At 43.9% G+C, this 141,322-nt stretch overlaps 1 protein-coding gene across 2 annotated transcripts; it reads left to right on the top strand.

Annotated features, from left to right (window-relative positions):
- The first annotated feature begins 30,861 nt into the window (after window positions 1-30,861).
- Window positions 30,862-108,917, top strand: LOC147903495 (Cyclase family protein). Of its 2 annotated transcripts, none has more exons than XM_087372502.1 (6): window positions 30,862-31,324; window positions 31,623-31,667; window positions 48,518-48,590; window positions 63,120-63,217; window positions 82,403-82,473; window positions 108,545-108,917. In XM_087372502.1, the coding sequence occupies exons 1-6, from the start codon at window positions 30,874-30,876 to the stop codon at window positions 108,668-108,670; spliced, it is 864 nt and encodes a 287-aa protein (XP_087228628.1). In that variant the 5' UTR covers window positions 30,862-30,873; the 3' UTR covers window positions 108,671-108,917. The 2 variants fall into 2 exon arrangements, with proteins under 2 accessions (XP_087228628.1, XP_087228629.1); XM_087372503.1 differs by having other exon boundaries at window positions 63,120-63,222; window positions 108,545-108,679.
- The last annotated feature ends 32,405 nt before the right edge of the window (window positions 108,918-141,322 follow it).

The raw sequence follows: 141,322 nt of genomic DNA, 5'->3' as shown, positions 1-141,322 counted from the left end.
TATTGTAGCACATCTTTGACCTGCACCATTGGAGCACATAACAAGTACCAGCACACCATTGTACTGTACTGATAGGCACTATTGTAGCACTAGTAGACCATTATTAGAGAAATAACATGTACTGGAACTCTTAAGAGGTTCTAGCTTAGCTTTGACCAGCACTAATTGTGCACTAACAAGTACTATTAGAGCACTATTACAATAGTGCCAAGCACTAGGACTATATCAAGTTTTGGGATAGCCCTGGAGAACACTATTACAACACTATTATAACGCTATTAGAGGACTAACATGTACTTGAACTCTTGAGAAGTTCTAGTGTGGCTCTAGCATAGCCTTGGAGAATACTATTAGAACACTATTAGAGCACCATTAGAGGACTCACATGTACTTGAACCCTTGAGAAGTTCTAGTGTAGCTCTAACCAACACTAATAGTGCACTAACAAGCACTATTAGAGCACTAATAGAGTAATACTAGGCACTTGGACTATATCAAGTTATAGCATAGCCTTGGAGGACATTATTACAACACTATTAGAGCACTATCAGAGGACTAACATGTACTTGAACTCTTAAGACGTTCTAGCATAGCTCTGACCAACACTAATAGTGCACTAACAAGCATTATTATAGCACTATTAGAGCAATAATAGTATAGTACTAGGCACTTGGACTATATCAAGTTATAGCATAGCCTTGGAGGACACTATTACAACACCATTAGAGCACTATTAGGGACTAAGATGCACTTGAACTCTTAAGAGGTTATAGCATAGCTCTGACCAACACTAATAGTGCACTAACAAGCATTAATAGAGCACTATTAAGGCACTAAGAAGCACTACTATAGCACTATTAGAGTACTAACAAGTACTAGAACTCTAGTAAGTTATAGCATAGATCAGACCAACTATCAGTGCACTAAAAAGCAATATTAGAGCACTATTAGATCACTAACAAGCACTATTTCACCACTATTAGAGGATCACAGGTACTGGAACTCTAGTAAGTACTAATTGAGCACTGTTAGAGTACTAAAATGTAGAAAGCTCTATTAGAGCACAATTATAGCACTAATTGAATACTAACTTGCACTAAAAAGCATAAGCATACATGAAGTAGGACTAGTAGAGCACTATTACAGCTCAAACAGGAGTTGCAAATAACATAAGCATTATTAGAGACTATTTGCTGCATTTAAGTCTTGTTAACTTTTAGTCACTTGACTATTTTTGTTACTTGCAGGGCAATAAATGTCTCAAGCAAGTTTGTCACAGTAGCGGTCTGATTGTGACCGTTTGTCTCCACTTGACTCCTTCATAGGGAAGGAGGATGTAAGTGAAATGCACAGTAGTGGAAAGGGGAATTCCCCTCCAGCTAAAAAGAAAGAGAAAGAGAAATCCCCTATAGGGGAGGATGAATCTTCAGGGCAAGATGTTTCTATAGAGGAGGATGACCTACTACTGCAGAGTTTTGTTGGTAAAAGAGCAAAGAAACAAAAGACAGACGGATTGGAGAAAGGTGAGAAAGTTTTGGCTTTTCAGTAATTTTAGAGTCGAAAGATGAACATATGCCTAAAATTTACAGTCTGTGCCTTCACATGTCTCAGGGTGCAGAAGAACCTCGGAGACCAGGAGCAGAGCTACAAGCAAGGAGCAAAATGAAAAAAGTCATACAGTTGCTGCAGGCTCCAGTGCCAAGCCTACAAATGTCCTGGTAGAAAAGCAGAGCACACCGATGCCTCCACGAGGTAGTGTTGCTGGTCCAAAATAAAAAACAAATCCCTCACATGATCCGCACTGAAAGCCTAGAGCCTACAAGAAGTTGTAGCCCTAGATGGCCTTATGGGAAGCGAATACTTATAGCTTACATTGTATCTATTAATGGGCATGCTCAGTATCAAGAGCTTCGACAAAAACTCAGTATTATGAGACTTGTATGGATCTATGCAAAGTTTATCAATTTGAAGCATTTTGTGATTCCATCACTGGGAGTTGTATGATTTTGTGGTTACACAATTGAAATTACATCTCTACTTTACATGGCATCAAGTTATTTTGTGCTTTCAAATAAGAGTGTTAGCACACTGCAGTGGATTTATTTGTCATTGAGCTTGTCTTGTATGTAGTAAGATATGAACTAGTTCACCACAAATGTCAATGTGATGATTTGAGTTGTTCAAGTGTCCTTTAAACTAAAATGCCCAAATTTGAATGATTCCAGAATAGTTAAAATAGGTATTTCAACATGTGTTCTTAATAATATTTATTTATCATTTGTATTTCAAATCTATTTTAAACTTTGGACTTAAACCTGTATTTAATTTCTATCTAGATATACTGTTTCTAAAAACTATGTTTAAAATGTGATTGACTATTGGATTCATGTACTTAAACCTGTCATGTTTATCCATCCAAATGTATTTTAGCCAGACAATGTCGTCCAAGATTCGACAGTTGGCCATCCACATCAGCAGCTACCATGAAAAGAAAGCACGCCAAAAAGTATCGCTAGGAGGCAGAAGAGGCAATAGAGGAGGGAAGAAAAAAATGGGATCGGATTCACAAGAGGTGTCTAGACATATTGGAAAGACTGAAGCCAAAGCCTTTGAGACCTATAGACATCCCTTTGATGGATCACCCATAGCTCCTATCCTTGCCTCCACCTCCAGTGATTCCACCGATAGTGGTACCAATGCCTCTCCATCAAGAAAGAAGTGCTATAATCTTAGATTTGAATGGCCTACTAGTGAAGGTCATTGAGTTGTTTCATGGCAATGCACCCCCAACCTCCTATGCACACTTGATGGAAAGCAATGGTGGGTGTATGGGACGGACCATGTTTATTTGTAAAGATGTTGCTGCCTTCTTGGAATTCTAATTGTCATGGTTCAAAGTTTTTATTTGGAGCACAACTAGAAGAACAAAAGTAACCAACATTCTAAGCACATGCTTTGCCAAACTCTCTCGAAAGATAACAATCCTGGCATAGGAAAACTATCACAATGCTGGATTCATGATGGATTCTCAAGGAAGATTGTTGACTCTGAAGCCTGTTATATTCAAGGACTTGCCGACCATCTGGAACAACTTCACTCACTTGTCGACAGCCAATAGTATTATAAATGATGAAGAAATGTGCTCCTATTTGATGGACAACGTCGCGCCATGGTTGTTTATGTGGCTACAAATGGAAGATCGCCAATCCTACATGGCAAATTTTGAGCACGACCTCTTCCATGATGAGGAGTCCATTAACATTATGGAGTATATGATAAAAACCAACTACTAGAAAGAGTATTGAAGATGGAAGCAGATGCATGTAGTGGGATACCAACCTTTTTTGTACATCATTCATAACTTTTATAAAAATCATTCATTTTTACTTGAACATTGCCTTTTTGGAGATGGAAGACTAATTGGATTCCTTTTCCAGTTGAAACAAAGACTCATTCATAGTGTTCTTATTTCAACTCCTACTTTGTGGTTTTATAATGTAATGTGCTTAAAATTAATAGAATGTCCTTGGGAGGTACATAGTATTAAAATCCTTATTGCGATGTGATGGAAGACACTAACCATATTGAGCATTGAGTACCACTACTAGTAGCACTTACTGGCACTGCAACAACACCAACCATTTGCAGCAGCACTAACAACTAGCAGCTACAACACTATAGTAGCATCACTGGGTAGGACTAGCAGCACTATATACATGAATTTTAGTAGCATATGTAGTAGCAGCACCAACTAGTAGCACTAGTAGCACTAATCAACTCTACCCACTCATCTAAACCAAGCAATGAGTACCACTACTAGTAGGCTGCAGCACTTACTGGCACTACAACAGCACCAACCACTTGCAACATCACTAACAACTAGCAGCTACAGCACTAATTAGTGGTAGCAGAAGCACTACTTAGTAGCATTACCAATTTGCAATAGCACTAGTAGCACTAATTAGTAGCAGCAGCATTACTAATTAGTAGCATCACTGGGAAAGACTAGCAGCACTATATACACCACTTTTTAGAAGCACCAATTTGTAACAGCAGTTTGTAGCATCACTAATTAGTAGCAGTAGCATTACTAATTAGTAGCATCACTAGGCAACACTAGCAGCACTATATACACCACTTTTTAGTAGCACTATGTATGTAGTAGCAGCACTAGTCGCACCAACTGCCAACTCTAACCACTCATACAACCCAATCACTATATACATGGAATGAAAGGGTGGTAGCCACTCAAAGTATAGCAATGCACACTATTGTAGGGTGATGTACCCAATCATTCATGAAAGTATGAGAATATGTTAGAACTATGATGTTTACATCTCAAATGGCATGTTGTTGTATATGGCTTCATGCACCTCATTCGACATGAAGAATAGCTTGTCACCATCCATAAGTTCCAGCATGGGAAACTTTATAGCCTTGACAAGGTGAGAATACAAAAAAACCTCGGGCTCATTATCAAGAAGGTAGTAATAGTTATCTGCCTTATTTCCATAGTACAGCCCCTTCACTCTACAAAACCACCAGATGAAATGATGTTTCCCTATCCATCCTTTAAATTTTGATTCACAAGCTCCTTCTTGGCAATGCACCGTAGGACAGAAATCTCACCCTCATCATTTTCTTCCTCTGCATTGACTACAAAATTGTCTCCAACATAGAGAGCATCACTCAGTGTCTCATCATGTCCTTCATATGCAAGATCATCACAAGGATTTTCTTCAACTTCCATGTCCTCTCTAGGGGCAATAAGTTGATATTCCCAACCTGTCACATACGCTTTGTTGCAACATCTATTCCAAGAACCTGAAATGCAAGCACAACAATAGCATAACAACTTTCGCATTCTGAGCTCTGTGCATTTGTGCTCTGAGAATCTAGAGATTGAGTGGAGCGATCACACCAGGGGAATAGGAGCACAGTCCCATGCTACTGATCTATCCACTTCTCCTACCTTCACGTCCTAGAACAACCTTCTTATATTCCTTTCTTTTGATGGATAGGAGGCTTGATCTCCATTTGAGAGATCTTAACACAGAAAATTCACCACATCAGCTGCACAAGTAAGCTTCTCTGAATTTTCCTTCAATTGCTCAGCTCCTACTCCATCATGCTCCTTTCCATGCCCAGAGCCAAAGTAATTCCATGTCATCTTTAGGTTAGTAGTGCTAGTGCATAGATTGTATCTCACTTTGTTCCTTAAAGGTGTAATTTTCTGCAAAATCCACCATAGACACAGCAACGTCTTTAGGAAACCTTTGTAGACACTCTTTAAATTATTTAGCTTTCCACTTGTATATGAAGTTGTGCTTAATGAACTTCTTCATGCAATCCCGAGACATCCGTAACAAGGCAATGCAGGTCATTTTCTTGAATGTGAGCACATTTCTTCTTTTTTTCTCCCACTATTTTCCAATAGTTACATCAAAATCCTCAAAAACCTTAACAGAAACATAGTGGGTAGAGTCATCCTTCTCTTGTGGGTAGGCCAAATATTTTCTTGGCCCACAACTAGTACATTCTCCCATGAGGCATTCCAAGTGATGGTACATGCTTCTTGAAGGCTTCTGACACAATGCACTTTCCCAAAAGCATGAAATGTCAGTGTATGTATGGTTAGAAGCTTTACAAATAGCTCCAATATTGTCCCTTGCACATATTTCACAATTGTAGTAACAATGTGCTCCATGCAGGCCGGTGTTGGGATGATGCATGACATTGATGGACTCTTTCAAGAAGGCCATTTGGACATGCTAAATGCAGCAACATGTATATCTTTCCTTCAATTTATGGACAAAAAATGGTTTTAATTGTTCAAATGAGCATTGTTACATTGTGATGTCTAGACATGTACTAATTAGCAGGTTACTAAACTAACAGGCACTAACAAGCACTAAGTGGGGCAATAACAAGCAACACTAGTAGGCAATGCTAACAGGCACTAACATGCATTATTAGGCACTAACAGCAGGCAAAAACAAGCAACACTAGATATCATTAAACTAACAAGCATGAAATAGCATGTCATTAAGTAGTATTAATTAGTACTTTACTGAACTAACATGCACTAACAACCACTAACAGGTACTAATTAGCAGTTTACTGAACTAACAAGGCACTAACAAGTATTAAAAAGTACTAATTAGCACCAACAAATATTAATAGGTACTAATTAGCATGTTACTAACTAACAGGCACTAATTAGCACCAACAAGTATTAACACATACTAATTAGCAAGTTACCGAACTAACAGGCACTAACAAGCACTATGTGATAGTAAGTGGGAGTAACATGAAATATGTAGCACAAACAAGCACTACCAAGCACCAACAACTTATATGTGGCATTAGCAAGTACTAACAAGCACTAATAACCACTATTAAGCAATAATAGGAACTACAATGTTGCAATAAACAAGCAGTACTTGAAGCACTAATCAGCACTATCAAGCACACTGTCATAGTAACTAGACTAACCACAACTAGCAATTAGTAGCACTAACAAGCAATGTCTCCTACTAAGTAGCAGTAGCAAGTAGGAATATGCCATAAGTAGCATACTTAGCAACAAGTACTCTATCACAATAAATACCACTAACAAGTAAATGTGGCACTAACAAGTAGTATATCATATGAAGTAGAACGAACAAGTAATATGTAAGTTTAACAAGCAATATATGGCACTGCCAAGCACTATCAGCCGGGTGGATCAAGATGATAAGGATCTTGATACAACACTCACTTGGGAAATATCAAGAAGATGAATAGCGTATTTTATATAAGAATTTCTCCCTGTCCATTTGTGGCATACATCCTTCGTATTGGGTGACACGCGAGTTTGCATTGACCAAAAGGAGAACACCAAGTCCTTCACATCTTGGGTGATGATGCTACAACGTGCTTGCCATCGGCAAGTGGACAAGGGGAGATTTTCATCCTCCTTTAGAAGGAGTCTAGATTTGGCTGCATAAAAATTCCTCCTATGAATGTTTAAAACTCTTGAAGTTACTGAAATATTTAGATTGGGAGCCCCTTCTGTCCCATTGTTCACTAACATTATCAAACTAGACCTTAGTAGTGAGATTGGACTCTTGAAGCCTTGCTTTATTGCATTGTTCCTTTTTTCTTCTCACTTCATCTTCCCTTATAACTATGCACTAGTCTCGAGCATAATGGGTGCACGTTGAGGATGCAAGGATGGAGCATCTGCACAAATCATTGTGGCTTCTTGAAATCATCTGCATGCCCTCCATGTTAAAGAAAGTATGTCTGAACAATCCAACACAACAACAACTGAGCAAGAGAATCACTGAATAGATCATATAACAATGTGTTTACACAAAAATAAAACAACTGAAGAGTATGAGAGAGAGAGAGAGAGAGAGAGAGAGTGCAAGCTATGGTTGCTTGAGAGCATCAACCAAGAGACACCTGACAGGAACTAAACCCACAACCATGTTTCTTATCTTCAGATAACTGGCCAAATAGAGAGCATTACCAAAATTGTAGAATCAACACAAACAATAGTGCATTTTCCATGAATGTAAATAGACCAACATTGTGGAAGGAATTTATTGGAACTATTTGAATCGATATCAGAGATTTGATGGGCAAGTTGGACACAAGACTAGCAACAAACTCACCAAAATTGATACACACACACACACACAGAGCTCAAAGCACCTTCCTCTTGCACAACATTAAAGACGAACAAACAGAGCTTGGGATGTAAGGAGGGAGAATGAGAGAGACAGAGAGAGAGTGACAAAGATAGAGACAGAGGAGGTCGAGGGGGGCAGAGACACGACATGGATGTCGTTACAGATTTGCATTACAGGGTTGTTACAAGAAGACGTGCAGCTGAATTCAGTTATGGGCTAGATATTTTAATGTTTAGACATTGTACACTACAGAGGACTATTAAAAGCACCAACATAGCAATGTCCTAGACATCCTAGACACCACTTTTTGTACCACCTTATCATGCATAGACCCAGATATCTTGCCATCACCACCTTGTTCTACACCTAGTACCAAAAAGTTTATGAAGATGAGATTTAAGTAAGGAGGACCCAAGCCAAAACTAGCATAGCTGAGAAGGAATTGAATATGAATGAGCCACCTGATCATAACAGAGCACATGCTTTGACAAAAGAGGAATAGAAAAGGGAGACATAGGATGTTAAGGAAACCCCTGCAGAAAAGGTTGTGAGTGCTACTAACACAACTGTAGATATGAATTAGAGGAGCAGGCTGAGAACCAAAGGATATTATCAAGATATCCTCGCCAAATCCACCAACTAGCAAGTAGGCTATGTATCAAGTAGAAATGAATGTGGGAGTTCAATAGGTTGTTCCCTCAACATCAAGAGGAACCACTGAAGTCTCAAAAGAGCAAGCTGATAAAGCTATGTCCTAGTTAATATCTTCATCTAACATTTTGTCTGGCTACCACCAATAATAGAAAGGAAGATTATAGAGTATGTGAATTTTTATGGAGGAATAAGATACTAAAAGGCATCTTCACAAAGCCTTCAGAAAAGGACATTAAAGGTTTAAGAAAGACATGCATAATAAGTTAACTAGATTGCAGACATAGGTCAAGACAGTGAGACAAAAGAGAAAGCATCTTGGATGCAAGAGAGGGAACAGTTGACTTAGAGCCAGAAAGAGTCATAGAGGAAGGTAGAAGAAAGTCAATTAGCCTTGGTGGAGCTTCAACATCAAAATGTGATAATTTGTGAAAAGACCAAGAGGTTATAGAATTTGGTGATTTCTAAAACAACAATAGTCTAGGATGTTTAATAGTGGTTGACAGAGGTGAAGGGAACTTTAGCATGGAAGTTAAATTAGCTAGTGGAAGGGAATGCCAAACTGATGATAGAGAACACATTACTATAAAAATGCCAAATTAATGACAGAGAACACCTTAAGGGTGAATGGATTAGTTGATGTGGAGACCCAAGGTAAGTCCATGATGGATGAAGACACTTTGGAAGTGGAAGGTATTTGCGTGAGTGACATAAGTTTTGAGGAGTTACAAAAATAGTTGCATATGAAGGATATGTAGAATCAAGTTAAAGAGAAGGTGATGATAACATTAGCTCACCTGTTTTTTGATCACTTGAAAATTGAAGAGTCTATTAGTGCAAGAACAACTAAAAGCCTTGCATAAGGAGCTCTATGAAGAGAAAGTATCTAAACGAGTAATTTTTGCTATCTTTGTTTCTAAGTTGTGAGAATCATCCTTCACAAAGAAAGAGCCCATGTGAGAGTGCTCTCAATGGAAGCAAGAACGGAAGAGGGAGGGAGAGAAATAGAGAGCCACACAAGTTTTGGTGGGTGCAGAACCACCCTAATCTTCTTTTTCATTCATTTATATATGTGTTTGAGTATTGTACATAACCGGGGTAAACGCACAGTGACCTTTAACCCCCACAACCTCTCACTTTAAGGACAATGTACCTTTAAGGGAGAACAACCAGTGAGCATACTATCCAATGCCCATCAATACATGACAATACTCAAACCGCTGACTAGGTAGACTCTTCGTCAGCATATCTGCAGGGTTATCATCTGTATGAACCTTTACAAGCTCTATGCACTTGTCCTCAAGTACCTCCCTGATGAAATGGTACCTAACCTCAATGTGTTTGGTCTTTGCATGAAAGACCAGATTCCGTGCTAGCTGAATAGCACTCATGGAATCACTATGCAATGTCGGTACACCTATATGAATCCCCAAATCTCCCACTAGCCAATCAAGCCATATAGCCTCCTTGCAACCCTCTGTGGCTACAACATACTCAGCCTCTGTGGTGTACAAAGCAACACACTTCTGTGCACGAGACATCCACGACATTGCACCACCTACAAAGGTGAACACATAACCAGAAGTAGATCTCTTACTATCCACATGCCCTGCATAGTCTGAATCTGTATACCCAAGTACAAGCATGTCTCCTCTACCAAAGCAAATGCACATCTCCTTGGTACCCTTCATGTACCTCATGATGCACTTAACTGCCTCCCAATGCCTCTTTCCTAGATTAGCCATATACCGGCTAACAACTCCCACTACAAATGCAATGTTTGGTCTAGTAGCTATCATAGCATACATAAGACTTCCAACCGCTGATGCATAAGGAACCTTGGCCATCATAGCCCTTTCCTCATCTGATTTGGGACTATTTGTATGACTCAGTTTCACATATGGAGCCAATGGAGTACTCACTGCCTTCCCCCCCTCCATATTGAAACACTGCAATACTTTTGTAACATACTCTTTTTGCGAAAGCCAAAGGAGTTCCTACTCCGATCACGCGTGATGCGCATACCAAGAATATGACCTGCAAGTCCCAAATCCTTCATATCAAAGGCCTCATGCAACTTGGCCTTTAATGCATCTAGCTCATAAGTATTCTTGCTAGCCAATAGCATATCATCCACATATAGTGCCAGGATTATCAGGCTATTATCCTTAGCCCTTTTAGTGTAGAGGCAGTGATCAATTTCACTCCTTCTAAAACCCTGGGACCGAATGAAAGCATCAAACTTCTGATACCATTCTCTAGGCACTTGCTTAAGACCATAGAGACTCTTCTTCAGCTTGCAAACTAAATGCTCTTTGCCCTTTTCTTCAAAGCCTTACGGCTGCACCATGTAAATTTCCTCATGCAAATCCCCATGCAAGAAAGCTGTCTTGACATCCATTTGCATAAGCTCCATATCCTCTGATCCCACTAGTCCCCCAAGCATGCATCTAAGTGTGGTCATCTTTGCAACCGGAGAGAATATCTCATCAAAGTCCACACCCTTCTCTTGGTTGAACCCTTTAGTGACCAAACGAGCCTTGTACCTAGGCACATCATCACCTGTGACCTTCATTTTGTAGACCCATTTACATGGCAATGCTTTCTTTCCATGTGGCAAAGAAACCAAGTCCCAAGTCTTATTCTTCATAAGTGAACTCATCTCTGATTGTATAGCATACTCCCACTTGCATTGATCCTCGCACATCATAGCCTCTCTCTAGCAAGAAGGCTCCCCGCAATCAGTAAGCATCACATAGTCTACCCCTGGAACAAACCTATCAGGCAGTCTAGACACTCTAGATGATCTTCTCAAGGGCATTTCAGCTTGCTGTCCCACCTGCATATCAGCCACATTTGGCTCATCATTTCCACCAATAGATGATCCATCATCTACCCTTGATTGTATACCTGTGGGAGTACTTGGTGGTACCATTTCTTGCACATTTGGTGCATGGACAGCTTGTTGTCTATCAACATATGCAAGCGGATTCACATCCTGGAAAGTATTCTCCTCATTTCCACATCCCTCATGGGTGTCTTATGCATCTTCTTCTCATTGAAGACTATATCATGGCTGCGTATGATCTTCTTTGCTTTTGGATCCCAGAGATGATAGCCCATCTCTCCACTTTCACCATAACCCAGAAAGATGCATTTCCTAGACTTAGGATCTAGCTTCTTTCGAAGCTCTTTTGGCACATGTGCATATGCCTCACACCCAAATATACGCAAATGAGAGTAAGAGGGCTTCTTGCCACTCCATGCCTCTTCAGGAATACCACGATCCAAACTCTTACTAGGTGATCTATTGATCACATGCACTACAGTCTTCATTGCCTCAGCCCAAAAACCACAAAAAAGACTTGCATTGGAAAGCATGCATTGCAACCTTTCTTGAATGGTACGATTCATCTTTTCTGCAACTAGATTTTGCTCTGGAGTACGAGGGGATGTGAGCTCCCTCTTAATCCCATGTGTATCACAGAAATGCTGAAAGTCATGAGAGAGATACTCTCCACCATTGTCAGTCCGTAGGCATTTAAGCGTTCTACCTGACTAATTCTCAACCAAGGCCAGCCATTTCTGAAATACCTAGAACACATCACTCTTCCAAGCTATAGCATAAGCCCACACTTTCCTAGTTGCATCATCAATGAATGTCACGTAGTATTCAACCTCGCCTAATGACCGTGTAGGCATGGGACCACATACATCTGAATGCACCAAATCAATCTTTTCAAACTCTTTCTTTCCCCTTCTTTTATGGGATAGCGCTTCCCATAGAGACAGCGCTCACAAAATTCCAAATCAGAGAAACTCAAATGATTTAGTCTGCTTCCCATAGAGACAGCGCTCACAAAATTCAAAATCAGAGAAACTCAAATGCGGTACATAACCCAAATGGCATAAGAGTTTCATTCCATTCTAGCTCATGTGCCCCAACCTGCAATGCCACAAAGAAGTGCTTGGCTGCTTGGTTATTGCAACAACATGATCAAATACCCCTCTGAAAGGCAAAAGTGGTGTGAAAACCAGCATCATCTAGTTGACCCATTGAAATAAGACTCTTGGTCAACTTAGGCACATGTCTCACATGTTTCAAAATAAATGCAGACCCATTTGCAAAGAAAACTTTACGTCTCCTACTATGTCACATGCATAGTCATTTCCAAGATACACACAACCTGTCTTTCCACTGTCATAAGTGGAGAACCATTTCCTATGGGGGTCACATGGAATGAAGCACCAAAATCCAAAATCCAATCCTAGGAATATGCATCATCTGAAGTGGTAAGCAACTCTATAGATAAAGTAGACATGAAGAGAATGTCATTGTCACTATCATGTGTGACTACATTGATCTCCTCGATCTTCACTTTTCCTTTGTCCTCCCTTGGACTCTCTTCCTTTTGATTTGCACCCCAATTTGCATTCTTTTTCTTATCCCTTTGCTCTCTTTTCAGCTTGTAGCAATCCTTTTTCATATGGCCCTTCTTGCCACAGTGGTAACACTCAATGTTCTCTGCCCTGGATTTGCTACGAGACTTCCCTCTTTCTTGGGACTTCCCCCTGAATTGTGATCTGCCCCTTTGCACATTTAAGGTTGCATCCTACTTTTTGCCGTCCATAGACTTTCGTTTAATCTCCTCGGCCAACAAGATGCCCACAACATCATCAAATTTCAGTACTCCACCAGGTGCAGAGTTACTGACAGCTGTATGGAAGGTATCCCATGAGGATGGCAATGAACATAAGAGAAATATTGCCTTAGTCTCTGCAACAAAATTCATCTTCTGAGCCTGAAGCTAGCTGAAAATAATATTGAATTCATACAAGTGAAGCAATGGAGACCCCTTCCTTCATCTGCACCTCAAACAACCTCTTCATGAGGTAAACTTTATTAGAGGCAGTTTCCTTTTCATAAGTGGCACACAGTTTCTTCCATAAATCTTCTGGTCTTCTCATTTACTACTATAAAATAAACTGACTCTGCAAGATGAAGTCTAATAGTAGATTTTGCTAATGCATCCAACTCATTCCAATCATCCTCAAACATATTTGCAGGCTTAGCTTCAATCCCTGCTAAGGGTTTAATCTGCTTCCTTTGAATAAGCACATCCCTTATTTGTTCTTTCCACAAAGAAAAGTTTGTCCCATCAAACTTTTTAATGCTTAAAAACTCCTTTTCAGACATGGAAGAGGATGCCATGGTGCAAATGAAGCAAAAATCCCAAATGCTAGTGCCTACAAGAGAGAATCACACCAAATACCAGGTGCACCCAAATGTGTATGCCACAATAGAGTGAAACTCATGTCTCAAAGCATCTGGCTCATGTGCATATACTATGCATCGATATGAGCAAATCTGGCCCAAAAGAAAATGCCAACTACAATGGCAATCCAAAATGCCAATAAGTGCCAAATGACTCAAGCATAAACACCGTCCACTGGCATATGCATTAATAATCTCATCCAAGAGAGCATAGCACTATCAGTGCATCACCTGCAATGTGTCAAAGCTATCCCTCAGCATAAAATAGCATCCATGTGCAAAGCGTCCATAAAAATAGCATCCCACAAGGCAATCTGGGCCTATCAGCGGATCCAATAAGGATTGCAATGCATCCAAATGGCCTATAAATCATCCACTACAGCCCAATGCACACCACGAATGAGCACACATGGCTCAAACTACAACTAGAGTGATCTACATAAGGTATGCTCAAGAAATCATGGTCCCACGGAAAAGACCGCTACTAAAAATAGAACGTGAGATGCCTCAAAATATGGCGCCATTGCATAATCAGACTCAGCAAGAAAACCTGCAAATATCTCTCCTCTGTTGGAACTCCAAAATCCCAACTGATGAGTGAGAAATGGGAGTCAACACTTATCCACTGCCATGTGGCATAAATCTAAGGTTTCAAAACCTTAGAATGAAAAATGCATAAAAGAGAGACGAAATCGAATACACAGAGATCTATAACTCATAAAATCCTCCACCAAATCACATAAGAACTAACAGGTAGGGGTTTTTGGGCATCCAGAATGCAATGGGATAGACGGTTTTGAAAACCGTGGTCTCAATCACTGGGTCCAACACATGGACTGAAAAACGTTTTTGGAAATAGAGCTATTTGTAAACTCCACCGGAGTGCGAATGATGAGCAACATAGAAGTTTTAGGACTCTTGAGTCCACCAAAACTGACAGATCTACAAATGGTTGCTCCAAACTTGAGTTCCAACACCCGGGCAAAAAAACACAAAAACTGACACAATGAGTTAGAAATCCAATGAAATGATCCTAGATTCAAGAATGAAGGTGTTTCCAAGCTCATGAAGTGAAGTGGACACTAAAAGCAAGCAATAGTTGCCTCTACAAGTCAATACGGAGTCTCTGTCATCGAACAGAACAGGGAAAAGCTCAAAAAACGACTTTTTCTTTGAAAACACTTAACAGGCTCTCAAAACCACTTCGCAAAACCAAAGTTACTTTTCCAAAGGCTCCTCCAAGGTCTCTGCACACTTGGATGCAAGTAAAGTCACCCACAAAGCTTCCCACAGAGCTTCTCCTTCCTCCCACAGAGCTGCGGAGCTTCAAGCATTCACACACGCTTAGCTAGATCACTCGGGCTCTGATACCAGTTGAGAGTGCTCTCAACAGAAGCAAGAATGAAAGAGGGAGAGAGATAAATAGAGAGCCACACAAGTTTTGGTGGGTGCAGAACCACCCTAATCTTCTTTTTCATTCATTTATATATGTGTTTGAGTATTGTACATAACCGGGGTAAAGACACAGTGACCTTTAACCCCCACACCATGATGTCTAAGGAGCAAGAAGTGATTAGTACACTAGAAATTGGGACTCAAATAGAACCAAAAACTATTATTAGAAAGGAAGCAAAAGCTGTGCTTTGAAAGCCACTTGAAATTGCTACACAGAAGGAACCAGAAGCTACAACCCAAGAGATACTAAACACTATTAATCAAGAGGATTAGAGTGTTTCTGCTTGTGCCTTAGTTCAAGCAGCATGGGAGATATATGTTAAAGAAGAAGTGGGAAATTTTTTTGACTTGCAACAATTTGTTGATACGGATCTAAAAGAAATTGTTAGGGGAGTTTGTCAGGTATTGGAGGAAAAAGAATAGGTGATAGAGAAAGACATTGATCTAGTTGAGAATTGTGGTATGGAAATTCCCATTGACCAACCTACTTTAGTTACTTCAGTTGAACAACAAGTTGTTTGAAATTTAAAAAATGTTCTAATTACTTCTACCATTGATCCCAATGAAACCTTCAAGATGTTCTACATGTTATTGTTGAGTTTATTATTACTGAAGCCACTAATCCACAAGATTAGTAAGTTTACCTCCTTTTTATTCCAACACCCAAACTGTGTTTAAACACGGATGACTTGAACAATTAAAAAACTCCAATGTGGTATTCAACACAATCACTTCATAATTCTATTTTGCACCTAGGTTTTTCTCTTTAGCTAGTATAAAGAATAAACACTAATTTTAGCAGTTCTTTTGGGAAACTTGTAAGTAGCTATGTTTGGGGGTAGTTGAAATCTTGGTATTGCACCAAGCTCTTCTCTCTATTTTCTAGCATGATCTTGATTGAGGAGATGTTTCCTCATGAAGAGAGCTTACTCACATCCCCTTAGAACTTTTTGAGTTAAGCATTAGGGTGGGTTCAGGTCTAGGAATTTGTTCCAAATTCCTATCCACTAGGTGTGCCAGTGGGTGTGCTAGTGATATGCAAATATATGCATATACATATTCATACAATATTTTCTTATTTTTGTATAGGCATTTTGGTTTCTTTCAGATAGCAAGGGACATCAATTGTTGGGTGTGTCCCTTCATATCCATGTATGTGAGATGTGTGAGCATATGTGATGAGAGAGATGTAATTTTGCTTTGTAAGAGAGAGAGAATTCTATGGAATGAATGTGACTATTGTCTCTGAGATTTTTGCTCACGTATTTACCGTTCTTATGCTTATGATTTTGTAGTGGTCGGAATTGTATTTCAATGATGTTGTTTAATGCAATACTTATTATTTTCACAATATTGTTAGATCAATGTATTGCTGCAAGATGTTCATGATTTGTTCATTAGTGTTCCTCTATTTTTTGAGATAAGAGATCTTTAGAAATTCCTATCTGGAATACTTTTAAGGGTTTCAAATAATCCCCAAAACAAGACACAAAGGTGCAAGTATGATACTATGCTCTGCTAAAGAGGCCTTAAAAACTAACAATGCATGGAAGCCTTTCAAACTTGTTTGCTCAACTATCATGAGTTGAAGGTGATATGATGTATGCATGGCTAAACGTCCATCAACAAAGGATGTAGTATATGTCATAGCCTCATTAAGGAGGAGCTAACTTTATAAAAGCCTACGAGACCAAAACACAACTAAAAATACATAAGATGTCCCTAAGGCATATGAGCTTCCAAATGCTAATGGTGGTATAGATCTCAAATCTTACATCCAACCACCAATTCAAAAATTTGCATCAAGTATGGACTGTGTGCAACATCCATAAGTGCATGTTGGAATACTAAGGTTTCACATTGTTAGGTTAAGCATAATCCCTTTAGTGATAGATGTAGCATAAGCACCGCATTGATAGATCTCAAATAGTGTTCTCATGGGTATACACTATTGATGATACACTAGTAAGCCTCTAGCACAAAGCACCAAATAGTATGGAATATGGAGCTATCCAATAGTCACATCATATTGATAATGCATCGGTCGTGACTTGAGATAAGATCCATGAGTGGAAAGAGAACCTACTTCAACCGTGTATTGCCAAAGGCTATATACTAGTTTATAACTCCAATTCTCACCTCATTGCTCTTGAGAGGATGGAAGTAGATGCATCATATGCTAATGTGGATCAGCCTTCATGTTTTAATCATACACATTTATAGGTAAGCCCTCAGCAACATATATGCATGGATTTGGCCCCATCTACACCAACATCAAAGTATGTAGATACACACGAAAAGTACAATAGTGATATTGTAGATCTATAGTAGGTAAGTCCTCAATATGAGGCTCTCTAGCAACATGTAGAATGTATGCCACAGTGCATCCAGATCCTCAGGTGACTCCATTCTAGCATCCATCAATGATGCTTTCACCTCTGGTATGAAGCATATCACATCCTTGAAGATAGTTTCCATCAACAACTGATTAATCTTTAGGACATCATAGCATCAACTCAGTTATGCTGCGTTGCACCACACTAGTCAACAAATCATTCTTCAGCATGATATCATTTATGCATCAATGCATACCTACCGTAGTGTAGATGGCATTATCAGGTTTGATCATAGAGTAACCGCCTTCTTCTCCCTTTGGGATTGGACTCTTGTCAGGCGGTTGGAGGTGGATGGGGCTTCTGATCTACCCTCTTGTATAACTTTGTTGTCGTGGGGCGATGAGGGTGGACCTGAAGGAGTAGGACTTGGTCCACACAATGGGACTACTCTCGTTCTACCACCATTTGCGAGTGAAGTAGATCGGGCACGCCAGTCAATTTGACAATTCATGCCGTAGCACTAGGTTCTTCCCAATATGATTTGTTCGTTAGTTACTTTTGTGGGGAGAATATAAAAGCATATTTCTATTGCCTGGCAAACAACCGTTAGACTTAAATTCACAAAATCCAAGGTTTGTATGAGTTGGCTGTTGACAGCTCTTACTGAAGCAATGGTGAGAGTTAGGGGTACCTATAGCTTTTCCCATACCTCTCCGGAGATGAAGTTGTGGTTCACTTCTGGATCGACAAGTACTCTAATGCGCATGCACGGGACCTACAGTTGAACAAGCAACCTAGCTAGTTCTACGGTTAGCTCATCTATTAGCTCCACCTATTCAGTCATTGCCTTAAGTAGTGTCATTTTCTTACATTGTCTGAGCTTAGCGTTACGGGCTCTAGCTTCTTCGATGGCCTGGCATTTCATCCTAGCTATCTCAGCCTTGAGTTATTTTTCTCTGTGGATGGCTTGAAGGGTAGAGAGTGTGAGTGGCCCATAGCATCTTTTTAATTTACTCCCATTAAGGTAGTCATATATTTTTGTCCCATCAAGGGTGGCTATTTTGCACACCCCTTGTGGAGTGATCTTGACCACGTGGTAGGGACCCATACCTCAGTACTTGACCTTGCACTTGGTATTGTGGACATTGTAGATGAGTGCTAAATCCCCCTCTGCCAGGTCCTTGTTCTTGAGGTTGCAATCGAACCACTTTTTGCATCCGGCCTTTTCTACCCAGAGACAGTAGGTTGCACGCAACCTTATCTCTCTTTTAACCTTTCGAGGTCAACTAGCTGTTCTGCTAAAACATTCTTTGTAAGTCTTTCCTTAACGGTAAGGTGGATGCTATGCACTACATACTTCATTGGCATCACTGCCTCCACCCCGAAGGCTAGGCTGAAGGGGGTATAGTGCGTGGCCACTTTGTAGGATGTTCTGCAGGCCCATAACACTGCCATGAGCTTATGCTCCTAGTTGGTATGACTGGCCTCTACTGTACAGGTGATGATCTTATAGCAAGTTTTATTGGAGCTCTCAGCCAAGCCATTTGCCCTAGGGTATTATGGCGTTGAATTCCTATGTATGATCATAAACTCACTAGTCAAGATTGCTATTGTTTCATTGAGGAAATGAGTTCCTCGGTCTTGTTGACTAACTCCAAGGGACATCCAAAGTGCGTGATGACTTGTTCATACAAGAATTTGGTAGTGGATCTCGCATCGACCTTAACACTGGCTCTCCCTTCTACCCACTTGGTGAAGTAATCGGTTGCTAGGATGATGTACCGGGTCCGGTTCCCTTAGTTGCTAGGCTTATGGGTCCAATAAAATTGATGCCCCATATCTCAAAGAGTTGATCGGTCAAGATTCTGGACAAGGGCATCATGTCCACCTTGTGTGGGATTTTAATACGTTGGCAGGGGTCACATTGTTTAATGAATTCGACTGTGTCTTCGAAGAGAGTGAGCCACCAAAGGCCAGCTTGGAGCACCTTACATGCTGTAACATCAGTGGCAAAATGACCTCTTGTGATTCCCGAGTGGGCTTCCTCAAGCACATCGATGTATTGATGCTCACATACACATCTTCGTAGGATGCCATCCTTGCCCTTGTGGTATAGTTTGCCTGCTATCAAACTAATATGGCACTACATCCTTAATGAGTTTGTGGGCTCTATCCTTCTTAAGGGCCTAGCCAAGGGGTAGGCCGTTGGCCAGGTAGTGACCGATCTCGATGGCCCATTCATGGATGATGTCGAGGAAGAAGAGAGAAGCATCTAGGAGGTCATCTTCGACTCTCATTGGGGCTTCACCATTTGGGATTCTTGACAAGTGGTCAGCCAAGACATGGGTTTCCCCTTTACATACAATGACTGTGAAGTTGAACTCCAAAAGGATTAGCATCCACCTGGTGATGCATCCAGTCATGTAGGGCTTGTTGAGACCAAGTATAACAATGCTTAGTGGTCCACGAAGAAGACAAACTTGTTAGCCAACAAGTAGTGCCTGAACTTCTTGATTGCATAGGCCATGGCTAGACCTTCCCTCTCAGTTGTAGTGTAGTTAACCTCAGCCTCGTTTAGTTGGTGGCTCGCAAAGTATATCGGGTAGTCCAGGTTGTGCTCCCCTGTTTGGGCTAACACACACCCGATAGCAAAGTTGGAGGCATCAATATGGACGTGGAATATTAGATTCCAGTTGGGTGATCTCAACATCGGTGCGGTGGCTAGAGCTAATTTGAGGGTTTTGAAGGACTTCTAGCATTCCTTAATCCACTTAAAGGATACTAGCAATTTGTATAATGGGCAAGCTATGTTCGCATATAAACCTCCTATAATAGCTCATGTTGCCAGTAAATCATTAAACTCCTTGGCATTGGTGGGGGGTGGTGACTCCAAGATGAGTTTAATTTTATTGTGGTTCATAGAGATTCCATTCCGGACACTATGTGGCCAAGAATTACACCATGTTTGACCCATAATTGGCACTTAAGAGGGTTCAAGCATATGTAGTATAAGCGACACTTTTGGAGGATGAGCCTGAGGTACTTCAGGTGGTCATCCCACGTTGAGTTCACATAGATGTCATCCAAGAAGACTTCCACAAAGTCTCTCAGATATTCTTTGAATATTGTGATCATCATCCATTGGAAGGTGGTAGGGGCATTGGTTAATCCGAATATCATCACCCTAGCCGCATACACACCTATCAGTTGCAAAGGCCATTTATATTGGTCTAGGGGGGTGATAAACACTTGGTTGTAACCCAAAAACCCGTCTAGGAAGTTATAGGCTTCCTTTTCGACTACCCTTTCTAGACATGTTCCATGAATGGCAAGGGTAGTGGCAGCATTTACCTTTTCCAAATCCACACATACTCTAATTTTTCCATTTTTCTTTAGGACTATCACGATGGGTGATACCCAGTCCATATGTTCAATCTCATAGAAGAATCCCGCATCTAAGAGTTTTTGGATTTCCTCCCTCACTATGAGTGCGTATTTGGGATTCATGGGGTAGGGCATTGACGTACCAGCCTGGCATCATCTAGCATGAGGATTGTGTGCTGCACTACTTCGGCAGGCACCCCTTTCATGTCGATGTACTTCCAGGCCATGCAGTCTTTGTACTCTTGTAGGAGAGCTATTAAAGCATTCTCCTTGTTGGGGGTGAGATCATCGGTGATGAATACGGGTTGGGGGTCTTGCCCTTATGGGGCTAGGTTTACCTCCTTGAGCCCGTTGTACCCTTGGGAGCACCCGTCTTCCTGAGACCTTTTGGCCAGTTGGTATAAGATCTTGCGATCCTCAATTCTGTAGGCCTTGTAATGGGCTGGTACCTACCGTAGGTCCTCTTTTTCTTCAGCCTTCTCCTTTATTTCTGCCGAAGCAGTGGTCCTTTTGGCCTTAGCCGACTTTTGGATACAGGGAGCTTCGGACCTAAAGGGGTTTCTTCCATTGTGCTTATAGAGCCGACGGGGGAGGTTATCCTACTAACCTTGGCTCCCCAATTGGAGGAGAACTCATGGTGGTGAGCAGTCATGGCACCTACATATGATAACCAGTGGAGATTGGATTTTACCCTTATGATTCCCTTGCTTACCTTTCGAGCTTTGAGCATGTTAAACATTCTTAGGGGAACCATCGGGGTTAGACCCTCGGTGGTGATCTAGAACCCTATTCTCTCTGGGACATCTATATTGGCTAAGATGTGCTTCCAGTTTTGACAGAATTCCAGCTCGAGAAGAGGTGCATACTAGAATTCATCAGACTCCTTTTCATCCTCTTTCCTATCACAGGGTTGGAATAGCTTCACGGAGGTGGTTTAGGTAGTGGTGTCAGATTTTGCGGTGGCGAAAGGGTGTCCTGACAATGGATGAGCGTTGTATGTGTGCAAGTCCACTCACATGATTTGCTTCTCATGTTGCAAGTAGATGTTATCACAGTACGCCGGTCATGCACGAGCCTGTAAATTTGTAAGAAGGGTCTGCCTAGGATAGCTTCATATCCTAGTTGCCAAGTGAAGTCCATGACTATGAACCTAACGGGCTATGTGAATCTGAATACCTTTATGTTTATGCTAGTAAGCACTCCCAAGGGCTTGGCAGTTCTGCCATCGGCTAACTTTACTACTAAATGGGTTTGCTCGAGCGCAGGCTTTCCCTATTTCCAGCATTCCTTGATACAGACACTCACTCCCGCTCCCCCATCTAGGACAGCATCAACCTTTTGGTGTTGATAGATTACGGGGATAGATGCATTCGTGTCATCACCCTCAAAGTACTGGCCTAGCTTGTTGATGGGAACCTTGGGTAGGTTATGCCCCTTTTTTGATGATGATTAGTTGGGTTTAGGGCTGGCAAGGCGTGGCGGCAAGAGCAGTCTATTCTTCCAATTGGATAGATCGCACCACAGGATGGGATTTGCTCTCAATAAGGAGGCGATCAACATTTTTACCTCTATTGATAGGAAGGTAGCCAACCCAACACTATCGAAGGGTTCTGCCCCCAGCTAATCAGAAGACTGGGTGCAACAAGAGTTTAGGATGTATAGGAAGATCTCTACACAGTTCACCACTTACACACTCGCACCACGCACCATTCCCGAAACACTACAAATGCACTTCGGCACACTCTGCGCACGAAACCCCATCTTCCACCTAGACCTCATAGCTCCACTCCCCCCTGATGCCCTCTAAACAATTCTCCGTTCGTAACCTTGACCACTACCAGCCCATCCTAGCCATGTCATATTTTTCTTTAGATCTCCAACCCACTTGTCTCTCTCTCCTCTGCCCGTTAGACCTCCTTCTAAATTTCCAAGCCTGGTGCCACATTATCACAAAGTCTACTAATTACCAAATAGATGATGAAGTGATGCAAATTGCAAAGTCCGAGGAGCTCAGCCCCTAGGTCGCACCCCCGAAAGTCTGCAAGCAGACATTGATTGGATGTAGACCTACGGTCAAGCCTCCTCAATCCAATCTCAAGGGCATGTTGCGACATTCCAATCCACTACTTACAACCCCCTCGGCATAATAATCCTCTTTAACCGGGTGCTACAAGCTCTCCAAGACTCAGTCGAGTCCTTGGTGAGCAATTTGGAAACAATCTATGTAGCATATCCTGAAGAATTCACCGAGAAAGAAGGCTAAGAAGCCATCGCCATCTTCAATTCTACCGCCCCACCTACCAAAATTCCACCACCACCACCTCCTCTAGATCCCACCCAGCAAGCCACCCAACCTCTCGTCCCTCGGACAATACTGCCCGAGTATTCTTCCAATGCCCTAACACCAACGCTGCACAGCACGGAACCTCCCCATCCATCTCCTCTACCGCTCCAATCGACCTTCCTGATGATGCCTTCAACACACTACTCAAAGTAGCCAATTTTGTACAGGCGGCCTAAGAGACAATGTCGACAAGCACAACAGAGCTAGAGCCCATGCCCATTGCAGATGATGACGCTTCGTCTGCTCCTCCTTCCTCCCCACCAAAGAATGTCTAGTGGTGCCCCAACTTGCAATCATTTCAATAGCTGTCGAACAGTGCACTTATGCACCATTGGAAGTGCCAACTCGAGGGCTCCCACCTCCATCTCTACAAAATCTTAGAGGTGCGTCCCCTCACACAATTCATCACCCAGTCCTTCAACGACTGGCGACTCGTGCATCCAAAGTGCACAAGAGGAGGATACAATCTTGCCCCCGATGCTCCAATCCCAGCAATCGCTGTAGATGCCGGGGTCTATAGCCATGCTGGTGCCTTCCCTTCTTAAAGCTAGAGAAATTTTGGCTATACTACAGTAGTGCCCACGTCAATCACCAAATCCCCCCCTGTATATGCCAATGGAATGGCGATGGACTTGGGTAGAATTCAGAGAGCTCCAGCAAAAGGATCCCAATATGTTATACAACTTCCCAAAGTACAACTTCTCCAAAGAGATGACCCAGGAGGGATTTTGCTTCTACCTCTAGTCATTCAACGACACGTATGGCTCGGTACCTGATCCCACCATCGTAGCAGCGGTCCACTTCAATTGCCTCCTCCTCTTACTCCTCTATGATCTCCCTGCCCACAATCGCCCCATCGACAATCTCCTATAACACAACAAATTGTCTTTAATCCTGACATCGGTCCTACATAATTTCAGGACCTCTGCCTCTACCTCTGCATCCACGGACACCACATTTGCATGTACAAGGATATGCACACCACCCATTTTTGGAAGTATAGCTCGTACCTCGCTTGGCTCACCCCACGACAACTGGACCGCTATGCAGTCCTATAGATAGTCCTCACCACACACCTCCTCCAACGCGGTTGACCCACTGGCAGAATAGCAACAATAAGAAGGGGGAAATGTTAACATCCACAAAGTACAGTCATTGAATGCGGGGTAATCAGTGTGATTAGAGGTGATTAGGCTTCATGATTTACTTCAACGGTTATAGCTATGGAAGGAATACAGGACAAGCTCAAGGAGTTTAAGCCCCAAATACCCCAAGGCAAAAGATTGCAGGCAACGTGCATAGATTGTATGTTCCAGCTGCCAAGTTATAGGTTCTAGTTGCCAGGTTGTATGTTCCAGCTGCAAGCTGCGGTTAAGTGTCTTGTGGGAGTTAAGCCTTGCCACTCCAAGTTTTGAGCCTCGTACATGGGGTTCGAACCATAAATGGCTTAAGGCTTAAGGGCACTCAGGGAGTTTAAGCCCTAAATAGCCTAAGCCTTGGAGGCGCGAGGCTAACACAAGCGCTATTTGGGAGCCGATTAGGGAATACCTACTAATGCCGGGTTTGTCCCAAGCGCTCTTATATGGTTAACACAGGTGCTATTTTTGCTAGTAGGGAGAGATGGAAAGAATAGCAATATGCCTTGGCACCCTATGGGCCCAAGGGCCTTTTATTGTAAAGAGAGAGAGAGTGCTAAAAGGAAAAGGGTTGTCCCTCCCTTCAAAAGGTGACATGTATAAAAGGCCAAAGTGTTGACTTTAGTCTTCATTGTTGTTTGCACAAGTTTGAATACAAGCTCCCTCTTCTCTTCCGAGTGTTTTGGGTGTTCTCTTAGCAGCAACAACCACCTCAAACTCCTCCAAGTTCACTTAGAAGATATACAAGGTAGGTAGACTATTTGAGCAATTTTCTCTTTCTTTCAATTTTGTTCTGGTGTTGATTCTCATGAACCAAAAATGTATGAAGAAGCAATGCAAGTAGAATCCAAAAAGGAGTGCGAGTGAGGCATGGAAGAGGAAATAGACTCTTTGCTACAAAACCAAACTTGGGATTTGGTTCGCTTGCCTATGGGGAAAACAACATTGCGGAATAAATGGGTTTACAAGGTGAAGGAAGAAGATGGAGGAAAAAGGAAGTACAAGGCAAGTCGGGGTTTGCACAGTAGAAAGGTATAGACTTTGATGAAATATTCTCTCATGTTGTCAAAAGAACTTTAATGAGAACTATTATGAGTGTTGGCTGTAGAAGACTTGCATCTTGAATAATTAGATGTGAATGGATTTTCTTCATGGGGATCTAGAGGAAGAGATTTATATGCAGTAGCCACAGGGAGATGAGGTCAAAGAAAAGGAGGAATAGGTATGTAGGTTGAAGAAAAGCATGTATGGTTTAAAGCAAGCTCTAAGGAAGTGGTCTTTGAAGTTTGGCAAGTTTATGGGCAGAATAGGGTTTTAGAAGATGTCATTCAGACCACTGTTTTTATTCTCAAAAACTAGACAATGGCAGATATGTGATCTTGTCATTGTATGTTGATGACAACTAGACAATGGCAGATATGTGATCTTGTCATTGTATGGAACAATGACAATGTTCCATATGCATCACAATTGGTGATGTATGTAATGGTTTGCACAAGGCCAGATATTGCACATGTAGTGGGAGTTGTGAGTAGATTTATGAACAAATCCAAGTAAAGAACATTGGATGGCTGTAAAGCAAATTCTCATATATTTGAGAGGCATGACTGCTCATGCATTAGGTTCAAACATTTCTCTACAAGGATATGTTGATTCAAATATGGCAGGTGTTAAAGATGGAAGAAGGAGCACCAACGAGTATGTTTTCACTATAGGTGGAACAACAGTAAGCTAGGTTTCAAAGTTGCAAAAGGTTGTTGCACTTTCTACGATAGAAACATAATATACTGTACTTATAGAGGCTAGTAAAGAGATGATTTGGTTGCAAAGGTTTATGGAGAGGAGATGATTGTGGAGCTCTGAGGTCATCAGTGATGTCAGTGAGCTTGTATGAAGCAAGAAATTTACAACTTGTATAGTGATAGCCAAAGTGCTATTCATCTTTCATCCAATATGTTTTAGAGGATGAGCAGTTGAAGCTAGAAAAGATACACACTAGCCAGAATCCTGCAGACATGTTGACTAAGATGGTAACCAGGGAGAAGTTGAGCTCTTGCTCAATTTCAATTGGACTTTCAAGAATGAGAAACTATATGAGAGATAGCTAGATTCAAAGAATTCCACAGAGTGTAGTAATAGTGGAGTTACTATTATCAGTCTCTCCTAGTGGGAGATTGTTGTATGTGGAGCTTGATCTTTTTCCAAAGATTTTTTTTTTGTCATGTTTTGGACCCAAGCATGTTTATATCCATTCCATGAAGAGGGGGTAACCCCCCCCTAGTACTATCATTGGGGGGTTCCAAGGGGGGGTGACAACATGCATTAGTCCCCCCTTGGCGGGGGTTTAGGGGCAGCGTCCCCAAAGCCAAAAAATTGCTAGAGAATTGAAGGGTAAGGCACTAGCAATTGAGATCCCATCAGGGCAGATCTAGTTGCTTTCAACTGAACTAGGCGAGTCCTCCTAGTCCAACACAAAAAGTATGGACCAGGAATCGAGTACTCCATCATTATTGAATTGATGCAAATAGCTTCATATTGCCATGAATTTTTCACTCAGCAAATTAAGGAATCTACAGAGCCACCAAAGAAAGTGGATTCTTTAGTTACCATGCCTATCATCAACACCACTGTAGTGGATGAAGAAGTACCAATCATCATTGTCAAAGTCAAGAAACAGACAATACCAAGTGTGACCATGGATGGTGGTTTAGGAGTTAATACTATTTATCAAGATATCACAACTCGAGTAAAGTTTGAGACATTCAAGCCATCTCCTTTCTGAGTCTGAATGGCAGATCAACAACTATTGGATCCCAAAGGTATGCTATAGGATGTTATTTCTACAGGAGTTATTCATTACACAGTTAGTCGCATTGTGATTATCATGGACCAAAATGTCTATCCCATGTTGTTAGGATGGCATTGGCTTAAAAGCGCAAAAGTAATGCAAGATTGGGATCAGAGGAAATGATCATCAAATTTGATGTTAAAGATGTGTGCATTCCCACTAAGTCCGAAAGGTACCAAGCAGTTATATTCTAAGGATTTGGAAGTTGCATACCCATTCCCTCCAGATGTGGAGTCACGCTTGATGGAATTGTAGATCCTTCCTGTCCGCTAAAATTGATATCTTCCAAGTGGCTGCTAATATCAAGCATGAAATGAAGATCAAGCAAATTGCAAAATAGAAAGAGCTATTCCTAAGAAACTTCACTAAAGATACTGAAGGGGAAAGGGGACTGGCCGAGACACTAGTCACTGTTACATGGATCAGAATTGATCAATTAGTTCTAGAGCTGACACAAGAACTAAACCTTGGCACGAATGACAAGCCTACAACTGTTGTGGTCAGTGCCAATATTTCTTCAAAGCAACTTCAAATTGTCAAAGAACTTTTCAACCCATAGGTACAAATATGTTTTTTCCTAGGATTACACTAATATTTGGGGAGTTATGTCCAAATGTGTCAGCATAAAATTCCCTTGATACCAGATGCCAAGCCCATCCGGCAGTAAAAATACAAAATGAATCTGAATTATGCTGAGATTACGCTAAGTAGGTGAAAGCTGGATCAGATCAACTTCTTTGAGCAGGATTCATTTATGCTATTAACCGTAGTGATTGGTTATTTCCCATTGTGGTAGTGCCAAAGAAAAATGATAAACTCTAAGTATGTGTGGATTACTGCCAAAAATTGAATGCTCAAACCATTCTTGACCCATTTCCATTTACAGATGGGACCTTAGATCAGTTTGTAGGACATGAAATGTATTCATTTATGGATGGTCATAATGGCTATAATCAAAATCACTCTAGCTCCAAAAGATCAATCTAAGACTACATTCATTACAAAATGGGGTGCCTGCGCAACTCGGGAGATGCCTTTTGGTTTGAGAAATGCACACGTGCACACACAGCTCACCAAGGACTTCAAGAGTGAGATCTTCATCCGAGCACTACACAGGTTGGGTTAACGGTTCACAATCATCGAACACCAAGCACCTATAAGTTAACCAATGGGAAGTGAGCAAATTAGATTGTCAACAGACTCTCCTCTTTACCCCTCCCCTCCTCATTTTTTCACTCATTAATATAATTTTGAATTCTTTTCAATTAAGTGGCCCTATCTTAAACAATCTTGCTTAGATGAAAGTAAGTGAATGCAGTTTTGTCGAGCACACAATGAGCTGCCTTGTTGTTTTGAAGTTGTATGGTCATTGCATACAAGGATTGATCAACAATTGAGCTTTGCCTTGAGCTCACTCTAGTATTGCCAAGATCATCGATGCTACTGGTAAGGGTCTTCAGACAATGTTGCAGTGCCCACCCAAAACACTCCTATGAACCAATCAAAATGATTATGGCAAGTAGCAAGTGCTTTAAATACCACATGCCACGCTTTGAAGCTTGGAGCTGATGTGGATGTCAACTCAAGCCCTCCATCTACCCATTTATGGGCAGCCAATATTTGCTGCCCATGGATGCGCATCCATTATTGAGCCAATGGCTTGCTTTCCTGCTAGACTTAATCCTCTACAATGCCAGATGAATCCACCAAATGGGCACTTGGAAGTTTTTATGCATGTTGGGGTGGGCATTGTATCTTGTAATGGCTCTGCTACCTATGACAACCCACCCATTTGATTTTTTAAGTGTCCCAACAATGGGCACTCTTGGGGCAGCTTTAAGCGGCTCTAAGTGTCATGTGACATATTGAGGTGGTGTTGCGCATGCATGCAAGAAGGGGGTAGATATTACTAAAACTTCTTTGTGAACATTAGTAAAGACATGGGTGCCTTTAAAATGCTAGCAACCCCACCAATAATGAGGCATGTGCCACCCAGTACTCTTGTCAAGCTCTTCTTTCACCATTTTTTTTATGAACATAAAAATGCCTTAGTATTGGCCCTCACTTGACCTACGTGTTGGCTCTCATAGTTTTCTATGTTCCACAAAATTTTAAAAAGGTTTTTAAATAAAACTAGCTCCCTAAATATGTGGCCGTACTCAACTTTAAATCAAATTCAAATTAATTAGTCTCTCTCACCACCCGCTGGTTGACAAATTTAACCTAACTAAAAATGCTCCCCCCCCAAAACAAATTTGAAAAATTGTCGTAAGTGCCCTCTAAGTTAGATCCTTGATTAATCTCAGCCCCCCCGCCCCCCCATTGTCTTACCCTCATTTTACCTCGCTGCCTCACTGCATCGGCTTGCTGCCCTCCCACACTCCTGCCTTCCTCGCTTCTCTATGACTCTCAGTAGCTCCTCGCAGCTCTTAACCATTCTCTCAAAGCAACTCCTCAATCCACCTTTACCCGAGTTTGCCTTCTTTCTTGCCCTCTTTCCTTCATAGTGTTCCCCTGCTAATACAAACTCGATGGTAGGATTTTAAGCTTTATCTTGGGGTCTGTCCTCACTGCCCCCTGTGAACACTTAGCCATTCTCTCGTGGGGCGACCCCGCCTCAACTTGCTCCCTCTTCCATTCTCAACCCTTCTCGTGACTCTCATCACTCTCGCCTCCCCTCTTTCTCTCCCCCTCCCCCTTTCTCTCTCCCTAGTGGCGGAATGGAAGAGGGTGTAGGCTAAGGAAGGAGGCACTGAGAGTGAATTCATAGCAGAATATTGGTTCACCCCCGCCACACTGTACCTCCGTGCTGCTCATGCGACTGTCGCCCTCTCTAAGAGTTCAAGGAAGGAGAAGGTGGAGCAGCATTGAGGAGAAGCGTCCTGCAGTAAGATTACAATTAGGGTAAGTGTTAAGGTTAAGTTAGGCTTAAGGTTGTGTAATTTTGGGTGGTTAGGTGTAGGTTAGTTTAATCAACTTAGTACTGTAGGAAAGTATGACTTAATTTGAATTAAGGGGATTTTGAAGTTTTAGATTGATTTCGTTTTTAAGGACCATGATTTTTGTATGCAATTTTTAAAAAAAGTTTACATTGGAATCATGGTGATCAGAAGTATGTACTTAAAGTTACAGATTTTTAAAGCCAAATATGTACTAAAAGTTACACTATGATGGCTTCGAATTTGAATTTTGAATCATTTTTGCCATGGATTAGTGCTAAAATGTTAGAGGGCCTCCCCACGGGGCTATCCCACCCCACTAGCAACTTGCTTTCATGTCCCCATGAGGTTGGAATCCATTTATTGCTTGCTAGACTCAATAATTGCTTGCCAATCCAGCCTTGCCAAAATGGCCATCTCTAGCCCAGCCTTGGGCTGACTTGGACAAAGGGCTGACTTGGACAAAAGCCTTGGGGAAAAACTAGATATAAATCAATTTCTTGCATAGTGCAGATTGTGCATAGTTGGTGGTGTAGCCAGATGCTGCTTGTGGAGACTCTTGGAGTGAGAACTGTTATGTGAAACCTCCAAGGGTGTGCATGTAATGCTTGGCGCGAGAATTGTGATGTGACTCTGGGAGGTGTCACGTGACCTTATTTGGTTTAAAGAGTTCTCGCTCCTACTGAATGAGCTGGGCCAGCAATGGAAGTTGGGAACCTCCAAGGAAACACTCGGAAGCCCGGGGTCCCCATTCCCGCCGATATGTCACGTGACCAGTCCCCATTCCCGCCGATATGTCACGTGACCAGTCCCCATTCCCGCCGATATGTCACGTGACCAGTTTGTTTGGTCCGAAATCAGAAGTGGAGCTTCAGAGGGGTTGGCTATGGCTATGGCGATGGCGTCCAGCTTCTTCTTCTTCTTAGCTCTGCTTCTTCCTTTCCACTTGTTCTTCTTCTTCTGCTCCGCCTCCTCCATCCCTCCTTCCTTCGAACCTCCCCTCTTCCAATTCTCCGCCTCTCACCATCGCCCCCTCAAGCGTGTCATCGACATCTCCCATTCCTATCGCCCCGATCTCCCCGTCTGGGACGCCGAACACGGCCTTGACTCTTATATCACACTCGTCGCTAGCATCGCCAATGGCTCCATCGCTAACCAATCCGAGATGAAGATGGGCGTGCACACCGGGACGCACGTCGATGCTCCCAGCCATATCTTTCAAGAGTACTATGAGGCCGGAGATCATGTGGATACTCTCGACCTCGATGTTCTTAACGGTATGTGACACGTCGCTTTCTGAACTGCCATGTTTATGCTTTAGCCTGGGCTTTAGGATAGACTGAAAGTAAGGATTCAAGCTGAATTTGCTCCTCCGGTGCCCTTTGATAATTTTGAATGAAGGAAGAATCCCAGCGTAATATATGGTGTTACAGTACTCGGGGTCATTCTCGCAGAAATTTTTGACGATCAGAGACATCTTTTACGAGTTTCTCTCAGCTTAAATTGCAGTTCATTTGACTACGGTTGGGGAGAAAAACGATCTTCGCTGATGTTGTATTGTGCATATTGACGCAGGTGTAGCTTTGGTTGTAGACGTCCCTCGCGACACGAATTTGACGGGTAGGTTGCTGTTCACCTGCGTCAACTTAAATTCCTTCGTTCGCGGTTTTGTTCAACCTTAGTGAAATCAGGAAAAAATGAAAGCGGCGATTGAGATTATTCGGAATTTTGTCTGATATAAAGAGGACGCGATTTGAGCAAAGAGTGCATTCAAAGGGCACAAAATGCGTATCAAAATGGACTTTCACATTTTTAATCTCTTTTTGTTTCTATCTTAGTCGGCCAACCGGAGAATGTCGGAGACATGCGGCTAAGTAACGCATGGGAATAATGCTTGTTTGAAAAATACGTTGAATGTAAGTGTGCTCAAAGTGCTTGCATGATTGTGAACTGAGGAATGCGCTTGAGTTCGTTTACATGTGGCTGGGTTCCTAACTTGTCTTTATGGCTGTCCGTCGGAGTCATGAGAATCAGCCCAGACTAAGTAATGCATGGGAATAATGCTTGTAAGGAAAATTTGAAAAGTACGTTGAATCAAGTGCCTGCAATCAGATTATGGCTGTGAACTGAGGACCGCGATTGAGCGAGGAAGGTGGAGAGGAGCCTAGCAAGACCTAGGAAGTAAAGATTCATTACATTTAACTACATGCCTAAATTTTGCTTCTTATAACTTGTTAGAGAATGATCTGTACACAATTATTGACTCCATATGAATTGAAGTTGTTGATGTTGAATGATCTGTACGAAGGGAGCCACAACAAACACGTTTAAGTCATCAACCTTAAAGTTCAGGTTTCAGAGGGCCATGATAGTTAACGCACGTCTTTTCTTTCGTTGTTTCCAAGGATTCCTATTAGAAAACTTTGAGAACACAAATTCAGCAATCCCTGAAATGAAGGGTGCTGGCCATCTTGCAGCCTGCCTAGAGTACTCCGAAAGCGGACGCCAACACCCAAGGGGAGTATACAACAAACGAATACCTCGATCGATGAAAGTATAGAAGGTGCTTGCAGGCTAAGCCTTGCAGAACTGCTCACACCTTTTGGCTGTCTTCCTGGAATCCTCTGCACTTTGCTCACAGATGGTCTGCAAGGTGTAGATGAGATCATGCCAAATACCGAGAAGGGTGAAGAATGCAGTCAGCCTCCCAAATGTGTCAGGCATTGATGCTAGCAATGGTCTCCCAAGCGCTGTCCTCTCGGTAGGTCTTCTCCTTGGAGGAGAGGCATCAAGGATGTCCTTGCTAGTGATCTGCCTGGCATCAATGAAGTAGGCCGGTGAAGTCGTTTAGATGAAGAAGGCATGCCTCCCCTCTGTAAGCTAGGCCACCATTCCCTAAGTGAAAACTTGATGGATCCTCTATAGCTTTGCCAGGATCCTAGGGGAGCCCAACCAAATCCTTTGAGCTGTAGGGCAGCTCCACAAGTAGTGTGCGATCGTCTCATAGCGTCTTGTAATCACTTCCAGAAAACATTAGTGGAGCGAACGTCAGGAAATACTTGAAAAAAGAAAAAGCCTCTCTGTTTGGACTGCCAATTTGATTTCGAAGAGGAAATGTGTGGCATCCACGAAGTGCATGTCAAGGCCCCTCTGCCGACCTCAATGACACGTCCTATCCCTCCCGCATGCATATTAGCCAAGGACTCCAACTAAGAGTCGACCGTCAATCTGTGTGGTGTAGGAAAACAACTCTATCTCCTCCCCACTCGGGAATGCTAAAACCACACCCCAGGATCCCACTGGATCCCTTACAATGGCTAGTCCTCCCAAAGCCACAAATGCCACTAAAAATAACACCTCCCTACTAGTAGTATCAATAACCCAACATCTCCCTTCTCGCCTTAGGACTCGATCCCCTGCCGGGCCGAGGCATCTTTGTCTTGGGGTCGATGTCCACGGCTTTTGACTCCAACAATAGCTGTTCACCATGGCCAATGCTGTAAAAATTTGGGTAAGGATCACTATGTGTGGCTCTAATTAGTACTCTGAGCGGCAGTCTTGCCTTAGAGCACTATCCAAACCATTGAGGGAGATGCTCTGGATCTTGGGCTGCCCTAAGTATCTCTCGCCATGCCAGGGGTATTGTAATGAAGGGGAAAAAGAGGCCAAGTTACAGGCCCTTTAGGTGGAAAATGTGGAGGGACTATATAAGTCTCCATTCACCCTCTACTATGTACTTTTTGATGTGACATCTAATCCTATCTACTCTCCCTTCCTCCTTCTTGCCTACGCTCACTCACTCTCTCTCTCTCTCTTCCCTACTCACTCTCAATCTCTCCCTCTCTTTCTTACCTCATTCTCTCTCCTACCCTTCCTCTCCCTCTTCCCCTCTTTCTCTCTCTCTCTCCCTTCTGCTCCGCTATTCCCCTTTCTCCAAATCTGTCCCTACCCTCTTCTCTACATTGGTATCAGAGCACCTTCCTAGGACTCTAAGCCTTTCTTCTCATTCCAAGATGAATCTCTGGAGTTGCTAGCAGTACAATGACGACAACATCACTGAATAGCTACAGCAAGACCAAAGGAACACCATCGTACAACCGTTGAAGCTAGACGTCACCCAAATCAATGAAGCTAGACGTTGAAGAAGTTAGCGCATCATTTTTGCAGGTATGCATATGCAAGCATAAACCAACCAGTTGGAGGGGTTTCAAAGAATTGATGGTCACTACATTTGTATCTCCACTTGTGTTGGATCAATACTTGGCTGAATTTTATGCCTTGTCATAGACCGGTATGGTCCAAGAGTACTTGCAACATTTTTGGAGGCTTTCCCTGTTCGTGCAGGACGTATCTGAAAAGGGAAAGTTGCTGCGTTTCATCCATGGGTTAAGTTCTTCTCTCACTGCAGATGTGAAGGCACATAACCCTCAAACAATTGAGAGGGCAGCTCAGCTTGCAGAAGTATTCGAGCCTAATTATGATGGCAAGCACAGAAATGCCATGGGCAGCTCGCATGCTATGGGGTATGACAGTGAGTCGAAGCCTAAGTTTGCTGAGTGGGCTGACAAGAAATCTGCAGCAGCACCATTTCCTTGCTTTCCTACTGTCTCGGGTAGTAAGATGCCGTATGCCAGGCCTTATAGGTATCTTGATGCCAAGCTGGGAGGCAAGCCTACTGCTGGAAATGAGCAGGCTGAGATAAAACAGCAGACACGGGCAATAGTGGACAGCAGAAAGAAGGCCAACTTATGTTTTAAATGTGGCGAGAAATGGACTCCTGAGCACAAGAATGTGTGCAAGATGCGCAACAGTGGTATTGCCAAGCTCAGCATGATCATTGACCTCTCAGATGACGAGGATTTGTTTGATGCCCCAGGGTCTTTGGATACATCGGACGATGAGATGGCAAATACACATGATGCAGATGAGGCTCTTGACACTGGAGCCACGAAGGGCATTGACTTTCCTTTTGATCATGGTGGTGCTACTGCGCATGACACTCATGCTTCGCATTCGTATGAGATTCTGTCCACTGGTGGCATGAGAGGCCTATGCCAACACTCTTTTCTGTAGAGCATCACGATGAGATACCTTTTTATGTACATGAAGATGCAAGTGGTAATGCTCCTGTGAACGAGGATGAGGTTTAATGGGATGCCCAGCCAACACTTTATACTATTTCCATGCATGCCTTGATGGGTGCCAAAAGTGTTGATACTATCAGATTAATAGGGATGATTAATGGCAGGATTGTGCATGTGTTGGTGGACAGCGGTAGCACCCACAGTTTTGTTAACTACAAGACCTTACAGAGGGTGGGACTGATTGCTACTGAGATAGACCATGGGCTGAGAGTAGAAGTGGCCAATGGACAGCATATGATCAGTAGATCTTGTTGCCAAGATGCAAGGATTAAGTTCTCTGATGACTACATTTGCAGGTGATCTCTTGGCACTTGACATGGGCGCAATAGATGTTGTCGTGGGCTGTGATTGGTTGCAATCATTGGACAAAATCAGCATGGATTTCAATGCCTCAGCTTTGTCCGCAGGGATGGATCAGTTACATTGCATGGTATTGCAGCTCCTAAATTGCAGGTCATTTCAGCAAGGCAGTTGGCCAGAGAGCTCAAGAGGGGCAGCGCCATATATGCATTAAATGTGTTAGTAACTAAAGAGGGTGGCACTCCCCGTGTTGATGATTGTGATATGCATAGATTGCTCTCAGAGTTTGCAGATGTGTTTGCTGATTTGCCATCACAGTTGCCTCCGAGAAGAGATGTAGATCATGCCATCGTCCTGGAACCTGGCAGCAAGCCAATCAATAAGGCCCCATACCGACTCTCTAAGGTAGAACGGGAAGAAGTGGCAACTCAAGTGAGGGACTTACTTCAGAAGAGTTTCATCACTCATAGCACTTCTCCTTTTGCATCCCTTGTGCTCCTGGTGAAAAAGAAGGATGGTTCTTACTGTATGTGCATTGACTACAGAGACTTGAATAAGGTCACCATCAAAAACAGGTTTCCAATCCCCAGGGTAGATGACCTGTTGGATGAACTCAAGGGTGCTCAGTTCTTCACTAAGATTGATTTGAGGTCCGGCTATCATCAGATTAGAATGAAAGCTGGGGATGAGCACAAGATAGCCTTTCGCACAGAGAGGGGACTGTATGAGTTCAAGGTGATGCCTTTTGGATTGACCAATGCACTAGCTACCTTCCAGGCACTCATGAACAAGATTTGCAGCCTCTCTTTTTCAAATATGTGCTGGTATTTTTTGATGACATCCTCATTTACAGCAAGGATAAGCAGTAGCACATCAGACATGTCAAGCAAGTGCTGGAAATTTTGAGGTTGCATCAGCTTTATGCTAAAGCCAGCAAATGCACTTTTATGGCACAAGAGGTTGAGTATCTTGGTGATTTCTAGGTCTTGCTTCCTTCTACAGGCGCTTTATTCGCAAGTTTGCCAAGAGGGCAGCCCCTTTGACAGACCTTTTGAAGAAGGATGCTTTTATGTGGTCTACAGATGCACAGCGCAGCTTTGAAGACCTGAAATTCGCCCTCACTCATGCTCCTGTGTTGGTATGCCATGCCCTGATTTTTCATGTGTTGAGATTCAGCATCTCCAGGCGTGGCCAGCCGACCAGCCCCCATGCAGCAAGGGGGGCCAGAGGGGGTAGGCTGGCCGACCAGCTGGTCGGCCCAGTTGGCCTGACCGACCAGGCTGGTCGGTCCAGCCAAACTGGCCAACTCCCCCCCTTGGCCTGCCCTATAAAAGGGCCTCCTTCCCTTCATTTCATCTATCACTTCTTGCAGCTCCTCAAGGCTCCAGCATACAGCCTGCTCCTGACCATCCCCTCAGAGCCCCCTCTCAGCTGCTCAGTTGGCTGCCCACACTCCCGCAGCAGATCTTGCCTCTTCAGGGCTCTTGCCTCCCCGCTCCAGGCCTCTACAGTTCCCTTGTTCCAAGGTTCCTGCCTCTTCACCCAGGCTCCTTCAGCCTCCTCTTCTCTAGGCTCTTGCCTCCTCAGTTCAGGCTCCTCTAGCCTTTTCACTCCAGGCCCCCGCCTCTTCGTTTCAGGCTTCTCCTGCCTCCGTGCTCTCAGGCTTCAGCTTTCTTGTGTTCCCCCCTTTTTCTCTGCTTCAGTTCAGCCTCTCCTGCAGCTCCTGTTTTCTATCTTATTCAAGATATCTTGTATTTCAGTTGCTGCCCTGGTTTAAGGGCTGATTTACAGCAGATCAGTGGTGGTACTTTTTGTTATCTCTAGTGTTCTCTGTGTGGCTCTATAATTTCAGTTTGTTTACATCTTCCGCTGCCATTTTAATATGGTATCAGAGCACCAGGTTACTCTTTGATCTGGGAACTTTATATTTTTTTTCCTCCCGTACGCCGGACTATCAATAGCAGCCTACTGCTTCATCAAGAGCCTCTCCCCCCCTTCCTTCATCGCGCATCGGGTCGGCTCCCGTCTTCACCCGTACGACTTTATTCAGGGGTTTCTGGCAGAACTTATTGGCTCTTGATCTTTGGGTTCGATTGTTGAGATTGGCCCTGTTCTAGACCTTGATCTTTTCACCAGCCCCGTTCTCTTCAGCCCCTTGTTGCTGTCCATTCCCTGTTTTCAGTTATGGCTGATGAAACAAAGGATTCTACTCCGGATCTTCGCGTATCCCCTATGTCCAGTTTCTTTCAAGAGTCTGACAAGCCTGTACGTATTCCCACTCTTCCTACATTTCCAGATGCTCGGCAGTTAGATGGGACCAATTATTCTCTTTGGAAAATTCAGATGGCGTCTGTATTGGAATCTTATGATCTTGCTGAGTTTGTTGATCCCGGGATCCCTCGTCCGTCACCTGAGGAGGAGCCACATGCTTCTCTTATCTGGGATAAATTGAATGCTCGTGTACGCTCGTTCATCTTTCTCAATTGTCAACCAGGGGTTCTCAATCATATCAAGCATCTTACTTCTGCACGTGCTATTTGGGAATTTCTTGATGGCATGTATCTTCGCGTCACTCCCATGAAACGTATTTCCTTGGAAGTTCAGCTTCGTCGCCTCGATCCAACCACTTCTCCTTCCATACGGGACCACATCAACAAAATGCAGAGCATGCATCAGGACATCCTCCATGCAGGCAAGGCTATCTCCTCCGAAGATATGGCTATTACTCTCTTATCTCATGTTATTACTGACAGTCGATATGCAGCATTCTATTCTTCTCTTATTACCTCTGGCCGCCTCAGCACCATCACTTGGGAGGAACTTGTCCCCATGATGATGGATCAGGAGGAACAGTTCACTAAAACCTCTGATGGTTCTTCTGAGGCTCTTGTGGCCCATCGTCCCAAATCACGATCCAAGAATGCCCCGTCCTCTGCCAATAACTCATCTCCTTCAGATCCCTCCAGTGACCGTCCTGCTCCCAAAGGTAATTGCAATCACTGTGGCACTCCTGGCCATTATTGGCGCAATTGTCCATACCGCAAACACAAACGAGCTGACGCACCTCTGGCCGCTGCGGCTGATGCTTCCCTTACCCCTACTCCTGCATTTGTTCACCTTGAGCTCTTGAATTCGGTCCCCCTTCCTGCAGCAGAGTCATTGGCTCTCCATAGCTCCGATGCTCGTGAATGGATTGTTGATAGTGGGGCCTCTCGGCATATGACCCCCTCCTCCTCGCTGCTCCAGGATCTCACTCCTCATTCTGGTCGTGTCTGCATCGGCGATAAGCACTCTATTCCTGTTCATTCAGAGGGCTCTCTTGATATTATTCCTGATGGCAAAGGGGGTAAACACTCTTCTCGTGTTCTTTATGTTCCGTCTCTCGGCTTTCATCTCCTTTCGGTTCATCAGATTTGTCAAAACAATATGAAAGTTGAGTTTGAAGCAGCCTCTGTCACCATCCGCGATCGTGCCACCGGACAGCCGGTTTGGACCGGCCATTCTACTAATGGTATCTACAAGCTTGTTGCCCTTCCCTCCCTTACAGGAACCTCTCTTGGCGACCTTTGGCATTATCGGTTTGGTCATTTACACATTGATGCTCTTCATCGTGCTTTCCGTGATCAGCTTGTCCTCGGCCTCCCTAACGTCGGCACTCGCCAAGGTCTCTGTCCCTCTTGCATATTGGGCAAACAACATCGCGAGCCGTTCACTCATCATGCCTCTCGCCGTGCCACTGTTCCGCTTGGTCTTGTTCACCTCGACCTATGTGGCCCTATGCAGATTATGTCCCTTGGGGGAGCCTCGTACTACATGCTCCTTGTTGATGATTTCAGTCGCTACTCTTGGATCTATTTTCTTTCCCACAAGGATCTGGCTTTCAGTCGTTTCCAGACCTGGCTAGCCATGGTGGAAAAAGAATCCAATCACTCCCTCAAAATTCTTCGTGCTGATAAAGGTGGTGAATTCACCTCTCTCGAGTTTGATCGGTTCTTGAGTAGTCATGGTGTCAAACGGGAATTTGCCAACACAGGTACCCCTTCTGATAATGGTGTGGTTGAATGTAAACATCGTACCGGTGTTGAAATGGCTCGGACCATGCTCACTCACAGTCAACTCCCTCAGTCTCTTTGGGCCGAGGCCATGATGACCGCCATCCATACTCTTAACCGCTCTCCGACATTAGCAGTCCCAGGCATGACCCCTTATCAGGCTTACTATGGATCTAAGCCCAATGTTTCCCATTTTCGGGTATTTGGCTGTGATGCTTATGTTCATATTCCTAAATCTGATCGTGGAAAGCTTGATCCTAAGTCCCACAAGCTCTTGTTCGTAGGCTACAACTCTGTCTCCACTGGCTATCGCCTCTATGATCCTCACCGCCGCATTATCTCCGTGAGCAGGGATGTTCTTTTCGACGAGCAGGTCCTTCCGACATCCTCTGACTCTCCTCCTGTTCTTGGAGATCCGTCCGATGCCCCGGAGCCCTCTCTCCCTCCACCTGCCTCGTCCCCCGGTACATCACCTCCTATTCTCTCTCCTCCGCCTCCTTCTCCGGCTCCACCCTCGTCTGCTCCTCCTTTGGAACCCCGCTCGGTACGTGTTCCGCGATGGCTCATTGATACTCTCCGCTCCTCCGGTCTTGAGGATCCCTACTCCGAACCACCCCCTGATGATGGACCTCGTCGCTCTCATCGCCATCTCCCACCGTCCTCTTCTGATCCCCTTCATGTCAATTTGGCCCTTATGTCTCGCATCCTCGCCACTCGTGAGCCCACTACCGTTCCTCAGGCTTTGGCCCAGCCTCATTGGAAACAGGCTATGGAAGCGGAAATTCATGCTCTTCTTCGGAACCACACCTGGGACCTTGTTCCTCGTCCCTCACATCGTTCCGTCATTGGTGTCCGGTGGATTTTCAAAACAAAATACGCCTCTGATGGTTCTGTCGACAAGTATAAAGCTCGGCTGGTGGCTAAAGGCTATGCCCAACGACCCGGCATCGACTATGGAGAGACCTTTGCACCTACCGCCCGGATGAGCACCATCCGCACGATCCTCGCTCTTGCCGCCCATCATCAGTGGCCCATCTTTCAAATGGACGTCAAATCTGCATTTTTGAATGGTGATCTTCATGAAGAGGTATATGTGGATCAGCCGCCCGGCTTCATTAATTCTCGTTCTCCTTTCATGGTCTGTCGCCTTCGCAAGGCTGTCTACGGTCTCAAGCAAGCTCCTCGGGCCTGGAATCAGCGTATTGATACCTTCTTCTGCCGCCAAGGACTTCTTCGCTCTCTGGCTGATCCCAATCTTTATCTTTTTCATGAAGGACAGCTTCATACCTTCATCATTCTTTATGTGGATGATTTAATCCTCACCGGGAGTCATACCAATCATATCCTTGCCATTAAAGTTGCTCTTCAAACTGAATTTGAGATGACGGATATGGGCCTTCTCCATTTTTTCTTGGGTCTTGAGATTTGGCAGACTAAGAGGGGGTATTTTGTCTCTCAGCAACGCTATGTTCAAGAGCTACTCGAAACTTTCCACATGGCTGACTGTCGGCCCATCACCTCTCCCATGGATCCCAACGCTAAACTCTCTGCTTCTGGGTCCACTGCTTATCCTGATGCCTCCCTCTACCGCCAGCTTGTTGGATCTCTTCTTTGGCTACTTAACACTCGACTGGATCTCGGCTTCTCTGTCGGCACCCTCAGTATCTTCATGCAAACCCCTTTGCTTTCTCATTGGCAAGCTGCTCGACGTCTCCTCCGCTATCTTCAGGGGACCTCTACTTTCGGGCTCTTTTATGCTGCCGGTGGTTCCTCTCCTTCCCCGCTCACTCTCCGCGGTTGGAGTGACTCCGATTGGGCTGGCGACCCCGATTCTCGCCGCTCTACCACGGGCTATGTTTTCTCCTTTGGCTCTGCGGCTATCTCCTGGTCCAGTAAACGCCAACCCACGGTCGCCCTATCTTCCACCGAGGCTGAGTATCGGGCTATGTGTAGTGCCACTTGTGAGGCTGTGTGGCTTCGGCGCCTTCTTCTCGATTGTGGTTTTCAGCAATCCACTTCTACCACACTTTTTTGTGACAATCAAAGCTGTATTGCCCTTGCTCGCAATCCGGTCTTTCATGCTCGGACAAAACACATTGAAATTCAGTACCACTACACGCGAGAGAAGGTTCTTGACGGTACCATTGTGCTCCTCTTCAGCACCACTTCCGACAACGTCGCCGACATATTTACCAAATCTGTTTCTCCTCCCCTTCTCCAACGTCATACCAGCTCTCTGGGTCTTGTGCCACACCCTGGAGCTGAGAGGGGGTGTTGAGATTCAGCATCTCCAGGCGTGGCCAGTTGACCAGCCCCCATGCAGCAAGGGGGGCCAGAGGGGGTAGGCTGGCCGACCAGCTGGTCGGCCCAGTTGGCCTGACCGACCAGGCTGGTCGGTCCAGCCAAACTGGCCAACTCCCCCCCTTGGCCTGCCCTATAAAAGGGCCTCCTTCCCTTCATTTCATCTATCACTTCTTGCAGCTCCTCAAGGCTCCAGCATACAGCCTGCTCCTGACCATCCCCTCAGAGCCCCCTCTCAGCTGCTCAGTTGGCTGCCCACACTCCCGCAGCAGATCTTGCCTCTTCAGGGCTCTTGCCTCCCCGCTCCAGGCCTCTACAGTTCCCTTGTTCCAAGGTTCCTGCCTCTTCACCCAGGCTCCTTCAGCCTCCTCTTCTCTAGGCTCTTGCCTCCTCAGTTCAGGCTCCTCTAGCCTCTTCACTCCAGGCCCCTGCCTCTTCGTTTCAGGCTTCTCCTGCCTCCGTGCTCTCAGGCTTCAGCTTTCTTGTGTTCCTCCCTTTTTCTCTGCTTCAGTTCAGCCTCTCCTGCAGCTCCTGTTTTCTATCTTATTCAAGATATCTTGTATTTCAGTTGCTGCCCTGGTTTAAGGGCTGATTTACAGCAGATTAGTGGTGGTACTTTTTGTTATCTCTAGTGTTCTCTGTGTGGCTCTATAATTTCAGTTTGTTTACATCTTCCGCTGCCATTTTAATATCATGTACTTTCATTGTGGAGGCATGTGCCAGTGGAAAAGGATTAGGGGCTGTGCTAAGACAAGAACATGGGGTAATTGCTTTTAAAAGCAGGAAATTGGATGCCAAGGAACTAGATTATCATGTGTATGATCAAGAAATGTTGGCTATTCTCCATGCTTTTGAAAAATAACACCACTACCTGTGTGGTAGCAAAATCAAGGTTAAGACAGATCATAGGACACTCAGGTATTTCCTTACGCAGCCCAACTTGTCAATGAAGCAGAAGAGGTGGCTGGCTAAGGTTCAGTCTTATGATTTCGACATCGAATACAGGAAAGGGAAAGAAAACGTGGTTGCAGATGCCTTATCCCGTATGTGGGCTTGCAGTTTGTCTGCCATTTCTACCGTCTGCCATTTCTACCATCTACCAGGAGTGGATTCATGGTATTCAAGAGGAATACATGCAGGATTCTAAGGCAGCTCCCATATTTGTGGAGTTATAGAGGCCATCAAGCTAGGGGCATGCTGAATTTAAGCTGCATAATGGGCTGTTGTGGTGGAAGGACAGAATTTATTTGGTGTCAGATTCAAAGTACCGACTGCTGGTCTTACAGGAAATGCACTCATCTCCTATGGTAGGACATGCGGGTATTACTAAGACATATGAAAAGGTCAAACAGAGCTTTATCTTTGATGGCTTGTGGTGGGATGTAGTTAAATTTTTCAGTGAATGTTTGCCCTGCCAGCAAAATAAAGTGGACAGCCAGTTACCCGCGGGTCTCTTGCAGCCATTACTTATTCCAGAAGGCAAATGGACTCACATTGTTATGGATTTCATCACAGGGTTGCCTTCCACAGAGCGGGGATGGAATAGCATTTTTGTGGTGGTTGACAGAATGACAAAGCAGGCCCATTTCATACCCACTAAGACCCGTTATTCAGCATCACAAGTTGCTTGGCAGTTCATGAACGCAGGAGGTATCTGTCTTTTGAAGAAGGGGATTATGTGCACTTATGCCTCCATAAGAACCGTTATGCCTCGCTGAAGGGTAACACCAACACGAAGCTTGCTCACAGGTATTACGGTCCCTACAGGATTATCCGCAAAGTTGGTGAGGTGGCGTATGAGTTGGAGCTACCCAGGACCTCTAGGATTCATAATGTTTTCCATGTATCCTTGCTGAAGCCACATGTCGGACAGCATGTCCAAGTCCTTCCTGAGCTACCACCTATGGATGAGGAGGGCCACATAATCTATGTTCCGGAGCACATCATGGGTTTCAGGGATCACGTACTCTGAAACAAAGTCTACACCGAGTATCTTATCAAGTGGCAGGAACTCCTTGAGGATGAGAACTCATGGCAGCCAGAGAGCATTGTCAGGACAACCCCTATCTCCTACCAGGCTAATTATTATTTGCTGTTTGCTGCACCTATTTGATAGCCCGCATATGAAAGTTTGAGGGCAAAATTCTATGGGAAGGGATTGTTGTAATGAAGGGGAAAAAGAGGCCAAGTTAGAGGCCCTTTAGGTGGAAAATGTGGAGGGACTATATAAGTCTCCATCCACCCTCTACTATGTACTTTTTGATGTGACATCTAATCCTATCTACTCTCCCTTCCTCGCCTATGCTCACTCACACACTCTCTCTCTTCTCTACTCACTCTAAATCTCTCCCTCTCTTTCCTACCTCATTCGGTGGAAAATGTGGAGGGACTATATAAGTCTCCATCCACCCTCTACTATGTACTTTTTGATATGACATCTAAACCTATCTACTCTCCCTTCCTCCTTCCTACCTATGCTCACTCACACACTCTCTCTCTTCCCTACTCACTCTCAATCTCTCCCTCTCTTTCCTACCTCATTCTCTCTCTCCTACCCTTGCTCTCCCTCTTCCCCTCTCTCTCTCCCTTTTGCTCCGCTATTCCCCTTTCTCCAAATCTGTCCCTACCCCCTTCTCTACAGGGATGGCGACATCTATCTCCATGGGTGTACCCCTCAATTGAGCCATTACTTGGAGCCGCTCTGTCATGCTCAAGAAGGCCGAGCCAAGCTCCCAAGGAGCAAGCAGGCCCTGTACCGCAATGTCCAGCTAATGTGCATGCGGTGGCCTAACATGTGCCCTTGGACCTCTGGATGCCAAATCAAGTGTTGGCTCTCGATCTCTTCCTTGCACTGTGGGGTAGCCCAAATGAGGCCGGGTGAGAGGTGTTGCCACACCCTCATCATCCTTCGCATCAACGGCAACTCCTTTTCTATGAGGGGGAGCCTCCTAGAAAATCCACCTGAGAGACGGCTACCAAGGCTCTGTGTACAATGTGAGATCTCTAATGACGAGCTTGCCCAAGAGGGCCCTACTCTACATCTCTAGGTCTATAATGCTCAGCCCTCCCTCTACGTGGGGGAGGATCAATGTTTGCCAGGCGACTCATGCCTGGGGAATCCGTGTGCCATCCAAGCCTACCCATAGGAAGTTTCAAACCAACCTTCTTCTCTTGACTTGTGAGGGAAATCTTGGCAGAGCTAGCTTCTTGCGCACTCTCTAGGACCGGAGCTATATGCTGATCCGCTAAACCACTCCAAACCCACCTAGCATCCTAGATAGTGTGTTGCCTAGCTACGGGGTATCCCTCTGAAGCCAAGATCAACCCCCTAAGTGAGCGCTTCCTCGAATGATGTGAAGAAGCTGACTGATTTATTCTAGTCGACGATCTTTGCTCTAGTAGTCCTCCAACAGTTCTCTAGAAGGTGCTGCACCCTCTCTAGGCTATCAGCCGTGCCCTTGAGCTTTGAATCCAAGAGCTTCTCATCCTCTCTAGGCTATCAGCCGTGCCGTCGAGCTCTGAATCCAAGAGCTCCTCATCCTTGATGGATTAGCAAGCGCAGTCCCATAGCCTCTGCCAGAAACAAGCATAGGAAGGGGGTTAGAGGGCAGCCCTGCCTCATTGAGCGAGAGAGAGAGAAGACCTCCCAACAATCAACATTTGGTTGGAGTTGCCTGCATATAGGGCCAATACCCCCCGTATCCACTGCTTTGAGAGCCTAATCTCCTCATGGTCCCCTCCAAGAAGGCCCAGCACACCTTGTCGTAGGCCTTTTCAAAATCCAAGAACAATTGCTAGCGGCTGAGCCTCTTGACGCGCCCACTTTGTGGCTTACCAGAATGTGAAGATGTTGTCTAGAATGCTCCCTCTTGAACAAAATCTGCTCTACATGTTGTGAACGATATTTGGAAGGTATGGGCACAAATGTAAACTCAAGACCTTGGCCAGGATCTTGAATGCGATGTTGAGGAGAGTAATTGGGTACCCTTGTTGAATATTGGTCCTATTGCCTCCCTTTGGGATTGCACAAATCCATCTAGGGACGAGAGGCTGGTGGCCTCATGCTCCCAAAAAGTGCGGATGTAGATTGGGGAGAGACAATCATTCGTTGGGGCACTTTTGCACCAAGAGGGCCTTCTGGACCTCCACAAGGTCCTCATCCATGAAGGGGATCTCCATGCTCCCAAAAGGTGCCGTCTTTCCTTGGGCATTTCCGCACCGGGAGGGCCTTGTGGTCCTCTAAAAGCTCCACAACCATGAAGGGTGTTTCCCAATTGCCTCATCATATGCAGAAAGACCCACATAAGGGTTGTGGCCCACACCTCCTCCCTTACCACCCGCATCTTTGGGGTCTTCTCCTTTACTTGGAAAAGCTAGCTGTAGAAAGCTGTGGACAGCTCTAGAATCTTCTAGGTATTTGAGTGAAGCTGTCTCCCCCCCCCCTTTCGCAGCCTCTGAAGCTATGCCCTAGCTGAACATGGACACATTGTGTGATAAAAGTGGCCCGCCATCCTATCTTCTTGCTGTACCAAACGAGCCTGTGAGGAATGTTACAAATGTTACACCTGTTTGGCCTAAGTCTGCTAAAGGGACAATCGAGCACTCTCATATCTATCAATGAGCCAATGGGAGTATGCTTCCTGCTTCCTCAACCACTCTATGAAGCTAGGCCTCTCCTAATGGCCCCCCTCAAAGCCTGGGTTTGCATCTCTGAGCTACTTTTTCAAATGGCCTCAATGGGTCCATCCATCCTACGGACTGGCCTCATCTGTGGTCCAAATATGAGCTAAATCATACTGAACCTCCTCCTCCTAAAACAATGCGTCAGGTTTCCTCACTCCGCACTGGGGGGAGCTAGACCGATGCTGCTCCAAATGCATAACAATGGGAGAATGGTTGGACATGGTTGTGCCTAAGGGAGATGCTTGTGGATCACCGTCTATGCAAAGCCTAATATGTAACATGGAATCTGTCCAGCTGCTCTAGCAAACCACTGTGACCAAAGGAGAAGGAGAGGCTGCCTGGGAGCTTAGTAACTCGGTCTCCTGCCAAGCATTCCGACTGCGCGTAGAGAAAATAAACTGCTGCCACATGCCTCTCTCTGTTGTTGCCATGATAGAGAAGGACGCCCCTCCCTACTTGTCCTCCTCAAACTTCACATTGTTGAAGTCTCCTCTGCAAGACACTCTATTTGCTAGTGACATGCCTGTGCATAAACATTGAGGATTCCAATGCAGAGATCCTTGGCCCGTATACCCAATTACATAGCTCTTTCCCCTATCAGTTCTTCTTGGTCAAACTACTCCAAACCTAGGGCTTGTCCCACAGAGATGCATACTCCGCCACTGTGTCCTACTGTTGGGGCAAGACCACGTCTTGGGATTATGTGACTGTACCTCTTGATATTGCTACCGAGGATATATGCTCCTGGGTCCTTAAAACATTTGTTGTGTGCCCAACAAGGGCACATTACAACTCCTGTCTTAGGATTAGTTGCCACTAGGGCTTGTTACGCACTTGATTGTGAAAACTGTGCACGTTCCAGCTCACTACTATTCAACTCATAGAGAGGGATGACGGGAGGAGAACAAAGCCCTCCTAGAACTAGAGGCCTATGAAGGATGCTTTGAGCGTCCCACCCTTGAAATTTGGTTTTTAGGACGAGTAATCCCAATCCGCTTGTCACCTCGAGAGGGGCATCACTGCTACCACACCAAACCTGTGGGTCCAAGTCAAGAACTCGTGGTATGCTACTCCCAAACGGGTAGCTGTCTACAAGGGCCAATAAATACCTTTGTTGAGTGGCTTGGGGGAGGGCACTATGCACTTTGATGGTAATCAACAATCTGCCTGCGCTCGGAAAAGGTTAGCTCACACTTGACCTTATCACCATACATGATCCACATAGTCCGCCCTACCGCTCCTAAGCCACAGTGATTTCATTGTTCAGGTAGAGCACTTGGTTGCAGACATTGCCAGAGTGAAGATAGATTGAAACAGACCTTCAAAGCATGGTATTGGGCAGGATACAAGCTATCTTTAGATTGCTCGAGAACACTGGCAGGTTGGTGATCAAGATTGGTGGTGCCATAGACCTTTTTCGCTACCGGGATTGTTCCTATGTATCTAGATGATTTGCTTGCATGGGACCACAACTTGAGGTTCCAAAGACCAATGATTGAGGACGTCTCCAAGTTGTTCCTGAGTGCTTCTCAGTGGGACCTAATGGAGCACCTGCATTGATGTGTGGGTGTTGGCCAAAACTCCAGAATGGGTTGGTGAGAGGAGGTGTCGGTATTAGGGGTCATACTTAATAGAAGTCTGTTCCAGGGGGAAAAAAAATCTTTGCATTGGCAATCGGCTTTGCATTTTGCATTGAAGTTTGGACATCAACTTGAAGTACATTCGCTTTGAAGCACCTTATATAATATTCGAGAAGGACTGTTGCAGGAACTCGCTTACTTTGCGCTCATGCATGCTATGATTCATGCTTTCCCTTGCAAACATGTATTTTTACAGATATATGGATATTCCGACATATGCTAATGCTTTCTTCCATGTAAATAACGTGTTCTGGTTGATTGCTCGAAATAGTCTGAAAATGGTGCCTATGGAAATTAGCTAAATATAGGATTTCTAATATCAGTGTTGACTTTTTTCCTTGTCATTGTAGCTGAAGCAATGCAAGCCCTACGTATTCCTTATGGAGTGGAGCGTGTAATTTTCAGAACTCTGAATACAGACAGGTGATCTCTTTTCTATAAAACTTTGTTTTGGGGCCTCAAATTAGTTCAACCCCTTGAAGGGACTTTTGAGCTTTGCCTATCGGTATAATATGCATAAATAAAAATGAGATAGCATAAGGTAATGTATCTGATGGTCTATCTCAATAGTCTCAAGAGTCTCTAGGAATCACCTTCTCCCCCACTAGAAAGAGGAAATTTCCCTCCAATTTGAATGCAAAAATACTATGCAAACATTTACCAGGTCTGTAAGAATCCACACCCATTCTCTTGTGCGGCCCAGGAAATCTTACTGCTGGCTTAAGTGCCTTTGAAGGTTTGGCATGAGGTCTATGCTGAAGTAAAATACAATCTCATCCTTCAGATATAACCTAGGCATAATCCTAGAGCTTTCAACACAGTATATATGCTGCAATAAAAGACTGCTGTTAAGCTCGCACATGCAGCCTGTGATGAGAGACCGTGTGTTAATGACCTGAGCCACAAAAAGCGATGTACACTTCCCTGCTCCACAACAAAAGTCATTGGCAAAGGTCTTGTAAAATTAGAGAATGGTCGCTCCAGCAGAGAGATAGGACAAGCGGCGTGCCAACGATAGTTTCGTGCAATGCGAGTGTTATAGGCGAAAATTTGGAGCATAGGCCGGTCTAGACGTGCGTCCTAGAATGAGAAACCTCCAGCTAAGAGGGCTCAGGCAAGGGGGAAGCGTAGGAGATGAATTCGACCCTCCATCATTCGGGCAGAGAGGGGGCAAATGGAGAAGAAGTTAGAGGGTGTGGAGGAAGTTGATGAGGACGTGGCAAAGCAGAGTGGAGGCTCAAGGAGGACGAGATTGGGTGGAAGGGAGCTCAACCTTAGAGGAGAGGATGGCTTCCATTTGCAGGCTTTCCCTCATCCTCTAGATTGAGCATGGAGAAGGGGAAGGTATTACGATCACTCTCTTTAACTCGCTTCACATCATCAGTTTAGCAATCAATCATGGGGCAGGCACTCGAATTTTTCCTCCCAGCCAACCTCGGTGGTAGCAAAACTACAGAATGGTCAACAACGTGAAGGCTCAGCTTGCCAATTCCACCAAGCCCCAAAATGCCCTAGATGGATCTAGTATGCCACATGTCTACATTTGAGAGCATCATCATTTACCCCTCTCTTGGGATATCATTGAATCATTTGCTCCTTGGCTCATTTTATGCATTTAGACCCCTTAGCCTTAGATTCACCTAGTCTTGTGCCATGTCACCCTCACCAAGGACCTTGACCTTGATTCCTTTTTAATCATTTACGTGAAGCCCAAACAAATATAATACAAACATTGATCCTTTAAAGGAAAATGTCGACTGACCCTTCCGAGGTCATGTTGCCTCAACTTGAGCGTAACATTCCTTTCCTCTTCAAGCATCAGCGTCCTCGATGATAAAGTCTGGGAACAATTTCCGTAGCTGGTATACGGATTCCCAGGTAGCTTCCGATAGAGGCAAACCATGCCATGCAACCAACACCGTGGGTATCTTCCGATTGCGTACTTGCATTGTTCCTCGGTCCAGGATTCTCGTTAGTTTGCTTCTTGCATTATCCTCTATCTCCTGAAACAAAACAACACCCTCGATTAGTGAGTCACCTGTATGCAAAAATTTCTTTAAACGAGAAACATGAAACACTGGGTGCACCTTACAACCCTGTGGTAATTCTAATTTATAGGCCACCTTGCCTATTCTTTTTAGAATTAACCACGGCCCACAATATCGGGGTGATAACTTAGCCTACTCTCCTGCAGTCAAAGACTTAGAGTACGAAGGAACTCTGAGAAAAACTTTTTCTCCTTCCTCAAATTCTCTAACGGATCTGTTTTCATCCGCATACGCCTTAGCTCTATCCATAGCTTGGCGGATGTTAGCTCTCGCAAGTGCTAGCATCTCCCGCATGTGAATTACAAAGTTCGCGGCACTAGGTACTTTCTGAGGTACTCCAACTGTAGTTGGATTCGCGGGTCTATACCCATAGTTTAGCTCAAACGGACTGAATCCTGTAGAGGAATGTTTTCTATCATTGTAGGCAAATTCTAACAGTGGCAACCACTTATCCCATGTATGTTGCCTCAATGACACATATGCTCTAAGCATATCCTCTAAAATCTGGTTGATTCTTTCTGTCTGACCATCCATTTTTGGATGATCCCCACTACTCATTCCCAACTTAGTCCTTAGTGCCTCAAACATTGCAGTCGAAAAATGACTGGTAAATTTGACATCCTTGTCTGACACTATGGATTTGGGTAATCCATGCAAACAAAATATATGTTTAATAAATAAATCCGCCACTTGCAGGGCACTAAGAGACTCTCTAGTTGGAATGAAGTGAGCCATCTTGGTAAGACGATCAACTATCACAAGGATAGAATCATATCCACCTTGTGTCGTAGGCAGACCTACAATAAAGTCCATGGAAATGCTCTCCCACCTACTTAGTGGTATTTCCAAAGGTTGTAAAAGTCCGGGTGGCTTCACCCGCTCTGCCTTACTTACCTGACACGAAAAACAACGTGTCACATATTCATGAATATGTTTTTTCATTTTCGGCCAAAAGAAATCTTGCTTCATGAGATCATATGTTTTCTCGACTCCTGGATGTCCCGCACATGGGCTATCATGGCATTGTTGAATGACTCTCTGCCTGAGATCATTCTGATTAGGTACTACTACCTTGCCATTTCTTTTTAGCATACCATCTCTTATGGTATATCTTGCATAAGTCTTGCCTTTTCTGGATGCTAGGTCACCCTTTTCCCCAAGTTTAAATACATGAGCCTTAGGCCAAAGGCTTTGGACGAACTCGTCCTTCTTTTGAGTTTCTCCTATCTTGGTCATTAGAGCACTCTCTAATACTGTGAAACTCATATTATGCATAATGCGTGACAATGCATCAGCAACTTTATTATTCTTTCCTCTTCGGTACCAAATCGTCAAGTTAAACTCTTGCATGAGTTCTGCCCACCTAGCTTGGCGGCCTCTCAAGTCAGGTTGTTTACAAAAATGTTTCAGAGTATCATGATCAACATCAACATAAAACTTTGATCCATATAAATAATGTCTCCATGTTTTCAGAGCATGGATAATAGCATACAACTCTAATTCATGAGTTGGCCAATTTCGTTAAGAGGGAGAAAGCTTCTTGCTTTCAAAGACTACTGGCCTTCCCTCTTGGAGGAGAACTGCTCCTATTGCAATGCCACTTGCATCGGTTTCAAGGAAAAATGGTTTTTGGGGATCAACTATTTTTAACACTGGTCCTGAGACCACAGCTTGTTTTATGGTGTTAAAACTCTCATGTTGATTTTGTCCCCATATAAAAGGTACTTTATTTGAGGTCAGATCAGTCAATGGCGATACTATTTCGGAATATCCTTTGATATGCCTTCGATAAAATTGGACAAATCCCAAGAATGATCGCAAAGCGGTCAAACTCTGAGGGATAGGCCAAGTCAGTATCGCAGCCACTTTCTTTGAATCCATTTCTACCCCCTCAGGAGTAATAATGAATCCTAAATATAAGGTAACTCATCCCTAAAACAATCAGAGAACTCCTCTGCTATTTGACCAACCAACTTGGCCATCTTTCCATTTTGGGTAACATCAGTGCTAGCTGAAGGACCATTAATCGGCTCTACCGATGCTGTACAAAGAAACAAAAACTCTTCTTGAGCTTTTCGAACTTCCATTAGGGAAACCAACGGTCCTTAAGGTATATCTTTTTCACCTCGTAAGACATACAGCACATCATTCATCTTGAATTGATAAATGTGCTTTTTTCAATCTATGGCTGGATTCTTCCTAGAATGCCAAGCCTTACCCAGGGCTATGTCTGCGTGAGCAAGCTTTGTCATTTCAAAATCAAGCTTCTCAGCATAGTCTTGAATTCGAAGTTCCAACTGGGTAACGCTTTGGTCCCATACTTCAGTTGAACTTCCGTCCGCCATTCTGACTGTATATGTGTAGTCAAATGGGCTAGTCTTTAATTTCAGCCTCTTTACAAGCTTGGAGTTAATTACATTGTGTGTTGACGCTCGCTGAGTTAAACAACACAATGACATCATGATTGGCTACTTGCCCTTTCATCTTAATTAACTCTGTATCGTTAAAGGCTGTATACCCCGTTGCTGCGGGCTTTGACAGGACATTATCAAGTGCACTAGCTACTAGCTTAGCAATAGCCACACATAACAAAACATGTACTGACCTTTGAGAAGATCTCGCTAGCTGAATCTGCATCTGTTCTGCGCTGCTGCATCTGTTCTGCTCTGGGACTTCCCTCCATTTCCACGTCGCATTCTGAGATCACCATCTCAGCCATCCGATGATCCTTGTTTCGTGGATAATCTTTTCACTGATAAGGCTGAAGGCATCCAAAACACAAGCCTTCTCTCCTCGCTTTTTCTCTTTGCTCACCGTCCTCTATGAGTGGTATGTGATCGATGTAGGTTAGGAGTCTGTTTAGGCGTCCAGAAGAAGAAGAAGAAGAAGAATATATTATCGTCCTCTGAAGACCAAAACCGGCCTATGGGACCTGAGCAATACAATATCACAAGTACATGAAAGCTCCTCCCGAAGATGGGAGGGTGGAAAGAGAAACCACCTTCTAGGATTCAGGTGGATTCCTATGCTTGAAGAGCTTATACACAAATGTTCCTAAAGCTGAAGGTGACCCTTTATGCAGCAAATCAGCCAGTTTGTTATGTCCCTCAAGGAGGTGATTGAACTCTTCCCTAATGTGTGCATAGTGAGGGCATATCATTACCATGTGTTCTTCTGTTTCAACCATACCTTGATCACATAGTTGGCATATTCTACTCTCCCTTGGCATCTTTTTCCATCCCCCTGTTTCTATTTGCAGCTGGTGTGATCCAGAGTAGGCCGGTGAGAGGCTGTGATCAAAGTGTATGTCATGGTAGGTGTCGTGCTTCCTATGTGGTGCGTGTGGTGTGGCTAAGCATGGGGTGGCGATAGTGAAGAATAGGTATGTGTGATCAGCTCCTAGAGGGAGTGGTGCTACGGTGAAGTCGGTGATACATGAAGTGAAGGTAGGGGATCCCATGATGTAATCTACTACACTAGTGCCCCCCCGTGTGGGAAGCAAGTAAAACCACCTGAGGAGGGCCATAGGTCGAGCCCGTTGTAGATGATGAGATCATGCATCCTGTCCAAATCAACGAGCGCGTGTCCATATGGTGTAACAGGCCTGTGTCGGTCCGATGAGGTCCTAGTGTTATAGCCGACTGTATCATGGCTCTCTGTGCCTCCATCTCTGTGACTGGGGTCTCTCTAGGCGCTGCTCTGAGGAACCCGAACTCCTCTCGAAGCTGTGTGATGTCGTGTCTGAGTCCCTGGATAAGGGTGCCCTGCTCGTGTATAATGCGCTCTTGGGTGTATCGGGCCGCCTTCTGGGTGTAATGTGTCAGCTTTGCCTGACGGGCCCGGATGTTGTGTATCTCAGCCAATAGGGAGTCCCAAGCATCTGGCGGGGGCCTAAGATGTCTTGGTCCAGGCGGGAACTGGAGCTCGAGAGGGGTTGGAATGAAGGTGGGCTGCTGAGGTTGTACTGAGGGTGGGGACAGTATGATCTGGGCGGGGGAGTGATATGTAGGAGTAGCGAGGTCGGACGAGGTGATGAAGGGTGGCTGACTGAGAGGTAGAGGTGATACGAGGGGAAAGTACTGTGGAGCCGTGGCTGGTCCAGTGGTGAGGCTACTGGAGAGGAGACCTGTGATGATGATGTAGGAGAGGGGGAGGAGAGAGGTGGCGTAGATGATGAGGCGGATGATGGTGGTGAAATAGTGGTGGTAACCATAGAGGTCGAGGATGTGGTGAGCGGCATGGGCTTTGATAGGGCCCCTTTCTTCTGGGCCGCGGTGCTGTCCATTGTCAAACTGCTCCGGTTGCTGCATTTGTTGAAGTCCTCCAGATGGAGTTGCTTTTGTGTTTTCGCCTTGTCACCGTTCCCCTTCCCCATCTCCACGCGTATGCAGATTTGGATTGAGGGGTCTCCCGCCTAGTCTCTTGTCCTCGTCCCCCTGTTCCCTTCATTATGGGGGCAAAGAAGGGACTGCAAGAGGTCGAAGATGCTGTTTTTTATTTTTTCCCCCTTGGGGAAAAAAAAATTGGGGGGGGGGGGGAAGGGGGGGGTAGCGAGGGGGTAGTGTGGGGGCTAGCGGAGGGGGTAGCGGGGGGTAGAGAGGGGTAGCGGAGGGGGTAGCGAGAGGGGTAGCGGGGGAGGTAGCGAGGTAGCGGGGGGGTTAGCGAGAGGATAGCGAGGTAGCGGGGGGGTAGCGAGGTAGCGGGGGGGTTAGCGAGAAGGGTAGCGGGGGGGTTAGCGGAGGGGGTAGCGGGGGGTAGGTAGCGGAGGGGGTAGCGGGGGGTAGTGGAGGGGGTTAGCGGGGGGTAGCAGGGGTAGTGGAGGGGGGTTAGCAGAGGTAGCGGGGGGGGTAGCAGAGGTAGCGGGGGGGTATAGAGGGGCTAGCGGAGGGGGTAGTGTAGGGAGAGAGCAGGGGGTAGCATAGGGGTAGCGCAAGGAGAGAGCAGGGGTAGCGCAGGGAGAGAGCAGGGGTAGAGCAGGGGGGAGAGCAGGGGGTAGCGGGAGAGAGAGAGAGAGCAGGGGGTAGCGCAGGGAGAGCAGAGGGGGTAGCACAGTGGTACCACAGGGAGAGCGCAAGGGGTAGCACAGAGAGAGAGAGGGGGGGGCGGAGGGAGGGAGGGGGCAGCAAGGAGGGGAGCAGGAAGGAGGAGCATTGGCGGCCCACCATTGGCGGCCCCATCAACGCCAGGGATAGAGACTCCAAGGGAAAAAGGAGAGAGGAGTGGGGAGAGATATTGTGGAGAGAGTATAGTGGAGACACCATTGTGGGAGCAAAGGAGTGTGGAGAAGGACAAAAGTGGCATGAACTACGAGTTCAGCCACCTTGTAAGAGCTAGGCTACCTTGTAATTAGCAGAGACACATACCCATGCAAGGGAAGTCCCTATTGGGTTGTTGGGGCTTGTCTAAACCTTTGTTCTGGTTGTTCCTTTCATCAAGCTCCAACAAGTGTTCGTTGGTGGTGGTGGTGGTGGTGGTGGAGGTGGTGGGGACAGAATGTTGCCTCCTACTCCTGCTGTTGATGTGTTTATGCAGCCATGGGAGTAGATACAAAGGATGTGGTTTCCTTTGTTGCTCCTTCCTACTCAGTTGCCTCTTCCACTTGTACTTCTCTCTCCCTACTCTACACTTCTTCCTCTTATTTCGACCAGCACTCTAAGTCGAGGTGGTAGTCTCACTATCTGATGAGTAGGTTCACTATAGGCAGAGGTTGGTGATGTGGACACACTGTGTATACCCATTAAAGTCAAATAATCCCAAATCTTTTAGGTCACTTTCCTCCCAATCTTCTTCAGTCTTCTTTTTCTGCTCTCTTGATTAAGGATGCCAATATATTTCACACGCTAACATAAGATAGTAGACTCAACAACCATGCAATGATTCACAAGACATGTAACGTTGTTGCAAGTGACCTCTTCACACAAGAAGTGTCCCATCTTGAACGCCAAAATTTGTTGAAAGGTTGGTCGAGCCACTTATGGAAGTATTACCGCCGACTTAGGGTCACTTGTAAAAGAGGGGGACCTCCAAGAAATCCACACAAATACAGAAATACTTGACAGCTCGAATACATGTTTACAAGATGATGTGCACTAGACTAACTAAGGGAGGAGGACATGAGGCAGATGCAAGGCGGACATGAGGTAGACACAAGGTGGACATGAGGTAGATAGAAGTGAAATACAAGTTGCTAGAGAGAGCACACTTACTTCAATATATTTCCTTCTTCTTTGGAGGATGCAGTAGATATTTACTGATTTTCAGTAGATCACTTCAGACCTAGGCCGAACTTAAGGAGTTCTTGCACACTATTAAGTCACAGAATTTCGAGCATATGATTGTGCAAGCACTGTCTCCAATCAAGATGAAGTTGGGAGAAACCATCTTGGAGTTGTATACAAGGATGATCTCTCCAATCAAGATGAAGTTGGGAGAAACCATCTCAGAGTTGTATATTTCTGTAAGCTACCTGAGAATGCAATTCTCTCCATCAACTACGTGAGAATGCAATGCTGTAGGACTTTTTGAGAGAAGTAGGGGTAGGTTTTGAAGCTCTAGTGGTATGGGACGCTAGTTTTGAACATTGAATATTCCCCCAGGGAGGATGCAGTAGATATTTACTGATTTTCAGTAGATCACTTCAGACCTAGGCTGAACTTAAGGACTTGTGCAAGGAGTTCTTGCACACTATTAAGTCAAAGAATTTTGAGCATATGATTGTGCAAGCACCGTCTCCAATCAAGATGAAGTTGGGAGAAACCATCTCGGAGTTGTATACAAGGATGATCTCTCCAATCAAGATGAAGTTGGGAGAAACCATCTCGGAGTTGTATATTTCCGTAAGCTACCTGAGAATGCAATTCTCTCCATCAACTACGTGAGAATGCAATGCTGTAGGACTTTTTGAGAGAAGTAGGGGTAGGTTTTGAAGCTCTAGTGGTATGGGACGCTAGTTTTGAACATTGAATATTTCCCCAGGTCTTTTTTAAAAAAGTGTAGCTTTTAAAAATATTTGATCAAAATAGGCCCCATAAATTTTTAGCTTGAAGAGTGTTGGGAAACTAATGGTCTAGAACCATTCTCTAGAGATGCTTTTATCTTAAGTTACCTTTGTGAGTTGTCGAATAGGATTCTATGCGGCCTAGTTTGGGATCAAATCAAACATCATCATTGGTCATAATAGTGACCAAACCTTATGCTATTTGGGGAACTCACTTCATATTTTTCTCTAAAAGGTGTATAATTGGGGCCTACATGGGGCTAGGCCCTTTTGACATGAAAAGATGGCCAAATTGATCTCTCATGGACCCATTTCTTTTATTGTAGTATGGTACATTGTGCTTAATGTATGCACAATGTCTCATGCAATTGGGCCCTTGCCACTCCCATCCATCGTCCTATGAAGGACACATATGATCCCTAAAGATCTGGTCAAAGGTCTATGGGGACCACAACTTGTCCTTGGTCTTTCAAACACCCACACCCTAAGGGGAGTGGACCTTGCTACCCAAGGCACCCAAAATGCCATGTATGATCGAGATATCCTGTCTATGAGGGTAGTTGGTGGGAACTTACATGTACTTCCATGGCTTCAAACATCCTCATGCAAGGTCTAGGACTGTGCATTGACATCGAAGTCTAGGAGTGTGCACTGACATCGAAGAAGAGGAAGAAGATGAGGAGGTGAGGTCTTGGATTGCGGCTCTAACCTGCCCACCTCTAGCATTGGAGAGAGGGAGACAATGGGAGTGTCACGGGGATGGAGGGGGCAAGAGGTGTTAGTAAATGCAAGGGGCAAGTGGGGAAGAAGTGGAAGGAGAGGGCTAGCTCCGATTTTGGACAAGCACCCAAGTCATACCTAAGGGAATTTGTGAAGGTGCATCTTACACGGTGAGGACTGAGGAGGAGCATGTTGGGTGGGCTTTTGTTGATTGTGACACTGGCTCACCTACCTGTCCCATCCCAGGTAACCTATAAACCACAAGAAAGCCTTGATTAGATGGCCATTCTCTCTACCAACTATGACACTGTCCTAAGAGTCGTGTGACCTCCACCCACTAAATGTTCACACTAATGCTAAGGTGCAAATTGCTCGACTAATGTGGGGAAAAAAGGGGGGGAATGGGCAAGGGAAGGGAAGAGGAAAGAAAAGGACATGAAAAAGAGGGAGAGAAAAAGAGAAGGGGAAGGGAAAGGGAGAGAGGAAAAGGCAAGGAGGAGAGTGGAAACGGGATGGAGATAGAAAGAAAGAAAGAAAGAAAGTTTATTAGAGTCTTCGGAAGAGCAATGGGTCTATGAGACCTGATACAACAAGCTGAAAGGGTGAAGATACTGAAACGAGCATCATCACCCATGGTAGATGCTAAATTTTACATAGTCGTAAAAAGTGTCAATACTACATAGTCCTAACATCAACATCATCTACAGCAGCATCATGTCAAATCGAATTCAATATCAAGACTGGTGCGGTATATCGCAGATATTAGAGGTCCCTAGAAGAGAGGTCACGAAGGGCCCAATGGCTGGTGGGGCTGTAGTGTTATAAGAGTAGAGATAGAGCGTTGTTGTGGCTATCTATGCATGTGGTCCATCGTGGCCGCCTAGCTGCGGTTGTGCGTTTGACAAGGGCCATGGTAACTCCTGAGGTCACGTAGGTCACATCCCAGCATACTTACGGAAGGGATGTCTCCAAGTATGATCTGTGTGTTCTCCCTCTGTCGGGTGTGTCGTGTCATTGGCTTTGCATCTTTGCGTCACCAACTACTCGTGGAACAGTGATCTGTGCGATTTGTTGGCTAGAAGAACTTTGTGATTATGCTATGAGATGGGCTTGCCTGTGTTCCCTGTCCTTTCTCTGTAGTCTGAGTAGGCGCTCTTGATGCCTAACTGCCTCATGGATGAAGGTGGCTAAGCATCTCTGATCTGGATAGGAGAGGAAGTGGGAGAGCAGTCCGAAGCTATCTCTAAAGAGACAATAGTAGCGTCCTCGGATCTCATAGTACAGTGAGCACCTGAAGATGAAATGCTCCTCTAACTCGATCTCCTATAGATCACACAAGGTACAAATCCGCCTTTCCCTAGGCAAGGGGAAAGAGGAAATGGAGAGAATGGATACAGGAAAAGAGGGGAAGGGGGGAGTGGAAATGCAAGATGGAGAGTGGAAACAGGAATGGGGAGTGAAATAAAGAGCAAGGGGGCTAGAGGGAATATGGAGAAGGGAAAACAGGGGAAGGGGGAGTGGAATGGCAAAAGGCAAGGGGGGAGTGAAAAGGCAAGGGAGAGTGTAAAAGCAAGGGAAATTGGGGGGTGGGGGGAACAGCAGAAAGGTAGAAAAGGGTGGGAAGGAATGGATGCAGGATGGAGTCGAGGGAAAGAATGGGGAAAGGAAGGCTAGAAGGGGGGAAAGGAAGACCCCCAGGCTGTCAAAAAGACCAAGGGGAGGGGAACACGGAAACTGGCCATCTTTTGGCAGCTAGGGACACCCTGCAACCAGTGCATGCTCCTTCCAGCCCTTCTCTGGCTGAATGGCCAATGGAACAGCCTGTTGGGGCTGAGCAGCAAACCAAGACCCGAGTGGCCTTGTGACTTGCAACAAGGGGGGAAGCACACTATACGATGCCTTCTACAGCTCCAAGGGGGAGCAAAGAACTAGCTAGGCAGAGGCAGAAGGGAGCAAAGGGTGGAAAAAAAGTCAGGGAGGGTGACAGGCACAGGGAAATGTGCCAAAGCTCACCTCCAACGAGCAGATTGCTCATAGGCTGAGCACAGCAAGTGGAGGGGAAAGACAAGGAAGAAAGAAAGTTTTGAAGTCTACAAAAGAACTAAGGGTATATGAGACTAAAAGACCCAGATCTAATGACCTGAATGGGTGGAACATCTAAGCAGGCATGTGCATCCCAAGACAAATACAAACCTAAACACTAGTACAAAGTGTCTAAGCCGATGGAGAGGATGGGTCCTGCAGTGTGGCATCACTGTGGTGGTCCTTTGTATGTTGTCTGAGCAACTAGATCCAATGACCTGAATGGGTGGAACATCTAAGCAGGCATGTGCACCCAAGACAAATACAAACCTAAACACTAGTACAAAGTGTCTGAGCCCATGGAGAGGATGGGAACTGCATTAAACACGGAATTGCCTAGTCATAGGAGGATGGAGGGGGAGCGGGAGGGGAGAAGTCTGACAAGGCAGGAGTTTACCCCTGTTGCACTTCTCAAAGGCCTATCTATATAGTGACTTGTAGCCCTTGTATTACTTTTGATGGTATGTGCACTACCCAATCCACATGCGGGTTAGAAAGGTAATAACCTTATTCATTACCTTAGTTCACTTGTTGACCATGGGTTTGTCATTTGCACCAGATGCATCAACTTTTTTAGGCCTCCAGTGCACCTACCAAGGTATCCAAACTCACCAAACTTTGTGTGAGTCAGTCTTAACATTGAATGAACACAGCTATGTGCTTTGATTACCTTAAGGATGAGTAGGTGCTTTTAACAAGCGACTTTGGGTTTGAATCCAGGGTAGTGGTCTATCCTTGTGCGCACCAACTAAATCTGACCAAACTATACAGTCAGTCTTAATGTTAAATGAAGACAGCTATGTTCTTTGATTATCTTAACCATTTCCAGCAAGTCACTTTTAGTCTCAACTCAGCATGGTGGCTAAGCCTTATTTTTCCTTGTTTAAGCATTCTAGTTACATGGATGTTTCCAAATCATAACTACTTTCCAATGCCCAGCTCCATTCACCAGGGTCCTAGGTTATTGGGACACCCTTCCCCATGAGCCATCTGTGGACTGGCATCAACATACCAGCCCGAGACAAACTTAACCAAGCCCACTACTCACTGGAAGAAGCCATCAGTCCCAAGGAATAGTGTATTGTGACCTCACCATTCTACCACCAGACTTACACGCACAAAATAATAGTGCCCTCAATCATCTGAACGGGAATACCAATGTTGAAAGAAGGCCCCCATCCATCTCAAAGGGTTAGGCTGTCCACCGTTCCCTGTAGTCCACTCCAAAGGGATAGCTGAATCATATAGCAATTCTTCTTTTACTTCCCCTAAGATGGAGTACTTTTTGAACTCCCTGATCTCATTGGAAAGGTTCTTGAAAGCCTTTCAAGATCCCATTGTGGAAGAAGAACCTCTGTCCACTTAGACCATTGCATATACCTTGGAGCTCCCAGAGCCATGGCATGATCATCCCAAATAAAAGCATTCCACATAATAGGCTGCCTAAAAATCTCGTCTTGTGTGGATGTAGGACTCCATATCAATGAACCTCTAAAACTGTGCCAGGCCCTGACAGTAGCTGCCATTAGTGGCGAGGAAGGAATCCTGATCTATGCCAAAGGTAACCACTCCAACAACTTCTGCTTTTTTCAGTTCACAGTCAGCAATGCATGGAAATTTCAAGAGACCATCCAGAGCAGCCCATTGAGAGAGTTTCTAGACTAGCCTAAATTTATGGGTCTTGAGAGCGTATATCCAAACAACAAAGTCCACTTCTCCAAAGGCGTTTTTTGCCCTATTATGTGTGAGTCTTAGGGGCACAGCCACCTACTTGTGGGATATCCACTAAAAGAGTGGTCTAGATCACCACATTAGGTCACTACATTCAACCACATAACATTTTCTTCTAGTGAAGGTTAATGCTCTGTTTCATATATCATACGTAACTTCTGAGAAGGGTTCTTCTATCAAATGGAAATTGGGAGAAGGTCCCTCATGATAGGATGCCCTATCATGTGTGTCTTACAGTGTTGCAGCTGTGTGCTGACGAAGGAATCATTTGGCATGAAAGTGAGAAAATACTTGTTAAAGTGCAAAAATATTCAACTGCAAAACTTGGGCTCAAATGATAAACATCATGCATCTTAACTCACAGATACTAGGAGTATGATTTTTATATAGGAGTGGAGAGACAGCCCTTTCCTTTTGAGTCACCCTCTAGCTTCGTGTGCCCTTTTCAGCCACAATCTTGGCTTTTTTGTGTTTTGCATGGTGCATGGATTCCTTGAGTTTTATTCATGCTCTGCATGTATCAGCACCTTGAGTCTGTCACTCTTGTCATACTTACTAGATATTTCTGATGGTATGAAGTTATTTTTTCATGCCTTAACTCCATTACATTATGTTCTGGATAGTCCTTTTACAATGCAATCAGATAGCATATTGTATATATTGCATCTTAAAGTTCCTTCCCTTTCAACGTAAAATGCCCAAATCGTGCAGACATAAGTTTCTAAAAGTCTCATAACAGCATAGACAAAGACTAACAAACAGATATATAAATGGCCCACAACATTGTTTTATTTCCAGTCTGCTTGGCCATGTTGTAAATGATTGCTACTGGCTGTCAAATGTCACCCTCATGCCACATAAAACGTTCAGATCAATACCCCTTTAATGGTATCCTTAGCAAATCTTATGGGGATCTCTTAACTGAGTGGTCTTGTGGGGCAACTAATTTGCATGCTCTCTATTAACAAGGTCAAGTTTGCACAACATATCACACTGGTCCCCTTGGATTTAGGCAGCATAAAAAATCTCTTTAAAAAGTAACCTTACTTTTATGCCATCAATATACTTTGGTCTATTTGTTACAATGTACAAAGCGGGAAACAGGAGTAATAATCAGTGGTGAATAAAAGGACACTAGGACAGGGCAATGGTTCGAAGGCTAGCAGAGGAAATGTGATGTATCTCTTGTCTATACGGGACAATAAGTCGTGTGGCATTTAATTTCATTTGAAGGGTTCCCATGCATTTTGTATGCTTGCCACTTTAAGCTATGTAATAGAATTTACTTTCATGTAAAGGTTGGTTTGTATGAAACACTGAGGATTTTAACGATTGCTACTATTGTCTCCCCAAGCTAAAGATTGTTTAATGCAGGCGATTGATGTGGAAAAGACAATTTGATACAAGCTATGTTGGTTTTACTGAAGAAGGAGCACAATGGCTTGCAGAAAACACTAGGATCAAGCTTATTGGTGATGTAGACGAATACTTTATCAAAAAAATTCCCAATCCCAAATTTTTTTGCATACAAGCAAAGATGCTGTGTGTGACTTGCCTTCTGTGTGTGTGTGTGTGATGTTTTGGGGGGGGGGGGTGTGTGTGTTCCGAAGCACTGTGTGTGTGTGTGAAAGAGAGAGGTGTGTTTGGTATGTGAGAGAGAACTCCAAGAGAGATCCTGTGCTAGCCCTCGTGCTCCCACGCTGCAGCTGCTTGTTTCTCCCTCAGTTTGACACCCTCGAGGTTTCGTTTGACGCCCGTTTTGTCTCCGTACGCTCTGTCAGAAAATTCGGAAAAAAATGTAAAAATTTTCATACTATCAAAAATCTGTACGATTTTGTCCATACAGCCAGGAAAAATCCATACAGTTTTGTCCGTATAGTCCATACAGTTTTGTCCGTACAGTCGGGGAAAATCCGTACAGTTTTGCTGTCAGAAAATTTGGGAATTTTTTATTTCGTATTGTCAAAAATCCGTAAGATTTTGTCCATACAGCTAGGAAAAATCCGTACAGTTTTGTCCATATACTCCGTATAGTTTTGCTGTCAGAAAATTCGATTTTTTTTTTCTTCGTGCTGTCAAAAATCTATAGGATTTTGTCCGTACAGCCAGGAAAAATCAGTATAGTTTTGTCCGTACAGTTTTGTACTTGCTGTGCTTTCCTTCTTGTAAAGCGTTGCTGCTTCCAAGCCTTTTCCTTAACTCGAATGGCGGATTGTTCCTATGAGAAAACCTTTCACAAAGACAAGTTGGTTTCCAACAAGAAACAAAAACAAGTGATGGATTTAGATGATTCCCTTCACGACTCTCCTGAGGCTCAGCTTGTTTATGAGGTTATGCATGAAGGGTTTGAAGACACCTGCAAGGGTTGGAAAGATCCACTCCCAGCATTGGCATTATGGTGGAAGTGGATGATATATTTGATCCAGTTAAGGAGTATGCAAAGCATGCCATTATAATTTTCTTCCCAGGACGGATGCCTGCTGCAGCAAATGTTGGGAATTGGTTGACTTGAACCCTGGGTGGTTCTTATGTCCAAAAAGTTCATTATAAAGCGAGGGGCTTTTTGGAGATCATCATGGTTGATGAGGAGCACCATCAGGTTTTGCCGGAGTACTCTCCTCTCTTCTATGGCCAACAGATGGTCCATGTCCTGCCTTGGTCTCCCACCCGGGATTATCAAGCATTGATTCGGCGTCGTTGCTCTGTTTGGGTAGAAGTTGTGGATTTTCCTCAATGCTTGTCTTCTCTTCTACCTAAAATTGCAGCTTCCCTCGATAAGGTGGTATGTCCACCGTGACCCAATGGAAATTCGAATCGCTTCTGCATTTTATGGGATACGGATCATCCCACTTCAGCTTCATATTCGGTTACTGTGAATAGTGTTTCCATCGGAGTGCCTTTTACAAGCTTAAGTGGGGACTGTTTGCAGGTGCTTGCTTTGAATGCAAGCAATTTGGGCACATGGCTTCACAATGCCCTTCCCGAGCTCCACGGATGCCAGTGTAAGCTGAAATGGTTCAGCCTTTGAATAAGAATGCAAATGCCTCTTTTGTGGTAGAAAACAAAGGGATCAAATAGTTTTTCTCTGTTCAAGACAAAGGCAAAGCCCCCGCTGTCTCAAATAGTAATGCTTCTTTTCCTGTGCCTTTGTCCTCTCCACCTCAGGGGAAGGGGGAAAAAAATTTGACTGATGGATGGCAAACTCCTCGCAAAGTGATCTCCCCTAGGCGACCTTTGCCTTCTCAGACTTGGAGTGGTGCATCCTCTCATGGGAAAACACCTGCTGAAAACTCTGGTGTTGGCTTGACCTGGGCTGCTGTGACTGCAAATCGGACCTTGTTTCTTGAAGAAGAAGTTGCTGCACTTTTGTCCTCTCCTCAGGCTGATGCTTCATCCCAGGGCAGAGGCCCGGACATTGAGGTGGAAATGCAGGCTGTTAGAAAAAATGACCCAACAGAGGGTACGCACAACGGTAGACTTATAGTAATGCCCAAGAGCTCACACAGTGTGGTCATGAGCTCACGGATGATGTCAGCAACAGTACGGAGCTGAGGCACACACGTGTGCGCAGCATAGTGGGGGTCTGTGGGCAGGTATACAGCCTGCAGCAGGGTCTCCAGCAGCAGCAAAGGGGAGTCTAGCAGCAGCCCAAAAGGGCCTAGCTAGGGCCCTTATATAGGGCTGGTTGGGTTGAGCCAACCAGGTCGGTTGGGCCAGCCAACCAGGTCTGTCCAGTCGGCCCATTTAGGGCTGGCCGGTCGGTCCATTTGAAAGGGCCTTGAGCCCTATAAAAGGAGAGGCCTTGGGCCTCATTTTACATCCAACTATCCAACAATCTAGGAGGCAGAAAGGAGCAGCAGGAAGCCGTCCTTTGCGCCTATATCCAGGAGGTGAGAGGGTGCTTGAAGGGCTGCAGACTTAGCCAGGAAGGGCTGGACCTTGGCTGTCTTCTAGGGCAGCAAGGTGTTGAGATCATCATCTTCTGGAGCAGCCAGTCACAAGCAGGTTGGAGCAGTGGAACAGCTATCTTGGGGCCTACATTCAGGAGGACCAAGGGGACGTGTGTGCTGCAGACAAAGTTGAGCAGGGGCTGCCCACCTAGGCTGATTCACAGGCAATAAGGTAGAGAAGAACACACTAAGACAGAAAGTCTACAGACGCTCGAGGTGGAGCGCGCGGGCTCAAGTCTAGAGATAACTTCCAGATAGGAGAAGGACCTTGTGGTTAGATTAGAGGACCACACCATTGGTGGGACTCTGGATCTATCTCTTTGGTATTGTGTCCATAGTTTTAGATGGAAATATATTATTTTGGTGGTTTCTCTATTTGGCTGGTTCATTGTCTATTGATGAGTCTGCACATCTATTTTATGCACATAAGTTAAGAAGTTTGTGATTCCACACCCCACACCACACTGTGTGAGCTCCTGGGCATTACTATAAGTTTTCCGCTATGTGTATCCTCTGTTGGGTCATTTTTCTAACATGGTATCAGAGCCCAAGTAGGAGGCTCACAGGTGTGGGAGCCTGAAGGCAGGGACCTTGCTGAAGGACGACCTTGATTCAGAAGCTCTTGGGAATCGACTTCCACGACTGGAGGATTGTGCCCTTGCGAGAAGGAGGGCGACTTAGGTTCAGTCAGGTGCGTTTAAAGTTCGCGGTCCAGGTTATCTTGAGATGTACTTTTGTTGCAGACCTTGCCAAAGGAAGGACGGGTTGAAGCAGATCCTCAAAGCATGGTGCTTGGAAGACTCCAGGTTGTTCTCTCATTATGAGGGGGATAACTGGAAGATCGTGATGGTTGGATTGCTCGAGTTTGAAGGCAGGAATGTGACGAAAGATGGTGGTGCCAGGAGGTGCTACCAAAGATGGACGTGTGTACCAGGATGGTGTGCGGAAGCGGAACCAGACCTGGTGGAGCAAGAGCCACTGGATGAAAAGCCAGGAAAAGATTTCGACATCAAAAAGTTCCAGAGGACTACGACCAGGGAGTTACTAAAGCATCTTCATCGACGTGTTGGCATTGGGCCTGGATGTGTTGGTGAGAGGGGGTGTTGGAATGGTCACCTCCCCATCTGCAAGCCCCCAAATGAGGAGAGCGTGGGGGGGGGAGACCTTGGGCAGGATGTGTCCCAAAAGAAGAGAAGAGGCCATGAGCTCACGGATGACGTCAGCAACAGGACGGAACAGTACGGAGCTGAGGCGTACACGTGTGGGTAGATCAGGGAGCCAAGAAATAGCGCAGCATAGTGGAGGTGTCATGTACACGGATTGGTATTTGACATGTATTGGGTACACAAGACTAGCTCAGGTAGCTTGGGGAGGCTTAGAGTTAGGCAGGCTTGATTCTCGGGTTGAGTGGCAAGGGTACGAACCAGTTAGAGGTCTTCGCTATTTTTGGCGCTCGGGGCCCGAGTCTATATAAGGGGCCCAGAGGTTCAGTTCTCAGAGAGCCGAGGTGAGCAAGTCTCGTTTCCAGGTGCTAGGTCTGATCCTGGATTGAGTCGCGGATGCGTGCCTGCATCATAGCGTAGCCCAAGGCCTAGCCGCAGATCCCAGGCTTCACAACGCCACCTGGTGGTATGGGACACTAGGCTGGTTAGGATCTGGTTGGGAGTACGTGTCAGTAGCTCAGCTCGTGGTTTGGAGGGGACATCTCCTGATTCGGGATCACATCCCGTAGATGTCATGGTTGGGTGGTGAGCAGCCTGCTTAGTTTCCTCACGTTGGTGTGTTCTTGTGTTTGCTTGCAGATCAGAGGTTTCAGGAGTACTGGGGTCGTGTCAGTTGGTATCAGAGCCAACTCTTGAGGTAGGAACTTCTGTTCCAAGAATTTTGGATGATTTTTTTTCTCCAAGTATGCCTTAATTTCGAAGTTCATGTTTATTACCCTGCATGTGCCTTATGGTTCATGGTTAAGGGTGGCGGTTAGATGGGGAAAGAAGGAAGGAGAGAGAGAGAGAAAGGGTGAATTCGCAAGAAGCAAGGTGGAGTGGAAGAGAGGCCATGAGAAAGGTCGTCTGTAAGGGGAAGAGCTTGGGAGTAGTTCGTTAGTAGTTGGAGTTGGCGAAGGAAAGAAGTAGGAGCAAGTTCTAGAATAAAAGCAGAGAGCAAGGACGGGATGGAAGGCCGCGGGCAACCTTCAGGATGAGAATTAGGGAGCGGGTATTGATGGCTGGAGTGTGGATGGTGGTGCGCAGTAGATGACAGGCTCGAGGGACTGGCTTGGACGCGAAGCGGGCTGGGAAAGCTACGCCAAATTGGGCTTTGAAAGCTTAAAAAAGCAAAAGCCTTACCAAAAGTAGGGGTCTGTTTTTTTTGGCGTGCAGGCTACTATAAGCCTGGAACATGGTGCTCTTTGTTTAGGTGGCCATCTCGCATGCTCTAGCTCGCAGTCCATGAGTGCACATAGCTAACCATCCACCCGCCATCACCGAGTATCACCCGTTAGTTGGGGCTGCTATATCGCAATTCTGAGTTCGGAACAGCCCTTCTCTCGTAGCCTTCCAGTTCGCCATCTTGCTGCTCCTCTGCTTCAACGCTCTCCCCCCTAACGAAATCTCCAGGTAGATCGTTGTTTGCAGCCTGCTTTGGGATTCCATTTTCTCTGCTGCCCACTCCTTTCCTCACGATTCTCTCCCTTCCCTTTGGCCTTCAGAGCTCCTTCACTCCACATCCTTTATGGCAGATTCAGTAGACCCCGAGCTCGCTATGGGTGATCAAAATATGAACTACCATGGAGAAGATGACCAGGGTCTCTACGATGATCTGATTACGAAGAAAGCCTTCAGTGAATTCACCACTGCTCTTGATGGAAAGTTTGAGCAGGTTAACACGAATCAAACGGGGTTGACACAGCAACTCCAAGGGATTCAGACTACACTCACACTTTTGACTAGCGCTGTTCAAGAGCTCACACATGTGGATGCCATGGCTTCAGTGTTAGGTCTGAACATCACTCCAGATCCTTTTTTCGGAGACCAGAAGTCTCGTACCAAGGAGGTTGTTAACACTTGGTTGCACAAGTGGCAAGTACACTTCCAGTTTCACCCTTACCCAGATGACAAGAAAATACAGCTTGCAGCTGGGTTTATGTCAGGAAAGGCTTTATTGTGGTGGAAGGAACTCCAACCCAAGCCTGCAACGTGGATAGAATTCAAAGGGGTCTTCAGGAAAGAGTTTTTGGAGGAGGAGGAAGATTACGATATCGTAGGCAAGCTCAAAGCCCTCGATATGTCCAAGCTGAATTTGACTTTTGAGGTTTATCTTCAGAGGTTTCGGGATTTGCAGACCAGAGCTACAAAGATGGATCTAGTGACCTTGTTAGGTTTCTTTGTGGATGGTTTGCCTGACTCGTATAAGTTACAGATCAAGAACAACAAGTGTACCACGTTGCAAGAGGCCATGAATTATGCACGTATTTATGATGATACCATGGCCATCACAAAGGGAACCATAGTTGCCGACACGGGTGGGAAGAACAAGAGGAAGTTCTTCCAATCTACCACTGGTACCGGGGAGTCGAAGTCTATAGACAATGCCTCCAAGAAACATTTGACTTAGGCGAAGAATGGTCGTGCCCGTTTCCTTCGTACCTTGAAGCTAAAGATGGAAGGACGTTGCTTCTTCTGTGAGGAGCAGGGCCACACTAAGAATGATTGTCCTAAGCGTAAGAACTAGAAGCAAGCTCCGGGACCAAAGCTCCATATGGGTCCGGGTACCGAAGTTAAAGGAGCTAATCAAGTTTCGATGACAGGTATTTCTGTAAATGTCATTACCTGGCGACTTTCTTGTAATTGCACTTTTAATACTTTGTTATTTGGTTCCCATGATCTTTTTCGAGTTTATGGAGAAGTTAGGGACCAAAGAGTTCACATTCTCTTTGATCCGGGCAGCTCTCACAACTTTGTCAATTACAAACTTGTGCAGAAGATGGGGCTGTCCACGATACCTAGCGATCACACCTATGAGGTGCAGCTTCCAACTGGGAAGCAGTTTTGGGATCGCAAGATTGAAGCGCTTTCTATCCGGATTCAAGACTACACAGCGGCTCTTATGTGCTATGTCATGCACTTGGAGCATGTGGACTTGTTAATCGGAATAGAGTGGTTTAAAACCCACGATATTCGGATTGGATGGAGGGAACATACTCTTTCTTTTTGGATAAGGACACCCAATTTTGTATTCAGTGTGATAATATTCCCTCTTCTCAGGGACCTATTGTATCTGCGATGCAACTTCGGAATATATTAAACACTTCTCATTATGATGTGTATCAGTGTGTTTTGATTCCGCTTTCTTCATTTGTTGTCTTTGTTAATAATAAGAATGATTTAAGTGTGTTTGAACAGCGTGAATTGAGAACGTTGTTAGATGATTTCATGGATATATTCCCTGCTCAACTACCGGAAGGTTTACCTCCAGAACGGGCAGTATGCATAGATTTAGTACCTGGGGCTCAACCTATTAGTGTTTCACTATATAGGATGAGCCAGCTTGAGGAGGATGAGTTAGCTTCACAACTACATGATTATTTGAATATGAGTTATATTCGCCCAAGTAAATCACCTTGGGGAGCACCTGTCCTCTTAAGAAAGAAGAAAGATACTTCATGGAGAATGTGTATAGACTATAAACGATTGAATAAAGTGACAATTAAGAATCGATACCCTCTACCTCGTTCCGATGATCTAATAGACCGTTTGGCTGGAGCAAAGTATTTCAGTAAGATTGATTTGTGTACGGGTTATCACCAAATCCGTATCTATGCTAAACATGTAGATAGAACCGCATTTCGAACTAGGTATCGCCACTACGAGTTTCTTGTATACCCTTTTGGTTTGACCAATGCTCCTGCCACCTTCTAGCAAATGATGAACGATTTGTTCCGAGATTTTTTGGGCAAATTCGTTGTAGTGTTCTTAGATGACATCTTGGTATATAGCCGAACGCTAGAGGATCATGTAGGACACCTCCGGATTGTCTTAGTTATTCTAAGACAGCATAAGCTCTATGCCAAGATGAGTAAATGTGACTTCTTTATGAAGGAGATCATTTACTTAGGTCACAAGATTTCTTCTGAAGGTATTAGCATTGATCTGGATCGTATCCAGAAGGTTTTAGAATAGCCTATCCCTCAGACTGTGAAACAACTTCGTTCTTTCCTAGGATTTACGGTATTTCTACGGAAGTCCGTGTGATTATTCACACATGACGGCACCCCTGACAAACATATTGAAAGGTTGTGGACATAGGTCTACCCAACCGATCTCTTGGAATGATGCATTGAACAAGGCTTTTGAAACCTTGAAGTTAACTATCAAGGAAGCACCCATCTTGCATTACCTGATCCTACTCGGCCTTATGTTTTAGAGGTCGATGCGAGTGATTTTGCGATTGGGGCAGCTTTATTCCAAGAGGACAGACCTGTAGCTTTTGAGAGTAAGAAGCTAGACGACACCCAATATCGTTGGCCCACACTAGAAAAAGAACTCTATGCAGTCGTGTATGCTCTGAAGGTTTGGAGACACTACTTGTATGGTTCAAAGTTTCTTGTATTGACCGATCATCAGTGAATTAAGTATGTGTGTGATGGCCCTGAATTGAGGGGACGCAAGGCTAGATGGGCAGAATTAATGCAAGATTTTGATTTTGAAATACGTTATCGAAAGGGTTCGTTGAATAGTGTGGCGGATGCCTTAAGTCGAGTCAATTTTGTAAATGCTTTGTCATTTACGGAAATATCCTCAGACCTGTTTCAATCCTTGAGAGGGCTTTGCGCAACTGATAGTCATTTCAGTTCTTATTGGCAGAAAGTCTAGGATGGTAGCTCCATGGTTGACCAGGACTCAGGGATTATGCCACCTACGGTACAGGCGGCGGGAGGTCAATGGATGATTAGGAACGGCTTGCTATTCTAGAATGGAAAGATTTGTGTACTAGATGTTCTGGAACTTCGATCCAAGATTCTCTGGGAGTGTCATGATGCTCCTAGTGCTGGACATCCGGGTATACATCGGGCTCTATCTCTTGTGAAGCGTACCTTTTATTGGTCTAAGATGCGTGCATTTATTGAAAACTATGTGGTAGGTTGCCGGGTTTGTCAGGTTACTAAGGCAAAACGCCTTAGAAGTGCGGGTTTATTACAGCCATTACAAAATTTAGGTAATAAATGGGAAAGTATTTCCATGGGTTTTATTACTGGTTTGCCTCGAACGCGCAAGGGTCATGACTCCATTTGGGTCATAGTCGACCGTCTGACAAAAATGGTTCGATTCTTACCTACTAGAACAACTATTTCAGCTGTTCAGCTGGCTCATGAGTTTGTGGACCACTTGTTTAAGCTGTATGGTTTGCCCTCTGACATAGTCAGTGACAGGGACTCGAAGTTTACAAGTAACTTTTGGACACTTGTTTTTGAGAAGTTAGAAACTACTCTAAGTATGAGTTCCTCAGATCATGCACAATCCGATGGTAGTACAGAGAAGGTCAACCAATTGGTTGAAGATATGCTTCGGGCATATGTTTCTAAGAGACAGTCTTCATGGAAAGATTATCTACCTATGATAGAATTTGCTTATAACAGTACAAAGCATTCGAGTACCAGTTACAGTCCTTTTATGCTTATGTACGGGTTTCAACCTAAGTCACCAGTTATGGTTGGGTTAAAGGGAATCCAAAATGATGCTGCAAAGACCTTGTTGCTAGACATGCAGGAAATGTTGCAGTTTCCCAAGGAGTCTATTAGAAGTGTCCAAGATCGGGACAGATTTTATGCTAATAGACATCGTTCACCTAGAGAGTTCTCTGAAGGAACGATGGTATATTTGCGAATTCCCAAGGAATCCAAGAGCCTAAGTACTGGTTTGGTTCCAAAGTTATTCCCCAGATACTGTGGTCCGTTCAAGGTTATTAAAAGAATTGGACCAGTTGCATATAGACTAGAATTGCCTCCTGATGTGTTAAAGTACATCCAGTATTTCATGTCAGTAGACTGAAAGAGTTACTGGGTGCGGATGATCAACTTGTGTCTCCTCAAGAGATAATAGAAGTTACAAATTTAACTTTTATTCCACACGAACCCGAGACTAATCTTAAATTTCGTGAAAGACAGATTCGTAATAGAACTATCACGGAATACAAGATTAAGTGGAGGGATCGTGTTGAGGAAGATTCCACATGGGACATTACCGAACCTCCGGAGGACATTTTTGGGTTTTTTAGCGAACTCAGGAGTGAGTTCTTAGAGGAGGGGAAGTATGTCATGTACACGGATTGGTATTTGACGTGTACTGGGTACACAAGACTAGCTCAGGTAGCTTGGGGAGGCTTAGAGTTAGGCAGGCTTGATTCTCGGGTTGAGTGGCAAGGGTACGAACCAGTTAGAGGTCTTCGCTATTTATGGCGCTTGGGGCCCGAGTCTATATAAGGGACCCAGAGGTTCAGTTCTCAGAGAGCAGAGGGGAGCAAGTCTCGTTCCCAGGTGCTAGGTCTAATCTTGGATTGAGTCGCGGACGCGCGCCTGCATCATAGCCTAGCCCAAGGCCCAGCCGCAGATCCCAGGCTTCACAGTGCCACCTGGTGGTATGGGACACCAGGCTGGTTAGGATCTGGTTGGGAGTTCGTGCCAGTAGCTTAGCTCGTGGCTCGTAGGGGACATCTCCTGATTCGGGATCACATCCCGTAGATGTCATGGTTGGGTGGTGAGCAGCTTGCTCAGTTTCCTCACGTTGGTGTGTTCTTGTGTTTGCTTGCAGATCAGAGGTTTCGGGAGTACTGGGGTCGTGTCAGGGGGTCTATGAGCAGGTATATAGCCTGCAGCAGTGTCTCCAGAAGCAGCAAAGGGGAGTCTAGCAGCAGCCCAAAAGGGCCTGGCTAGGGCCCTTACATAGGGCTGGTTGGGCTGAGCCAACCAGGTCTGTCCAGTCGGCCCATTTAGGGCTGGCTGGTCGGTCCATTTGAAAGGGCCTTGAGCCCTATAAAAGGAGAGGCCTTGGGCCTTATTTTACATCCAACTATCCAGCAATCCAGGAGGCAGAAAGGAGCAGCAGGAAGCCATCCTCTGGGCCTATATCCAGGAGGTGAGAGGGTGCTTGAAGGGCTGCAGACTTAGCCAGGAAGGGCTGGACCTTGGCTGTCTTCTAGGGCAGCAAGGTGTTGAGATCATCATCTTCTGGAGCAGCCAGTCACAAGCAGGTTGGAGCAGTGGAACAGCTATCTTGGGGCCTACATTCAGGAGGACCAAGGGGACCTGTGCGTTGCTTGGTAGGGGCTGCCCACCTAGGCTGATTCACAGGCAGTAAGGTGGAGAAGAACACACTAAGACGGAAAGTCTACAGATGCTCGAGGTGGAGCATGCGGGCTCGAGTCTAGAGATAACTTGTAGATAGGAGAAGGACCTTGTGGTAAGATCAGAGGACCACACCTTTGGTGGGACTCTGGATCTATCTCTTTTGTATTGTGTCCATAGTTTTGGACGGAAATATATTATTTTGGTGGTTTCTCTATCTGGCTGGTTCATTGTCTATTGATGAGTCTGCACATCTATTTTATGCACATAACTTAAGAAGTTTGTGATTCCACACCCCACACCACACTGTGTGAGCTCCTAGGCATTACTATAAGTCTTCCGCTGTGCGTACCATTTGTTGGGTCATTTTTTCTAACACAGACGTAGACAGCCCGTTAGTTGCTGTACATACTTGTCCCATAACTGTAAATATGCTTGATCATCTGAAGTGTGTTACTCTCAATGTACAGGGAATGTGTGATGGTCGCAAATGGAAACTGGTTTGGATGTATATCAGGCAATAGCAGCCTGATATAGTTGCTTTGCAAGAGCATAATCAGCATACGTATGTTGGTCAGATAGGCCATTTTGCTGGTTATGATATCTTCTATGTTGGAGAGCACTCCTTTTCTGGTGTGCCTTTTTTGGTAAAGCACGACCTTCAACCTGTTGTGGCTCTCAATGATCGCCATGGTAGATGGATTATTGTTCAATGTCTTGTTCAAGGGGAAATTTTTGAATTTGCATCGGTTTATGCCTCCCAATCCTCTCGTGATGGAGCTTTGATCTGGGCTGCCATGCATACTTATCCATGGCGACAACATGCCTTTATTTGTGGTGACTTTAATAATGCCCCTCAATCGGGTGACAACACCTCAGGCCACACTCTTCTGAAACATAGGCATGGTCTGATTTTTCGCTTCAGTTGCGCCTGGTTGATCTGTGGAAGGAATTACAACCCATGCTTCTGGGCTATACCTTTCAGCATAATGCTCAATCTTCTTATCGGGCATGCTTGGGCGGCAGATGGTATCAGGTTGATCCACAGCATTGTGATGCCTTTACTTGTCAAATTTGGGTTGATCATGCTTTCACACATTTGGATCATGCTCCTCTTTGGTTGAGGCTTTCCTTAATGAATTTCCCACTGACAGATTGCCTTGCCGAAGGATTTTGCTGATTAATAATAGTTATCTGGAGCATGCTGACTTTAAAGCCTTGGTCTCGGATGCTATTCAGCCTCTCTCTTGTCAGATACACATTGGTTTGGATTATGCCTGGCAGGCTTTTGTTGCTCGGATGCAAGCAATTATTCGAGATTATGGCAAATCCTATATGCAAGCCACAAGGGAGATTGTAGCACATGCCAGATTTACTTGTCAGAGTTTGACCGAGCTTGCTCATCTTCGCCCTTTGTCTTCAAAGGAAAGCATGCTCTTATGTCAGGCTCAATTCTCTCTTCAATCCAATGATCGCAGAAAGCTTACTAAATGGGAAACCCGATCGAGACAACGGGCTTTTTTGGATAAAGGCTGCTCTTCCAAGCAAATTTTTAAGAGTTTACATTACAAAAGACAGGCTGCCAATATGTGTCGGATCTGGATGCCTGATGATTCTCGGTCAACATCTCGTTCAGAGCTTGTTGATTTATGTGTGCAGCACTTCTCCACTCATTTTGGGCATGTGGATACTCTTTCTCCTCGGGTCGTGTCCGCACGTCAACTTCTTTTGCAACATATTCATCCAATTTTGTCTAATGCTCAGGCTTTGAAACTTAAACATCCCTTCACTAAAAGGGAATTGTCTGATGCACTGAGATCTTGTGGTAGATGGCAATCTACAGGATGGGATGGTCTCACTGTTGAATTCTCTCTTGCATTCTGGGATCTTCTTAAATTCACATTGCTGCAAATGGTAAATACAGCATGGCAAAATCAGCAGATGCCTGTGTCATGGAAAAAGGGTCTTCTAAAGCTGATTTCAAAGAAGCAGCTATGTGATTCACTTGGTGATTGGAGGCCAATCACGCTCATGCCAGTCATTTACAAGATCATTGCCAAAATGGTAGTTGATCGGATTAAAGGTTATTTGCATGATGGGTTGCATCCCTCCCAATATGGCTTTGTTCCACGTCCCCATATCACAGATAACATTGCCAATGCTTATATTGGGGTTGAATATGCCAAATACACGCAGCAGGATGTTCTACTCTTGCAGGTAGATATTGCAAAAGCCTTTGACACAGTTCATCTCGCAAACTATGCGAGCTTTGGGGTTTGGACAAAAAATGCAGCAGGTTATTTACTGGCTTTATAGAGATAGCAATGCAGCTTGCATTCTTTCTGGGGATATCTCTGATGAGTGGACTCTTCGTTGTTCGGTCCACCAGGGATGCCCTCTCAGTGCTTTACTGTATGCCATTGCTACTCATCCTATGCTGCAATATATTGATCATCTTGTGGCTACAGGATCACTTCATGGCTTGGAATTGGATGCTAATCGCAGCATGGTTGCTCAAGCTTATGTTGATGATTCTTTCTTTACCCCGAAGAATACGCCCCATGATCTTGGTGCCTTGATGCAAGCCCTCTCTGTTTATGGTTTGGCAGCTGGTCTTCATGTTAATTTTCAGAAGTCTAAGCTGCTTCCTTTGCATTCCAAAGACTGGCATAGTCTATTATGGCCCGGGGATATCATTCCACCCACTCAGTTTGTTCGTCATCTTGGTTACCCTTTGGGATGGGAACTCACTCGCCGACAACAAATTGATTGGGTTTTGGCTAAGCTTCGAAAAAAGCTTGAGTATTGGAAACTGGCAACCTGGCCTTTGCACGTTCGTCTTCGAATAGTGCAGCGCTGGAAACTATCATCCCGTGAGCTCAAGAACAAAATCCGCGTGCATGAATAATTTTCATCACTTTTTGCAGGAGCTATATCTTTTCATAGAAAACTCGGATTGCAATGATGTAAAAACGAAAATTGTAGTACCCAAGGTCCTCTACAACTTTCCCAACACCACTCCAGGACGTCTTTGTAGAGCTGAAGGAAGGGAAGTAGCTTTGATACCATATGAAGTGACATGGAGCTAACTAGGAACGGAATGGAAATATGGAAAGCATAATGGAAAGGCAAAAGGGAAAGCAAATGAAAGAACAAGTGCTAGGCAATCATAACCAAAATACTCACATGATATAAAGCTTGATGTTGATTGATATGATAGACAATAGACAAGTACAACACTATATAGTGTGACACTAGACTCTAGAAAGCCATAGTGTATATGGGATAACTCCCAATATGACACGTGGCATGTCTAGGACTCACTAGACTATAAAACACACCTAGAACACTCATTTTAGACTCACTTTGGCTTCATATTCCAACAGTAAGGCCACATCCGTAATACCCCTTCATGAAGAAGACATGGTCACCTGCCTCTGACTCTAGAGCAAAGGCACCAAACTCTCTGCTCAAAAGAGCTACTTCCCACATCAGAGTGCAGGGCGCAGAGTTAATATATGATAATAATCTAAAAACTTATGTCCAAACCACCTTGGCAATATAGAAATTCCACAAAAAGTCCTTGTTAGACTCCTCTTCAAGATGGCACCTTATACATAAGGGTGGCATGCCCATTTTTTGAAGACGAGCCAGCTGGAAATTGGAATAGCTGTATGAATAAATAGTTAGCCAAAGAAAGTATGATACTTTCTTGGTCCTACTGATCCCCCTAAATGAGACAAAAGACATGACAGATGATGCTCTGAAATCCCCTATGCTTGCCAATATTGAATAATTGTGGGGTAGATGATGGGTGGCTCTTTGCTGAATCTTGTATCCAATCCTCTTGGAATACTGAAAGAATGGAATGAGAGAATCTGTAGCATTGGCAGCTGGTCAAGACCTAGTCCAACTCAGCAAGAGGTCTGCCTTGAAAAGTCTAAATCCCTCGATTGGGCTTAGCTGCAATTGCAGTATGGGACATATCTAATGACCAAACACACCCTATACTAGTCCCTCCAATTGTCATAGTAGCGAGTCTTTGCTATGTGTGATGGAGTTTTTGGTTTTCAACCTTATGAGTGATTGTCATGACATTGAAAATGCACTATGTTTTATCTTTAGAGGATGAGTTTGGGCATGTTCTTGGATTCATCTAGATATACACCCTATAACTCTGATTCTCTGCGTGTATAAAATCTCCTCATCCAATGGTTGGGTAAGTGTGAGTCTGTGAGAGGTGTCTGAGGTTAAGTATGAGAAAGGTGCTGGTCCTCCTCTCACTCCTAGGCAGCCGATGAGGGCTGAACAAAAATGATCCCAAAATTTAGACAAGTCTCGTACCATCAGAGAAGTGGGATGACAATGATGGTCCACCAAGAAAAACCAGCCGACTTTTCTTGACCACTACCAACTATGTATGGTGTGCATTAAAGAATACCATGAAGCATGAATTTCTTCCATGGTGTAAGTCCTCTAGAGTCAAGCCGCTAACAAGAAGCTTGACTAGGATTGCCCTGCTCTGAAGCTCTGGATCAAGAATCGCTAGTCAAGATTCCACATACCACATGGTAGCCAGAAGCAGCTGGGTGAGCATAAGTGTACTATTGGCCAAGGAAAGTCTAGCGGTGCTCAAGTATACTAATGTCCTATGTATACTCTCCAACATAGGTGCAAGCTGTTGAGCCAAAGACACATCAACCCCGACCTAAAAGCAAGGATATGTAGTGGAAGTTCCTCTCTCTCTCTCTCTCTCTCTCTCTCTCTCTCCATTTCTGTTCAGTTCTGTTGCACTTCTCTCATGGTATCAGAGCCACGGTTGGCTAGAGACCTGAGACGTTGAGGGAGTGTGGAGCCAGCGAATTGACAGGAGGTTTGGGGCTGCTGTTCGGAGGTGTTCTTGAGGAGGAATGTGCAGAGGTGTGGACCGTGTGGGTGTCAACAACGGCATGATTTCTTTGAAGGGTGTTTTCAGATTCGAAAGGAGGAGTTTTTGAGGGTCGGAAAGGGAGGGTGTGAATGTACTAGGCCGCAAGCCTCTTCATCTTCTTCTTCGGCCCTTTCTCTCCATTTTTTCCCGTTATCCGCCTTCTCTGACTTCTTTCCCATCCACTCTCTCTTCCAGTTTGACTCTCTTGTCACTCTGACATGTCTACCTTGGCTGAGATGGTGGAGAGCAAGGAAAAAATTCTAGTTTTGCCCACCTTCCCGATTGACCGTCAATTGAAGGCCTCAATTACGGTGTTTGGCGGGTCATGATGGAGTTTGTGCCACAGTCGTATGATTTGGCAAATTTCATACTGGTGGCATTTGACAAGCGTGATCCCCTTGTGTCCAACCTAGGTAAAGCATATGACGGTGGCCAAAAGTATCTGGGAGCATTTGGCATCCTTGTGCAGTCAAACCTCTCCCATGAAGAGGGTCTCTTTGGAAGTCTAGATGAGATTCTTGGATCCCACGAAGTCTTCATCAATGTAGGACTAGGAGGAGAGATTTTTGGATCATACTTACGACATTCACTCTAAGGCTTTGTCAGTTGAGCAGAAGGTAAGGAAGAAGTTGATAGCTGAGACCTAAGAGGAGGCTTTAGAGGGGGTTGATAGCTTTGTGATATAGGTGCCCATGCAGGGAAGCAGAGCTTGCACCGATGGCAATATCAGTGGATTGTTGTACCAATTGGCTTATTGTACGAGTATTGGACTAGAGAAGTATGCCTAGCACCTATGGCTTGGGACTCGGGAGCAACAGTACCAGGTTCCAATGATCGTGCTGAGACGATTTGTGCCAAGAGGGGGCTTCTTCGACAGTACCTGTGGTGGTCTTCAGTAATGGAGCATGACACAATGGATGCCTCCAGTTGTTCCAACGGCACATTCAACTCCTTGGAGATCTTATTCCATCTAGGAGCTGATAGGGGATGTTGGAGGTCAGCATCTCCTGATCATGAGTGAGGGCATTTATTGTGGGTGTGCCCGCTCCCTGTGAGGGTAGAGTAGAGTAGGGATGAGGGCAGATCTGCCCATTGTGGTGGCCCCACCTGGGAGTCCATCTGGACCTGCTGGTTGCCACGGGGCAGCCCCTCTTGAGGCACATCTTGTTCGCCAGGTATGGGGCCCTGCATGGCCACCCATGGAGCTAGAGACCTGCTCCTTGGAGGCCTCTTATAGGTTGAGCAGGTCACCCACCTAGGCCTGCTGGTCGGCCTCTAGGCAAGGGGGGTCAGCCCCTATTCTGCTGTGCAGCAGCCCTTGTATAGGGCAGGAGGGGGTAGGCCCCTTGCAGCAGAGCAGTCGGCCCTAGAGGTAGGGCAATAGCCCTTTATAGGGCTGCGTGGCAGTCCCTATATGTGGTAGGAGTCGGCCTACCTAGGGCTGTGGGCTGGCTCACATGTACCAGCCGATTGGGGGGGTGGATGCCTATATATTGGGCCCCTCCCACACTTGTGGATGATCTTAGTGTGGAGCATTTTGTGCATCTTTGAGCGGAGGTTTCCCCCAGCAGCCCTTGTATAGGGCAGGAGGGGGTTGGCCCCTTGCAGCAGAGCAGTCGGCCCTATAGGCAGAGTGATAGCCCTTTATAGGGTTGCGTGGCAGTCCCTATATGTGGCAGGAGGAGTCGGCCCACCTAGGGCTGTGGGCCAGCCCACATGTACCAGCCGATTGGGGGGGGGGGGGCTATAGATAGTCCCCCCTCCCACAATTGTGGATGATCTGAGCGTGGAGCATTTTGTGCATCTTTGAGCAGAGGTTTTCCCCAACTGTTTTGGGGGTTTTTCCTGAGATCCCTTGCAGTTTTTCTTGGTCTCTTTCTCTCCTTTCCAGTTCACTTTGTGTGTGGTTTGCTCTCTCTCTCTCTCTCTCTCTCTCTCTCTCTCTCTCTCTCTCTCTGTATATATAGTTAGTGTGTATATAGTCTCATCATCCCGGCCGACATTTCTGCCACTCTTGGTGAGTAGACTTGCTGGTTATGGGAGTGACTCTTGTTGTTGGGTGTGTTGAGTTCGATTCCCCAAATCGACGTCTGATGACCCCATCAGGACTCTGCCTTGTGGCTCGACGTTTAAAAAAATTATTATTCTTCTTCTTCTCCATTTTTGCTGCACTTATCACACAAAGAAGAAATCCCACAAGGTCCTGAAGAAAAGAGGAGACAAGCCATCCTCTCTTGGGCATCTATTTGTGGGAAACTCTCGTAGTGGATCTGTAACCTCCCGAAGAGACAGTGGTGGGCAGTTCAGCAGCTGCCACATCCTATCTAAAATGACCTGTGGAACATGATTTTGAACCTCCTAGCTCACACTAGCTATCTTATCTATCACTAGATCTGTCATATAGAGACTAGAATAGAAGTCATACGTAATGTCCATGAGACAATGTTGAGTTTTGCTGCACTTCTCACACAAAAAAGATGTGGTCCGATGAAATTCCACAAGGTCCTGCAGAAAAGAGGAGACAAGCCATCCTCTCTTGGGCATCTATCCGTGGGAAACTCTTGTAGTGCATCTGTAACCTCCCGAAGAGACAGTAGTGGGCAGTTCAGCAGCTGCCACATCCTATCTAAAACGACCTGCGGAACATGATTTCAAACCTCCTAGCTCACACTAGCTATCTTATCTATCACTAGATCTGTCATATAGAGACTAGAATAGAAGTCATAGGTAATCTCCATGAGACAATGGGGGTCACTAGGACTCCCGTATAGAAAAGGATGCTTCTAGTTGACGAGCTGGCATGCTACGTGAAGGTGACTGCTGGAAGGATTGATGGAGAGGAGGGAGCTTCTGATAGAGAAGGAGATCGTGCTGGTGAGTGGGGGGGACTCTTCTCGATGGAGAGTAGGGAGGCTCGTAGTGGAGGGGAGGAGAATCGTGAAGGCCAGAGATCCGCGGATGCTCCATGAGCACGAGAGAGGCAGGTGCTTGGAGCTTCCGAGAGTGCGTCGCTAATATACGAGTTGGAGAACACGAAGCTGTGATGCTATTGTGCAACCGGGAGTGCCTTGGAGACTTCACTCTACTAGAATATGCAAGAATGCATTCAACAACATGAAGATCCCAAGCAAAATACATTAGGTGTTTTGTGCACGTTGTGCAGATTTGAAGGCCTTCCATGCGACAAGTTTGAAGGCATAGAGAAAAGTAAGTGTGTTTAATAGAAGGTAATCCACGAAGTACCAATGAACTTACATGGAAGAATACTTGTACAAATTTTTTGGTGCATCTTGTGTTTTGATCTCACCAATTGCCCTTTCTGACTCTAAACCAGCAGGTAGTACTCACTAGCATGCATGCTCTATTTTTTAACAATCCTCAAATGGTAAGATTGAGTATAGCTTAGTTTGCTGAAGAAAAATGTTCTGAATTGTTTCAGGTATTGATTACCTTTCTGTTGCAGCCCATGATTCTCTGATTTCGGCACATGTAGTTCTTTTGAAAAACAAGGTAAGATCCTTTAATCTTTATTTTCTTGCAAAATATAATTTTTCTCAAGTGAGAATATTCCTGTTTTTCTTGCATGAAAGCATGACAGAAATAGCCGAGGAAGAAACTCAGGCAGAAAATATAGCACTCATAGAGTTTGAACCGATAGATAAGCAAAGAATGAAAATATAGCACTCATAGAGTTTGAACCGATAGATAAGCACCAAAACGACAGTTGGAAACGCCACATCATGCCTATGATGGTCTTACAAAAGAAAGGACAACCTCTCCACTTTTTGAAAAAACCGTCCTCGTGGGTTGAGGTAAACCTAGAAGAACCTTGCATCCTAGACCAAATAGACATCAACGTGTGTACAATATCTGTCCAAATGCTGGCCAAGGTATGAGCTGGGTGGACCTGGTGCCATCTTTCTGCATTTAGATCTCCAAATGTTCTAGGTAGTAATGCTCGCTACAATCTCCCAGAAAGTGTCCACTGATGCATGTGCAAGTCTATGCTGCAAATGAGAATATTTTGAAACAGAATAACCCTTTTTTTGCTGCACACTCCCGACTTCGCTTCAGCTCAATCTAGGAATAGGTGGCAGCCAGAGGACACGGTATATAGCAACAGGTCTAGAGCAATAATGTAACGCCAATGTGTACCCCCACTCAAAGAAAAATTGATTTTTTTAAAAAGCATTTAGTTGGATAAAGGGTGAGAGGGGGTGAAAAGGAAGGGAGAGGAGCCTTATTCAGCCAATGAGTTTTGAATAAATACCATGATTTTTTTCTCATGGTATTTATGTATCATGGTATTTATTTATTTAAATAAATAAATACCATGAATTGAGGAACGTACAATAGTCCATCTCTTTCTCCCTCCACCTTTCTTGTATCCTCACCATTCCCCTTCACCACTTGTTCGTCTCCCGGCCATTTCCCTTTTTCCCTATGTTTGATGGTCCCTCTTCACCTCTTGGTTTTGCATCATCCCCCTCCCCCCCTTTCTCCCGTTTGGTACCCCTGAGCTCCATGTGAAGCTCCATCTTTCCAAAGACGGTTGCTTGCGGATTTCAGCAGAGGACTTCTTTGATCCACCCGGATACACATGGATCCACTCCTTGAGGGTCTCATCACACTGACTTAGCATTGAGAGCGGACGGGGCAGAGGGCATTCCTAAATTACTTGCATTTGCACCATATGCGATCATCAGTGATAGAGTCGAGACTCGAAGGAGCATTTCACCTTCAGATGCCGTGTGTACTATGAGATCAGAGGTTTCTATCACTACCTCTTCAGGGATGGCTTTTGTCACCACAATGTAAATATCCTAAGTCAAAGTACATTTGACCATTTATTTGATCATAATTAAAGAGTTTTTCCATCTCGGTTAATTATGGTCAAAATAGTTTTTCTATCGGTCAAAGAATTGACTATGGTCAGAGGTACTTGACTTCGGTCAAGTAAGCCTGATCTCGGTTAGGAAGACTTGGTTTATACCAAGAAAGTTAACTGCGGTTAACCAAGATGTGCCAACTTCGGCTGGAGAGACTTGACTATAATTAAGACGGCTCGACCCTTGGTCAAAGCCTCTTAATTATGATCAAGAGCGTTGACTTCGGTCTACCAGAGAATAAATATATATTTTTATATTTGTTATGTGTGCACATGTGTTCAGTGGGGACGCCCACCATGACTAGAATTAGTCCACAGTGTGTTATTTGCATGCAAAGCGCTAACAATTAATGGGTGCCATGGTGGTGCGCTTTAATTAATTGTTGCAGGTACTAGGAAGAGTTATTTTTCCTAAGCGCAATGGAGCCTAATAAGAGTCTAAGAGGCGGTTCGCGTGACCAAGTGCTTCAAAGACTCCAGAGTTGCCCTTGGCAGACCCACAAGCAGGGATGATGTGGCATACATGTGTGAGATGACCTGGCATTCTGACAGGTGACATGGATGCTGACATGGCTGATCAGGGGTTAGTTTAACTTAACCTTGGTTACTGGGCTGGCTAGAGGTCCAGTTAGTTGACCCAACCAGACTAGTCTGGTCGACTAGTCACTGTAACCAGATTGACCAGTCTAGTTAGTCTAGTTGCAGACTAACCAAACCAGAATCAGTTAGTCTGGTTCGAGTAACCACTAGTTACCCATCTGGTTACTGTCCCTAAAAAAAAAAGGGACAGTTGCAGAGACTTTCTGCTAGCAGTTTTTACAGTAAAATCAGAGATTTGCAGAAAAGAGAAAATGCATGCCTTTGTGCATTGGAAAGATGAATCAAATGCATTCTGAGTGCTTTTTGCAGCAACCAGGAAAGGGGCAACACAATCATTGATGCTTTGGCCACTTTGTGGGTATATGCCTTGAGTTGACAGCCCGGTACTGGTATAGATTGTGAATGCAAGACACCTCTTGTTGAGGTAATTTTTTTTCTCTTTGAAAAGCAAATGTTGCATGCATCAGTTGCATACACAATGTGTGTGAGAAACTTGCAGATCTCAGATAAGTTGAAGGAGAATGGCTCAAGCACCTATCCAGTGGGATTCACAAGATAGGGATGCACATCCAAGACATAGAAGTGTGCAGCAAAATCAGCAAGAATTTGAGCAGATGGTATGCATTCGTATGCAAGAGATGGAAAATCTCAAAAGGGATCCAAGAGCTCAGCATTTGTTTCAAGTAGAAACTATGCCTAATGCAGCTTATGATGTGCCAATGCCAGAGGCACACTCTCGTGTACAGCCAAAGAGAGAGAGAGATCTCATAGGGGACGGTCTCATAGCAGGAAGAGATCGAGGCATCATCACCGATCTCCCAGTCCGTCACCGTCTACCTCAAGCTCGACTTCTGTATCTTCTTCTTTATCAGATAAACCATCCAGGAAAAGAAGGAAACACAAGAAGTCGAGGAAGAGTAAGTCTTCCAGAGAGACCAAGGAATTCAAAGAGGGAGGTAAATCTGTCAAGTTTATGACCTAAAATGGACAATATGGTCATACAGACAAAGCATTGGAGTTCATCAGGCAGTTTGATGCTGCATTCGGTATAGAAAAGTGTAAACTACTCGGTGCTTTCTATCAATTCAAACAACGGATTTTGCAGAGGCAATTGAATGAGATGATTGTGAGTTGCCAAACACATATACTTGAACTTAAGAGTTTGCAATTAAGCTGGAATTAAGACTTATACAGCTTAAACACAAAGTGACATCATTGGAGAATGCAATATGATTGAGGGGCCAAGACGGGGCCCCCCCCTTATCCAGGCTCACTTTATTCTTGAAAATGGAGATACAAGACCAAGGTGCAATGCACCTTCCAAACTGATGAACTCAGTGAAAACCTAGGACCTAGATACAAGACTCAAGAGCATATGTACAAGGTAGACAACAAAAAGGAGGACTCCAAGCTCAGGTTTCAGCTCTTGGCTTGCCCAATCCACAAGGAAGAAGCCTGCAACAATCACCACTTACATCCAACATTAGAGACAAACACTAGTTTCTAGAAAGATAGTAGAAACAACATGAAATAGTGCTGTAAATGAGATAAACTTGACAATACAGGCTCCCTTCGTGACTTGACCCTTTTGTAGATGAAGTCCTTGATGCCTCTGAAGCTACCTTGGGTGAGGGGAGTGTGGAAATGGGGCTGGAATGAGAACAGCTTAGAAAAAACAGCTTGTAGGCTAGAGAGAGAAAGCTTTTATGGAGTGATAGCTGTAGAGAGAGAGTGCCAATGCTGATCCCAAGGGAGGAGATGTAAGAGAGGAGCTGCTGCTGTTCCAGAGGTGCACAGAAAGGCAGATTTCTGCAAGGGAAATGGGCTGGAACAGTAGAGAGAGAAATTCTGCAGAAGAGAGAGAAAGACTGCAGCAGGAGAGAGAAAGGGGCTGTGGCTGCTCCAGGCTAGGTGAAGGAGAGAGGATGCTGCTGCTGTTCCAGAAGAGCTGAGAGGGGGCAGATTTCTGGAGAGGAGGGGCTGGAACTGTAGAGAGAGAATGTGCTGTTGTAGAGAGAGAAAGTGCTGCTGAGGTGAGAGAATGGCCTGGGGAGAAGCTGGCTGCACCCAAGGAGCTGGAGAGGTTCTGCTGCATCATCCAAAAGGAGGGAGAAGAAAAGTGACGAAATTTTCATGTGTGGAATGAAGGGGAGAGGCCTTCTTTTATAGGCTCAGCCCCCCTCCTAGGCCTAGAGTGGAAGGTGGACACTTGTCCCAGATTTTTGGTGGGCTGCAGTCCCAAAGAGGACAGCCCACCACTTGCCCTAAATCTACCAGATTTGGGGCCAAACACTTGGCCTGCATGCCCTGCCACTTGCCATGCATGCTGCCACATGTGTGGGACAGGTGGACTGACCTGCCAGCTCAGATTCCAAGTGGCAGTCTGCCACGTGTCAGCTGCCACGTCACTCCCAAAAACCCTAAAATTTCAAAGTTGTCAGAATTTAATTCTGATCGCGCACACGGGTTCCTAACAGCTTAGACTATCTATTGACGTACTCTAAGGTCATAATTGAGCCATACTGAGCTCATTTGTTTGTCGTCTTATCTTGTATCTCCATTACTCTTGGCATGCTGCCAGGCCCACACCCAAAGCTCAGGGAACATTCTCTTGAATGGTTCCTAGGTCGGTATGCAATCTGTGCATTTGATTGGTCCCATGTTTGGGTACTCAGGTGGGGTGTGGTTTCTAGATGTCCCTCTCAAAGAGAGGCCATCACTCTTGTGGGTCACTAATGCCCATAACCCCAAGCAAGGGGGTCCACCCTCAAATGCTAGACCTAGTCCCCATTGTCCGTAACTGAACAGAAGGAAAACATTTCATTTCTTAATAAGCATACTATTGAAAAACAAAAAGAAATAGTACCAAGCAAGTGGATACATGTTGAAGCAGGATGACATTCCCTCCGTCTTTCATTCAGTTGTCCGCAACTGAAATGCTTCCTCATAAGCATCCAGGATTTCAGGACACTCCTGAAATGTAGCTCTGTCCAGCCATTGGGCATCGGTGGATGGGAGCCCTCTGAACTTCAAAAGGTACATTTTGCGAGTCGTGCCTCGACGTCCCGTAGTGAAGTTATGCAAAATAATTTGTTCTGGGATCAACAAGATCTCAGTGTCCTCTACTTCAGGTGCATCGTCCAGTGTGGGCTCTTGAGGTGGTTCCCCAATGAAGGGTTTCACCAAGCTTACATGGAAGACATTGTGGATCTTCCAATGCTCTGGAAGTCTCAATCGGACTGAGACATCATTTATTACCTGCAACACCTGAAAAGGACCATAATATCGAAAGGATAGCTTGAAGAAGATGCGCTTTTTGCCCACTTTGGTTTTTAACCGGGCTTTCTCAAATTTCAATAAGACCCATTGGCCTTCTTTCACTGCAAACGCCCTCCGTCTTTTATTTGCAGCTGCTCTTTGTTTCTCCTGTGCCTTTTGAATGGCTGCTCGAACCGTGGCATAAGCAGAGTCATAATCCTCCACGAATTGATCAGCGGCAAAGATTTTCTCTTTTGTTTGCATGAGTGGAGTTGGTAAAGATCTACCATATACAATTTCGAAAGGAGCTTTTCCAGTGGAGGAATGAATTGTGTTGTTATAAGCAAACTCCACAAGAGGAAGGAATTTCTCCCAAAAGGTTTGCTGGTCATGCACATAAAATTTCAGCAAATCCAAGAGTGTACTATTCGTAACTTCAGTTTGGCCATCCGTTTGAGGATGAAAAGCTGAGGAGAAACTTAGAAGAGTTCCAAGGTTCTCAAACAAAGCCTGCCAGAAGTTACTAGTGAACTTTGAGTCTCTATCTGATACTATAGACTTGGGCATGCCGTGGTGTCTAAAGATGTGTCTAATAAATAAATGGGCAGCTTCAGATGCCTTGAGATTCTTTCTGCAAGGAATGAAGTGGGCTTGCTTGCTGAATCGATCTACTATCACCCAAATCATGTCAATTTTTTGATTGGTCCTGGGAATTCCTGTAATGAAGTCCATGGTGATGTGTTCCCATGGTCTCTCAGGAATGGGTAGGGGCTGAAGTAAACCCTTGGGTTTTCCTCTCTCATACTTAGCTTTTTGACATGCGAGACAAGCTAAAATGTAGGCAGCAGTGTCCTTTTTCATGTTAGGCCAGTAGAAAAATTTATCCATGGCTGAAAAGTGGCCACAATACCCCTATGACCAGCATAGGGTGGGTTATGGCTTTCCTCCATCACTTTAGATCTAAGCTGCTTTGTGATACATAGTTTGTTCTCCATGAATAAATAGCCATCCCTGATGTGGTAGGCATGATGGGTGCCTCCAACTTTCAAATGTGCCCATGGCTGAGCAAAATCAGCATCTCCCTCATAGAATTCTTTGAGGGCTGTTAGCTCATCATGATAGGGAACTGAAATATGGTGAAGCCGTGGTCTACGAGAAAGGGCATCAGCCACTACATTCTCTTTTCCAGGAGTATATTGTATCTGAAAATGAAATGATTGTAGAAAGGTAGACCATTTCATATGTCTCTCTCTGATCAGAGGTTGAGTTAGAAAATATTTAAGACTTTCATGATCAGTTTTTACAAGAAAATCTATCCCTAAAAGATAATGTTTCCAAAGTTTGAGAGCATGAATTACAGCTAAGAGTTCTTTTTCATAGATATCATAATGAAGTTCAGCATCTCTTAGTCGTCGGCTTTCAAAGGCCAGAGCATGACCATCCTGGGTAAGAGAAGCCCCAAGGCAATCGCCACTGGCATCAGCTGCTACTAGGAATGGTTTCCTTAAGTCAGGAATGATAAGTACAGGAGCTGTAGTCAGGGCATGCTTTAGAGCATTAAAAGAGTCCTTTTCTTTTTGGGTCCATCTGAACTTCAGATTTTTCTTAGTGAGATCATGTAGAGGGGCTGCAAGTTCAGCAAAATGCCAAATAAACCTTAGGTAATATGAGCATAGGCCTAGAAAAGACCTTACCTCATGGGCATTCTTCAAGTCAGGCCACTCTACAATTGTCTGTATCTTGGCTGGGTCCATACGGACACCTTCTCGTGAGATAATGTGACCAAGATAGTGAATCTCAGGAAGAAAGAACTCACTTTTCTTCTCATTGATGTAAAGAGCATTTTCAGCTAAGATTTGAAATACAATCTTTAGATGTTCCTTATGCTCTTCCTCATTCTTGCTGAAAATGAGGATGTCATCAAAGAAGACGGCAGTGAACTGTCTATAGTTCCTGAACAACCGTTCCATCAGTCGATTGAACGTGGCTGGGGCATTAGTAAGGCCAAATGGCATTACCATATATTCATACAGCCCAAATGTGGTTCGGAAGGCTGTTTTATGAATGTCCTCAGGTACAACTCGTACCTGATGGTAGCCACTCTTAAGATCTATGCGGCTGAAAATTTCAAATCCTCCTAAACGATCAAAGATATCGTCTATACGAGGAATTGGGAAACGATTCTTAACCGTCTGTTTGTTTAAGGCTCTATAGTCTATGCCAGTCTATGCACATCCTGAAGGTTTTATCCTTCTTTTGGACTAGTAAGACAGGAGAGCAAAAAGAAGAACTACTGGGTTGGATCAATCCCTTATCCAAGAGTTCTTGGACTTGCTTGAAGATTTCATCTTGTTGAGTTTGACTAACTCTATATGGGGGTCTATTTGGAGGTGAAGACCCTGGAACTAAGTCAATTTTGTGATCCTCTGGTCTCTCAGGAGGGAGGTGACTAGGAAGTTCCTGAGAGAAGCAACTAGAGAATTCCTGAAGGAAATCTAATCTTTCTTTTGTGAGAGGATCTGACTTTTCTTCACTTGGTTGCTTATCGCGTACAAACACTAGAAAAGAACATACTCCTTTCTTAAGCAAATTGGGAGATCGTGCATGACTTACCATAGGAATGGTGTTTCCTGAAACTCCCGCTGTAATGCTCACATCTCTACCCTTATGTTGGAGGGTTAGAATATTCTTCACATAATCGATTCGGGGGTTGACTTGCTTATGCCAGGGCATGCCGAGAATTACATCTGATCCTTGAAGTGGTGCCACCATGAAGGGTAGATGATCCAAGTACCCCTGGATGTGTACCCGAAGCTTGCCGATGATGGGGTACACCTTCTCTTCTTGGTTCTTGAAGGCTGCAGTTGCCTCCAAGGCTTCTCCTTTATCCTCTGGGGCTATCCCCAAGTTCTGTGCCATCTCATGAGAAATAAAGTTGTGAGTAGCTCCACTATCAAACAAAAACAAAGCGGATTGATCCTTTACCTGACCCCATGTTTTCAACAAACTATGGGTGTCGTTTACAGCTCCCTTTTCTGGAGGTGCTTCCACCTTGTTGACTACCAAAACTGGCTTTTTGAGGGCTGCTTCTTTGTTGCTGTTGTTTTTGGCAGCTTGAGGGCATTCGTAGAAGTTGTGGCCTCGATCGCCACACTTGAAACACCGCCCTTCGGAGTAATACTTTTGCTTCTGTTGTGGAGACAATGAGCTGAAAGTGCGGGCTGCTTTCTTCGAAGGAGGCTGGCTGGCTGACTTTTGCTCTTTTGGTGCGTCCTTTGCTGTCTCCTTACCCTTTTGTTCCTTGGAAGAGGTTCCCTGGGACTTCCGCTTGTTGTTGCTGCCATTCCGCTTATTGGAGAAAGATTGTTTCTTCTCCACCTTCAAGGCGATGTTGATGGTGTCTTCGAGAGAAGTAGGAGTGGCAATGTCCACCTCATGCTGAACGATATACCGTAGGCCAGCAAAGAACTTCCTTTGCTGTTCTTTTTTATCCTTCCTACTGAATGCTTGAACTTTTAACAAAGTATCCCAAAAACGATCAACATACTCACTGACTTTCTCTTCTTGGCGTTGGCGGAGGATGTCCCATTGCACCATTGTATCTCTCTTAAACTCCTTAGGCAGGAAGTGCCTCATCAAGTTCTTCTTGAAGTGCTTCCAGGTGTGGGCTTGCTGTCCAGTGTTGACCATAGCTGCCCACCAGAGTGAAGCACGGTCTTGCATGTGCAGGACGGCAAACCGGATCTTCGCCTTGTCTTCGTACTCGTCCCCCTCAAAGAAATACTCGAGGTCTCGGATCCAGGCCAGCAAGACCTCGGGCTTGTCCTCTCCCTTGTACTTGGTAAACTTGAAGAGCTTATCTCCAAGAGGTACCTTATGCTTTGCATACCTTCGTCTCCGTGGACGTCTCGAAGGAGATGGACTCCGATGACGCCGTCTACCTCGAGGAGGGGAAGAAGAGGATGATCTTCCCTCCTTGTTGGAGTTGGTGTTGTCCGCACGGCCTCTTCCTTGGGATTGGGGCCCTATGTCATGAGTTCCTGCTTGGCTGCTTTCCAGCACTTGAACCTGTTGAGCAATGTTTGCCAAGAGAGCACTCAACTCATGTAGGTTAGGAGGAGAGTCAGGTCCATTGGCTGCCATGATGACAAGATAACACAATGAAGGAGAGACTCAACAAGAGAAAGCACAGAGTACAGGACCACTGCCTAAGCTCTGATACCAATGTAAACTACTCGGTGCTTTCTATCAATTCAAACAACGGATTTTGCAGAGGCAATTGAATGAGATGATTGTGAGTTGCCAAACACATATACTTGAACTTAAGAGTTTGCAATTAAGCTGGAATTAAGACTTATACATCTTAAACACAAAGTGACATCATTGGAGAATGCAATATGATTGAGGGGCCAAGACGGGGCCCCCCCCTTATCCAGGCTCACTTTATTCTTGAAAATGGAGATACAAGACCAAGGTGCAATGCACCTTCCAAACTGATGAACTCAGTGAAAACCTAGGACCTAGATACAAGACTCAAGAGCATATGTACAAGGTAGACAACAAAAAGGAGGACTCCAAGCTCAGGTTTCAGCTCTTGGCTTGCCCAATCCACAAGGAAGAAGCCTGCAACAATCACCACTTACATCCAACATTAGAGACAAACACTAGTTTCTAGAAAGATAGTAGAAACAACATGAAATAGTGCTGTAAATGAGATAAACTTGACAATACAGGCTCCCTTCGTGACTTGACCCTTTTGTAGATGAAGTCCTTGATGCCTCTGAAGCTACCTTGGGTGAGGGGAGTGTGGAAATGGGGCTGGAATGAGAACAGCTTAGAAAAAACAGCTTGTAGGCTAGAGAGAGAAAGCTTTTATGGAGTGATAGCTGTAGAGAGAGAGTGCCAATGCTGATCCCAAGGGAGGAGATGTAAGAGAGGAGCTGCTGCTGTTCCAGAGGTGCACAGAAAGGCAGATTTCTGCAAGGGAAATGGGCTGGAACAGTAGAGAGAGAAATTCTGCAGAAGAGAGAGAAAGACTGCAGCAGGAGAGAGAAAGGGGCTGTGGCTGCTCCAGGCTAGGTGAAGGAGAGAGGATGCTGCTGCTGTTCCAGAAGAGCTGAGAGGGGGCAGATTTCTGGAGAGGAGGGGCTGGAACTGTAGAGAGAGAATGTGCTGTTGTAGAGAGAGAAAGTGCTGCTGAGGTGAGAGAATGGCCTGGGGAGAAGCTGGCTGCACCCAAGGAGCTGGAGAGGTTCTGCTGCATCATCCAAAAGGAGGGAGAAGAAAAGTGACGAAATTTTCATGTGTGGAATGAAGGGGAGAGGCCTTCTTTTATAGGCTCAGCCCCCCTCCTAGGCCTAGAGTGGAAGGTGGACACTTGTCCCAGATTTTTGGTGGGCTGCAGTCCCAAAGAGGACAGCCCACCACTTGCCCTAAATCTACCAGATTTGGGGCCAAACACTTGGCCTGCATGCCCTGCCACTTGCCATGCATGCTGCCACATGTGTGGGACAGGTGGACTGACCTGCCAGCTCAGATTCCAAGTGGCAGTCTGCCACGTGTCAGCTGCCACGTCACTCCCAAAAACCCTAAAATTTCAAAGTTGTCAGAATTTAATTCTGATCGCACACACGGGTTCCTAACAGCTTAGACTATCTATTGACGTACTCTAAGGTCATAATTGAGCCATACTGAGCTCATTTGTTTGTCGTCTTATCTTGTATCTCCATTACTCTTGGCATGCTGCCAGGCCCACACCCAAAGCTCAGGGAACATTCTCTTGAATGGTTCCTAGGTCAGTATGCAATCTGTGCATTTGATTGGTCCCATGTTTGGGTACTCAGGTGGGGTGTGGTTTCTAGATGTCCCTCTCAAAGAGAGGCCATCACTCTTGTGGGTCACTAATGCCCATAACCCCAAGCAAGGGGGTCCACCCTCAAATGCTAGACCTAGTCCCCATTGTCCGTAACTGAACAGAAGGAAAACATTTCATTTCTTAATAAGCATACTATTGAAAAACAAAAAGAAATAGTACCAAGCAAGTGGATACATGTTGAAGCAGGATGACAAAAAGTTTTCAGAGAATAAATATGTATTTTTTATATTTGTTGTGTGTGCACATGTGTTCAGTGGGGACGCCCACCGTGACTAGAATTAGTCCACAGTGTGTTATTTGCATGCAAAGCGCTAACAATTAATGGGTACCATGGTGGTGCGCTTTAATCAATTGTTGCAAGTACTAGGAAGCGTGATTTTCCTAAGCGCAATGGAGCCTAACAAGAGTCTAGGAGGCGGTTAGCGTGACCAAGTGCTTCGAAACCTCCAGAGTTGCCCTTAGTGGCATGTAATTAGGAAAGTAATGTAGAAATTGACAAGTGGCTTGTTGCCAAGAAGGGGAGCCTGAGAGCTCATGTAATTGGAATTCACGTTTGGATTTTGTATGAATAGCTCCTACGCTGAACTCTTGTACTCAGTTTTCTCTCAAGTAATAAAAACCTTCAGTGGGGTGCAACCCGACGATTGTCCTGGGCCCTAGTGTGTCGGTTGAGAGAGGGAGAGGGAGAGAGAAAATGAGAGCGTCTTTGCTGTCTTTTACGAAGGAGGTTTCATTGGTATCAGAGCCAAGGCTCATAGCCTTCCTAGGCTGTGACGATCCAAGAGCTAGGGAGGGAAAGAAAGTAGAGACCCACCGTGACATCATAAAGCGTCGAGGTGAGCGTGACGTGCATGTGCTAGTGTACCCGAGTAAAGGAAGGTAGAAGAAAAACAGCAGGGGGATTGCACTGTGATGCTTGTTTTATCAAGCGTCAGGGGAAATCTATTCCTTCATGGGAGTTTACTCTGCCCTCTACTATCTTCTACGCACGGGGCCTTGCAACTCAATAGCAAAGGGAATGTGCTCACAAGAATGCAACACTTTGGGAAATTTCTCCGTTGAACGGCGAAGGAGTATCAGGGAGGTGATGAAGTCTGACGTGATTCAATCTTTGGTAAACCAGCGCCTCACCCGTGAGCCATGGAGTTATGCATTGTAGCGCAAAACTTTGTGCAGGTCACTCAATGTATGCCCAAAGGAATTCACGGAGATCTTCGATGACCTTGTGAAGGCACAGAACAATGATTGGCCGCGGGCGTGGCACTTTGCACAGGCACGCTGACATGGCGCTTATACGTGGCCTTGATGTGGCGCATGCTCGACGTTGTGAAGGTTTATGGAGGTGATTATGTGGCAGGTCAGTGGACACGTGGCACACAGATGACGTGGCACACATGTGTGGTGTTGACGTGGCACTACACGTGGTAGCCAGGTCAGATGCTGACATGGCACTGACACGTGGGAGATAGGTGGCTGGCGTGGCGATCAGACTGCACATGCTGACATGGCAGGCAGTTGAGGTGGACACATTTGCTGATGTGGCAGACCATGGGTTCATCTAACCTAACCTTGGTTAGTGAACTGGTTAGAGGTTCAGTTAGTTGGCCCAACCAGACTGTCTGACTGGCTCAGTCAACCAGTTTGGTTAAGTTAGTGGCCAAGTTACAGACTAACTAGTCTGTCAATGTAACCAGACCAGAACAGGACTGATCTGGTTAGTGTAACTAGCAGTTACCCATATAGTTACTATCCAAAAAAAAAAAGAAAAAAAAAAAGACAGTTGCAGAGACTGTTTCTGCTAGCAGTTTTCACCTACCTGAGAGAGTATTTACTGTCAGAAAAAGCAGAAACACAGTAATATCAGAGATTTGCAGAAAAGAGAAAATGCATGCCTTTGTGCACAGGAAAGAAGAACCGAACGCATTCTAAGTGCTTTTTGCAGCAACCAGGAAAGGGGCAACATAGTCATTGATGCTTTGGCAACTTTGCGGGTATATGCCTTGAGTTGACAGCCCGGTACTGGCATAGATTGTGAATGCAAGACACCTCTTGTTGAGGTAGTTTCTCTTTGAAAAGCAAAGGCAATGTGCATCAGTTGCATACAGAGGGTGTGTGAGAAACTTGCAGATCTCAGACAAGTTGTAAGAAAATGGCTCAATCACCTATCCAGTGGGATTCACAAGATAGGGATGCACATCCAAGACGGAAGTGTGCAGCAAAATCAGCAAGAATTTGAGCAGATGGTACGCACTCGTATGCAAGAAATGGAAAATCTCAGAAGGGATCCAAGAGCTCAGCATTTGTTTCAAGTAGAAACTATGCCTAATGCAGCTTATGATGTGCCAATGCCAGAGGCACACTCTCGTGTACAGCCAGAGAGAGAGAGAGAGATCTCATAGGGGATGGTCTCATAGCAGGAAGAGATCGAGGCATCATCACCGATCTCCCAGTCCTTCACCGTCTACCTCGAGCTCGACTTCTGTATCTTCTTCTTTATCAGATAAACCATCTAGGAAAAGAAGGAAACACAAGAAGTCTAGGAAGAGTAAGTCTTCCAGAGAGACCAAGGAATTCAAAGAGGGAGGTAAATCTGTCAAGTTTATGACCTAAAATGGACAATATGGTCATACAGACAAAGCATTGCAGTTCATCAGGCAGTTTGATGCTGCATTCGGTATAGAAAAGTTTTCAGAATCCTTCAAGTTAAGAATGGTCAGTTTGCACTTGACAGCGACAGTTAGTGCATGGTGGAGTGCACAGACCACAGATGGGTCAGCCCCAAAGAGGTGGAGGGACTTCAAAAAACCCTTCTACCAGCAGTTTATGCTTAAACAGTTTAGAGATCATGTTCTTCAAGATTGGGACAGTTTGCATATGGATGCAGGAGATACAAGGGATGTGTACAACCAAAAGTTTTGGGATGCTTATTTGCAAGTTGCACCTTTCAAAAAGATCTCCAAAGGAACCCAAATGAGAAAGTATAGAGCAGGTCTCAGTGCAAGAATTCAGGCTGTAGTAAATGCATTGGGGGCAAAGAACATTCAAGGCCTTATGCATTCAACTTCAGTAGCTAGTCTTGTGCCGTTACAAGATCCATCTACGGTACTATCCTTGCATGCATGACGTGTTGAAAGAAAGAAAACCGATTTTTCAAAATCAGAAAAGAAAGAGTATCGCAAGGTTGAAAAGAAAGGGTTTCAGTCTCATAAGCCGAGGGGTACTCAGTTTTTAAAGTCATATAAAGGCAAATCCCCATTCACTCCTGAACAAATAGCTGAATTCCGTAGAGATGGGAAATGCTTTAAGTGTGGGAAAGAGGGGCATATGGCTGCCCAGTGCCCTGAGAAGCCTTCGGGTTCTAAGGAGCAGAAAAAGCCACAAGTACCACCGAGGCCAATGGTGGGAGCAGTCCCAGATGTTTTGGCGAGTACTTCAGACCCAAAGGAAAAAGGGCTTTTGCTATCATGGGGAAAGATAAGAGATCAGCAAGCATTAATCCTATTTGATCCAGGGTCTACAGACAATTTCATATCTGAAGATTCAGCCCTAAGATTAGGGATAAAAACTGAAGAGCTAGGCAGAGCTCTTGATGCTGATCAAATGTTCCAAGGGAATTCTGTGCAAGTTACTCCTTTTTTTGGAAAGCTTTGTGTCCATGTGCAGAGCTATGTAGATCAGGAGGACTTCTTAATCTCTCCTCTTAAGCAGCATGATGTTGTACTTGGTACACCGTGGTTCCATCGAAAGGAAGTAACAATAGAATACCATGAGAGGGTGCTGAGTTTTATCCATAGGTGGAAAAACCAGCGTTTAGTTGCCAGGAATAAAGGGGAGACTATCCCCATTGTATCTGATGTTACATGTGGTAAAGCAATAAAGTCTGCAATTTTCGTGTACATGGTTTTTGTAAAAGAAAAAGAGAATGATAAGACAAAGATAAATTTCAGTTTCTTGCAAACTTTAAAGATTGCTTTTCCGATGCTTTGCCAGGGGAGTTAACCCCAGAGAGACCAGAGGATCATCAGATAGAGTTAATGCCTAGTAGTGAGCCACCAAATAGACCACCTTATAGAGTCATTGTGACTTAGAGAGAGGAGATTATGGCTCAGGTGCAGGATTTGCTATCCAAAGGGTTGATTCAGCCTAGCTTGTCTCCCTTTTGCTCACCAGTACTTCTAGTACAGAAGAAAGATGGTTTTTTTCGAATGTGCATTGATTATCGTGCATTGAATAAGATGACCATCAAAAATAGATTTCCAATACCCCGCATAGATGATGTGCTTAACCAGCTCAAAGTATGAATACTTAGTGATGCCTTTTGGGTTGACAAATGCTCCAGCCACATTCAATAGAATGATGGATCGCATCTTCCGAAAGTACATGCATTTCACGTGTACTTTCTTTGATGATATCCTAGTCTTTTCAAAGACAGAAGAAGAGCACAGAGAACATCTTGCTCTGGTATTTCAAGAACTTTAAAATCATCAGCTTTTTGCCAATAGCAAGAAATGTGAATTCTTTTTGGAAGAGATCCATTATCTGGGGCATATAATATTTAAGAATGGGATACAGATGGATCCTGCAAAGATCCGAGCCATCCAAGAATGGCCTGAGTTGAAAACTGTGCATGAAGTCTGTAGTTTTTTGGGACTTTGCTCCTATTACAGAAGATTTATCAGGCATTTTGCTGATATAGTAGCTCCACTACATGACCTTACGAAGAAAAATGCAGCCTTCACATGGGGAATATCACAGAAGAAAGCATTCAATACATTCAAGGAGAAGTTGACTACAGAGCCTATTCTTGTAGTCCCGGATCTTTATCAACCTTTTGATGTTGATTGCGATGCCTGTGGAGAGTGAGTTGGGACTGCATTACATCAAAATGAACATGTACTAGCATACTGTAGGCCATCTCCTGGTGGTTCTAGTGATGCCCTATAGGCCATGGTATGTGCCTTGTAGGCATAAATATAGGCACTTGTAGTGTTAGTGCCTTTTAGGCCACATAGGACACTTAGTCCTATGTGACACCTAGGACACTGTCCTAGGTCTAGGTACAAGTACTTTGTACTCTTTCTTTTCTACTATCCTAGTTTGACGTGACGGCTAATCCAGTGACTCTTTTGCAACCTGCACTCTCTCTTTTCAAACGATCCTACAGTGGTGTCAGAGCTAGACTTGACTCGTCTTCTTGCCCCTGGACTCCCTGTTGTACCTGTCCATACTGAGTTTTATACCTGCATCGTACAGATCTGTACATGTGTTGTACAGATCCGCACCTGCCATCGTACTTACGTAGTACAACTTTCGTATCTACGCCACTGTACGTTGGACTCCGTACACAGTACTTGTTACGTACATGCATCGTACTTGTCTGTCCCATACTAGAGCCACCATACAGATCAGTACTTGCATTGTCGTACTGTCCGTACTGACCGTCGTACTTACTCCGTATAGTTCCATACTTCAACCACCGTACAGATTCGAATCTGCATTTCGTATAGCCGTATAGATTTGAATCTACATCGCCGTACAGCCGTACAATGCACAACATAGTACCTGCATCCGTACAACGTATTTGTATCCGTACAGTCAGGTACTTGCATCCGTACATTGCACGTACTTGTTCCGTACACTGCAGTCCGTACTTGCTCAGCACGTTGTACATGCAGTCGGTACAGCTTGTACTTTACAGTACATTATCAAAATTTGGGGCTTTTGAGGATTTTTGTTATCCTTATCTTCCTTCTACTGTTTGAATTCATTTCAAGACATTTCAACAAATTGGAAAGCCTACATTTTTTAGGTCGATACCTTGGGACAGGTGCACTTTTGCAGTCATTTTGTGGACAGCAAGTCCTAATTCTGCAGTTGCAAGCCTTGAGGCTACATTTTTTTTTGGGATTTTGTCTGCAATGTCTCTTTTGATTGCAATACATTGGGACATATTGGAGAACATTGAGTCACATCTGCAGGACATTGAGTTAGATTTTCAGACATTGAGTCTTTTCTGCAAGACATTGAGTCAGATTCGCATACATTGGGTCACATTTGCAAAATTTCAGCAAAATTTGGGGCTTTTCTGCATTTGCCCTCTTTTTGACCTATTTGCCCTCATTAAATTTGGGGCTTTTGCCAAATTTGCTGTTTTTGCAGTGAACATTGCCTGCCACAGTCACATTTGGGTCAGATCTGCATTTGCCCTTTGATTTGGGTTGGAAATTTGCAGATATTTGCTGTCATTTTTTGGACAGCCAGCTTTTGCAGTGATAACCATGAGGCTTTTGGGTTTTTAGGTCTCTTTCAGGGTATCACATTTGCTATGGTTGGGAACAACAGTCAAGATCTATTTGGCGTTCTTCGTGAAGATGATAAGTTGGATGGCACCAACTATCCGATGTGGTCTTATCTCATGAAACATATTCTCGTTGCAAAGCATTTGTGGAATATTGTTTCTTCTTTTCATCCCCAGACAGATGGTCAAAGTGAAGTAGCAAATTCTACAGCATTGGATATGCTGAAATGCTACGTGGGTGACCAAGGTTCAGACTGGGAAAAGTGCCTACCATTGGTAAAGTTTACTTACAGTAATACAGTACACAGCTCTACAGGGAAAGCCCCCTTTGAGGTCATCTATGGAAAGGTGATTCTGCCACCTATCCTGAGGACCAAGGACGAAATATTTGCAGCTGATCAGTTTGTGAGAGATCTCCAGACAGCTTACAGCCATGTCCGGACAGCAATTGAAAGGTCTCAAGAGAAGCATAAAAGAGCTGCAGATAAGCATAGGAGACAGTTAAATCTCAAGGAAGGGGATTGGGTACTTTTAAAGTTCGAGAAAGCTAGGCTCCGCAAGTTCAAAGGCAAACAGAAAGTGTATGCAAAGTTATCTTCCAGATATTATGGCCCTTTCAGGGTTACAGAAAGAATAAATGAGGTTGCATACAGGTCGGCATTGCCAGAGCATTGGAGGATTCACAATGCATTCCATGTGAGTCTTCTCAAGAAATTTCAGGGGCCAGAGCCTACAGAGCCAGTATTAGAGGATCCGCTAGAAGTGGATGAGTTGGAGGAGGTCCTTCAGCCAAAGCAGATTGTGTACCATACTGTACGCAAAGGCCCTTAGGGCAAGGAGTTTTACTGATACCTTGTAAAATTCAAGAATTATACGGCATTAGATGCCAAGTGGATGGATGAAGACATGTTGTCCGATCATCCACAGCTTTTGGATGTTTACAAGGAAGCTTTTCAGTTGAGGTCAATTGAGTAGAAGCCGAGTGGATGTCACCACAATGTAAATATCCTAAGTCAAAGTACAGTTGACCATTTATTTGATCATAATTAAAGAGTTTTCCATCCGGGTTAATTATGGTCAAAATAGTTTTTCTATTGGTCAAAGAATTGACTACGGTCAAAGATACTTGACTCTGGTGAAGTAAACTTGACTTCGGTTAAGGAGACTTGGTTCATTACCAAGAGGGTTAACTGCGGTTAACCAGAGAACCACAGAGCTGACTATGGTCAGAGAGTGTTGACTTCGGTCAACGAGACTTGGTATGCACCAAGAGGGTTAACTACAGTTAATCAAAATGTGCCAACTTCGGCTGAAGAGTTGTGCCAACTTCGATTGGAGAGACTTGACTATAATTAAGGCGCCTCGACCCTTGGTCAAAGACTCTTAATTATAATCAAGAGCGTTGACTCCGGTCAACGAGAGAATAAATATATATTTTTTATATTTGTTATGTGTGCACATGTGTTCAGTGGGGACGCCCACCATGACTAGAATTAGTCCACAGTGTGTTATTTGCATGCAAAGCGTTAACAATTAATGGGTACCATGGTGGTGCGCTTTAATTAATTGTTGCATGTACTAGGAAGAGTGATTTTCCTAAGCGCAATGGAGCCTAACAAGAGTCTAGGAGGCGGTTCACGTGACCAAGTGCTTCGAAGACTCCAGAGTTGCCCTTAGTGGCATGTAATTAGGAAAGTAATGTAGAAATTGACAAGTGGCTTGTTGCCAAGAAGGGGAGCTTGAGAGCTCATGTAATTGGAATTCACGTTTGGATTTTGTATGAACAGCTTCCACGCTGAACTCTTGTACTCAGTTTTCTCTCAAGTAATGAAAACCGGGGGGGGGGTCTAGCCCGACGATTGTCCTGGGCCCTAGTATGTCTGTTGAGAGAGGGAGAGAGGGAGAAAAAATGAGAGCATCTTTGCTGTCTTTTACGAAGGAGGTTAAAGTTCCATCGAAAGGAAGTAACGATAGAATACCCTGAGAGGGTGCTGAGTTCTATCCATAGGGGGAAAAACCAGCATTTAGCTGCCAGGAATAAAGGGGAGACTATCCCCATTGTATTTGATGTTACATGTGGTAAAACAATAAAGTCTGCAATTTTCGCGTGCATGGTTTTTGTAAAAGAAAAAGAGAATGATATGCATGCTGAAATGAATGATGCAGACAAAGATAAATTTCAGTTTCTTGTAAACTTTAAAGATTGCTTTTCCGATGCTTGCCAGGGGAGTTACCCCCAGAGAGACTAGAAGATCATTAGATAGAGTTAATGCTTGGTAGTGAGCCACCAAATAGACCACCTTATAGAGTCAGTGCGACTTAGAGAGAGGAGATTATGGCCCAGGTGCAAGACTTGCTGTCCAAAGGGTTGATTCAGCCCAGCTCGTCTCCTTTTTGCTCACCAGTACTTCTAGTACAGAAGAAAGATGGTTCTTTTTGAATGTGCATTGATTATCATGTATGGAATAAGCTGACCATCAAAAATAGATTTTTGATACCCCGCATGATGTGCTTGACCAGCTCAGAGGAGCAACAGTTTTCAGCAGGATAGACTTGAAGAGTGGCTATCATCAAGTTAGAATACAACCACAAGATGTGCATAAGACAGCTTTTCGCACTACATTCGGGTTGTATGAATACTTAGTGATGCCTTTTGGGTTGACAAATGCTCCAGCCACATTCAATAGAATGATGAATCGCATCTTCCGAAAGTACATGCATTTCACGGATACTTTCTTTGATGATATCCTAGTCTTTTCAAAGATAGAAGAAGAGCACAGAGAACATCTTGCTTTGGTATTTCAAGAACTTCGAAATCGTCAGCTTTCTGTCAATAGCAAGAAAAGTGAATTCTTTTTAGAAGAGATCCATTATCTGGGGCATATAATATCCGAGAATGGATACAGATGGATTTTGCAAAGATCCGAGCCATCCAAGAATGGCCTGAGCTGAAAACTGTGCATGAAGTCCGTAGTTTTTTGGGACTTTGCTCCTATTAGAGGAGATTCATTAGGCATTTTGCTGATATAGCAGCTCCACTACATGACCTTACTAAGAAAAATGCAGCCTTCACATGGGGAATATCATAGAAGAAAGACTACAGAGCCTATTCTTGTAGTCCCGGATCTTTATCAACCTTTTGATGTTGATTGTGATGCTTGTGGAGAGTGTGTTGGGGCTGCATTACATCAGAATGGACATGTAGTAGCATACGAGAGCCGAAGATTGCGTGATGCTGAAAGATATGTGGGAATCTATGAAAAAGAATTGTTGGCTGTAGTTCATGCTGTGAACACATGGAAGCATTATCTTTTGGGTGCAGATTTTACTGTTAAAACAGACCACCAAAGTCTGAGATATTTTCTTACTCAGACAAAACTTTCCGAGAAGCATATGAAATGGGCAAATATGCTGTCAATGTATCATTTTCAGATTGTCCATACTTCAGGAATTCGGAACAGAGTGGCAGATGCCTTGTCCCAAAGACCCCAGGTCAACAATGTGACTATTGCTTATCATCAGGACCTGGAAGGCATGAGGGAGCAATATGCTAATGAGGCAGATTTTGGTGAGATTTTACAGCAAATGCAAGAGGGGCAGTCCACCAGTCACTATTCCCTGAAAGATGGGTATCTAATGAAAGATGACTACCTATGCATCACCCAAGTTCGAGAAAGCTAGGCTCTGCGAATTCAAAGGCAAACAAAAAGTGTATGCAAAGTTATCTCCCAGGTACTATGGCCCTTTCAAGGTTACAGAAAGAATAAATGAGGTTGCATACAGGTTAGCATTGCCAAAGCATTGGAGGATTCACAATGCATTCCATGTGAGTCTTCTAAAAAAATTTCAGGGGCCAGATTCTATAGAAGCAATATCAGAGGATCCACCAGAAGTGGATGAGCTAGAGGAGGTTCTTCAGCCAGAGCAGATCGTGTACCATACCGTATGCAAAGGCCCTCAGGGTAAAGAATTTTACAGGTACCTTGTAAAATTCAAGAATTATACGGCATTGGATGCCAAGTGGATGGATGAAGACACGTTGTCCGATCATCCACAGCTTTTGGATGTTTACAAGGAAGCTTTTTAGTTGAGGTCAACTGAATAGAAGCCAAGGGGATGTCACCACAATATAAATGATGTCACCACAATATAAATATCGTAAGTCAAAGTACAGTTGACCATTTATTTGATCATAATTAAAGAGTTTTTCCATCTGGGTTAATTATGGTCAAAATAGTTTTTCTATTGGTCAAAGAATTGACTACGGTCATAGATACTTGACTTTGGTCAAGTAAGCCCGATCTCGGTTAGGAAGACTTGGTTTATACCAAGAAAGTTAACTTCGGTTAACCAAGATGTGCCAACTTCTGTTGGAGAGTTGTGCCAACTTCGGTTGGAGAGACTTGACTATAATTAAGACGCCTCGACCCTTGGTCAAAGCCTCTTAATTATGATCAAGAGCGTTGACTTCGGTCAACCAGAGAATAAATATATATTTTTATATTTTTATTGTGTGTGTACATGTGTTCAGTGGGGACGCCCACTGTGACTAGAATTAGTCCACAGTGTGTTATTTGCATGCAAAGCGCTAACAATTAATGGGTGCCATGGTGGTGCGCTTTAATTAATTGTTGCAGGAAGAGTTATTTTTCCTAAGCCCAATGGAGCCTAACAAGAGTCTAGGAGGCGGTTCGCGTGACCAAGTGCTTCGAAGACTCCAGGGTTGCCCTTAGTGGCATGTAATTAGGAAAGTAATGTAGAAATTGACAAGTGGCTTGTTGCCAAGAAAGAGAGCTTAAGAGCTCATGTAATATGGGATTCACGTTTTGGAATTAGGAGGAGCAGCTCTACGCTGAACTGTGTATTCACTTTTTCTCAAGGAATAAAATACCTTCGGGGGGGTCCAGCCTGACATGTTGTCTTGGGCCCTAGCTGTGTATAGAGAGAGGGAGAGAGAGGGAGAAAGAGAGCGCTTATGAGAGTGTTTTTGCAGTAAATTATGAGCGTAACATCCGACACAGGGGGCATTTGCTCAAGACGCATAGGCGAGATAAGAAGGCACAGCCAAATCCCACACTTTGTTTTTCCAGCGAGATACCACCAACCAACAATGCTCAAGGAGGTGGCGGCCCATGAGATTACAATTGGCAATTAAAAATTGTTCTTCTATGTAAAAACATAGCGTAAACCAAGCAATGGACCAGAGTATACAAGGACAAGAGGCTGGTTCTCAATGATGAGACAAATATACACTACCATGTGTGTCTTAACAAGCCCTCAAAATGTTGAGGCTAGGGGAAAATACCCGATTAGTAGGGACTTTTGACTCCTCAAAATAGACGGTACACCATGTATAGGGTTAGTGGAGATCGTGCATGCTGAAATATGATAAAAATTCAGATCCTGGAGGCACTTCAGATTTTCATCAAGGTCCGTTGACAAGAAAAACGTAATTTTGTCGATGGAATCCTTTACAGCAGCATCTTCTGCCTTTCTTTGAGTTTTGATTGCTCTACGGATGCATGCCTATCTTTAGCTACAGGTACCTTTGATTTACTTGATCTCTTTGTTTCGCTCAAGGCACGTCTGTTTGTTGTGCAGACTTGTATCAGTTATTAGGTTTGTCGATAGATTGCTGAAGCTGTTACCAAATGGTGTAGTGATTTTTCATAGATGCCCTGTTTCACTGCTTTAGCAGGTCCTTCAGAGACCTTGTTGAGCTTGCTTTTAGGCACGTCTTTTTTCACACAACGGACCTGCGTAGGATCTTAGAATCGGGAATTAGGGTTGCTCAGGTCCTTCTCTGCGGTTCTTTCTGCAGGATCCTCCTCTCTATAATGCCTCTCCTCAACTGTGTGTGTGCACATATGGCTAGAAGACTGCCACTAGGGTCTTCACAGGTCCAGCCCACAACCTTGCTCTGATACTCTGAAAGAAAACTGGGTGGAACCTCACTAGACTACAATGCCCTCCACACAAACACACATGAATTGCTGCAATAGATCGAACATAGCTTGTCCACAGTGCAATTTTCCAATGTATGGCTGATCTGAAAGAAAGCCATTGGAAGACAGCCAAGAGAGTTCTTAGGTATGTCAAGGGAACACTAACTCGTGGGATTGAATACAAAAGAAGCAATGATCTAAAATGATTAGGATTTTACTGATAATGATCGGGCAAGATGCTCGGATGACAAAAGATCTACTTCTGGATATTGCTTCAACATTTTATTTTACCTCATATGGGAGCAGCAAGAAACAAAAGCACTATTGCTTTATCCTCCACGAAAGACGAATATACAGCATCGACTATGTAGCCTGCGACGCTATGTAATTGAGAAGGATCTCAAATGGTATTGGTCTTATTGAAAAAGATCCGACCCTGTTATTTATTGATAACCAAAGATCTGTTAATTGGCCAAGGACATTTCACGCTTGGACAAAGCACCTTGAGGCGCAACATCTATTTTGAGCAATGCCTCGTTAATGGAGAACTCATCCTCAAACCAGCTGTCTCTTCCTCTGATCTTGAGAATGAAATCCTCCCATGCTGCTCTCTTAGTGGGGAGGATGTGCCTCTTAACAACAGGCTGCCATTCCATGTTGGAAGTCCCCCTACAATCCAAGAGTCAGCGTATGGCAGCCAAGTAGAGAACTTCCAAAAGGCAACTCGATCTCTTCTTAGATTGGGTGCATAGAGTATCAGATCCAGACTCGTGAGCTTTGGCTGGAATCAAGACTCCATGTGTGATAACAACGGGAAGTGAGGAGGATGAAACTGAGATGCATAGCCTGCCTCGTGATCCAAGGGCACAGCACCAAAAAGTATGCCCTGTTAAGAGTTCATCTATTTTGGTACACTATCTGTTGATGAGCTTGTGCTCTTGGAGGAGGATGTAGATTAGTGCACGAGTGACCGAGGTGTGAAGCTGGCCCCTTGATGACCTATTTGGAGTGAATTTGCTGCTTGATTTCATTTCTTCCCACCATTATTTGACTGTGTGGCAAAGAAGGTTCAACAGGAAGCTACACCATTTGTCTAGAATTTCTCCACTCTAGGCTCTAAGAGAGCCTCAACTGTGATCTCTTGCCTCTTCAAGGACTTCATCTGAGTGATTATCCGAGTTTGTTATTTCTCAGTATCTCAATGGATGGAACCGTTTCTCCAGCAGCTGACAAAGGAGGATCTGGTATGCACGCTGCAGGCAAGATATTGGAGCTGATCTGGTGGTTCACATACAGACTTTATCAGAGATTTAGTCAAAGATTAGTCACACTTTCAGAGCTAATGGGACAGATGTTTTGTGGATTCGTAGGCTCCTAGACTCTTTTTGGAATTGTGCATATTGAGTGTCAGGGTTTTTGCTGCTCTTCATATCACAATGATAGGGGTTTGGGACTACCTTTTTGCTCTCCTACCCCTTTTTTCCATTGTTGAGGCATATACATTTCTCTTCATTTTTAGAACTAATTGAGGGTTGATAGATATTGAGGGGAAGCACTCATGCAATTTCACTCGAACCCACCCTTCTACTCACACTCCAAGTGGGGATACTTCTGGAAAGGACCTTGCAGGCTCACTTTTCAGCGGCTGTCTTTGGCAGGCTATATTGGCTGCTTGGATTGAACCCTGACCGGCAGGGATATGATCTTTTCTTTTCCTTGGTTCGCTATTGGGCCCTATGGACTCTTTTGGAGGGGCAAAAACCATTGTTTTTTGGTGATCCTTCTCTAAACAGGCTCTCTTTTTTCCGGGCGTCCCAGTCCTTTATGATTGTCTGCATGTGGGCCAATTGGGTTACTCTCAGTACCTAGCATATATGCAAGTTTTCTAAAGATGTAATTGCTCTCCTTCTTGGAGACAACCTCTGTTAATATAATCATCTGGATTTCACCCCAAAAAAGTGTTTATCTACACATATGTATGTATGTATGTAATTGTAGACACGCTCGTGCGTGCACACACACACACACACACACACACACACACACACACACACTCAGGCAGTCCTTTTGCCTGCAAGCGGGCCAATTGGATCACTCTCAGTACTTGGCATATATGCAAGTTTTCTAAAGATGTAATTGCTCTCCTTCTTGGAAGAGCAATTACAACTGATGTTAATATAATTATCTGGATTTCACAAAAAAAAGTGTTTATCTACACATATGTACATACATATGTATGTATGTATGTGATTGTAGGCGCACACACGCGCGCGCACACACACACACACAAAGTAGAGCATTGTTCTCCTTATCTTTACCGTTTCCCGCATTCAAGAATGTATATTTTGCTTGGTTGGATGGCTGCTCTAGCAAGAACGATCTTATTATACCTCATTGAAATCATTTCTAGTTCTTTATTTGTGTGTACTTACAGATATGGTCTTCCCTGTGTATGGGGCACATGTGCACCTTTGCCTGTGCTTGCATTTGCATATATATATATATATATATATAGAGAGAGAGAGAGAGAGAGAGAGAGAGAGAGAGAGAGAGAGAGAGAGAGCAGCTCATTGATTATATGTTGATTTTGTACACAGAAGCCTGTGCAAATGACCATATGTATTTCTATTTTGCTGAATGTCTCTTATTACTTCAAGTTATCAGAAGTGCACCGATACATGTTTTGTACTAATATTTTATGTTTCTTTTTCTCTCAGGATATTATTTTGGTGGAGGGGTTGAATTTGGATGACATTGATGTAGGCATTTATGAGCTTCATTGCCTTCCCTTGAAATTATTGGGCTCAGATGGATCTCCTATCCGTTGTATATTAGAGAAATAGGAACACAAATTGAACTTAGTTGGACCAAGTTATATTGATTTCTTGTTAGAAATTATCTTTTTAGTTTTAGATACAAGTTTAAGCTACCTTTGAGACACAAAAACGGTTCCCATGTTCTGAATCTACGTTGGAATTCTAGGAGGTAGCAATGTTTACACAGGTTAGATGAAGTATCAAAATTATACTTACACTGAAACAGCATACCTTTTGATAATAAAATTTCTATAAAATTGGTAATGGTTGGTAAGTCTTGCATGTTTATGTTGCCCTACAAGAAAAGTTGCCCTTGCAAAGACTACAACAAAGGATTCCATTGTAGTCCCCGTTCATGTAGGTATTAAAACAAATTTGCAGCTTCTCATCCCTTGATTAAATTTATGATGTCTTACGTATTGTTAATTAAACATTCCGTAAGATTATTAATTTGATTAGGTGGCTATAGCAAGGTAAGTTAACATTTGAAATTGTTAGCTTGTTAGAAATTATATTTAGATACAAGTTTAAGTTACCTTTGCGACACAAAAACAGTGCCTATGTTCTAAATCTACGTATGAATTCTAGGAGGTATCAATGTGCACAGCTTAGATGAAGTATCAAAATTATACTTCTTACCGAAATAGCATGCCTTTTGATAATAAAATTTGTAATGGATTGTAACTCTTGGATGTTTGTGTGCCCCTTACAAGAAAAGTTGCCCCTGCAATTCCATAACAAAGGATTCCATTGTAGTCCTGGTTCATGCACATATTAAAAGAAAATTTGCAGCTTACTCATCCCTTGACTGAATTCATGATGTCATACGTATTGCTAATTAAGATTATTATTTTGATTAGGTGGCTATAGCAAGGACATGAGGAGGATATTGACTTAGGTTAACATACAATCCAGTTTTTGTTTCAAAATTGGAATTCAATAGCATGATTATCATGTGGTTGCGAATTAGGCTAAAAATTGGCAACATGAGTAGGTTGTGAGCTCCTAGAGCATTTGGATTTGGACTTTGCATAGTGTCATCTGAATCTGCAAAGGATAGTATGGCATCAAATACATGAGAGGCTTTTGTGGTGGTTTCTTACAGTCTAGCCACGGTAAAGGGCCATGACAATTACCTTGCCTATGCTAGGCTGAAAACAACCTGTATCTTTTGCTCTGTGAGCTGTAGCCAATGAAAATGCATTTGATGGCCTTACATCATCAAGCTTATGCCTCCGTTGAGAGAGTACATGTGCATATCCACAAGTCTAATAGATTTTGTATGGAAGGCAGACCTGATGGGTCTAGTACAAGGCTGGCGCAGGTTCTAGTAATCGTATGACTGAGTGCTGTACAATGTTGACAAGTATTCAAAGTCTATATGACAGTTTGTTCGGCGCAGGCACTAAGGCGATTGATGCAGGCTAGACTAATGCGGCAGCTTGACAGCTGGTTATACAGTGATTGATGTAGGCTCTAACAAGAAGTTGTACGGCATTTGACACAGGTTGTACGACGAGTTCACACCACTTTGCACTTATTGTACGGACAATATGCAGCCGTTGAATGGACAATGGGTCTTGGTACTAAATAGTAGGCACTTGCTAAACAGCAAACAAATGATCCTTTAGTTTGTAAAAAGGCCAATATCCCAGACTAATGGTTGATGCATAGAAACAAAAGCCACTCCCACCCAAACTTCATCATGCATTGGGGTCGGCTCCCATCTTTACCCGTCACTTTCTATTCCTTGAGAGGAAGGTGGGCTGAGCAAAGAGCATGGGGGAGGCAAGTAGGAGCAAGAGAACCCACTGTTGGATGTAGAGCAATGGAAATGCAACTGGAATGCTAGGGCGCAAACAACAACTGAGAGAATAAGAGTACTTGCAAATGGATAATGAACTAGATCTCGACAAGTAGTTGTTATGTAGAGGAAGTAAATGATGAGTGGATGTTTGAGGGAGGTGTATAGTGAGTATGATGTTTGCGAACTTGAGAACCATTAATGTTGAAATTTCAAAGTGCACAACATGAGTGGAGTTTCAATAGTATTAATACTGGAGCAATATTATAACGGCACCAAAACTTCTAAGAGTTTCATGAATACAAAGAAGAAGCATTCGTGCTTTGATATTCCAAAAAAGGTCATAAAGCTTTTCATCCGTGCCAAAAAGAGCTAATGATTTGAGCATGCAAAAAGGAGTTAATTGTGTCAAAATTCAATAGTCCTGCAATGCTATGACTTAACATTAGTTCAAAACTTGAAGTCATATCCATGTATAAAGAATGGACTTCTATGCAAGTACTCTAGACTATGTTCCTGTTTCTGAGGAAGTAGTATTTTTTTGTAGATGATGGATTTCCCGGAGGTTGTGGTAGCCATGTGTCGAGTCAGTTGTGTTGATATATTTTATGAATTTTTCTTCAAGTGTATCTACCTTGCCCTTTTTGTCTGTTGTTGCTAGGACTTCTGCTTTGAAATTCTTGTGGAACGGCTTGTACGTGTCGACATCATGTTTCATTTTCAAAGGAGGACTAGTTTTGTGTTGCGCAAGCCATTTTTGAAGGTCACTAGTTTGTCCAATATATCGTTTTGTTGTAGGAATGCATTGAATACAGTATACGTAATAAGGGCCCTCTGTGTCTTCTTCTTTGTCTTCGTCGCCATTTCCTATGTGTAATAGGACATTGAAGAACTATGAGTTATTTCATGAGTACGTGAAATTGAAGGTAGTATGTTTCGTAAGATTTGTAATGAAGAATGTACATGCATTACATCGGTCTTTGGTGGAGTTGGGAAGAAATCAAAATGTTTGCCATATGCTTGTTTTGCAAAATTGAAATCAACAACGGCAGTCACACGTTCTATTGTAATTGGTAGCTCCTTTGCTTTTTTTGCTTGATTACTTTGAAACATGTTGAACTCTGCTACTAGTATCATATTTCTAGTCTTTCGATCTGTTTTGAGGAGCTTGTCTAAGCTGACATTGTAGCCAAAATGGAGAGCTTCAAGGCATAAAGTTGAAATTCCTTCTGAATGTTGATCTATTATAGCTTGTGCTTTTGTTCTCAACATCATTGGAGAAATGAGATCGTCCTTATTTGTGATCTTTCGAATCAGGTAATTTGTTAGCCCTGCATCATTCTTGTATTGAGTTCTGGAACAGGAAAATATGTTAGAATTTGTAAAAGCAAAGAGATGATATTTACCATCAGCCATCATGTCTTCAACTGTAAGTATATTCCTGTGGTTCTTTTCCAGCAATGTTTGCGAGTCGCATTTGAGGTGTATATGAATAAGAAATTTAGGCAAGGAAGATACACTTCGAATAGATGTGCGGGCTTTACTCCTAGGTGATTCCATAATATTTATTGGTGTGAGAGAATTGGACCCCGACATCACTCTACCTCGTCATTGTCCTGAACACTCACAAAACATTTATCATCGCTATATTCATCATCCTCGACATATATGGTGTGTGGATCACTTCTAGCCATTGCCGGTGAGGATGTCCTCTCTCTGGTGGACACTATATACTTGTCAGACAAGCTTGAATCCACGATGAAATGTATACCTCCTTCCATGTCAGTGTGCTCTACCATAGGGACTAGAGTTTGGCCACAAACAGTATCAGCAATCACAGCATTGACTCCATCAAATATGAGGCCTGTAGGAAGCTTATTAACCAAGAAACTTTTGTTTACAACACACTTTCCTTCCTTCAATGGGATTTCTACATCTTGCAGCAGGCATTGAGCATCAAATGCAATGGTTGCTATGGCCATTGTATAAGTTTTCTACACAGAAGTATGCAGAGGGCGTAGTCAAGAGTTGCCAATTGAATGGACACTTTATAAAAAATTCCCAAACCCTAAACGTACTCGCTCACGATTCCTTTTCAACAAACTTATCCCCACACTCTCACTTTTTCAAACTTATCCCTAAACTCTCTCACTCTTCCTCCTAATCTCTCACTTTTCCAAACTTATCACTCCTCCATTTCTCCAGCGCTCTGCCCTTAGCCCAATTCGTCTCACACAGAATCATCCCGCCTCGCCTTTGATTTTTTGCGTTGTGAGAGCGCTTTTGCTTTGCCGAGACCTTGAGAGAGGAGAGAGTTGCAGGCCGTGTGGAGAGAAAGAGAGACAGATTCGGTGACAAGCTTCTTTCGTCCCCTTTTGAGGAGGAGGATTAGGAACTTTCAGAGGATTTGGAGTCCATTTGATGTGTGTGAGGAAGGGAGGAAGCGATCCACATCGACGTCGAAGATGAGCGATGGCGGGACTTTGATTTGGAGAGGGAGAGAGTGCCAACAGAACCGAATGGCCTCTTCTCCCTTGCGGAGGCTCGACAAGGCCTTTGCGCTGGGCGCAAACGAGTGTTGGAAGGACCAAATGCACAGTTTGGTAGGGGAAGACGGGTCTGCGCTGGGCGCAAACCATATGTGGAGGGCCAAAAAGTCCAATCCGCTGGGCTTGGCCATTGCTCAGCCCAGAGCCAAACGGAGCCCAGACTTGGAACAGGCTAGCCAGCATCATGCGAACATATGCATCTCTGGCCTTCCGAATAAGCTTCGCGGGAGAAAGGGCAGCAATACGGAATTTGGGAATCAGTCTGAATTTCCATGCTTTCTTCTGTTCAGCAGAATTTCTCCTGCGCCTTCCCCATCCTTGACCTGCTGGCCGATGCTGCCGAGGGATGAATCATTTATACCACCTCCCAGCTCGGTTACATGGCGCGACAGAGGCTTCACGCCAAGCTGATCATAGCAAGAAATCAAGGCTTCTAGCCGCAGTGCAGCTGAGGAGGTTGTTGGGTACCATACGTAGGTGGGAGGTGGATGAGCCTTCTCAAAGAGGTCTGCTAGAATCAAATTGTCTGGGTAGAAAATTTCCCCCGGTGTTCCGGTGTTACCAATGGCAACATATTCGACTCTCCATCACCAGCAGCACAAGGCACTCGACAGCGTCTTTTGAACTCGCTAAAGAATTCAGCAGAACAATCTTCCACTTCGGTGCTATCACGCTCCACGCTTTTCTGCACTCTTCTTCACTCACTGATATCCTGCTTCCACTCCATTCCATCCACAATCGGAAGTACTTTTTGAAGCCTGGGCTCTTTGAAACTCTCAAGTTCTGCTCGAAGAAGAAAAGCACGTTTCTGTTGTAGTGCTTGTCCAAGATGGTCAGCTTATCTTGAAACAATTTGACGATCTTCACTTTCTTCCCGGAAGAGACTCCACTCTTCAACCGCTCATATCTCCTCCTTGCTATAAGGTTCCGCAAGTTGAGTCGGAATCGACTGAAATTAAACGTTGCTCCAAATACGGGCGGCATTGGAAGGCACGGCATCAACAAGGAGAGCGAAATTGCCACTGTATGTCCCCTAAGATTAAACATCACGAACACCTTCTTGCAGGTGCCAGTCGGGACTATTCGTTGGCTTCTCCCTCCTTGTCTTGTTCATCACTGGCGGATAGTGTGCAAGAGAATAAACAGGACGTAGGTTAAATGCAGAAAGTTGAAGCTAGACTTCATAGGATTGATCGCTTCAAACTCTGACACACGGCCGCATTATAAAATAGAAACAGAGATTCAAAATCCGTCAGAAAGCAACGTCCTCACGAAGTTTGTGATGCCAGGTACGATACAGTTTGGTACAGCAGATGCGAAGTTAAAGGGAGATGAAGGGAGAAGTCTTGTATGCAAACGAAGGTCTTTGAGAAACTGGAAGAGATCCCAAGTTGGAGGTACTTTGCATGTAAGATGACGTAAGTTGGAGGCAATTTGCCTCTAAGATGGTATAAGCTGGAGTTTAAGCACTAGAGGGGAGTATTGACTCTTGAGATTTAGTCCTCGGAGTTGCAGCCATGGATCCATGTCGCAAGGATGCAATGGGAGTGCTGAGATTAGGCCTAGGAGTTGCTGCCGTCGCCGATAAATCATGCCAAGTGACTGTATGCACTTTGCATAGATTGAGGACCTTGAGTATAGTCCACAGGGTTGCACTGTTTGCAATCAGGAGAATGCTCTGCAACCAAGCCCATGTGTGTTTGGTTATCCACAGTATATTGCATTGATCATATGGTCTACAGTTTTGACCTTTACAGTGAATATTTTCCATCTTTTTGAGATGAATTCATATTTCTTCAAAATGTGATGAATATAAAATACAAGCAACAAAAGGGAAACCGGCAGATTATATTGTGTGGTGAAGCCTCTCCATAGATCTGCAAGTGGTGCATGACAATACGACGTTGATGCTGACAAACCCCTCGCCTACAATGCGTGCAAGGACAAGGCAATCTCTCACAAAGCCACTCCAAACTCCTGGGAGGTGGCCCCCTATTCGATGAGCTGTCACTACTCATCCTCTCCACTTGCACACATCCACAACCATCCCCCCAAGTCAAGTCAAACACCCAAACACCCAAATCCACCAAATTCCCTCAAACCCCCTAATCCCCTCTCTTTCACCAAATAACTTGGGGCCTAAATCCCCCTAAATCCCTTCAAACACCCACTCATCCCCCAAAATCTCCCAAGCCCCCCAAGCCCCCTCGAAAACCCTAAACCCCCAATCCCTAGAAACCCCTATTTTGTTAGCATGGGCGTCCGTATATATTGAAGACCATACCAACATCCATACCGATGCTTTGCTTTTATATACCCATAGTCATACTGACGCCCATATCAACAAATTCTAGGAACCAAAAACCCATGCTGTTTGTCTCGCGACGCCATTCTTTTTTTCGTGCGTTCATCTCCCTCGCTTCACTTTCAACTTGCGATCGCCCGCAACCCTTCCCTCCTCACTCCTCCCCTCCCCCTCCCACCTCTCCTCTCCTACATTTTCCCTCTACACCTACTATAAGACTTGTTGCAGCTCCCTCTCCATCTCAAGGTAAGAATTTCTCTCTTCCCCTTCTATTTCAAGCTTGTTTGGTTTCTTTGTCTTTCTTTCTACAAGACTTGTTGCAGCTCCCTCTCCATCTCAAGGTCAGAATTCCTCTCTTCCCCTTCTATTTCAAGTTTGTTTGGTTTCTTTGTCTTTCTTTCTACCTCTTCTCTTGTTTCCCTTCCTCTACTTTCACTTTCCCTTCCTTTCTCTAAAGTTTCTGTCCTCCTTTCATTTCCTTTTCTTTCTCTAAAGGAAGAAATAATACATGAAAAACAATCATGAAAAGAAGAGTATGAAATCTCTACCTATTGTTTTCGTGATTTATCCTTGTTTGTAGGCTTTTCTTTGTCTCCTCAATCTGTACCTTTGGAATGTTGCTTCTCCAAACTCCTCCTTTCACTAATTAGTTTTCTTAAAATGGTACGTTTCCTCTCTTTTATAGGGCAATAAACACGAAACACCTCCTCTTCCGAGTGGGATCATCCGCCGCTGCCAGGACATGTCATTTCCAGGTAGGAATGTGCTTCCTCTCTTTCCTATTTTTCTTTTCATGAATGCATTGGTCTACAGCTAGCACCTTCAGCACTAGCTGCAGTGATGGGTGTAAGAACTCTTCTCCCCTCTCTTTTCCTCTTCCATCCTCTCTTTTCCTTCACTCCTCTCTTTCCCCTTTCTCTTATTTTCACATCCTCTTTCTCCCCCCTCTCTTTCTCTCTTATTTCCTCTCTTTTCTCTCTTTCCCCCCCTCTTTTCCCCCTCTCTTTTCCTCTTTCATCCTCTCTTTTCCCCTCTCTTTTCTTCTCTTCTCCCCTCTCTTATTTCCTCTCTTCTCCTCTCTCTTCTCCTCTCTTCTCTTTCCTCTCTTCTCCCCTCTCTTCTCTTTTTTTCCCTCTTTCTCCCCTCTCTTTTCCTCTTCCATCCTCTCTTTTCCTTCACTCCTCTCTTCTCTTTTTCCCCTCTTTCTCCCCTCTCCTCTTCCATCCTCTCTTCTCCTTCACTCCTCTCTTCTCTTTTCCCCCCTCTTTCTCCCCTCTCTTCTCCCCTCTTCTCTTTTTCCCCCTCTTTTTCCCCCTCTCTTTTCCTCTTCCATCCTCTCTTTCCCCTTCTCCCCTCTCTTTTCCTTCATTTTGATCGTTCCCTTTTCTCTTATTTTCACATCCTCTTTCTCCCCTCTCTCTTTCCCTCTCTTTTCCCTCCCTCTTTTCCGCTCTCTTTTCCTCTTCCATCCTCTCCTTGCCCCTCTCTTTTCCTCTTCCATCCTCTCCTTGCCCCTCTCTTTTCCCCTCTCTCTCTTTCCCCTCTCTTTTCCTCTTGTTTCTCCCCTCTTTCCAAATAACAAATAATAAATAACAAAGAGAGGGATACAACATAATCTCATCATGCATAGAGTATAACAAATATCCAAGAGGGGTTACACACTCGAGGAACTCCTTTCCTACCAGCCCATGGCTTCATTGGGTGTCCTAGCGAGTTTGTTGCATCCATGAGCGACGCGGAGGTAGTGAGATTCTTCTCTCTCCTGTCCCAAAGGACCTCAACTGTTCCCTCTCCTACACCCTTCGGGGGTAGATCAGGGAATTGATAGCTTTACCTACTCAACAACCATCCCCTGTAGCCCCTTTCGAAGGGTCATTACCTAGGCGTACCCATCATGGGTCCAGAAAGAGCGGTAAGGGTTGAGACTACAGTGGTGGCACGAGGGATGTAGATGAGTCTGCACACTCAAGTCTCCTCTTCCTCATGAGATGCAGTACCAATCAGGTCCCTTGCCCTCTCATTCATAGGCCGCAGCACCCCACAGGCCACTTGCTCCCTTACTCCTCACTCCTTAAGTGCTCGCTCCACCCCTCGCTCTAGCTCTGCTACTCCATCCACCGCGAATCCTTCGGACTTTGTTTAAGTCGAGGACCTTTCCTATAGAGTGAAAGTGTTGTGGAGGTTATACCTTCCCGTCCTCATCTGGTTATACCAGATGAGGACGGGAAGGTGGTCACAAGTTACATGAGGAGGTTGGTGAGCACCCACTTCCCTAATGATATATTTAGACCTTGGAACTAACAAGACAAAAAAGCCAAGGATTCCTGCATAGAAGCCCTAAAGAGAATTTCCAAATCCTAAAGGGTTTCAGTTTGAAACAAATGCCATGCTTACTCGCATGGGGGAGCTCCTTAGGTCTCATAGATACGAACTAAGGGAGGTTGTTAAGGGGGGTAAGCACAAGCCAAGGTGGGTGGACCCAAAGGATTGCAAGAGAGAAAAGAAGTTTTACCGGAAGAATCCAAATGCGTTTGAGCCTCAGCGGAGGGCATCAAGAGGATATGCCTGGAGACCATAGGTCCTTCGCACCTCGTCGGGAGTGGTGGTAGACTCGGCAATGAGGCATGGATGGTAAGTATATATTTATCTTCTACTGAATTTCTAATATGTTCAATTGTTCAAATGTCTTGTCATTCATATCTAACTAATTAAATTTGGATCCACCTGTGATTGGAAGGCCTCCATACAATGAGGAGTACATAAGGGCCTTCAAGATTGGAGCCAGGGCATGGTTTAACGAGAAGGAGAGAGAAGAAGTCCACATTGATTGGGAAAGCGTGTGTGGGGCTTAAAGGTTATTGTGCCTTTACCCCGGTTATGTACAATACTCAAACACATATATAAATGAATGAAAAAGAAGATTAGGGTGGTTCTGCACCCACCAAAACTTGTGTGGCTCTCTGTCTCTCTCTCTCTCCTTCTTCCGTTCTTACTTCCGTTGAGAGCACTCTCAACTGGTATCAGAGCCCGAGTGATCTAGCTGAGCGTGTGTGAATGCTTGGAAGATTAGTAGCTCTGTGGGAGGAAGGAGAAGCTTTGTGGGAAGCTTTGTGGGTGACTTTACTTGCATCCGAGTGTGCAGAGACCTTGGAGGAACCTTTGGAAAAGTCACTTTGGCTTTGCGAAGTGGTTTTGAGAGCCTGTTAAGTGGTTTCAAAGAAAAAGTCATTTTTTGAGCTTTTCCCTGTTCCGTTCGACGACAGAGACTCTGTATTGACTTGTAGAGGCAACTATTGCTTGCTTTTGTTTGGAGCAACCATTTGCAGATCTGTCAGTTCTGGCGGACTCAGGAGGTCCTAAAACTGCTATGTTCTCATCATTCGCACTCCAGCGGAGTTTACAAATAGCTCTGTTTCCAAAAACGTTTTTCAGTCCGTGTGTTGGACCCAATGATTGAGACCACGGTTTCCAAAACCGTCTGTCCCATTGCATTCCGGACACCCAAAAACCCCTATCTGTCAGTTCTTACGCGATTCGGTGGAGGATTTTCAGAGTTATAGATCTCTGTGTATTCGATTTCGTCTCTCTGTTATGCATTTTTCATTCTAAGGTTTTGAAACCTTAGATTTATGCCACATGGCAGTGGATAAGTGTTGACTCCCATTTCTCACTCATCGGTTGGGATTTTGGAGTTCTGGCAAAAGAGAGATATTTGCAGATTTTCTTGCCGAGTCCGATTATGCAATGGCGCCCATTTTTTGAGGCATCTCAGGTTCTATTTTCAGTAGTGGTCATTACCGTGGGACTATGATTTCTTGAGCATACCTTATGCAGATCACTTTGGTTGCAATTTGAGCAGTGTGCGCTCGTTTGTGGTATGCATTGGGTTGCAGTGGATGATTTATAGGCCATTTGGATGCATTGCGGTCCTTATTGGATGCGCTGATAGGCCCAAATTGCCTTGTGGGATGCTATTTTTTATGGACGCTTTGCACATGGATCCTATTTTATGCTGAGGGACAGCTTTGACACATTGTAGGTGATGCACTGATAGTGCTATGCTCTCTTGGATGAGATATTATTGATGCATATGCCAGTGGACAGTGTTTATGCTTGAGTCATTTGGCACTTATTGGCATTTTCTTTTGGGCCAGATTTGCTCATATGGATGCATAGTATATGCACATGAGTCAGATGCATCTTTTGATGCTTTGAGCTTTGAATTTTGGTGATATTTCACTCTATTGTGGCATACACATTTGGGTGCACCTGGTATTTGGTGTGATTCTCTCTTGAGGCACTAGCATTTGGGATTTTGCTTTATTTGCATCATGGCATCCTCTTCCATGTCTGAAAAGGAGTTTTTCAACATTAAAAAGTTTGATGGGACAAACTTTTCTTTGTGGAAAGAACAAATAAGGGATGTGCTTATTCAAAAGAAGCAGATTAAACCCTTGGCAGGGATTGAGAAGCTAAGCCTGCAAATATGTCTGAGGATGATTGGAATGAGTTGGATGCATTAGCAAAGTCTACTATTAGACTTCATCTTGCAGAGTCAGTTTATTTCACAGTAGTAAATGAGCAGACTACGGAAGATTTGTGGAAGAAACTGTGTGCCACTTATGAGAAGGAAACTGCCTCTAATAAAGTTTACCTCATGAAGAGGTTGTTTGAGCTGCAGATGAAGGAAGGGGTCTCCATTGCTTCTCACTTGAATGAAGTCAATATTATTTTCAGCCAGCTTCAGGCTCAGGAAATGAATTTTGATGCAGAGACTAAGGCAATATATCTCTTATTTCATTGCCATCCTCATGGGATACCTTCCGTACAGCTGTCAGTAACTCTGCACCTGGTGGAGTACTGAAATTTGATGATGTTGTGGGTAGCTTGTTGGCTGAGGAGATTAGACGAAAGTCTATGGATGGCAACAAGCAGGATGCAGCCTTAAATGTGCAAAGGGGTAGATCACAGTTCAAGGGGAAGTCGCAAGAAAGAGGGAAGTCTTGTAGCAAATCCAGGGCACGAAACATTGAGTGTTACCACTGTGGCAAGAAGGGCCATATGAAAAAGGATTGCTACAAGCTAAAAAGAGAGCAAAAGGATAAGAAAAAGAATACAAATTGGGGTGCAAATCAAAAGGAAGAGAGTCCAAGGGAGGACAAAGGAAAAGTGAAGATCGAGGAGATCAATGCAGTCACACATGATAGTGACAATGATGTTCTCTTCATGTCTACTTTATCTGCAGAGTTGCTTACCACTTCAGATGATGCATATTCCTAGGATTGGATTTTGGATTCTGGTGCTTCAATCCATGTTACTCCCCATAGGGAATGGTTCTTCACTTATGATAGTGGAAAGACAGGTTGTGTGCATCTTGGAAATGACTATGCATGTGACATAGTGGGAGCAGGTGACATAAAGTTTTCTTTTGCAAATGGGTCTGCATTTGTTTTGAAACATGTGAGACATGTGCCTAAGCTGACCAAGAGTCTTATTTCAGTGGGTCAGCTAGATGATGCTGGTTTTCACACCACTTTTGGCTTTCAAAGTTGGAAAATTCAGAAGGGCTCTATGCTTTTGGCCAGGGGTGCCAAGTGTGGGACTTTGTATCCCTTACATGTATCAGGGGTATTTGATCATGTTGTTGCAATAACCGAGCAGCCAAGCACTTCTTTGTGGCATTGCAGGTTGGGGCACATGAGCCAGAATGGAATGAAACTCTTATGCCGTTTGGGTTATGTACCGCATTTGAGTTTCTCTGATTTTGAATTTTGTGAGCATTGTCTCTATGGGAAGTAGACTAAATCAGCCCATAAAAGAAGGGGAAAGAAAGAGTTTGAAAAGCTTGATTTGGTGCATTCAGATATATGCGGTCCCATGCCTACACGGTCATTAGGCAGGGCTGAATACTATGTGACATTCATTGATGATGCAACTAGGAAAGTGTGGGCTTATGCTATAGCTCGGAAGAGTGATGTGTTCCAGGTATTTCATAAATGGCTGGCCTTGGTTGAGAATCAGTCAGGTAGAATGCTTAAATGGCTATGGACTGACAATGGTGGAGAGTATCTCTCTCATGACTTTCAGCATTTCTGTGATACACATGGGATTAAGAGGGAGCTCACATCCCCTCGTACTCCAAAGCAAAATCCAGTTGCACAAAAGATGAACCGTACCATTCAAGAAAGGTTGCAATGCATGCTTTCCAATGCAAGTCTTTCTGGTGGTTTTTGGGCTGAGGCAATGAAGACTGTAGTGCATGTGATCAATAGATCACCTAGTAAGAGTTTGGATGGTGGTTATCTTGAAGAGGCATGGAGTGGCAAGAAGCCCTCTTACTCTCATTTGCATATATTTGGGTGTGAGGCATATGCACATGTGCCAAAAGAGCTTCGAAAGAAGCTAGATCCTAAGTCTAGGAAATGCATCTTTCTGGGTTATGGTGAAAGTGGAGAGATGGGCTATCGTCTCTGGGATCCAGAAGCAAAGAAGATCATACGCAGCCATGATGTGGTCTTCAATGAGAAGAAGATGCATAAGGCACCCATGAGGGATGTGGAAATGAGGAGAATCACTTTCCAGGATGTGAATCTACCTGCATATGTTGATAGACAGCAAGCTCTCCATGCACCAAATGTACAGGAAATGGAACCACCAAGTACTCCCACAGGTATACAATCAAGGGTAGATGATGGATCATCTATTGGTGGAAATGATGAGCCAAATGTGGCTGATATGCAGGTGGGATAGCAAGCTGAAATGCCATTGAGAAGATCATCTAAAGTGTCTAGGCTGCCTGATAGGTTTGTTCTAGGGGTAGACTATGTGATGCTTACTGATTGCAGGGAGCCTTCTTGCTACATAGAGGCTATGATGCATGAGGATCAATGCAAGTGGGAGTATGCTATGCAATCAGAGATGAGTTCACTTATGAAGAATAAGACTTGGGACTTGGTTTCTTTGCCACATGGAAAGAAAACATTGCCATGTAAATGGGTCTACAAAATGAAGGTCACAGGTGATGATGTGCCTAGGTACAAGGCCCGTTTGGTTGCTAAAGGGTTCAAGCAAGAGAAGGGTGTGGACTTTGATGAGATATTCTCTCCGGTTGTGAAGATGACCACACTTAGATGCATGCTTGGACTAGTGGCAATAGAGGATATGGAGCTTATGCAAATGGATGTCAAGACAGCTTTCTTACATGGGGATTTGCATGAGGAAATTTACATGGTGCAGCCGGAAGGCTTTGAAGAAAAGGACAAAGAGCATTTAGTTTGCAAGCTAAAGAAGAGTCTATATGGTCTTAAGCAAGTGCCTAGAGAATGGTATCAAAAGTTTGATGCTTTCATTCGGTCCCAGGATTTTAGAAGGAGTGAAATTGATCACTACCTCTACACTAAAAGGGCTAAGGATAATAGCCTGATAATCCTAGCACTATATGTGGATGATATGCTATTGGCTAGCAAGAATACTTATGAGCTAGATGCATTAAAGGCCAAGTTGCATGAGGCCTCTGATATGAAGGATTTGGGATTTGCAGGTCATATTCTTGGTATGCGCATCATGCGTGATCGGAGTAGGAAACTTCTTTGGCTTTCACAAAAAGAGTATGTTACAAAAGTATTGCAGCGTTTCAATATGGAGGGGGGGAAGGCGTGAGTACTCCATTGCCTCCATATGTGAAACTGAGTCATACAGATAGTCCCAAATCAGATGAGGAGAGGGCCATGATGGCCAAGGTTCCTTATGCATCAGCAGTTGGGAGTCTTATGTATGCTATGATAGCTACTAGACCAGACATTGCATTCGCAGTGGGAGTTGTTAGCCGGTATATGGCTAATCCAGGAAAGAGGCATTGGGAGGCAGTTAAGTGCATCATGAGGTACATGAAGGGTACCAAGGAGATGTGCATCTGCTTTGGTAAAGGAGACATGCGTGTACTTGGGTACACAGATTCAGACTATGTAGGGCATGTGGATAGTAGGAGATCCACTTCTGGTTATGTGTTCACCTTTGCACGTGGTGCAGTGTCGTGGATGTCTCGCGCACAGAAGTGTGTTGCTTTGTCTACCACAGAGGCTGAGTATGTTGTTGCAGCCACAGAGGGTTGCAAGGAGGCTATATGGCTTGATCGGCTAGTGGGAGATTTGGGGATTCATACAAGTGTACCGACATTGCATAGTGATTCCATGAGTGCTATACAGAATCCGGTCTTTCATGCAAAGACCAAACACATTGAGGTCAGGTACCATTTCATTAGGGAGGTACTTGAGGACAAGTGCATAGAGCTTGTCAAGGTTCATATAGATGATAACCCTGCAGATATGCTGACGAAGAGTCTACCTAGTCAGCGGTTTGAGTATTGTCGTGTATTGATGGACATTGGATAGTATGCTCACTTGTTGTTCTCCCTTAAAGGCACATTGTCCTTTAAGGGGGAGGTTGTGGGGGTTAAAGTTCATTGTGCCTTTACCCCGGTTATGTACAATACTCAAACACATATATAAATGAATGAAAAAGAAGATAGGCTCTAGAGTTGGGATCACTCAATCTCAATGAAGGTTTGTGTGTCAGCTCATTAGATTTGACATTGCTTTCAAGATATGACAATGAGCTACATCTGCTTACAGACACACAAGAAAAATCAGATGGCATAAGAAACTGGGATTTTCACCACTGCTCAGGGAAAGGCTTGCCCAAGGGCAACAAGGTGCCGACAGGGTACTTTGATCTAGTGGAAAGTGCCATAGACTCGGAATCTGTACATTCTTTCCTAGATGCCAAGGAAGTAATATCAAGAAAGGGGAGCTTGGAATGATATAGCTGATAAAGATGAAACAGTGCGCACAAAGTCCAGCTTGAATTTTCCCACTAACATTAAAAAAAGTGTGTCACTTTTAGATCTTGACATAATTTCAGGCCCTGCAACCAACTTGTTCAATGTGGAGGAAGCCATGGAATCTGATAGAACGTTGGATTTTGGTTTCTAGATTCCAAACTCGTTGCCTCTTGTAAGGCAATTCGCAGAATGTACAGAACAGCAAGGCTTTGAAGAGGTTGGCTCGATCTGCAGCATGGAATCAAATCTTGTCTCTAAAGTAGCAGAAGAAATTATATCAAGCACAAGTCATGGATTTCAGGAAGAGCAGGCAAGACTCTTGCAGGATGGGAAAACCAGGGGTTTTGGGAACACACGTCACCAAGATGAAAGAGAAATAATATCTAAAAATGGAGTCGCAAAGCCAAAAGCATCAGTTGGCTAGAGAGTGAAGAGTTTTTTTGCTTAGGAGCGCTGTCACGCGAGGCCACCCCTAGCAGGGAGTCCCAGGCACGAACCGTAAAAACGGCGGCCACACGCGGCATGAAGAGCAGATCTCCAGTTCGATTTTGGTGAGGCAGTTTGCAGGGGAATGGAATTATAGCCCCTCCAGTTTCCTTTGCAAGGGAATGGTAAGATCATGCTTGAATGTTTATAACTCCACAACTCCTTTATTAAGTGTTAAAACATAATATTTATTCCTTTATGGATGAATATAGTGGGTATTATTCAATGGGAACTGGAAACATCTCCCGGTTGGGTCTGCCCTGTACGAAAAAGAAAACTGCTCAACTAAGGGCTCAGACCCGTGGAAAGGTATGTGGATAGCTTGGGAGTCTTTGAGGTCCTACGTGATTTGGAAAGGATTCTCAAGAAAAATGGGCACCTTCGTGGCCAATGACTCAATCTGGTTCTCAGTCATCTAACACGCCACCCCACTCAGGGAAGACGAAATCAAAAGCACCTTGAGACTCAACAAGAAAGGAATATGGGTCTGGGGTGACATGTGGGATAGAGAGCAAAGGAAATGGATAGGTAATGATCGGCTAAAGCTTATATTTAATCTGAATAGATTCGACCTGGAAATGATAACAGCGAGACAAAACTTATGGAACAGAGACCTGATTTCTTGGATGGGGGGAAGATCTCCGATGAACAAAGAATTTCGGTGGGCAGGTCACCAGACTGAGCTTTTCCCGGTCCCCATCTTTGTTGAAGGGCAGGAAGAGCTTCTTGCCCAGTTTGTGCGTGCGTGTGTGCTACAATATACACCATTGCTTTGCAGTACATTGTGAAATACTACATAAAAATGAGATGTTTTACATCTTGGTGGTGTAACATATTAGTGACTTTAATTGGCATTTTTAGACAATAACATTCAATTGACTTTAATTCCAAGCACTACCAATCCAATAGCAAATAAGCAGAGTGAACTAAAAGACATATTTTACACTCCACACAAGTAACAACATTTCAAGCTCATTGCTTTATTTTTGCGCAACACATCCAACATTGGATGTGATTTCCCATGTGCTACACCTCTAACACTAGTGGTCATCCTTTTCAAAATGGGGGAAAGGCATGTTCCCTTGCGATTGCAAATTTATGGAGAGAGTTGTGCAGACTCTCCGCCATACGTTATGTATGAATTTTCTTTTTTTCTTCCCTTTCCCCTCTCTTCCCCGTCCTTGTGCACACATCCTTATGAGCACCTTCTTCTCATGCACATTTATATTACCATACCAAACCTACTAATCTCTTTTCTTTTCCTTTGTTTTGCTCGAGTTTACAAATTCGAAAACAACCATCATACTTTACACAAACATATTCTTCAAAAGGTACACAACATAACCTTTTACGTGTGTTATAATTTGAAATCAAGCTTCATTAGAAGATAGGCATCGAGATGTATCTTTACTCTAGAATACAATCTTGTCACACTTTCTATTCTGTAATGCGTAATGTCGGCAGATATTGAACTCTCATATTAAAAACTTGATCTAATCCATGTGCTTACTATCTAACCTCACTCTATTAGTCATGTGTAACGTCAATACAACTTATACTAATAATCCATGTGATCAATATCTAATCAATATCTAACCTAACTACGAATCATATGATGAATATCAACCTCACTATGACTCATGAGATTAATAAATAACCACAAGAAACATGATCCATACCACTCATGTGTAACGTTGCATGTTTACATCCAACCTCACCAAGCATTCTAGTTCTTAGAGTTTGAAAGTGAGCTTGCTGTAAGGTCGAGAGTAGGGAAAGGTGCCATGCAATTGTCCACATTGCAAGGGATAGGCCAAGCATTCATTGATCATATTCAAAAGTAAATTTTATTTTAAAACTATTTCAAATCCTAAACAAAAACTACCAATTCCATTTATGTTCCCTCATGTCCATAGATCATTGCATTATGAACTAGGGTCTTGTAATAATATGCATGGCTTGAGAGCATCATTGCTAGGGAAATTTCTTCTAAATACTGATTGATGAAACCCTATCCAATTTTCAAAACATCGAGCCTTCTCCAATGAAGTACATGAGATATCTATGCAAAGAAGAACATAATAGAAGAGATCTACAAAACACTAGCTATCACGTGCTTGATGTGAGGATTCATGAAATCCAAAACACTAGCTACCACGTGCTTGATGTAAGGATTCACTAAATCTAAATTATGTAGAGCTATAGAACACCAAACTCAAACAACATCGCTACTAGTAGCAAACCCAACAAGAAGAGAGATGCAAAAAAGCAGGTTGTCCCCAATCCATTAGAACAAGCACTCAACACACTACAATACAAGGAGGCATGAGTAGAGAACTCAGCTGACCACCAAGTAGCCACACAAGCAACAAAGAGGAGTGGTAGCATAACAAAGAGGAGTGCTGTAGCCTACCTTTCTATCACACAAAGAGTCTTTTCTAATTAATCTTATCCTCTTGGCCAAAGTAGCGTACCTTTCTCTCACACAAAGAGTCTTTTCTAATTAAGTTTATCCTCTTGGTCAAGTCAAGAGTGCTGCCCCATCAATAATGCTTTCAAGAGTTGTAAATTTGACATCTAGTAAAATTTGAAATTATTAACTCAGAAGGGACTACTTTACACACGAACAATGTGGGTATTAGCTACAGTTTAAATACTAAAAGATACATGTTGAAACATTATTTCTTTGGCAGAAAAGAACTCTTGGAGCAACACATTTGTTCAAGAAGAAAATTTTAAAAACTTGCTACAAATGTTTTTGAGTATATTTAACACTAATAGGTGCTTTAAAAACATGATGTATTTCATAGAAATTTATATTGATTCAAGGTTATAATTATGCATTATCCAAGATCAACAATTATACCACTTTATTTTTAAAACTCTTTCAAAGAGCATATTTTAGTCAGCAAAAATGTAGACCGTGCATAATAGCAGTGGCATCATACAACTCTTTGATGGTAAATCCATCTATTTATCTACCTATCTTCACATGCATCCATCCATCTCTCCCTCTCTCTCTCTCTCTCTCTCTCTCTCTCTCTCTCACACACACACACACACACACACACACACACACACACACACACACACACACACACACACACACACACACACACACACACACACACACACACACACACACACACACACACACACACACACATGCATGCATGCACGCAACCCTACCTTTCCCCATACAATCTATGTGTAAAGTACACATGATATAGTATGAATGCCATAAATTTATGCGAGTAACTTTACTTTCACTTATAAGCTAAAGGAGTATTATGATTCATGCAATTCACTAGCAGATATTCGATACAGCATCATATCTACTTATATAAATCAATGAATTATCCATACATGCCCTTTCACAAATGTTGCATGTACTTGCTATAAATATTAAATCTCCAACATGTTAATGTCCCATGAACAAGTTTGAAATAGAGCACATAACTAAAATATTTAATATGTATACATTTTCAAGCATTATGAATATCATTATGGTAGAAATTTAATATGCTCTTTAGAAATTTAACTTTGATATAAATTTGCTCCGTAATGTGTAAGCTGGAGTGTAAGCTACAATTGTATGAGTTCAAGAAATTAAGCCATTTTGCCTTCACAGTTTATAAGAGTATCCTTTACTTAATTTGAATCCATGTTGATTTTGCATCTGCATCATCAGTACTCACATTTTTACTTAAAGTATACATGTAAGAGTAGGAAGTTAGTAGCAATAGCAGTAGCAGGTGAGGTTGGGAGGGTAGGAGGTGAAGCTACAATCGAGAGGACCCTCCATTGAGGAGGAGATGACAAAGGGGAGGAGTGAAATGTGCTTGGTGAACGTTCGTTTGTAGTAGTGAGACGTGAAACTCCATAGCACGCAGCCATGCATGCATGCATGGGATGAAATGACACCACGTGGCGGTTGAACAGCCAATGATAGTCTCACTGGCACCGGTGGGAGATGGCGGGTCCACCTAAGAAACGCAGGTTTGAGGCGGCGCTCCTCCTCCAGAGAAGAAGCTCAGGGGTTTGGGGTGCTACATCTTTATTTAGGTATAACTTGATGCTTTGGAGGGTACTAATAGGCAAGTTGCCTATGAAGACTAAAAGGATCACCATTTTGTGTGCTCTGCAAATCTACAGAGTAGCATCTATTTCATATCTTGTGAGAATGTCCTATAGTAATACTTGTTTGGAGGACTATTTGGTGGTTTAACATCATGCATATTTTCTTTCCTCTAAGGTGGAAGTTGGCCCTATTAGGAGGTAAGGGTTGTATCAATGATGTTCTTTGGAAAGTATGGTATATTATTAGGGCGGTAGTAATAAGTTGCATCTGGCGGTCCCAAAATAGGGTGATTTTTTAAAAGCATTTTCGAGTAGGTGGGTGGTTCAAGGAATTAGAGGCTCTACATAGGATGTCCCTAAGAGTTTAAGTGGGGATTCTATACGACCTGTGAGGGATCTTTGCCGCCTATGAACCTCAAAGTGGAGAATGCATGATTTCAATAGATCTGCCTTTTTTCCCCCCATCTATAATATATTGAGTGTTTTATTTAGGGAAAAAAAAAAAGAGTGACACTTGATAAATTATTGTTAAATATACTATCGTATATGAGATCTATCCTAGTGTGCCACATGGCAAACCCACCAAAGCTTAACTTGAAAGACTCTACCAAAGCATACCAGATTTTAACAAATGAGTCGTCACCCTTGCCATATCCAAAGGACACTAGCTATATCAAGCTAAGTAACCAGCCTTTGCTATACTAAGGAAGGGGACAAATCAAAGGAAAAGAAGGAAAACGTTATAGTCATTTGAAAATTATATATCTTTTGCAATTTGAGGGTAGCATGAAGCGTAAAGTTTTGTACTAAAATTGATTGGTATTCAAAAATGTGTAGCTCCAAGAGTTCTTGTCTCTTGAACAAATGTGTAGCTCCAAGAGTTTTTTTCTGCCAAAGAAATAATGGTTTCAACATGTATCTTTTAGTACTTAAATTCTTACATATTCAAAAATAATAAAATGCAGCTTAAAGGCCTCTTAATCAAAACCACTGTGGTTTTTTTAGAAGGCGTCTTGAACTTGGTGAAATTTCTGACCTTGGGATCTATTATACAAGAACTTAAGATCCTTGTGGAGTCACAAATCTATCTTTACGGTAAATCTCTTTATTGTTCCACGATGGTTTTCTCTTTCTCCTTGGGATATCAACCAATTCTCATTCAAGAGATTTGTCTTTGTAAATCTCTCGATCATTTCGAGATGGTCTCCTCTTTGTCCTCGGATATCAACCAAATTGCACTCCAGAGAGTGTAGAGCTCACCCTTGTTTTGGTTAAGTTGTTTAGCTCTATCCTTGAAGTTTTTAACGTCATCTTGTCGTATTGCTTTTGAGCATCAAATTTGTCATTCTCATATTGTGTTGCCATCCGTGTTTGTGCTTCTCCACACCAATTCAGAGAAGATACCTTGCTTTGCTTGAGATATTAATGCAAAGATTTGATGTTGAAACAAGAGGCGATGAGTGCTTGAGTTTCGGAAACAAAGTTTTGCTAAGAATTCCATCCCCACTTAAGATTCAAATCTCGATGGAATCTGTTGGACACACTCATTGGTAGAGTATTTGACTTTTATCCTATTTGAAGCGAGCTTACAACAATTGAGTGCTCTTTCAAACGAGATGTCTCACATGAAATGCAATCGGTTACTTTTCTAGCTGGATTTTGATACCGTGAATTGCCACTTCTATTCTTGAACTTAGTCCCCTCCCATTGGGAGACGTAGCACTACCTCACTAGGGCCAGAGTTTAGCAACTAGGAGCTTGATTACATAACGTCTTTATTAGCACTGCCCTGTTAGGGGTAGAGTATAGCAACTAGGAACTTGCTTTTTCTAGGTGCCCACCATCTAAAGCGCAGTTGCCTTTCTCTCAACTTTAGCCATTGATTCCATGACTTTTGCATTTGGATAATTCTAATATGTTGGATGCCTTTCCTCGTGAGGGACTACCTTCGAGTTTGAGATCTGGATCTTCCTTCTCAAGCATGTGTGTGTCTTGGTTTGCTTATTTGCATATATAACAATGTTGCGATTTAGATCTCAGGTCTTAGAGTTTCACCAAAGGAAAATTGGGGTATACAAATGAGCTACACAGGCCACCTGCATGAAATATGACAAGCCAAGCTTACTACGCTCCAAAAACCTTCAGCTTATTTCAATTTTTAACATGAGGAGAGAGAGAGAGAGAGAGAGAGAGAGAGAGAGAGAGAGAGAGAGAGAGAGAGAGAGAGAGAGCTCGACACCATGAGCCTCTTGTTTTTTGGAGGACTACAAATAATTCCACTCTCACCATTTACAAGAAAATGAAGTAGATGCCATCAAGGGACAGATTCATCCTTAGTAACCATTATCTAAAAAATTAGGAAAAACTAGACGGAGATAGCAGTGATCCTCCCTTGCATTTGCTCAATGAGAACTTAGAATTGTTCAGGAGCCACCTTGTCAAAAACCATCATAGTTTTAGTGTTTACCATAACCTATCAAAAATCCAAGTGAAAATGGTGAATCGCATCATGTGTAAATATATAGGAGGAATGTAGGAATACATCATCGCCAATGGATCAAAAGGTATCCAAGGCTATTGGGCCATACATCACTACCCACCATCAGCTCGAATATACCTATTTTTTTTGGGTTCATGGAATCCAAGGCCAATAAGCTTAGTGAACCTAATAGAATTGAGTAATTATAGACTAGAGGCAAAACAAAATGACATCATAAGGGTTGTATCACAACTAAATGGTATCTTTAGAATCTCATCAAGAGACTTGGTTTCATGTTTTGGTGGTGGCATTTCACTAGTTGGAATTCCTTTTCATGTGGATTGGAACTTAAGGGACATGTGAGATTTATGAAAATAATGAATTATCTCAAATACGTCCTTTAAGGGTAGGAGGGGAGGGGTGGTAAAGGCAATGGGAAAGGGGGGTGGTTAAGGCAATGAGAAAGGGAGGTGGGGGAATTCCTTATGTTGTGAGGAGATGTTTTTGTAGATATGTAGCAGTAACATCTCAAGCGTTTTAATTCAATGTAGTACTCTCGAAGCTTGATTGTTTCCTTAAGATGCTCAGTAATGCTCGAGCATCTTCTTGCTACATATCTACATATTCATCCTTAGTAAAATTGATCATTGGGTCACAAAGTTTTTTATTGATCTTGCATGAAACCACCAGTGTGTGTGCCTTCTATTGTAGCTTAGCCATTGCTAGAAACTCCTCTCTTAATTGCTACCTCAATTATTTTGGTTCCCTCATCTAGAGAGAGAATGGGTTCGTAGGTCTCATGGTGCTTGCCACAACCCAATAGGCCTACATTGCACAACATCCAGGTCCTGTTGATTCCTGTGCAACCCCTCTATATAAGGGATTGTTGCGGATCTCCAAATGCATGACATATAAGGGAGTGTTACACTTTTGTTGGATCCCATGCTCTAGACCTCCTAGTGCTATTTCCCCTACCCTTTCCCTATAGCACTCTTTTATTTCCCCTTGATCATTATGTCATGCACCAAGGGAAAAACATCCAAGATAGTCATCCTTATTTCCCCCTTTTTCTACTTCATGATATAACCCTTGAAGTCCCATAGCATAACTATGACACCATCATAAAAATTCCTCAAACACAATAGCAAGTCTAGCCTTGTTGCATCTACTACAATTTCATGACTGATTACAAAAGTACAAGGCCACGAGTGGAAGCTTGAAATCATGCATTTAGAGATCCAATGAAGATCGAACGAGGAGCATAATATCTGTTAGTTTCCACCACCACCAAGGAGTCGACCTCCCAAGGTAGGAAAGGCAACCTGATCTCATTTCTTTGGTTTCCATTTTCATTGTCTACAATAGCTCACCTGTAATGTAGCTTGGTTTCCCATTTTCATCTCACATTTTCTACAAGTCACAGTAATGTAGCCTGGTTTTCCATTTTCATCATTAGATTTTTTCTATAACACGGCCTAAAACCATTTTCATCGTCACATTTTCTGTAATGTAGCTTGGTTTCCTATTTTCATCATCACATCTTCTACACCCACTTGTTGTGGAAACCATTTTCATCGTGTATAACAATTCACATGTAATGCAGCCTAGTTTCCCATTTTCATCATCAAATTTTCTATGATGTAGCCTGAAACCATTTTCATCTTCACATTTTCTGTAATGCATCCTGGTTTACCATTTTCATCGTCACATTTTCTACAAGCACTTGTTGTGTGGGAGAGTCAAAACGTGTATCACCAAGAGAACAAAGTGGATCTCCTGACTTTTCTTCGACAATTTTCTCCCAAATCCTGAACAAGGACATTAGGGGAGAATTGGGGTCTCCAAACGGCCCCCAATTAGTGTTTCCTAATTTCAAGGGATTAGTGAGGTATTTGAGGTGTACCAATGGGAGTGCTCCTTTTTGTGGGGAAATGCCATGTTGAGGTGGAGGGTGGGCAGACTTGCAAACAGCCCCTATTGGCTGCTCCTCTTACACCAAGGACCACTCAAACCATCCCCCCCCTCAACCCATGCTTGACCCTTCTCCCATATGCACCTACCCCAAACAAACCTACAAGTCATTCAAGAGGTGGTGGGCCCTTCTGGGCGAATTTTTCCCCCCTCTCAGCTTGTTACAGGCCTGCCCCCTCCTCTTCTCTGGTCCAACTCCATTCTCCCTCCATTTTTTAAACGTGGGAACTCATTTGGCATCTTCTCTACCCCCTCCTGCTTTGGTCCACTGTGTTTCTCCCTCTCCAGCACCTCCTGCAGCAGCTGCTCATTCTCTCTCCATTCCTAGATACAGCACCTCCTATAGCAGCAGCTGCTCCTCCCCCTTTGCTCTTTCTCCCTCCATTCCTAGCTACAATACCTCCTAAAGCAGCTGCTCATCCCCCTCTACTCTTTCTCCCTCCATTCCTAACTACAGCACCTCTTGGAGCTTCTCTCAACCTTTAGTTGTACCCTCTATAACTTCTCCCTCTCTCTCCCTCTATCGGAGCTGCTCTCTCCCTCCAAGCTGCACTTTCTAGTCCACTGTTGTTGTTGTGACCTCTGTACAAGCATGATGAGGAGACCATACATGTACTCTATGTCCCACAGGAGCAAAAATGCACTGGGTGAATGGGTGCCTTGCACCTACAGCTTGAATGATTGGATAGTCATGAGAGGATCTGCCAAGGGTCCACATAAGCTTCCAAAGAGCAAAAGAGGTGATCTTTTGCATGAATGGAAGGGCCGCATCATGAAGTTCAAGCTTGGGAAGAAAGGATTGCTTGCAAAGGTGCAACACATCTACATGGGGAAGGACATGTGCCTTCCTCCGTCAAGCAATCAATCAACAATACCATCGCATTGTAAGTCTGCATTTTGTGTAAGATTTTGAAGTGTAATGAGTCAAAGTTTTCTAATCTGGATTATTTATCAAAAGTTATCCGCCCTGCAAAACGGCAAAAAGTTATAATCTACAGCCTATGAAGCCTATTTCTGACCTAAATATCTTTCCAACTGTGAAGAATTCAGTCTAGGTCTGAACTGGACAGCTTGAAACCATTGGACAAGCTACAATCTTGATTTTAAAAGCATTTCAATCTGCAATTTATAGGAAAAGTTATTATGCCTTGTATGCCCATGATTTACAGTTTTGACAGTTTATGACAACAGTTGGAAAAAGTGAGCAAGAGGCTATTTTTGGCAGTTAATATTAGAGAATCCATAAGGAATTTGAATCTGTAGTAAATTGGAAGTTTTTAGAGCTATTAGTTGGTTACAATTTTTTTTATATAGTTTTGGCGTCCAAGTTATTATTTAAAATATATTGGCTATTCAAAATAGGGAAAAGTTATTGCAGACTGCTGTAATTTTAGCAATTTGACTGGCATTTGGATTGCCATTGCAATTGGCATTTTCTTTTGAGCCAAATTTTCTCATATGGATGCATAGTATATTCACATGATTTAGATGCATTTTGATGCTTTGAGCTTTGAGTTTTTGGTGATATTACCGTCCATTGTGGCATACATACTTGGGTGCACCTGGTATTTGGTGTGATTCTTTCTTGTAGGCACTAGCATTTGGGATTTTGCTTTATTTGCATCATGGCATTCTCTTCCATGTCTAAAAGGGAGTTTTTCAGCATTAAAAAGTTTGATGGCACAAACCTTTCTTTGTGGAAAGAACTAATAACGGATGTGCTTATTCAAAAGAAGCAGATTAAACCCTTGGAAGGGATTGCAGCTAAGCCTGCAACTATGTTTGAGGATGATTGGAATGAGTTGGATGCATTAGCAAAGTCTACTGGTAGACTTCATCTTGTAGGGTCAGTTTATTTTACAATAGTAAATGAGTAGACTACGAAAGATTTGTGGAAGAAATTATGTCACTTATGAGAAGGAAACTGCCTCTAATAAAGTTTATCTCATGAAGAGGTTATTTGAGCTGCAGATGAAGGAAGGGGTCTCCATTACTTCTCATTTGAATGAATTCAATATTATTTTCAGCCATCTTTAGGCTCAAAAGATGAATTTTGATGAGGAGACTAAGGCAATATTCCTCTTTTTGTTCATTGCCATCCTTATGGGATACCTTCCGTACACTAGTCAGTAACTTTTCACCTGGTGGAGTATGAAGTTGATGATGTTGTGAGTAGCTTGTTGGCCGAGGAGATTAGACAGAAGTTTATGGATGGCAACAAGCAAGATGTAGCCTTAAATGTGCAAAGGGATAGATCACAGTTCAGGGGGAAGTCCCAAGAAAGAGGGAAGTCTCATAACAAATCCAGGGTACAGAATATTGAGAGTTACCATTGTGGCAAGAAGGGCCATGAAAAAGGATTGCTACAAGATTAAAAAAAAGCAAAAGGATAAGAAAAAGAATGCAAATTGGGGTGCAAATAAGAAGAAAGAAAGTCCCAGGGAGGACAAAGGAAAATTGAAGATCGAGGAGATTAATGTAGTCATCACTGATAATAGTGACAATGACATTCTCTTCATGTCTAGACTATCTGCAGACTTGCTTACCCCTTCAGATGATGCATATTCCCAAGATTGGATTTTGGATTCTAGTGCTTCATTCCATGTTACTCCCCATAGGGAATGGTTCTCCACTTATGATAGTGGAAAGACAGGTTGTGTGCATCTTGGAAATAACTATGCATGTGACATGGTGGGAGTAGGTGACATAAAGTTTTCTTTTGCAAATGGTCTACATTTTTTTTGAAAAATGTGAGACATGTGCCTAAGCTGACCAAGAGTCTCATTTCAGCGGGTCAGCTAGATGATGTTGGTTTTCATACCACATTTGGTTTTTAGAGTTGGAAAACTCAGAAGGGCTCTATGGTCTTGGCAAGAGGTGCCAAGTGTGGGACATTGTATCCCTTATATGTATCAGGGGTGTCTGATCATGTTGTTACAATAACCAAGCAGCCAAGTACTTCTTTGTGGCATTGCCGATTGGGGCACATGAGCCAGAATGGAATGAAACTCTTATTTTCATTTGGGTTATAACTGCATTTGAGTTTTTTGAATTTGAATTTTGTGAGCATTGTCTCTATGGGAAGCATACTAAATCAGCCCATAAAAGGAGGGAAAAGAAAGAGATTGCAAAAATTTGGTGCATTCAGATGTATGTGGTCCCCTGCCTACATGATCATTAGGCGGGGCTAAATACTATGTGACATTCATTGATGATGCAACTAGGAAGTCTGAGCTTATGCCATAGCTCGGAAGAGTGATGCGTTTCAGGTATTTCAGAAATGGTTGGCTTTGGTTGAAAATCAGTCAGGTAGAATGCTTAAATGCCTACGGACTGACAATGGTAGAGAGTATCTTTCTCATGTCTTTCAACATTTCTATGATACACGTGGGATCAAGAGGGAGCTCACATCCTGTCATAGTCCAGAGCAACATCTAGTTGCTGAACAAATGAACCACACCATTTAGGAAAGGTTGCAATGTATGCTTTCCAATGCAGGTCTTTCTGGTAGTTTTTGGGCTAAGGAAATGAAGAGTAAAGTGCATGTGATCAATAGATCACCTAGTAAGAGTTTGGATCGTGGTATTCTTAAAGAGGCATGGAGTGGAAAAAAGCCCTCTTACTCTCATTTGTGTATATTTGGGTGTGAGGCATATGCACATGTGCCAAAAGAGCTTCAGAAGAAGTTAGATCCTAAGTCTAAGTAATGCATCTTTCTAGATTATGGTGAAAGTCGAGAGATGGGCTATCATCTTTGGGATCCATAAGCAAAGAAGATCATACGAAGCCATGATATGGTCTTCAATGAGAAGAAGGTGCATAAGACACCCATGAGGAATGTGGAAATAAGGAAAACCACTTTCCAGGATGTGAATCCATCCAAATATGTTGATAGACAACAAGCTGTCCATGCACCAAATGTGCAGGAAATGGTGCCACTAGGTACTTCCATAGGTACACAATCAAGAGCAGATGATGGATCATCTATTGGCGGAAATGATGAGCCAAATGTGGCTAATATGCAGGTGGGACAGCAAGCTAAAATGCCCTTGAGAAGATCATCTAGAGTGTCTAGACCGCTTGAGAGATTTGTTCTAGGGGCAGACTATGTGATGCTTACTAATTGCGGGAAGCCTTCTTGCTACAAAGAGGCTATGATGCATGAGGATCACCGCAAGTGGGAGTGTGCTATGCAACTAGAGATGAATTCAGTCATGAAAAATAAGACTTGGGACTTGGTTTCTTTACCACATGGGAAGAAAGCTTCGCCATGTGAATGGGTCTACCAGATGCAAGTCACAGGTGATGATGTGCCTAAGTACAAGGCCCACTTTGCTAAAGGATTCAAGCAAGAGAAGGGTGTGGACTTTGATGAGATTTTCTCTCTGATTATGAAGATGACCAAACTTAGATGTGTACTTGGACTTATGGCAGCACAGGATGTGGAGCTTACACAGATGGATGTCAAGACAACTTGCATGGGGATTTGCATGAGGAGATTTACATGGTACAGCCATAAGGCTTTGAAGAAAAGGGCAAAGAGCATTTGGTTTGCAAGCTGAAAAAGAGTCTCTATGGCCTTAAGCAACTTCCTAGAGAATGCTATAAGGAATTTGTTTCTTTCATTCGGTCCCAAGGTTTCAAAAGAAGTGAGATTGATCACTGCCTCTACACTAAAAGGGCTAAGGATAATAGCCTAATACTGCTGGCACTTTATGTGGATGATATGCTATTGGCTAGCAAGAACACTTATGAGCTACATGCATTGAAGGCCAAGTTGAATGAGGCCTTTGACATGAATGATTTGAGACGTATAGGTTATATTATTGGTACACGCATCACGCGTGATTGGAGTAGGAAAATCCTTTGGCTTTCACAAAAGGAGTATGTTATAAAAGTGTTGCAGTGTTTCAATAAGGATAGGGGGAAGGTAGTAAGTACTCCATTGCCTCTATATGTGAAACTTAGTTAGGTATATAGTCCCAAATCAGATGTGGAGAGGGCCATGATGGCCAAGATCCTTATGCATTAGTGGTTGGGAGTCTTATATATGCTATGATAGCTACTACGTCCAACAGTAACAATTATTTTATTCACTTGTGATTTTCTTTGAGGTGCTCGCTAACAACGACATTATTTGAAGGCACCAAAATCCTTGTCCTTGTCATGGGGGGTTGACGGAATCCAAATCTATATTTTTAATTTCTTTTTTTGTAGGTCTTTTTGTGGTTGTGTGTTTGTATGTTGATTTGAGGAAGAGGAAAGCTTGAGATGTCTGTTCAAATTTACCTATCTACAAATGCCTCTACTTTCTCATTTGTCAATATTTTATATACTTGTTCCTCCCTTACCCCAACAACAAGCCATGGTTGTGTTGGCTCCCTCTGTTTTGAAATTCAGTGAGACAAAGAAGAAATCTTCCATGTGTCCAAGCTCTTTAGCAAGTGCTTGAGAGTCTGGACTCTGTGGATGTAGTATTGTGCTGTTGTGATTGGGTTTGAAATTCAGTGACAAAGAAGAAATATTCCATGAGTCCAAGCTCTTCAACAAGTGCTTGAGAGCCTGGACTTTGTGGACGTAGTATCGTGCTGTTGTGATTGGGTCTAAACATATGAGGTGTTGGATGCTTGAAGCATTTTACAAAGAAGAGATGGAGTTTAATGTCAGTTTAAGTTTACGAAGGAAATCAACCAAGGGCTCCCAAATCTTCTCTGCAGGCAGAGAGTGTAATAAAAAAAGAGGGTGGCCCAAGTTGCCTAACCATAGCAAAGAGGTTATTCTTGAGAAGGTGCTTGTACTCCGCAGATGTTTGGAGGTGTGTGAAGTCTTAATATCCAATTTGGGATTGTAGAAGCTTCTCAATGTTGGTGTTAAGCAATGCCTCTTTTGTTTGTAGTGTTCTTCCTTGTGTTAAAGCTTTGCAAAGGTGCACCCAAGTGGAAGAGAGTATCTAGCAAACCATTATCTTTATTGTTTGGAAGAACAAGTTCTCGACTAGCATAACAAATCTACATTCGACATTAGTCAACTCCCATGTTGCTACCTCTTGGTATGATGTGTGCTTAGGAATCTTATAATTCGATGTGGCTGGCCAAAGAAGAGGGTGGAAAATGCTAGTTTCTTGCAAAATCCATCCTTGTAAAAGCTCAAAGAAGAGAAGCATGAGAGATCTCAACAACGGAAGCAAAATGGAAAATGGTGAGAGAGAGAGAGAGAGAGAGAGAGAGAGAGAGAGATAGACAGACAGACAGAAGGGAGCCAGACAAGTTTTGGTGGGTGCAAAACACCCTAATCTTCTATGTAATCCATAATATATATATGTGTTTGAGCATTGTACATAATCAAGGTTAAGGCACAATGGTTTTTAACCCCCACAACCTCCCACTTAAAGGCCAATGTGCCTTTAAGAGAGAACAACAAGTGGACATACTATCCAATGCCCATCAATACACGACAATACTCAAACCACTGACTAGGTAGACTCTTCATCAACATATCTATAGGGTTATCGTCTATATGAACCTTGACAAGCTATATGCACTTGTCCTTAAGTACCTCCATGGTATCTGACCTCAATGTGTTTGGTATTTGCATGAAAGACCGGATTCTGTGCTAGCTAGATAGCACTCATGGAATCACTCTGCAATGTCGGTACACCTATATGGATCCCCAAATCTCCCACTAGTCGATCAAGCCATATAGCCTCCTTGGAACCCTTTGTGGCTGCAACATAGCCTCTATGGTAGACAAAGCAATGCACTTCTATGCATGAGGCATCCATGACATTGTACCACCTACAAAGGTGATCACATAACTAGAAGTTGATCTCCTGCTATCCACATGCCCTACATAGTCTGAATCTATGTACCCAAGTACACGCATCTCTCCTCTGCCAAAGTAGATGCACATCTCCTTGGTACCCTCTCATGATGCACTTAGCTGCCTCCTAATGCCTCTTTCTTGGAGTAGACATATACTGGCTAACAACTCCAACTGCAAATGCAATGTCTAGTCTAGTAGCTATCATAGCATACATAAGACTCCCAACCGTTGATGGATAAGGAACCTTGGCCATCATGGCCCTCTCCTCATCTAATTTGGGACTCTCTGTCTACTGCTGACTCAGCTCACATATGGAGGCAATGGAGTACTTACTACCTTCCACCCCTCCATATTGATATGTTGCAATACTTTTGTCACCTACTCCTTCTGCAAAAGCCAAAGGAGTTTCCTACCTCAGTCACGCGTGATGCGCATACCCAGAATATTACCTACAGGTCCCAAATCCTTCATGTCAAAGGCCTCATGCAACTTGGCGATTAATGCATCCAGCTCATAAGTATTATTGCTAGCCAATAGCATATCATCCACATAAAGTGTTAGGAGTATTAGGCTATTATCCTTAGCCCTTTTAGTGTGTAAAGGCAGTGATCAATCTCACTTCTTCTGAAACCTTGGGACCGAATGAAAGCATTAAACTTCTTATACCATTCTCTAGGAACTTGCTTAAGGCCATAGAGACTCTTTTTCAGCTTGCAAACCAAATACTCTTTGCCCATTTCTTCAAAGCCTTCCAGATGTACCCTCTCCTCATGCAAATCCCCATGCAAGAAAGTTGTCTTGACATCCATCTGCATAAGCTCCACACCCTTTGCTACCACAAGTCCAAGTACACATCTAAGTTTGGTCATCTTCCCAATCGGAGAGAAAATCTCATCAAATTCCACACCCTTCTCTTGCTTGAACCCTTTAGCAACCAAATGGGCCTTGTACTTAGGCACATCATCACCTTTGACCTTCATCTGGTAGACCCATTTACATGGCACTGCTTTCTTCCCATGTGGCAGAGAAACCAAGTCCCAAGTCTTATTTTTCATGAATGAATTCATCTCTGATTGCATAGCACACTCCCACTTGCACTGATCCTCACACATCATCACGAGAAGGCCACTTAGGCACATCATCACCTATGACCTTCTCTTTGTAGACTCATTTACATGGCAATGCTTTCTTTCCATGTGGCAAAGAAACCAAGTCCCAAGTCATATTTTTCATGAGTGAATTCATCTCTGATTGCATATCCCACTTGCACTGGTCCTCATGCATCATAGCCTCCCTATAGCAAGAAGGCTCCCCACAATCAGTAAGCATCACATAGTCTGCCCC

This window comes from Dipteris shenzhenensis, chromosome 3, assembly GCF_047967505.1.
Source record: "Dipteris shenzhenensis isolate YYH24624 ecotype China chromosome 3, Dip_SZ_1.0, whole genome shotgun sequence".
Taxonomy (NCBI): domain Eukaryota; kingdom Viridiplantae; phylum Streptophyta; class Polypodiopsida; order Gleicheniales; family Dipteridaceae; genus Dipteris; species Dipteris shenzhenensis.
This window is presented reverse-complemented; position numbering and strand designations above follow the sequence as displayed.

What these genes read in the sequence shown, in the direction of transcription:
- LOC147903495 (XM_087372502.1), top strand. Translation starts at nt 30,874, where the DNA reads ATGTCACGTGACCAGTTTGTTTGGTCCGAAATCAGAAGTGGAGCTTCA. An exon ending in CACTAGGATCAAGCTTATTG is followed by an intron (nt 63,218 to 82,402) that starts GTGATGTAGACG and finishes GAATTGTTTCAG; the next exon opens with GTATTGATTACCTTTCTGTT. An exon ending in TAGTTCTTTTGAAAAACAAG is followed by an intron (nt 82,474 to 108,544) that starts GTAAGATCCTTT and finishes TTTTTCTCTCAG; the next exon opens with GATATTATTTTGGTGGAGGG.